Source organism: Aquarana catesbeiana, linkage group LG06, assembly GCF_042186555.1.
Source record: "Aquarana catesbeiana isolate 2022-GZ linkage group LG06, ASM4218655v1, whole genome shotgun sequence".
NCBI lineage: Eukaryota > Metazoa > Chordata > Amphibia > Anura > Ranidae > Aquarana > Aquarana catesbeiana.
The window spans coordinates 306952843-307097021 of NC_133329.1; the positions used below are offsets into that span (position 1 = coordinate 306952843).

At 42.8% G+C, this 144179-nt stretch overlaps 1 protein-coding gene across 6 annotated transcripts; it reads left to right on the top strand.

Moving 5' to 3' along the window:
• The first annotated feature begins 9850 nt into the window (after positions 1–9850).
• On the top strand, positions 9851–90658 carry FN1 (fibronectin 1). Of its 6 annotated transcripts, none has more exons than XM_073633584.1 (46): positions 9851–10188; positions 27269–27397; positions 28127–28264; positions 29246–29377; positions 30315–30452; positions 32788–32934; positions 33582–33758; positions 33847–34026; positions 34241–34417; positions 34801–34953; positions 37022–37150; positions 40536–40676; positions 41772–41893; positions 47377–47551; positions 49844–50020; positions 50234–50362; positions 50514–50603; positions 50913–51107; positions 53651–53923; positions 54824–55090; positions 56572–56666; positions 58082–58250; positions 59153–59239; positions 61000–61191; positions 62958–63230; positions 64649–64831; positions 66181–66270; positions 66915–67184; positions 70403–70519; positions 70620–70784; positions 70893–71048; positions 72761–72874; positions 74429–74698; positions 75597–75784; positions 76505–76592; positions 77080–77256; positions 77365–77454; positions 77563–77742; positions 78118–78207; positions 80882–81351; positions 83322–83460; positions 84623–84790; positions 85345–85470; positions 85590–85696; positions 87330–87431; positions 89879–90658. In XM_073633584.1, exons 1-46 carry the CDS (start codon positions 10047–10049, stop codon positions 89957–89959), a joined length of 7398 nt encoding a protein of 2465 aa, XP_073489685.1. In that variant the 5' UTR covers positions 9851–10046; the 3' UTR covers positions 89960–90658. The 6 variants fall into 6 exon arrangements, with proteins under 6 accessions (XP_073489685.1, XP_073489686.1, XP_073489687.1 ...); XM_073633585.1 differs by having other exon boundaries at positions 9852–10188; positions 81017–81351; XM_073633586.1 differs by having other exon boundaries at positions 9852–10188; positions 81146–81351.
• The last annotated feature ends 53521 nt before the right edge of the window (positions 90659–144179 follow it).

A 144179-nucleotide genomic window follows, 5' to 3' on the forward strand; every position in this document is an offset into this window, starting at 1 on the left:
ACTACCCCACCACTTCATCTTTCATTTTTCATAAGTTATGAAAGAAGATTTTCAGGTTGTCATTTCATTGAGAATACATACATACATTCCAATCTGTTTAGAATAAAAGTCCTTATTTACAAGTTCATAAAAATACCACAATATACATACATACTGTGTATATATATATATATATATATATATATATATATATATATATATATATATACAATCAGGGCTTTTTTTCCACCACCTCTGGCTCAGACCCTTTGGTGCCTGCTCACCACAATCACTTGTAAACACAGAAGTCTGGTTTCTGTGTTTAAAAGTGACAGCTCTACACTCTGTGTGTAACCCCCATGAACTCTGAACTCTGTATGTAATGCAATCCTGATATTTAATGCCCCTTTAAGACCCTTCTACTGTTGCTGAAATATGACCACACCCACTATTTGATGTGATTTGGAGGGTGTGTGGGGGGGGAGGGGTTTTGGGGAGTCATAGTTGAGTTCCAGTACCTATTGTTTGAGAAAAAAAGCCCTGTACACAAAATATTATAGTACTGTACTATGCTAATAACCATATATAATTCCCACATAAATGCCTTTGCATAAAGCCAGTACTCTCTCCTGAGATGAGTGTTTTTTATCCCACATGGTTCCAGTTTGCAAGGTGGTTGTTATTACACATTTTATTAAATAATATTATTTTTATATTACATATTACTTACAATAATTCAGTCATATGATATGCAGATGTGGTATTACGGAAGCACAAGATCATTTCCCTGGGGACGGGGAGGCTATAGGGGATGCTAGCAGACTATACTCCTCTAGGCAGAGGATAGGATGAAAATCACGATTAGTGGACCCAAACAGTAATTCATGTTTTGTTTTCTGGACAGCTTGTTAGTATGCCCTCCTCTTGGGGCATTTCCTACTATACCCCTGTCTTGGAACTATCCGCTACTAATTATATATATATATATATATATATATATATATATATATATATATATGTATATATATGAATATAGACATTCCCTTATGGTCTGATTAAGCAGACTGAGTCCGTGAAACGTGTAATAACAGCCACTTTATAACTAGAACCTTGATACTCCTTGGGATAAAAACTACTTACCTCAGGAGAGAGTACTGGCAATATGGTATGTTGATAAAGGCATTTATGTGGGAATTATTTATGGTGAAATAATCATAGTACAGTGCCATTCATGAGCTATTTGTTATATGTACTTTATATTGTGGTGTATTTATAAACTTGTAAATAAAGACTGTATATAATTATGACACTCTGAAAATCCAATTTTGCTTTATTTTTGTAGGTTGTAGTAGGCATGTGGTGTCCAGTAGTATTCCATCCACTAGGGACTGACTCAATCTAGACTTTACTTTTGCTTTGTTATTTTTTGCTGTCTGTGTACTGCTGGGGAGAGGAAAGCCACCAGGATAAATGGCAGCATAAAAATATTAAGTTCTTCTTGCCTCCTTCACTTACCTAACCTCACCCACCCTCCCCCTCCACAGATGTATACTAACTAAGAGGAGGGGGGGGGTTGTATGGGAGGTGGTAGGTCCTTTTTCTTTTTCCCCCCTTAACATTTTTTGTGGGGGGAGGGATTGGGGTATGGGAAGAATAAATGAATTGATGTAACAAGGAATTTTATTATAGGAATGTGATATACAGTGTATACTTGTTAATATCCTTTGCATAATAAAAGAATATATAAAAACATTATTGATGTTTTCGATTGAAAGTGTATTCTGTGGCTACAGATTTCCCTTAAACATTTTTAAAAACAACATTAATATGTTAAAGCTCCTATGAAAATGTGGTTATTAGAATTACCTGCTATGGTCACTTTGGGTAACATCAGCATATAAAAAGACATTTTACTATCTGAGTAAAAAAAATATGATGCATTTATATGTCTAATATATGTTTTAATGTGATATTATAACACTTCCCTTGACCTCCTGAGGAATCAAAGATTGCAAAACCTAGTGAGGTTGTTCCCTCTTCCCCACTGCAATCTGTAGCACTGGATTCATAAGTTAGAATTTTAGTATACACATTGACATAGTACAACAGTGATACACACAGGGGGTCGCCATGCAGGGAAGGTTTTTGCTTTGTAACTTTGCAACTGACCTTTCTGCCTTGCAGTATTCCACTTTCTGAATCTTTACCTAGGTGAGGATCATGTAGGTCCAGCCACCCACTGCCTCCTGCAATGCAGGGGCGGATCCAGGGGGGGGGGGCAACAGGGCAATTGCCCCCCCCGAAATAATAGCACACTGACACTGAATGTTATTGTATATCCTGCTGCCGCTCCGCTGTGCCGGCCCGAGTCACTCTCTCTCATGTGCCGATCAGCAGCGGCGCCGAGAGAGAGACTCGCGTGTGGTACGGGCGGCGGCGGTCACTGACACTAAAGGAAGGAGGTGGGCGGAGCCTTTTCCCTGCACTCGTTGCTAGACGCCAGGCGGCCCTGGCGTTAGCAACGAGTGACGTCAGTCAGGTCAGCGTCAGTCACACTCTCAGCCGACCGGCCGGTGTGAGTGTGTGACTGTGTGACACACACAGCCTGGAGCAGCGCCTCCTATACATTACATACAGCAGAGGCCAGAGAGCAGACAGCAGTAACTCAGTGATTGTGACACTGTGACTGTGACACAGGCGGAGGAGCCCGAGGGACACGGCTGTATGTGTGTGTATCGTCCAGTCCGCGCTGTTCTGAGGTCTATATTAATGGGGGTTCTGCACTGAGGGGGGATTCTATATTAATGGGGGTTCTGCACTGAGGGGGATTCTATACCAATGGGGGGCTCTGCACTGAGGGGGGATTCTATACCAATGGGGGGCTCTGCACTGAGGGGGGATTCTATACTAATGGGGGGCTCTGCACTGAGGGGGGATTCTATACTAATGGGGGGCTCTGCACTGAGGGGGATTCTATACCAATGGGGGGCTCTGCACTGAGGGGGATGCTATATTAATGGGGGGCTCTGCACTGAGGGGGATTCTATACTAATGGGGCTCTGCACTGAGGGGGATTCTATATTAATGGGGGGCTCTGCACTGAGGGGGATTCTATACTAATGGGGGCTCTGCACTGAGGGGGGATTCTATACTAATGGTGGGCTCTGCACTGAGGGGGGATTCTATATTAATGGGGGTTCTGCACTGAGGGGGGTTCTATACTAATGGGGATTACAACATCTCTCTGCTGCCTGTCTCTGGGACACAAGAGACCACCTTAGCAGGTGGCAAGTGACAATCTTCATCTGGTGACAGGCGACGTGGCAAGAGACAATCCGCAACATGTGGCAGGCGACGTGGCAAGTGACAATCTGCATCTAGTGACAAGTAACGTGGCAAGTGACACACTCGGGGCTCCCACTGATTCTGCATTATGGTGAGTTAAACTATTTAATTTTTTATAACAATGTAATAATAGTAATAATGCGCTTCAATCATCCTGACACCATAACAACCATGGTGCCGTGATGATTCAATCGCCAACACCAGCCATTTCCCCAATAGATGTACCCCCAAAAAATATATTTTCTGGCAGTGCCCCTCCCGAGACTAGACTCTGGATCCGCCCCTGCTGCAATGTCTGCATGTCATCCCAAGGGGCAGTGTTTCAGTGTGAGATCTCGCACATGTGTAGACTGCTGCAGGTCTCTGCTGGTCTATGGCACCTGGCAGGCCCACAATATGTCTGTGCATGTTGCAAAATGGCTGCAGGGGAGCAGAGCAGTGAAGGAGAACTTTAGCTGCAATAAAGATGACACTGGACTCCATGGACTAGTAACTATGTTTGTTTGTTTTTTTATTTCACACGGGAACAATGTAGGAATTTGAAATGTCATTTTAGCTGGGTAGGGTCTTATTCCTCCATATGTTTTTAACATCTAATTTATAAATATATCACAAGATAGCTTTTATTAAAAGGAAGGGGTTGTGTGGGACTTTGTATGAAGCACGGCTAGGTAATAAGATAGCCAATCACATGATGGTAAATTCCAAAGAAATATACATTGAATAATGAAAAATAACATGATAGACAATAGTAACACCTTAACAGTTTATTAAACACGATTCACAGTAGTAATAGATACATTAATATACAATAAAACCTTGGTTTGAGAGTAACTTGGTTTAAGAGCGTTTTGCAAGACAAGCAAAATGTTTTAATAAATTTTGCTTTGATATACAAGCGATGTCTTGATATAAGAGTAGCGTCATGTCACAACTGGAGTATAAAAAAGAAGAGAGGAGCCTCTAAGTGTAGCAATATGGTTACATTTAATGAAGGTACAACATTTAGCAACTTATTGCTACACTTAGAGGTGCCTCTCTTCTCTTTTATACCCTGTAAAAAAAAATGCTTTGATATACAAGTGCTTTGGATTACAAGCATGTTTCTGGAACGAATTATGCTCGCAAACCAAGGTTTTACTGTATAGTAATAAAAAGTTCCAATTCATAATAAAGATAATGATGTTAATAGTGATAATAATTGATGATAAAATTAATGTTATTACATCTCATAATCACATGATTGCGATGATGTAGCATAAGGCTGGGGCTCTACGCGTTTCGTGGAAATGTCCACTCATCAGGAGCACATTGGAAAACATTGTATAAAACTAGATTTTTATATATATATATATATATATATATATATATATATATATATATATATATAAAGCTGCAAATAAGCAGATAAGTGGACAACAATCTAAAGGGGCATATAATGGTGTCAAAAAGCCAGGTGGAAAGTACACGTGATTAATACTACAACCCACATACCCAACCTAGATGGAGTGTGGACATGGGGAGATAGATGAACCCGGTAAATAAGCCAAAACCAAAGAAGGGGTCTCAAGGTGAGAAAAGTGTGTGTGCAGTCTTTATAGCCACAGGCAGCCATAGTGTGCTAATGTCACGCTGCGTAATCAAGGAAGAGGCAGCATCAATGCCTGGACACCTAGTGTCACTCGGCAACTGGCACTCAAGACCTCCCCTCGTGATAATCGCTGATAGAAAGCAACGCGTCGGCATGAGGCGTGACATGATGCCACACATATGGCACGTGGGGCGTGGTGTCGTTGTGCGTCGGGCGCCCACCCACCCTCCGCAACGATGGGAGAGAGGAGGAGGAAGGAGCCCCGGCGCACATCACAGCTCCCGGAAATGCAGGAACCAAGGCGCTGCCAAACAAAACACATCAATAAATGAATAATTAAAGTAACATCCAGAGTGTCAACCATGAGTCATACTGCCATGTATGTAGACGAAAAGTAAATAGAATCCATATGCTACCTTAGCTGATGTGCTTCCATCCTTGAATCATTGCGAAAAGAGATAGCTTTTAATAGACTCGTTGTGGTTAAAGAGGAAATGTCACCTCACCCAGCCAAAAATTGCATTCTAAATACTTAAAGAGTGTCCCTTTATGAAAAAAAAAAAATACATACTTACTAGTCCCTGGAGTCCAGCCTTGTCTTCTAAATGGGTGAAGTTCTCCTGTTCCTGTTTGCTTCTGCGCCTCCATCTTGAAGCAGATCCCACATTATGCTCAGATACACCTCTAGTCACTGTCAGGTCCCAAAGATCTTGGGTGGTCTTTTCATGCGCAAGGGATCTCGCACTTGCACAGACATGACCTGTAGCATCCAGTACATGCCCATGTGCAAGATCTTGCAAATTGCTTCCTAGGATGTGCAACGTAGACATTACAGGGGGCAACGGGGTGGCCAGAAACATCATCCTTGCCTAGGAGAATATTCGGAAGTGGACCTATAAAAAAAAAAAAAAAAATTAATCTATTTACTGTTTAAACCACTTGAGGCCCGAAAGGTTTTACCCCCTTCATAACCAGGCCATTTTTTTCTCTTTAGCATTGCTTTACTTCAACTGGTAAGTACGCAGTCATGCAACACTGTACCCAAACAAAATGTTTTATTTTTTTTTGCACACAAAAAGAGCTTTCTTTTAGTAGTATTTGATCACCACTGTTTTATTTTTTGTGATAAATATATCAAAAGTTTTGTAAAAAAAACAAGATTTTTTTACTTTCTGCTATAAAACATATGCAATAAAAACTTTTAAAAAAATCTAATTTCTTCATAAATATTGGCCAAATCGTATTTTGCTACATATCTTTGATAAAAAAAAAATCCCAATAAGTGTATATTGATTGGTTTGCATGAAAGTTATAGCATCTACAAACTATAGGATATATATTGGATTTTTTTTTTTCTTTACCAATGGCGTAGATCAGCAGAGTGGGACGGTGATATTGTGGTGGACACACTAATGCTCCGTACACACGGTCGGACTTTGTTCGGACATTCCGACAACAAAATACTAGGATTTTTTCAGACGGATGTTGGCTCAAACTTGTCTTGCATACACACGGTCACACAAAGTTGTCGGAAAATCCGATCGTTCTGAACGCGGTGACGTAAAACACGTATGTCGGGACTCTAAACGGGGCAGTGGCCAATAGCTTTCATCTCTTTATTTATTCTGAGCATGCGTGGCACTTTGTGCGTCGGATTTGTGTACACACGATCGGAATTTCCAACAACGGATTTTGTTGTTGGAAAATTTTATATCCTGCTCTCAAACTTTGTGTGTCGGAAAATCCGATGGAAAATGTGTGATGGAGCCTACACACGGTCGGAATTTCCGACAACAAGGTCCTATCACACATTTTCCATTGGAAAATCTGATCATGTGTACGGGGCATAAAACGAACTGATGCTGAGGTGTACTGACTAACTGTCACTGACATCACCAGTGCCTCTAAAACAGTGATCAGTGATAATACTATACACTGTCACTGTACTAAAGACACTGGCTGGGAAGGGGTTAACATCTAGGATGATTAAGGAGTTAAATGTGTGCCTAACAATGTACAGTGTCCTGTGTTGATTGGACACAGCCGATCAGCAGGTCCAGGCCATGAATCAGTAAATACTTTCGTTAACCACTTCAGCCCCGGAAGGATTTACCCCCTTTATTTTTTGTGATACGGCACTGCGTCGCTTTAACTGACAATTGCACGGTCGTGCGACCTTGTACCCAAACAAAATTGATGTCCTTTTTTTCCCATAAATAGAGCTTTCTTTTGGTGGTATTTGATCACCTCTGCGGATTTTATTTTTTTGCACTATAAACAAAGAATAAGAGCGATAATTTTGAAAAAAAAAGCAATTTTTTAAACTTTTTGCTATAATAAATATCCCCCCAAAAATAAAATAAATTATTTCTTCCTCAGTTTAGGCCAATATGTATTCTTCTACATATTTTTGGTAAAAAAAAATTTAAAAACGCAATAAGCGTATATTGATTTGTTTGCGCAAAAGTTATAGCTTCTACAAAATAGGGGCTAGATTTATGGCGTTTTTATTCATTTTTTTTTTTTTTTAGTATTGGCGGCGATCTGCGATTTTTATTGTGACTGCGACATTGTGGCGGACACATTGGACACTTTTGACAATATTTTGGGACCAGTGACATTTATACAGTGATCAGTGCTATAAAAATGCACTCATTCCTGTGTAAATTACACTAGCAGGGAAGGGGTTAAACACCAGAGGGCAATCAAGGGGTTATCTGTGTTCCCTCAGCATGTTCTAACTGTAGGGGATGGGCTCACTAAAACATGACAGAGATCACTGCTCCTGATGACAGGGAGCAGTAGATCCCTGTCATGTTGCTAGGCTGAACAGAGAAATGCCTTGTTTACATAGGCATCTCCCCGTTCTGCCTCTCTGTGTCACGATCGTGGGCCACCGGCAGACACCGAGTCCGTGGGACCCGCGGGCACGCTCATGCGGCGTGAGTGCGCCCACTAGCACGTGATTTAAAGGGGACGTACAGGTTCACCCATTTGCGCAGCCGTGCCATTGTGCCAATGTATATCGTCGTCCGCCGGACGGCAATCGGTTAAAGTGTTACTAAACCTACAACAGTAAAATCAGTCTGTGTATGCAGTAAAGCGTGCTTGTTATACTCACTGTGGAACGTAAGGGGTTAATCCTCTGTATTGTGTAAAGAGGCTGTTTGATCATGTCTTCTCTGATTCACCCCTTATTCCACAGTCCCCAATCCATCTGCTGATAGAACAGAGTGTTTGGGGGCAGTCTGCACATGCTCAGTTTGGTGAGTAATGCTGGAGAGGTTTTTTATGCACAGGACCAATTAGTACTGTCCAGATAGAGAGTAAGTGGTCCTGCAGACTCATAGGACAGTCAGAGGAGAATGAAAACTCCTCCTACAAGCTTTAACCAGACACTGATAGAAGTCACAAGACTGTTCAAACTGTTGATGAGAAAAAGTATATAGCCGTTTATATTTACTAAAACTATTGCATTTCCATGTTCTGTGGGAGACCAGATATAGTGAATGCAGGGCCCTGGGTTTAGTAACACTTTAAACAGGCCTTTTTTCTTTCCAATAACCACATCTGGCATACTTGTATACCTATGTCCTCAGAGTCAGATTTTTGCATTTCTTATTTCGGATCTGAACACAGTGCAGGTTTACACACCTGTGTCAATGTCTCCATTGAAAACAATGGAGCTGCGTTCTGATCCATAAGTTAAAAAGACTTGTAATTCCAATATTTATGGCCATGTGAATGACTGCTGATCACAGATTGAGGTAAAGAGCCAATCAGCAGCTCTTTACCACGTGATCAGCTGTGTCCAATCACAGCTGATCCTGGTGGTAAATGGATGCTGGTTATCGGCACTCCTTTCCTTATGCTGACAGCATGAGGATCGGAGAAGAGAGCCTGGCTTCAATAAAAGGGACATGAACACTGATAATCAGGGCAGTGATTCCCAACCTCAGTCCTCAAGTACCCCCAAAGGGCCATGTTTTGGGAACTTCCCTTAGATAAAATAGCTCTTATCAATACCATGTCATTGATATTGATTATAAACAGCTGTGCAAACCTGAAAACATGGCCCATTGGGGGTACTTGAGGGTTGAGGTTGAGAACCACTGAATCAGGGCACTGATAATCAGTGCAGTCCCACCAGAACTGCCAATCTTTGCCCACCAGTGCTGTCAATTAGTGCCCATTAGTGCCTCCTCATCAGTGCCTGTCAGTGAAAGAGAAAAATGACCTGTTTGCAAAAAAATTTGAACAAACTGTGGAAAAGTTTATTTTTTTTTCGTTTTGTTTTTTAATTCTCGGTCTTTTTTCGTTTATTTAGCAAAAAATAAAAAACCCCAGCAGTGATTAAATACCACTAAAAGAAAGCTCTATTTGTGTGAAAAAATTTTATAAAAATGTTGTTTGCGTTGCATGACCGCGCAATTGTCATTCAAACTGCAACAGAGCTTAAAGCTGGAAATTGGCCTGGGCAGGAAGGGGGTAAAAGTGCCCGAAAAAAAAAAGGAGGAAAAGCTAGAAGAATTTGTTATGTCTACACATGTAAGGTAATATTCATGCAGAAATCTACATATTGCTATTTAAAAGAGAACTATTTTTTCTCTGTTAAGTGTTTCAGAAAGACATAAATATTAAACCCAATTTCCTTTTTAATGTGAACACTCCATATGCTGGGAAACCTTGAGCTTGGCTTGGGGAACCTGAGGATGGCTTGCTGCATCTCCAGGCTCTGTCCTCCCCACAGGGACACTTCACAGACCCCCTGCTATCCTCTTCCCACACACTGAGCTCCATGCACCTCCCACCTCTTTTATAGACAAGGGGGGGAATCCTGCCCTCCGTGACGTCATGTCCAGAGAGCAGCCAATGGTAGAGTCGGACGAGTAGTGAGTGAGTGAGCCCCGGCCGGTGTACGGAGTGGATGTATATATATAGTGCTCGCCCGGACTCCGCTCTCTATCCACAGTACGGCACGGAGCCGCTTTATTCTCTAGCCCTTTCTCTGCTTTGCTCCGCTATCTGTGACTGTCGGTGCCGCTCCCCGGGAGATGTGCCAGTGATCGGCGGACATTCAGCTCTGCACGCTTTTCTATATTAGGCAATTGTCCCCCTCCGATCCGAAAAGATGCCCCGGGGGCCCCTGACCGGGCTGCTCCTGACCCTGTGTGTGAGCGCCGCCGTGCAAGCCGCCCCATCTGAGAGGACCAAGAGCCGCAGACAGGCGCAGCATGCCGTGCAACCGGTGATGGCCGGAGACACTTCTCAGAGTAAGGACATTGTACTGGGGGGCTATGGAGGGGGGAAGGTCATCTCTATAGGTGAGAGTAAAGATAATCTCTATAGGTGAGGGGAGAGTAAAGGTCATCTCTATAGGTAAGGGGAGAGATCATCTATAGGTGAGAGTAAAGATAATCTCTATAGGTGAGGGGAGAGTAAAGGTCATCTCTATAGGTGAGGGGAGAGTAAAGGTCATCTCTATAGGTGAGGGGAGAGTCTACTAAAGGATGGTCCTCCACTGTACCCAAGGAGCTGCAGGTTATCCCATCCTGGAATATATCCCCTCCCCCCCTTACATTCCAGGACTGGGGCTACTATAGTTCTATATGGGCTCCCTGTATCTGGGGGGGGGGGGGGCAATGACTTTGGGTACAGCTATTGTGTTTGGAGGTAAAGGAAAGGCAGGCTGTTGCCCGTGGCAACTAACTTCCCATTTCTTCAGCCCAGCCTTTCTCAATGATGTTCCTCTGAGGGGCATCCAGTGGGGTTTTTTTTCTCAGGGGTGTCCTGGGGGGGATTTGGGGTTGCTTGAGCAATTAGCAACTTCTACCTCTCAGACGAGTAACCACTGACGCCAGTGATCCCTTTTATCAGTCTGTAATGGTGGCCATACACCTAAACAATGGGATTGAACAATTCATCACAGAATTGGACTATGTGATAAAATCTATGATTTACTGAAAAGATCCATACTGTGTGATCGGTTTTAAGCGAAACTGGTTGATTTTAATAGAAATGCTTCATCATTTTGGGTGGAAAATCTGATTGAAGGAAAGTAGATCGATATGATCTTTTCGACCTTATTTTCTCTCCCTGACCATAATGCAATTCACAGCGTGGGGCTCATTTGTATCGGGAACGTGTTATGGGAACCTCACTTTCCGTGGATGTTTCTCAGCTTCGTTTTTCTCAAGTCACTGGGTGTGTTATCTGCTGTAGGTGTCAGTATAATAATGACACCCCAAATAGATTTAAAAGGCAGTGTGTCTGCCTGCACTGGATTGCTTGGTACCGCAGTGCAGTTTTGCAAAGTAGTGCATGCACTAGGTCTGGCGCGATCCAATTCAATTTCGGCTAAAAATCACAGCACACTTTAGTCACATAGGAATCGCACAGGGATGTGCTACACACTCAGGTGTGGACTGGCCCTATGATGATCTATAAACTTGTTCCATGGTTTGCCACTATAATAGCCACAAGTGTAAGGAATGTTCTTTCCACTGACCATCACACCGATGTCCTGTGAGCTGTAGATATACTCCATTATTAGCAGGGGTTTCCTGAGCCTGGAAAGTTAGTTCAAGGGTTCCTATATCTTAAGGTGTAGAAAGGCTGCATTAACCTGTAAGTAGGTACAGAAACTTCGGAGTTGATTTATGTGGGGTATGAAAGTGATGAAGATGTAGCGGGTAACCAGAAATCTTTTATTCCAAGCCTATAGACACCATTAATAAAGCTCTATGGATCCTTGTTAAAATATTTTCAGCTGACTTGCATTTAATTTTAAAAGTTGGTCATGAGAAGCTGCATTTTTTTTTTTTTTTTTTAAGGAAAAGAAAATGGGGGTGTTGCTATGGACCATTTGGCTTTCTTGTTTTCATAAACCTTATTCTGGTGTCAGTTTGTAATCTATGCTTTCACCTTGCCCTGGATCACATCTGAGCCATTTGAAGCACTTTTCTAGAAGTGTTTCAATGCTTGTGATGAGGATTCCCATTGTATCCTACAGTGACTGAGCGATGTGTGTCTTGAAGCTCATCACTTGAAAAAGCATGTAAGCTTCTTTGGGGTAAAGTGGCACGTTCTTGGTTCCAACAGACTTCAGTGGGAGCTCTTGGAAATTCACAAAACAAAAGATCCTCAAGCCTGAGAATGCATGAAAAACGCCCAAAAACCTCAAGTGTGACCTTACCATAGGGACTGAATAGGACATTGCCTGTCTTGCTCTTAGTCATGTTCTTCCTCCAGCCCTTTGTGAACCTGGCTAGATGTACTGCATTTTTTTTTTCTCATCTTGTAGGTTCAAACAATAGCTTCTGGGAAGTCACACCTTATGCCCCTTTCCAAGGACCCTTTCTGACAGCTTACCAATTCTGATAAACCTGTGTGTTGAATCTGTTACATTATATTGTGTTTTTGTGTTTTTTGTTTATAAAGACTTTCATTTTTAAGTGACTGGCTACATTCCCTTGTTAATTCTTCCAAATACTAGTATCCGTTTACAACTCTGAATCAGAAAAGTGTAAAGTCAAAGTACTGTATGTCACAGCCTTTCTCAACTTTTTTTTTTTTTTTTTTTTTTACCACAGAAGAACCCCTAATTGTTAGGTCTCTGGGACCTTTTACTAAACTCAATTCATGGTGGTCAATGGGGGGGGTGGGGGGAAAGAATGTCCCTTACATTGGTGTTCAGTAGAAATGATGCCCTACTTACAGATGGCTAAAAAAAAAAAATTGGTGGCATTCTGCCGGCTTTGCAAAGTGCCATGGACCCTAGAAATATGCAGGCACCAGAAGACCAAGATCAGCCACACATCAAGGAACCCTCATGGTTCCATGGAACCTTGGTTAAGATTGGCTGGTATATCTTGAGCCATTCTGTTTATCTGTGATACAGAATGTAATTGTCTTCTCCATACCCATCTAAAAGTGAATGTTCCATCCTTCTCAATTATGTGAGATGACATTACCTTATTTATTTTTTTTCCTTCGGATGTGTTTGGCAGTGCTGCAAGGAAATGTATTACTTGTCCTGAATTCCAGCACTGTAAAGATATAAAGGATTTTAATGAAGTAACGAGTCTGATTTCTGGCGACTAGTCTGCTTCCTTCTTTTACTCTCCAGAAATGAAACAAAGACTCAGTTTGGTCCGTCATTTGTATCTCCTTCATTCCCAGTTTTGTATCTCATGTTTTCCATAGCTGTCTCTTGGCCTAATGACCCCTCACCCCGGAAAAGTTTTCTTATAAGGGACTTGCTTTTAGGCGATTTACTGCTATGATTCCATTTGCACACCCATCTCTGAGGAGGTTAGCTCCAGATGTGTGCTACACCCAGATTAGTATGAAATGACCTTGTCTGGAAATTTTTTTATGATCTACAGTAGTGTAATAAAGGAATTTTATAAAACTCTTCACGCGCTTTAACATTTTAAACGGGTTTGAGGAAAATGTATATATTTTTAAAAAAGGTCTGACTATAACAACCAGGCAAGTTGTAGCTTTCATTTTCTACCCTTTACTGGGACAACTAGTCTTAAAGTGATAGTAAAGCCCAGCTCTGACTTATCTTAAAAATGTGACACCCCCCGTTCTTACCTGTGCTGTATATAAAGTGTACTTGCCTCTTTAATGCAGTCATGTGATTCAGCAGCTCTGGCTAGGGAGCGCTTGACAACTGCTGTGGATTCTGGGAGCCCTGACATCACCCATCGTCTCCCATGGCCCAACCATTGTTGGCACTTCCTCTACCCTGCAGCAGCTGCTCACTGACACTGGGAAGCCGGAGCTGCTGGATCATGTAACTGTGTTTAGTTGTGTGGGGGGGGGGGTTTCTCTTTTTTTCAGGGCGTGGGGAGGGGATGTTTTTAAGAATAGCTAGGATTAGGCTTATCTTCCACTTTAGGAAGACGCCCAGGGAGGATGTGCATTAACTCCATGTATAGAGCATGGTAAAGCATACAATCACATACAGTTCTGATGGCCTTGTGGTTGGCATTTTGCTCTTTAGATTTCTCATTCTATCCTACAATCGATTGGTGCATCTAGCACCCCATACTTTTCTGAAAGGGGCCCATAGCCTGGGGCTGCACCACTTATAAGGTTGGCTTATTGATAGCTTGTGGTGGAGGATGACATCCAAGCCACATAAATGATTTGAGTAAAGCTGTCCATTTACTGTGTAAATCTTGGCCAGTTCCTAATAAGCAGATGGCCATGTTGATTCCACCTGACCTCCTTCACTTGTAAAATTGAAGAAGCAAAGTGGAAAATTGTTGGTTGACCAGCACTTGTATCCAGTCAACTGCAGGTACTGGTCAAGTTTTCCGACAGCTGGCACTGCCTGTCAGTGAGAGATTTCATCCATCTGCACTATTTAGGTGGATGATGGAATCAGTTAGAACAGAAATATCTTTGGGTGTATGGCCAGCTTAGGAATGGTAATTGATCAGGTGTAATAGCTGTGTGCTGATTTCTGATTGGCTGTGACTCATGGAAAACCCATGTTCCAAAATCTTATCTTCAATTTCGCTAGTGAATTGCTTAAACTTAAAAGTCCACCACTAGCCAAAACTCTTTCAAAATGTTTTAGCCAGTGCTACAGCCTGGGTCAATTTTTTATTTGATTTCCTTCACCACCTGCTCGGATGATATAGGGTCAAAGGGCAGGGGATGCTGGAAACATCTTGCCAATGGAGATGCAGTCACAAAACAAGTTTGAAGAATGTGGAAAGATTAGAAGCCCTGCCAGGCTTTTATTGTGATCTTTGTATTCCAGTGACCACCCCCCCCAATTATTTTCATCTATCAAGTGGTGCCACCTGGAGGCATAGATATCCCCAGTGGGGTCACTGTAGTGCAAATCTGTCTGGTGCTGTTCCTTAACTGTTCAAAACTTATAAGTAATGTTATCTGGAGCTCAACTTTAAACCTTAACTCCAGGCAAACCTCAAAATCCAAAGATGGAATACAGATGAGAGCTATACTACCTGCGAAGGGATTTTTTTTTTTTTCTGTCCATCCAGTCCTGAAATCTATGGTGTCTCCTGCAGGAGTACAAGTAACTTCCCATCTGCTGCTGGAACTAAATAAAACTTTGGCCTGAATGCCTTTCTGCCCTTCAGGAGAAGCTTTGTATTTTTATCATTTTTAATACAAGGCTTCCTGTGATTGGCTTAGCTGGAAATCATGATATTATCTACCCATCTCTCCTCCACCTTGGCCAATTGGAGGAAGCCTTGTAATCATTTTAATACAAGGACGACTTGATTTAGTAGTAGCCAATACTGCTGAATCGCACAGTGCCGCATACTGTATGATGCTACAGTGGCCAAATCACTTAGTATTTGAAATAGTTAATTTGGGCTAGCTTGGAGCTTGAGCGCTCCAAATTTAAAATGATGGGGAAACCTGGAATTCAGCTTTAACTTTTGTCATTAAAGTGAAACCTTGTATTGAGAGTAACTTTATCAAGATAAAATATATATATATATATATATATATATATATATATATATATATATATATATATATATATATATATATATATATATATATATATATATATATATATATATATATATATATATATATATATATATATATATTATCAACAAGTAGCGTCAAGGCACAACTGAGTATAAAAGGAGAGGAGCCTCTAAGTGTAGCAATATGGTTACATTTAACGAAGGTGCAACTCACATGTTTGATTAAAGAGGCACATCTAAGTATGCATAGACCATCCTCCTCGCCGCCATCGACGTCATCCTTTCTGCACTTCAAGCCTCGCTTTCAGATCGCTCTTCTACAGGGTAGTCTTCCCGGTCACGATTGGAGACTGACAGCAGTGAGAGCCAGCTGTGTGGAGGATGGTCTATGTGGACAGCTTTACCCCGGATGCCTGCATACTTAGATGTGCCTGTTTTAATCATCAACCATGTGAGTTGCTAAATGTTGGACCTTCATTAAATATAACCATATTGCAACACTTTGAGGCGCCTCTCTTCTCTTTTATACTCTGTAGCTTCTGCTGGATTTTGTTTCCAATCCCCTTGTGGAGGTGGCCATTTGTGGATGGACATTTTATGGTTGCACAACCTATCGCATTCCTATAAACCTCTCCCTTTTTTTTTATTTATTTATTTATTTTTTTTATGGACTATAAATTGTTGTGGAACGAATCCTCTGAGTTTCTTATGGGGAAATTCTCTTTTGATATGAGTGCTTTTTGTTACTTTGTATTACAAGCATGTTTCCGGAATGAATTATGCTCAGGAACCAAGGTTTTACTGTATATTTTAAGTTGAGGTTCGTTATGTTTTGGGGGAGTGGTCATATTTTGCATGCTGTTCATTTCCCCTTGTTTATCATTTTATCTTTTATGGAGTTTTTGTTCTACCATAAAAGAACATGACTTGTTATAAATAAAGTCAGCTAATAATGAATGACTTTATCAGTCCAGCGCAGAATAATTTCTGTATCCCATGTGGTTTTTGAGTCATAAGTCACCAATGGGCGGTTCTGGCAGTCATTTCATATCCAAGCTGTTTGATCTGTAGCCATGCTAAATGCCTACATAGATTGTATACTGTAGAATATCTAATGGTATGCCAAAAATATAAATTACAGGGTTTGTTATGCTTCCTCTTGTAAAACCAGCAGTCTAGAGGAATGTTTATCCCTGAAGGAAATTTGGTTACCAGAGGGAAAGGAGGAAAAGAAGGCTGTAAGCTACCAAAATCCTAGAAAACCATTACTTGCTTTATTGATGGGTGTAGAGAACAATGAGCGTGAGGCTGCCAGCCATGCTAAACATGAGACGCTTTGTCTTCCGTCCTGTCATTTTCTGTGTTTAGCCTGTGGCTATCTAAAGTGTAATAGTTATAGCACCTTTTGGCAGTTTACACACCAGGCTTAAATGTAATTACAAGGCAAGTGTGAATTTAGGGAAAAGACTTTGTTGTTTACCCAGCCCTTTCTAAGATCCTTCCTAATTTTCTTGGGCTAATGAACACCTAGACACCTAAAACTCCTTTCTATTGATAAAATAAAGATTTTATGATACTTAATTGTTTAAGGTGTGGGTTGTGTGGTGGGTTTTTTTTTTTTTTTTTATTTTTTTTTTTTTTTGTAAACCCCAGAAATGATCTGTATTGCATACTTTCATTGGGCCAATATAATTATGTGCATCTCTGCCCTGATGCATTACGGGAGAAGCGGAAAAGCACTCTAGTAAGTGCTGCAATCTTCCAGTTCCTGCTGGAGTTCTTCTCGAGTGGCTTCTTCTCTAAACACAAAGGGGTCGTTCACTTGGCACTGATGGCATTTATGGAATGCCATGTAGTGTTTTCTTCATAGGGGGGGGGGGGAAAGGCATTCTCTGAAGCAATTTATTTTCCCCAGTTGTCTTCCAGGACAGCCCTTGAGAGATGGAGTCCTTCCCATCGACCCAGGAAACACATTTCCAAAACCGTTCAAAAGGCGGTCCCTGGTCAGTCATTTGTGTTTCCTCCGTCGGAGGAACATGTTGCCAGGAACCAGAGAAGGACTCTATCTCTCAGGGGCTGCCTGAGGGGAGCGGAGCCGCACAGGGGGACCGGGTCCTATCCAGTGGCTCCAATCTAGTCCTACCTTTTTTAAATGGGGCTCGGGTACCGTCCAGCTGACTAGGAGCCGACCCGTTACCCCCCTCCTTCCAGTGCTGAGGTGTGCCAGGGACAGGTCGGCGCAGGTTCCCCCCCAGGAGCAGTGCAGATGGATTCTCCCATCACAGCTCCTTGCTATACACAGCGGTGGGGGTCGGAGACGGCGAGCGTCATTTCCGGCGGAACCGCGTCATCCTGTGTGCCGAGACTTCCGGTTCCGGGTCTCTACAGGCACAAGGAGGAGGGGAAGGCCCACGCTGAGGCCTGCAAGTTCCGACCAGCGTCCAGCTATACCGGACTAGCGGCGGGACCCGGAGCGTGAGGGGGACCATGGAGGCTACTTCCCAGGACACTCCGGTGGAGGCAGGCACCAGCCAAACCCAGGTAGGCTGCTGGGCAAGCCCTTACTGTGGTTTTTTTTTTTTTTTTTTTTTTTTTTTCTGGGGTTTTTGTTGTAAGGCTGGGATTTGTAGTACCCCATAGTGGTGGTTACCTCAGTCCCGGGTGGATGCAGTGGTGGTTGCAGCACAGGTGTTTTGAGAGTTAAAAGGTTTCCTGATGCTAAAAAAGTCTATTTATTTTAGGGGAAGGAAGCTCCAAGGGAAGACAAGTCAGGCCGCAAAAAATGCCCTAACTGTGGAAATAAGTTGTCCTCAGGCTCTAACAAAGCCTTATGCAAGCAATGTATTGCAGGCTTACTTAAAACAGAGGCAGACTCTCCTTTGGCAAAATTCCTTGGCTCCTTTAAAGATGAGATGGCATCAACCTTTAAATCTCTCCGAGTTAATCGCAGATGTAGGCACGTCTGCTTCCACCAGTAAAGCAGCTGCGATTCCCTCCTCACCATGCCTTACAACACCCAGCTCTGGGGAGCCCTGTACAATCAGGGAGCATAGCCCCGTGTTAGTTAGCCCTGAATCCTCTGACGCAGATTCAGATGAGGATCAGGCTGTAGCTAACAAAGTCGCAAAATACAAGTTGTCTCTGGAGGATGTAGACGAGCTGTTGAGCGCCATTTATGATACGCTGGAGCCCAGAGGCGGTCTAGAATAAAAATCCTAAACTAGACGCCCCTCTGTCCAAAGTCTCAAAGCAGTCTGACCTTGCTTTTGAGGATATGGGTCATTTAAAGGACCCCATGGACAGGAAAACAGACATAGTCTTAAAGAGGGCCTGGGATGCTTCTATGGCAGGTTTAAAACCAGCTCTGGCCACTTCTTGTGTAGCCAGGAACCTAGAGTTCTGGTTAGCCCAACTAGAAGAGCATCTAAAGGCAGGCACGCCTAGGGGGGAGATCTTAAAAACCTTCCCTATGCTTTTTAAGGCGACAAGTTTCATCTGACGCCTCCACTGATGCCATTAAATTTACGGCTAAAACAGCAGCGCTTTCGGTCGCAGCTAGGAGATCAGTCTGGATGAAAACTTGGGGGGGAGACACGGCTTCTAAAACACGTTTGTGCAGTGTCCCCTTTACAGGAGACTTAGTCTTCGGGCCTGAACTAGATACCGCCTTAGAAAAAACGGCGGATAAAAAGAAAACCTTTCCCATTAAAAAGAAAAATTTTCAAAGAATTTTTTCGTCCCTCAAAGGAACCCTCTAAGTCAGAGAAGGAGTTCAAGCCCAAAAAGCATTGGACAGGACAAAAAGGGAAAGGAAAAGGGGGCATACTTTTTAACCGCCCCAATTCAAACCCCAGTGACATCAGGGTCCCGGTGGGAGGAAGATTAATGAACTTTCTCCCACAGTGGGAAAAGACAACCTCAAACGAGTTTGTCTTGAACATTATAAAAAGAGGGTATGCGCTGGAGTTTCACAGCGACCCACCCTCAAAGTTTCTTGTGACAAAGCTTCCAAGACACTCAGAAAAGGCCAAGGCCTTGCCTCTGTTAATAGGGGAAATGGTGGACCAAGAGGTATTGACACCAGTCCCTATTCAGGAACAGGGGGACTGTTTTTACTCGCACATTTTTGTGGTAAAAAAAACCGTCCGGGAGATTCAGACTAATCATGAACCTTTGACCTCTGAACTGCTCCATCCGATACAAAAAATTCCGGATGGAGTCTATCTACTCAATAAGGAATCTACTCCAAAAAGAGGTGTTCATGGCTACCCTGGATTTAAGGGACGCCTATCTGCATATCCCAATAAGGAAGGAATGCCAGAAATTTCTTCGGATGGCGATTCAGATGGACACCAAGGTTTATCATTTCCAGTGCAGAGCACTCCCTTTCGGACTGTCGTCCTCCCCGAGAATCTTTACCAAGGTTCTCGGGGAGGCATTAGTTCCGTTAAGACTACAGTCAGTCACGATTATTCCATATCTAGACGACTTACTCCTCACAGCCCATTCGGAGAAACAACTTCATCGGGACCTAGAGTTGACACAGCTCAACCTGAGGAGGTTGGGGTGGATAGTCAGTCTGGAAAAGTCCAAGACTACCCCAACACAGGAAATTTTGTATTTGGGGTACAAGATCCTGTCAGTAGAGCAGAGGATAGTCCTGCCAGAGGAGAAGATATTGAATTTACGCCACAGAATGTCCTTTCTTCAAAGCAGCGCCAGGGTTACAGTGAGGGAGGTGATGTCGGTCTTAGGACTGATGACAGCAGCCATTCCAGCTGTACAATGGGCCAGGTTCCACCAAAGAGACCTTCAGAGTTTTCGGTTGGAACAATTAAAAGACAGGGATCTGGAAGAAGAAGTTTCAATCCCCACCAGAGTAAAACGCTCCCTCTGGTGGTGGAAAGACTCAGAGAATTTGAACAAAGGGGTTCTCTGGATCTCTCCCATCACGTCCATACTAACTACGGATGCGAGCAGCTGGGGGTGGGGAGCCCACCTCAACTCAGATTGGGCACAAGGCAGGTGGACGGCAGAGGAGAAGCTCCTCTCGTCCAATTGGAAAGAGCTAACAGCGGTCCTCAGGGCTCTGTTATTCTTTCGGAATGCAATACAAGGTCATCATCTACAGGTCCGTTCAGACAATATGACGGCTGTAGCGTATATAAACAAGCAAGGGGGCACCAGAAGTCGTCGACTAATGCTGGTGGCCAATCGCATGTTTCTATGGGCAGAATCCAATCTGACTTCCATCTCTGCAGTTCACCTGAAAGGGGAGCTCAACAACACGGCAGATTTCTTGAGTCGACAACAAGTGTCGAATCAAGAATGGTCTCTACACCCAGAGGTGTTCAAATATATAGCAGCTTACTGGGGAAAACCAGTAGTGGACCTGTTTGCAAGCAAGGAGAATGCAAAAGTTCCAAATTTTTGCTCGCTACACCCAGGAGATCAGCCCTGGGCAGTAGACGCCTTACAGACCCCATGGAGCTTCAGTTTAGCGTATGCGTTTCCTCCGCTTCACCTCATCCCAAGAGTTTTAGCGAAGTTTCTAGTAGAGGAAACGTGTCTAATCTTAGTGGCACCGTTTTGGCCCAAGAGACCATGGTTCACAACGTTGCTACAGTTGACAGACCAACCTCCTCTGAGGCTTCCCTACAGACCAGACCTTCTGTCGCAGGGACCTCTCTCTCATCCACAAGTATCCATGCTGAACCTCTCAGCATGGTTACTGAGGAGGAAATTTTGAGGAGCAAGGGCCTGTCTGACAGAGTGATTCAGACCCTGCTACAAAGTAGAAAACCTGTCACTCAGGCCATTTACAGGAAGGTCTGGAGAAAATTTAACAGCTGGTTGAACAGCCGAGGGGAGGTAAATACGGATACAGCAAATATCCTGCAGTTTCTCCAGGAGGGGATAGACAAAGGGCTAACTCCTAGTACTATTAAGGTCCAGATAGCGGCCTTAAGTGTCTATCTCAGAGGCCTCTCTAAGACTGGTCACTTTCAAGACAGTACTACTTGTGGCAATCGCTTCAGCACGCAGAGTTAGTGAGATCCAAGCTCTCCCTGTCAGAGCCATTCCTCCAAATTCTGGAAGACAGAGTCATCCTAAAGACAGACCCTGGGTTCTTACCAAAGGTGGCATCTAATTTCCATAGGTCACAAGATATTGTCCTCCCTTCTTTCTGTCAAAAGGCTTCAAACGAGAAAGAAAGGCGTTTTCATTTATTAGATGTGAGGAGGTGTATCCTAGAATATCTTAGGGTAACCAATCCATTTAGAATCTCAGATTCACTTTTTGTTCTTTTTTCCGGACAGCGTAAGGGGCAAAAAGCTTCTAAAGTCACCATAGCTAGGTGGATTAGGCTAGCTATAGCAGAGGGCTATAAGACAGTAAACAAAGATCCTCCTGGGGGTATTAAAGCCCACTCTACAAGGGCATTATCAGCATCCTGGGCAGAAAGAGCTGGTGCCACCCCGGAGCAAATATGTAAAGCAGCCACGTGGTCAAGCTTTTCCACCTTTACAAGGCATTATCGACTGGACTTAATGTCCAGTCAGGATCAGGCTTTTGGGAGAAAAGTTCTCCAAGCCGTGGTCCCCCCCCCCCCCCCCCCCCCCTAATCTGGTGAGTACCTCTCAAGAGCTGTCCTGGAAGACAACTGGGGAAAACTGGAGTTAGACTTACCGGTAACTCCTTTTCCAGTGGTCTTCCAGGAAAGCACGATCCCACCCTTTTTTGATTATGTGAATGTACTAACATTATTACCTGTTATGGTTATGTTTTTTGCAGTTCCATCCTTCGGTTCTTGGTGAATGACTGACCAGGGACCTGAGGGACCGCCTTTTGAACTGTTTTGGCAATGTGTTTCCTGGGTCGATGGGAGGGACTCCATCTCTCAAGGGCTGTCCTGGAAGACCACTGGAAAAGGAGTTACCGGTAAGTCTAACTCCAGTTTTTTTTCCACTAATTTTGGAGTAGCAGACAGATTATGATTTCCAACTTCTCTGCTCCACCTGTTGAGCTTATTAGGAAGTATTGCAAGCTAGCAGGCAATTAACTTTCTAAAAGGGAGGTCAGCAATTGCAGCCTGCATAATTTTTCTCTAACCCTGCTTGAGTAAATTTAGTTGGCTTCCATGGCCAGGAAGGTCCAATTTCTTTTGTTTGCCGGTGACTGAAGACTTGCTTTACATGAGCACAAACATTTAAGTTGGTCAAAAGCAAGTTTGCATGTTTTTGTATAAAGGTCATTTGGCAACTTGGCAATTAATGTCTATAGGTGGCTTTAACCTTCGGAGTTTGGAAACAGATTGCTTTTAGAAGTGAATGTAACTTTTACTATACAAATACCCCTAAAATTTGTAGCACAGTCCTAATTACTGAAAAATATATTGCCTAAAATAAAGAGGGAACTACCTAGCGATAATACCCAAGAGTAGAACTTTGCATAAAATAAAAGTTGCATAAATATATTTAAGCTTATGTGGACTCGGCCATGACTGAATTTTTATTAACATTGTGGATTCTGGGATGTTTGGAACGTGGCTTATCAGTACAGCAATCTTTACTGATATTTTCTTGCAGATTGTACTCTGCAATGGTTTTAATGCATGTGAGGGCAGTGTTGTGGTCTGTCATCAGATAATTTAGGTCCACATATCAGCTGTACATAATTCCTCTACATAATTGCTGATACAAACGTTAAACTGTCCACAGAAATTGGATAAGTGTTGCTTGATGGCAACCATTTGTCTCTTTTGTGATGCAAGTAGCCTGTGGGAGACTGGTGGAGATGGCTGTGCTTCCCCAAAAAAAATAAATAAATAAATAAATAAAATCTGTAATCCTCCTCTTGCCAACTCCTTTCTCTACCATAGGCATGTACCTGGACACTTGGGCATTTGTTTATGCCTGCAACTAGACCAAAAAGCCTCTACTTAAGGCTAGATTCTGTTTGCATATGCAGCTATCATCTGAGGTCTACGACCAGCTTTTTTGTTTTATATAGTCCATCTGTTTTCAATTGTTTTTGCATGTTTATAAAGTCTTTTTTACCTTTTTTGTTTTATGAATATTTATATTCGGCAAGAACATAATACTCATTTATAGTAAAAAGAGGGCCTGGCTTCTACTGGTTTAAAGGCCAGTAGAGGTAATTTACAAATCATGGCTGCAATACTTGTGCAGTAAAATTATGTTCATTTGCTTATATGGCCCATTAATATCAGTCCAGAGGTTCCGTATATCTTTAGAATAATCCCATGTACTATGGAAACTTCAGCTCTGACCCTGACTCTCCAACCGTTTTTAGCTTTGACAATTTGAGTGACTGCAGGCATTTGTTCTAACTGGCTTACTGGGAAATCCCATACAATACACTTTTAAAAAAACCTTTGTAATGTGGAAAACATCCAGAAGCTAGAGCCACGATTGTTCTAATATTTGGTATATGCTATAATTTAAAATTTACTAGGCTATGATATCACTATGTTCTGATAAAACCAACGTTTAATTCACGAGAATGATTTGTGGCAACTTAAGCTACTTGACCATACGGAGTCATTGCTGTTACAACTAGTGAGAGACTTAGACTGGTAATAGAATGCAGATGTTTTATCCTGAGCTAAAGTAAGCCCTTCCAGAATGAAATGCATGCATTTTAAGAGATTCATACTAGCACAGTTGACATGGTAAGAAATCATTTATTGTGGGGCCTAAGGACTAGGGTCAAGTTGTTTGAACACTGTATTTGGGTATTCAGAAACTGGGTTTCTGAATTCTTTTGATGTTTGACCACTAATTTTAAATTTTTTTTTTTTTTTTTTTTTTTTTTTTTTTTTTTAAATTTTATATCCCATATACAGTGCTAGATTTAGACCTTGGAGGGCCCAGGCACTTTAAGTTTTTGGGGGCCTCTTGATACAAACTAAATTGTATAACCATTTAAAAAAAGTGAACCTAAATTAATGAGAAAATTATATTGGGGACAGTTCACACAAGATGCAGTTCCGTGCACTCCTTGGGGGGGGGGGGGGAGTAGCTTCCAAAGAAGACACTTGTCTGTGTGTTTTTTTTTTTTTTTTTTTTTTTTTCTCTCCTCCCCCCCCCTTGGCTGTTAGAATGCACATTACACTTGGAACTGGCAAGTCCTACATCCGTTATGCATCACACTACAATACTTGCAAAATGTATTTTATTCTAGCACTTGGCCTCTGCAAAGTCTTTAACTACTCAAACTATCATCTTGAGGACACTGCTCTTGACAGCCAGTAGGCACTGAGCACTTAGGCCAGGTTCACATATATGTGAACTGAATACGGTTTTAAGTGCGGAGTCCCTCAAGGATCACCCCTGTCGCCCGTGCTCTTTAACCTCTATCTCCGCCCACTCCTCAAAATCATCAGCAACCAGGACCTACTTTATCACTCCTACGCAGATGACATCCAACTCTACCTACGCATCACCAAGAAAAGACCAATACCGGGCACTGGAAAACTGTGTCTCATTGATCGACGATTGGATGATGGAGAGCTCTTAAACTCAACGGATCCAAAACTGAACTCCTCTTCCTCCACGCAAACTGAAACAAAAACCCTGGCACAATGTCCACACCACTCACCATCCTCTGACAACCCAGCACTAAAGCCAAAAGCCTCGGAGTCATCTTTGACTCAAACATGACGATGGATGCACAAATGGGATCAGTAGTCAGCAGATCCCACTACCTTCTTCGCGTATTGTGTAGATTCATTCCCCTTCATCCTGGAAGGAGATGCAGCAGTAGTTGGAACAATCATCAATTCCTGACTCGACTACGCAAATTCCCTCTACCTAGGACTTCCAAAATACCAAATTTCACGTCTACAAATTGTACAGAACACATTCAGCCAGACTGATAACTGGAAAAAACCCTGGGAATCAATCACCCCTGTCCCTGAGGACCCTCCATTAGCTAGCCGTGAAGGACCAAGTTACATTTAAGACCCTCTGCCTCGCTCACAAATGTACACAAGGAAAAGCCCCGCAATATCTCTGCCACAAAATAAAGCACTACACTCCAGGTTGCCCTCTCCGGTCAACTAACCAGAAACTCCTCCACATCCCCAAGACCCATTATAAATTAAAAGGCGAACGAAGGTTTGCAGACCAAGGACCACGGCTATGGAACGCTCCCACCCACGGACATCCACTTGGAAGAAAATCATCTGGCCTTCAGGAAGAGGCTCAAGACCCATCTCTTCTGAAGACCCAGACGGACACTGGCAGCAAAAACGCGCTGAGGCGATGTAGTTCGCATATGTAGCACTATACAAGTTATTCATTCAAGTGCTCAATGGAGCCAGTTCACACATGTCCGGCCACGGTGCAATTTCCAAAAGGGTCCTGTGTATTTTTGTGTCTGGTTCAGGCAAAAATTGCACCTGAACCAGTGAACAGAAATGTACTGGACCCCAGGCTACAAACCGCACATTTATGAACCTGGCCTTAGTCTTTTTTTATGGGTCATTTTGGTTCTCAATTCATTATCAGTGCCATTCGCTGTACAACCTTTCAGCCCAACAACTAGTTACCATCATGCTTAAATATATTCTAAAGCCTGGTACACTCTATCAGTTTTATTTTCATTCAACCCAGCGGGATGATGTCAGTACAGTGATATCCCCTGCTGAACTATTGTGTGACCCCCCCCCCCCCCCCCCCCTCAACAAACCAGTTGGTTCTCTTAGCCATTGAGTGCTGATTGGATGTAAATCGGCAGGTCTTTTTTCAGTTCTGCTCAATGAACACGCTACTGAAGCCTTGAGGGGAAAATAAGGTGTGTGTGTGTGTCTTTTGTTTTTTTTTAAATCTGAGGCCCCCTCTGGCAAGGGGGGGGGGGGGGGGGGGGGCTGAGGCAATTGCCACTTTTGCCCCTTTATAAATCTGGCACTGTCCATATAGCTGTGTAACTAGCAATAATCTGTATTACCCATAGCTGTCAACAGGGTTTTGGTGTTTGTGGTAAAGATGAATCTTGGGTAATGTGGTTTACTGCACACTGATCTTTTCTTAACAAGCCCTGTTCAGGCATCTTATGATAAATTCTGTAAAGTGAAGCAATCCATAAGTCCACAATCATGTTTCATTGTTTTTACTGACCTAAACTGATGGTGTTATGGCTTTTTATATGCCAATAGTTTGAGCAGCATGTTACGATTATAAAGGGAGACCGCATGATTATAACAGAGTTCAATATACAAGAAAAGAGCGCCCTAATGATGAAGCTTACAATCCTAGGATTGGAATTGGGTTGCTATTATTCTTGCAACTTGCTAGCTGTTATAGGGAGTCTGTGTACAGGGAATTATGATGGCTTCCATTGCTGACACTCCAGCTTTAACTCATTGAACCAAAAAAAGTATGCAGATCAAGAGCTCTAGCATATGTTTCCTTACTGTATGCTCGTTCAGTAGTTTAAAAATCTCTAAACCAGAAGGTAGAGGCAAGGGGATAACCCGAGGTTGGCAGTGACTGCTCCCATATAGTTCTAAATCTACATTTGCAGAGAGATGGTATGTGAGCCCATATACAATGTTATTCTGCTATAACTAACATAGCCTTTTAAACTGGTGTATACCCATTCTGGAAACCTATCTTTATATTTTTTCTGACTTTGTCCATATCAGGTTCAGTACTACTTTGAATTGGCCTGAATAAGTATAAATGGTCACCCTGAAGAGGCGTGTATGACCTAACCAGTGTGAGCTCCAGCCATTGGCAGTCCTAAACGTATGCAGTGTTTTGGCTTGCTTTAAAGAGATGCTAGAATAAATATTTTGCAGATATTAAAGTAACTAAATACCAATTGATCTCAACAGGAGGCTGCTTTGACAATGGAAAAAGCTATAATATTGGGCAGCAATGGGAAAGGATTTATTTGGGCAATACACTGGTCTGTACCTGCTATGGCGGAATCCGAGGCTTCAACTGTGAAAGTAAACCAGAGGGTGGGTATGCATGTAGTACTTTCATATTAAAATAAAGGATAATGCCTTCTGTAAAAGGACGTTTATTCTACTGTCAACATGAATAGGCTTTGAAAATATGCTGATGAAATTTCTTATGTCTTCTAAAAGCATATTCAGTTTTCATGCTGTCTACCATTTGAATTCTACCCAAAAGCTAGAAATTTGGGGTACCGCTATTAGTTTTGGGTCTGAGAATAAAAGCCTGTAGGCACCAGATCTTAAATGTTTTCAATGAATGCATGTTGGCATCTGCCTGTTCTTTGTAAAGCCTGGTCTGTTATATCATCCCTAAAATGGTATCTCCAGAAGACACAAACTTTTTAAATATTACGAGGCATTAAAAACCAAAAACCTGAGAGTGCTTTCCAAAATTGTGCTCGTTGATTCACTTCTAGAGTACTAAAAAGTAGAAAATGGTTTCTACACCCTAGCTGTGTGCTCTCATGATTCAATGTTTTCTAATAAGTGGTAAAATTGTGAGATTGCCAGGCTGTGCTCTTCAAGTGTATATACTGTCCACTTATAATTTCATCCAGAAATGCACTAGCCCAAGGACAGTCTGGGACATACCACTCCATTTCTTTAGAATTGACCCATCCTTTAGGAAGCACTGGCATGAAAAAAATACGAACTGCTCTTTATACTTTTACTGCCTGCATAGTGAAATGTTCATCCAATAAACTATATCCTTTTTAAACCCTTGAACAGCTGAAGAAACATGTTTTGACAAGTACACAGGCACCACATACCGAGTTGGGGAAACTTACGAGCGACCTAAAGATAACATGATCTGGGACTGTACCTGCATTGGAGCTGGAAGAGGACGCATCAGCTGCACCATTGCAAGTAATGGCTTATGAAGCTGATATTGAGTCTTTTGTTTTCCATAAGTGTGTGTGTGTGTGTGTGTGTGTGTGTGTGTGTGTATATGTATGTATGTATGTATGTGTGTGTGTGTGTGTATATAGATATAGATATAGATATAGATATAGATATAGATATATATAGATATATATATATCTATATCTATATATATATATATCTCAGAAAAAACAGATGTTGCCTTCTAGGATAGGAGTAAAGTCATGGTTTTTAACCACTTGAGTATCAGGCTTTTTCTGCACTTTTTGTTTACATGTACAATAGTGTGTGTATTGGGGGGGGTTGTTTGGTGGTTTGGTTTGTTTGTTTTTTTTGTTTCAAGGAATGTAACAGGAAACAAACACACTATTGTTACATGTGCTGAAAGCTTGTGACAGGTCCTCTTTATGAAGGGAGCCCAAATCTCTCCTCTGCACTTAAAAGCATTTACACCACCAATATCACTGTTTTTGAATACTTTCGATTCTATAAAAAAAAGGGGCACCGTTGACATCCAGGTAAACCAGAAGTGTCATTTGCTCCCAGTTACTATAGCGGCGAGCTGATCAAAACTGATGCTTGCTGGTCGCTCGGGTCCCCCAGTGGGATGGGAGAGCCTGAGCCAACTGAAGAGGGGGGCGGGGCACGTCCCCTTCTGCTGCTTGTAATGGCTATCGAGCGACTAGTTAGCCACTTCAATTGCTTTTACAAGAAAGCTGACAATAACACTAAGGGGGTGATGCTTGCAGGCATCATCCCAGTACAGCCACTTAAAGACCGGTGACATATCAGGTATGTTACTGGTCGTCAATTAAATCGTGGGGGAGGGGTTTGGCCAAGGTAACTTACTATGTATTGTACCAAGTCTGGAATGCCATGATCTTCGGATTATTTTTATCATTTGAAATTCAGCCTTGATTTGAATTTATTTGTGTGGGGTGTTTATTTTTTTTTTCTCCACTGCAGATCGCTGCCATGAGGGTGGACAATCTTATAAGATTGGAGACACTTGGCGTAGGCCTCATGAAACTGGTGGTTATATGTTGGAGTGTGTATGCCTTGGTAACAGCAAAGGAGAATGGACCTGCAAGCCTGTAGGTAAGTTTGTCAAAAATAAAGGTTGTATACTTTAACCATCATTATCTAATTTGCATCCTGTTTTTGCAGAGTAAGTTAACCAGCCTTATTCATTTAAAGTGGAACTTTAGTCAGAAAATTAAGTCGTGCTTGATCACTTCAGGCTGGCCCCTTTTTATAGGTATAGCTATGTAGAACATTAAAAATGTGCCTATATTGTTTAAAATCCAGTAATGCACTCTCGCATTGCTCTGCGCTTAGTTGCTTTTAAGGCACTGTGCTGAATTTGCCGATGGGCCGACAGCCTAAAGATTTACTGCTGTTCATGGTCTCTTTACTTCAGCAAAATGGCAGCCTGTGGCAAGAAGCAGGAGCAATGCTGGAGCAATTTACAGAACACTAACTTTGGTAGCAGTTATTTTTGTGGAATATGTTCCCTGCTAAAGAAAATTTTATTTTTATTAGGTTGTTATGGGTAAAGTTCCACTTTAACTACATGCCGCCTGTGCTATAGCCGTAAGACGGTTACAGCACGGGCCTTAATTGCTGGGAGGGCGTCCTTGGACATCCTCCCGAGCAAGCGATGTCTGTGCATCCCTGCTGGTCATGTGCGGCGTACTCTGTGATCACTGAGTCTGGGACTCGGCTGATCAGAGTAAGGGGTCGATCCCGGCCCCTTACCACATGATCAGCTGTCAGCTAATGATCACATGATGAAAACAGGAGCTTAGTAATTTTTTTCCAAAATTTTAATTTATTTAGTTAAAAAAAAAAAAAAAAAATTCATTATGGGTACACTGTAGCATGACCACACAATCGTCATTCAAAGAGACAGTGCTGAAAATGGGCCTCGGCAGGACTGATCTCAGTTTGGACTATTTTTGTATTTATAAGTATACAGTGTGTACTTCTGGGTTTCTAGAGATATAATATTATGAACGTTATCCCTTTCTCATAGCGGAAAGATGTTATGATAACACAGCTGGCACATCCTATGTGGTTGGACAAACCTGGGAAAAACCTTACCAGGGATGGATGATGGTGGATTGTACATGTCTGGGAGAAGGCAGTGGACGTATCACATGTTCATCTAGAAGTAAGTAATACCTTTTAACAGTACATTTAAAGTGGGGTTCCACCCAAAAAAACAAAAATACCTCAAATTCTAAAAAACCAAAAAATGTTGGGGTTTTTTTTTTCACTTACCTCTAAATGCCTGTTGCTAGGTGGTCCCTCGTAGTCTGCCTCTTCCTTTGCCTGGGCTGGTGACATCACTTCCCCCTCGGCACAGGAAGGGCTCTCCTCCCTCCCTCCTGTCAATCATCTGGGACCCATTACAGGTCCCAGGTGATTGAGTGGCCAATCACGGCGCACCGCTCGTGCATGCGCAGTGGATGCCAGGCTGTGAAGCCACAGCCTGGCGCCCACAATTGAAATGCCGACGAGCGGAGGGGGGGGACGAGCGGGGCTTCGATCCCCCGCACCGCTGGACCCAGGGACAGGTAAATGTCCAATTAAAAGTCCGCAGCTGCAGTATTTGTAGCTGCTGACTTTTTTTAATTTTTTTTTTTTTTTTACGGCCCCCCTGGCTTTTCTATATTAACCAGTTTGAGAGGTACCCTAATTGCAGCTAATACTGCTGAACAACAGTCTGCATTTGTTTCAATAGGGTGTGTTTTTTTTTTTTTTTTTTTTTTTTTTTTTTTTCCCCTCTCAACAGTAACATTAACTTGCAAATTAGTCTTATTTCCAATTCTGTAGAGATTTTGGATCTGGCAAAATTACAGTACTTTAATGAAGAAAAAATTGTGATCAAAAACTTCATTTTATGTGGGAAAAATTAACTCCATAACTGCAATATTTTTGTAATGTTGTTGCTGTAAATTTAAGCTCATTTGAATTATGAGCCAAAAGAACAAATGCTCATTTGAATTCTTATGCTTGCCCAGACATGGGGCTACTAAAATCGGAAAAATGAATGAATCTAAAACCTCTGTGGCATTAAGCGTAAAATGTCATTTTATGCATTGAAGGTGAATGGGGAGATACATAGAGGTGTGTTTTTTTTTTTTTTTTTTTTTTTTTTTTTCCCCCAGAAGACCACCCTCTTAAAGTGGTTGTGAAGGCTAAAGGTGTGTGTGTGTGTGTGTGTGTGTGGTTTTTTTGTTTTTTTTTGTTTTTAACCTTAATGCAGAGGCTGCTTTAAGGTAAAGATTTTATGTGCAGCGCATCGTACAGCCAAGCAGTTACACACCTAATGGGAACCATCAATGTACTACCACAGCGCTAAACATCGTTGTGGTAGTTAATTGAGAACTACAAGCTGATGGCCGCAAAGGCTTCTGGACCTTGTAGTTTTCCATTTACAGGAAGCTATGAATTTGGCAGCTGCCCTGGTGGACGGAGCAAGATCCCTAACCCCCACCTGACTGGTCACAATGAGGAGCCTGCGGGGGTGCAGGACCTGGTGGATATGTTACACCCTGTATATGGATGTAACATGTTACAAAAGGTAAACTTATCCTTCAAGGAGTAATTGTAAATGAGTCTCCTACCTCAGGATTTCCCATAACCTGAGGGACACAAGCAAGCTAGCTGCTTAGAATTGGATTAACAGGTAATTCATGGACACTTGGATATAACTCCTTTTTAAAAATCTTATTGTAGTCTTTGCATTGCTGAACCATTACATGGATTCCTGAACATGTTTGTAAGGGAACATGACTGCATATGTTCTCTACTGTAATGCGGTGAAATCACGTTCTATCTATGAGGAGTCTTCTACCATTTACACTGCAGATTGTTTCGTTTGAATGAAAATGACCTTCTAATATAGTACAGTCACATAGGTTTCTGTCTGCTACTGTAAGTATGGTCATTGGGGAACTGTCTTCCTTATTACTAGTTTTTTTTAAAGTATTTTCCAGAGTAGTAGATGAAAGAAAAACATCTTGGCTGTTTTACAAATATTTGACTGTCTTTTTTAGTATTTACAGCATGCCCACTAAGGATTACTGTTGTACATGACAGTTTTATTGAAATTTTATCTGCATTACCTAATTCTAAACCGAATCAGTAAATCTCCCCCAATAGGTCTTTACTAAACCGGTGCAGCTCTGCATAGACTCAAATCGGCTTCCAGGTTTTGTGTGTGGCGGTTTGTTTTTTTTTGTTTTTTTTTTTTTTTTTTTTTGTTTTTTTATAACCAGCTCCCAGTTTTGGTAAATCTCCCCTATTGCCTATTGTATGCGGCTGTAGTAAGGGTCAGAAAAGATTTCAAGAGCTGCCTGGTCTCTAATACTGTTCTTGGGACCACAAGTTTAAATTTTACGTCTGAATGTGTTAAAGGCTTTTGGCAAGAGAACCTTTTAGGGATATATAAATATTTTAGTATAAAAAAATTATTTTTTTTTTTCAATCTTAAATTACAGACCGCTGTAATGACCAGGACACGAGGACCTCCTACCGGATTGGAGATACCTGGAGCAAGACTGATGCCAGGGGTAACTTGCTGCAGTGTATCTGCACAGGCAATGGACGTGGCGAATGGAAGTGTGAGAGGCATTCTTCTGGTACCGGTGAGTTCTGGCAGGTTTGGTCTGCTGCTTCGTGTGTGTGTGTGTGTGTGTGTGTGTGTGTGTGTGTGGGGTTACCCATTATAATTTCCAGACTAGATCTGGTATTGCAACACAAACATTCTTATAGATTATTAATGTTTAGATGCACAGGCAATTGTACGTTCTAAAGTAAAACCAGCCAGTAGTTCTGTATGTTTAACTGGTTACAGCTAAACCTGTTTGTCTATGTACGAAATTGCATAAATACAGCTATTTCTAATCCAAACAATTACCTGTTTGGGTTAAATGGTAACATCTTCCATGCAGCAAATGTCATGTGTGGTATTTTCCAGTCCCACCCACAACTTTCCTCAATTTAGATGGTCATGTCAATAGGTTCTTATCTAAGTGCCCCTTATCCTTCCAGATAGGCCCACACTCCTTGGGCACCCCTAGGCTTCTTGGCTAGCTCCCTCTACTGGTTGCTAGCTGGCAATTCCTACAGTCAATGACTAACTTTTGCAAAAGAGGGACAATTGTGGAATTCCTGCCTGTTGCAATTCTGGATGCTCTTAGCAGGTTTCAAACTAATTTTACTTAATGCTTAGTGTTTCTTTGAGTATTGCCTCAATTTGTGTTTTTTGTTTTTTCTCCTTTTCTTATTGTAGGAGTTGGTGTTGGATCCGGTGCACAAATCAATATCTACCCAGCTGTACGAGATATTGAGCACTGTGTTGCTGACAGTGGAGTCCTCTATTCTGTGGGCATGAAATGGATCAAAACTCAGGGAAGTCAGCAGATGCTCTGCACCTGTCTGGGCAATGGTGTCAGCTGTGAAGAAAGTGGTAAGTCCAGTTGCTTTGTTTGCTAAGAATATTTATTCAAATTTTACTTTGCACTGTATAGACAATGGCTTTCATATTATTCAAACAGTTGCCGTTGGGACTTATGGAGGCAATTCAAATAGTGACCCATGTGTCTTCCCTTTCATCCACGATGGCAAAACCTACTACTACTGCACAACAGAAGGTCGCCAAGATGGAGAGCTCTGGTGCTCAACCACCTCCAACTATGATGAGGATAAGAAGTATTCTTTCTGTACCGAGCAGCGTGGTAAGATTCTGTGGCAACTACTTAGAAGTACTAGAGACTTAATTCCAAGTATTTCCAATATAATCGTTTATTAGCCTTATTTGGTACACAATGTCAATGTACAAATTATAAAGATGGAATGAGAATTACATGGAGAGCAATTTTGAAAGAATTTTAGATTACTATTTTTTTTTTTTTTTTTTTTTTTTTTCTTTTCCTTTTTGTCTATTTTAAGCAATGGTTCAAACACGCGGTGGTAATTCCAATGGAGCTCTCTGCCACTTCCCATTCTTGTACAACAATCGTAACTACACAGACTGCACATCAGAGGGCCGCCGTGACAATATGAAGTGGTGCAGCACTACCTTAAACTATGATGTGGACCAGAAATTTGGCTTCTGCCCCATGGCAGGTGGGAATACTTTCAAAACTGAAAATAAAAATGCAGTAGAGCTGAATATAGCCTGTTATTGGTAGTCAGTGTTTATTGCTATGTGTATCTGGATATCTTCTGTGTTGTTGTGTTTTTGTTTTTTTTTGTTTTTTTTTCCATTTAGTCATTAGTTCTCCCCTCTATTAGCTGTTGCACAGATCTAGAGACACATTTTGAAATCTGATTTATGTGGACAACTAAAGAATGTATTTGGTACTATATTTCCTTTCCTGTTTTTTAGAAGAGGATTAAGGAATATCAAACGCTGAAGAGAATCATGTGGGAATATCCTAGGAGCACACTTCCCCCTGCATCAGTTTAGTTAATGGGTTTTTTTTTTTTTCTTTTTCTTTTAATTCTAGCTCATGAAGAAATTTGCACAACCAATGATGGTGTTATGTATCGTATTGGTGATCAGTGGGACAAAATGCATGATCAAGGTCACATGATGAGGTGTACTTGCGTTGGCAATGGCCGTGGTGAATGGACCTGTATTGCCTATTCACAGCTCAAAGGTAAATCTAATTCGTACAAAGTGAGGATCTGAATTTGAGATGGAGTTTATCTTCGTGTTGGGACTATGGGGGGGGGGAATAAAAGGCGGTAATAAGTTACTTGTACCATCTAATTTTGCACTGTACATCCTTTGTGTGGCGGTCTTGAACAAAAGATGTTCAAAGTCTAAGGAAGCTGCCATCTTTGCATCTGTTTGGTCGGCAGTTACCATGGAACTGCACATGTGATCAGTGGAAGCAGTGGTCTCCCTGCAGTGGATGAGGCTCGAATTTTGTGTTGCAATCAGGAAAGCTCATGCTCCTTGGTATTTGGAGAGCACTAGCTCTGATGCAGGGGGCAAGTTGGACATCTGTTGAGTGACCACTGCTTTGACAGGGAGCAAGGATCCTTCTGTAGCACGTGTGCAGGGACCAAGCTTAACTTTTTTGTTATATATTTTTGCTTTGATGCACTTGCAATGCATTTAGACTATTTCATATAAAAGTTCAGTTGGGTGTGGGTTGGTTGGTTTTTTTTTTTTTTTTTTTTCCCCAAACTGAAAATAAGTTTGTGGATTGGCCTAGGCCAGGTAAGCAAAAGGAGCAGTGCAGAAAAAGCTGACCAGGAGTTCTTTTCACACTGTGGGGTCCCACACCCAAGTGTTACTAAAAGCTCCCCTAGGGCGACCACTCCCAGGTGGCACAGACTGCGGATCAGCTGCCTTCCCAGCCCATGGCCAGACAAGGTAGACCGCTCAAACCGAGAGGTAATGGACCCTTCCAGCTTTTTCCGGGAGAACTTTCTCCCATCCCCCAATTGCGTTCAGGCACTCAAGTTTCAGTTCCTGACGATGCTAACCTTCCAGGTCCACCTCACTCCAGCAGATTTGCATAGCCACCAACCCCAGTCGGGTCAGGATACGTAGCACAGCACCTCCAGTGGATCACTGATGAGAACAGATACTACTGCATTTCTGACAAGATTAATGGATGTTTTCTGTAATTGCTGAAAATTACATTGGTTTTCATTTTTAGGTCAATGTATCCCCCTTTATATATAAGCCCTGGTAACATGCAGTCTATTGTTCTTGAGGTTTAACTATTGTTTCAAACCATTGGATCAGCATGACGGCCAAGTGGCAAATATTTTCAGAAAGATGGCAAAAAAAATGCCAGCCCACCCATTTCTCTCTGCAAAGATTTTCCTTCCGGTGCTCCATACAAAAGGCGGTTATCCACTCTATCCAAGAGTCATTTCTTTTATCCTACCCATTTAGCATTCACTTAGAAATCAGATGAATGAATTGATATCCCTTGGTATGATGACTTCCTATATATACACACATCATTCTACACATGTTTACTGCCTGTGTATAATCTAACAGTTTTGTCTCAAACGCCAAGCTCTGTAATAGTCAAATACATGGATTACAAAAACGTAATTTTTACACTCCTGGTCGGGTTAAGGTGTTCAGTCAGCAGACAGATTTGATGTTTCCACATTTCAGTCAATAGGAATGTGTTTTGTTTTTGTTTTTTCTACACTTTGACGCTAAGGTTGTGGGAATGGGTGGAGAATCTTCATATCTTTCCAAATATAACAAACTGCATTTAGATTGGCATCTTGTTCTCCCTTATGTGTAGCCACATTGAAAGATGTCATTCTGCATCTGCCAACTTGTGCATTTTGTAAATGGTGCTGTGAAGGGCTAGGTTCTCCAGCATCAAATAACTCGGATGTTTGGCAGGAACATTTTCGATTTTGTCTTGATAGCATTTTGTATAAACACCTCCATGCTGCACATTTTCATGTTGAGAAATACAAAACTATGGGGGTTGGCATGCACCTCTGTATACAGATATACTTAACCGCCTAAATCTGGTGAAAAGCCATTTCGAATGACCTCTTTATTTGCCACAACATCTTTGCATAAGGTACAGAAATTCAGAATGCTGCTCCCTCCCCCCCCCCCCTATAAAATCCTATGTGCCAAGCAGAAATCTTAAAGGATGTGTTCTATAAAACTGTGAATTGCTTTTCTTAAACTTGTAAATTCTAATGTTTTTCATATGTTCACTTCTGGAACAGATCAGTGCATCGTGGACGGTGTTACCTATGATATAAATCAATCTTTCAACAAATATCATGAGGAGGGGCACTTAATGAACTGTACCTGCTTTGGTCAAGGACGTGGTAGATGGAAGTGCGATGCTGTGGGTAAGTAAGTCATGACCAGTTTATGGGCATTGTGGAGCCAGGTATAGAAATTGGGCAGCTTAAAGTTTCACAGCAGTGTCTCTGCTTAATTTTATTATTTTTTTTTTTTTTTTGTTTTTGAAGTGCAGTAGTATAATATACTAAAAGCATTAAGTCGCAGACAGCCAGCAAAGTGTGTGTGTGTGTGTGTGTGTGTGTGTGTGTGTGTGTTTTGTTTTTTTTGTTTTTTTTTTTTTGTTCCCCCCCCCCCCCATTTAGTTGCATTAAAGTGACTATAAAGTCTGTTTTAAAAAAAAAAAAGTACTTTCCTCTGTGCAGTGGATTTGCACAGGGCAGCACAGATCCTCTCGGGTCCCTCTTCGCTGCTCCTGGGCCCCCCACTTTCCGTTTAGTGGCCCCCACAGCAAGCGGCTTGCTATGGGGCACCCGAGCAGAGCTGCAGCTCCATGTATTCATTCAGACACTGCTGCGGTTCGGCCCCGTCCCCTCTCTTGATTGGCTCCCGCTGCTGTTAGCCAATGACACCACTGCTGTCTCAGCCAATCAGGAGTCAGAGTCCCAGACGACCAAGGGACTCTAACATCACTGGATAGAGGGGGCTCAGGTAAGTATTAAGGGGGAGGGGGTCTTCGTCTTCGTCTGTTTTCAATGTTGATGAGTTCTATAGTACAGATGCAAAGACTGCCATGAAAACTTAAGCAGCAAATATCTTTATCTCTGCAATATGTGGGCCATGTAATGCCAAACTTTCCAAGTCAACTGGTTTTTGACATGCCCCTTTTCCCATTAATCCAGTATTTCACCTTGATCCCTACACTCATTCTTGTGAGGTTGAAGAGTTCGTAACTTTGACTTTTTTGTGAGAGGAAAAAAAAAGTCTAACTGGAAAACAAATTTGGCTTTGTTTGAAGAAATTGAACTACAAAAGTTCCAGTTGTTAGGAATCCATAGTGGCAACATTGGGCATTTACCCTTTCCCCTACACTGAAGGGGTTTACACTTTTTTCTGTTTTTGAAAGTGAGAAAAATATTAGGCTTTTTTTGAGGTCCACATGTTTCCTCCTCTATCGGATTATGAGGATTGGTAAAGTGAAACCCATGTAGATCTGTCAATTAACATGCATTTCCTGTTATGCCAGTTTATAAGTTTCTTGGTGTTTTTTTCTGTTCATTGACCCTTTTATTGGGTATCATTTATGCTCTTCAATGGTAGCAGACAGTCTGGAAAATAATAATTTAGGTGATGCAGTCCTGTACTGGCGGGGGTGGGTAAGGTCAAAGCCTAGGACAACCTCTAATCTGTTTATTCAATCAATGGTTGATAAACTCTGAATTTCCATCTGTTTTCCTTGGCTAGCATTCAATAGGCTGACTTATCTCAGGGCACAGTACAAAAAGACAACTGAAGCTGTGTACATATGAAGGTGGCTGTTTCTAGCTAAACAATGAACATTTTTAGTTGACTGGAAAAGTATCCCCATTTGGTCCTCTTCTGTTTTTAGGTTCCATGTACACTGGGCTTAAAAAAAAAAAAAAAAAAAAAAAAAATCTGTTCTCTTGGCCACTAATGCTCATACAGAGCATTTTTTTTTTTTTGTACAAAGTCTAGACGAGTTTAGAAGAGTTTTATGCTTTCTTCCATGTAAGCTCCAATCAGAAATGTGAACCAGAAGTACTTTTTCCTGCCTCGCAACGTTCAGCTCAAAATATGCCTGTAATTGTCCTAATGGGCATGGACACATTGAATAACATTGAGCTGCTTCTACAGGCAGAACACAACTCCTGTAGAAGCAATGTTTAAGCTAGTGTGCATGGAGCCTCAGAGAAATGTGTAATATACTAATTGAGCCACAAGAACTCTGGAGACATGGCGGCAGGGCCAGGACAAGGTCATCTAGAGCCCAGGACGAACGTGCCAAACTGTGTCCCGCCCCCCCCCCCCCCAAAAAAAAAAATTGCATGCTTACCCCTTCAGGATAAATTTCCCCTCCAAGTACAAATCCCTCGCCAGCACAAATCTTTGCCTCCCACAAAAGAAATCACCCCTCCTTGTACAAATACCCTACCCTTAAGATTTCCCCTCCTAGTACACATCTTCTGTCCCCCAATTTCCCCCTCCCAGCACAAATTACACATAAATTCCAACACCCCCCCCCCCCGCTTTACATGATACCGCAGTGCCCAAGGCAGCTGCCCATCCCTTGTCCTTGGCCGTATAGCTTCTCTAGTAGCATAGCACAATATTGCTAAAACCAGACTGATTGCACTGTGCCTCAGCCTTTTATCTTTGCCTTTCTCCCACAAATCCATTGGGCTCTAAACTTTTTCACTACAAAGGCTAAATCCTGCTGCTTATGTTTTACAGTAAAATCTGTCAGGGATTTTTAAAATCCATCAGCTTGTTTAAGTTCCTATAACTTTTTTTACAGGCTTGTTTAACACAGAAGCTTTTTAACATAGGTACAACTTCTTCAGATCTAAAGCGCTCATTAGCAAATGTGTATGTATGTGGTCACTTCACTCCATTGTACTGTCAGAATGTTTTGTTTTTTATTTTGAAATCCATTGTTGGACATTAGTGAAGAATTAGGTGCGTTCCTATTCTGGGCAATGTAACAGGGTGGGTAGGACAGACCATCCCAGGGCAGGTTTATGTAAATGTACCAGAAGTGTAATACAATGACTGCTCCTGAGGACACAATTCTACACCATACACATTTCTGTACACCTTGTAGCAATTAAAAAGCTTGTGTCCTCTGTTTTCAGTTGCATTGGGCACATTGCCACAGTTTTAAGTGTGAGGTGGAATCTGAAATCCTAGAGGGAACAGACTCCAGGGTGCAAAAACCATTTCACCAATTATGCCACACTCTGCAGCAGTTTTAAGTTTGCAGCAAGTCAACCATCTTTAGCCTCTCAATGCAATTGTTTTCATCAGCCTTTCTTAATCGGGGTTCAGTGGAACCTTAGGTTTCCTCCCAAGGTTGCTACTGCTTCCTTATTCCTTTCTTAAACAGTTTGTTTTACCATTTTAGTGGTACCTGCATAGCTCTGGCCAACACCACTTGGTAGAGCCGAAACCCTAGCACCAATTGACACTTTTGCCATCTGTAAGGGTGGCATTCTTCTCAATAGCCACCAATTTTAGGCGCATTCTTCACACAGACCTCAATGAATTGGATTTAGCAGGGATTTTCTAAAGACATTAAAATGTATTTTGGTGGTTAATCTGTAGGCAAGAGGTTGCGAGAGGCTGGCTTACATGCACACCAGTCTTGCCTGTATATTGTTTACGGGTGTGCTTGCCTGCCTGTTAATTTTTATTCTATGTATAACAGATCTTTTCTTTATTGGATATATTAAATCCCATCTAAATGCATTTCAGATCAGTGCCAGGAAACTGAATCCCGAAAATACTACCAGATTGGTGACTCCTGGGAGAAAGTTGCAAATGGTGTCAGTTACCAGTGTTACTGCTATGGAAAGGGAATTGGTGAATGGCATTGCCAACCTCTTTCCTACCCAGGTAAAATATTTGTTTTCTGGGGAATTCTGTTTTGTGCTAATTTTCTGACGCGGGTATAGTAAAAAATGTTTATCCTTTAAGCTTCATGAACTAAAACCGATTGATGATGGACTTAAAAAAAAAAAAAAAAAAAAATGTAAAAAAATAAATAGACCCTGGAATGAGGGATGAAGGTCAGGCCATTGTCCTTCTCTGCAATACTTCAATCACCAAAGCTTCCAGGAACCAGCAACAACCTTTTTTAGATGTCCACATGTCAACTGTGCTACAATTAGTTAACTATTAATTTTGTTCTTTCAACACCGCAGTAATGCTGGTCTGGAAAAAAACAGCCTTCACCTATTTGACACTCATTTCACATTTTAAAAAAAAAGTGGATTTTGTTGAATCTAGAGTTGTGAAATCTGCTTCCATTTGTGAAGGGACACCTACCCCCTTCCTGTGTGTATGACCTTATATATTTTTTTTTTTAATTATTCTAATGCTTTGTAAACATTTTTTGCTAATTGCCCTTCAATAATTTCAGTTAGCACCACCGTTAAACCATTTACTGGCCACATTTTGTGGTCTGTTATCAGTTCTGATGCAATAAGTCAACCAATAATGCATTCTTTTAATAGGGTAATGCTAGCTACAAGCAAAAAATCAAATGTTAATATATAGACAGTCTAGCCCCCAATGAAACTGGAGACTAGAAGTTTTAAAGATTTTAGCCTTGTTATAAATATTGTGGTGCGCTTAACATTTTTCAGTAGTATATTTTGCAACAGGAGACCATTTCCCCCCCAAGCCCTCTCAATGGAGGTCGCACCTGCGCCCCATCTTTGTACAGAACACCTCCCTGACACCCAGCACAGATCTCGGTAAAGACCCACTTGCCCATCCAGCACTGACACCCTAAGTACAGACCTCTCCATCTCCTAAAATCACATGGGAGGAGGGGGGTGTTTGGGGTATCCCTAATATGTTGAGGGGGAATGTTCCTAAATGAAATGGTACTAAAATGATCTTTAAGTAGTCTGCTATACAGCAAGCCCTGACTTCTCTTAAATGTTGTATGTGTTCTCTCCATATAAAATTTTATATCTGTGATAGCTGGAACTGGACCTGTCCAAGTAATAATCACTGAAAGTGCCAACCATCCCAACTCGCACCCCATTCAATGGACTGCTCCTCAGCAGACACACATCAAGCAATATATCCTGCGCTGGAAACCTGTAAGTAAACTTTTGCTACTTTAATGATGTTATGTTGGCTGTCTGTTGTGACTCCTTTAGAGTAAGATGCCTTGCCTTTCTCCTGTCTGCCTATATAAATGGGTTACTTTTAGTACCGCTATTTGCCTGAAATGTACTTGGCCACAGGCAGACGTGTGCATTTACTTTGGTCCTGCCTTGTGATCTCTGCTTATTGATTTCAGCTGGAACTTGGTGGAACTCGGTTCCACCACCTGATTCAGGCCCTCTGCTCCCCACTATCACTTGTAAACACAGAAGTCTGGCTTCTGTGTTTACAAGTGACAGCTTGGCTCCCACAGATCTGAGCTTCTGGGCAGCTCCCACAGAGTGCAGGATGGGGACAAGGGAGATGCAGGTGCTGTGCAGTACAGATTCTGACAGCCCCACTGGATGAACTTCCTGCAAGTGAGAGACAGACCCATCTACAGTGCGGGGAGGGACCAGGAAGGGGGGGGGGGGTTGCATGCAGAGGTCACAGCTGAAGAGGGATGAGATGTGGAAGGATGTACGCTGCACTCTGTGCGTAGCGCACCCCTGAGCTCTGCGCTATGTACGTTATACACTTCCACTATTGGGGAAATTTGACCACACTCACTATTTGTGTTTTGGGGGGTCGTGGTTGAGTTCCAGCACCTATTTTCTGAGTGGGGGGGGAGAGAGCCCTGGTTTCAAGTGGTTCATATGATCTCTACGCTGCAAATCCCTTTTAAGTGTGCACTCCTGAGATTTATGTATTTTGTTTGTTCAATGAAGAGCTGTGGCTGCATTATACCAGAATTGTCTTTTTAAAGTGATTGCAAAGTCTCAAGGTTTTCACCTTAATAATCTCAGCCATTGTCTCCTGTCTGTGTCAATGGACACAGCAGTGGGACTCTGGAGCAAGCAGAGGTGCACCCAAGCAGCTTTCCCTGGGGGGCACTTGATGAAGAGCAGAAGTCAGAAGCGCTGGCGGGGGGGGGGGGCGCAGAAAAGGAGGATTTTCCTTTTAAGAGGGGGGGGGGGGGAAAACCTTTACAACCCCTTTAAGGAAAAACCTTATTTTATATACTGCAACATTATCTCATTCAAGGGTGGGTTGGGTCCCGTACCCCCCCCCCCCCTCAGTTTACGATCTTGGCAAGGTCAAAAAAAGTAAAAGTGGTTTGTAATGTTTGGCAAACAGAGAAATGTAGTTAATTGAAAGATTGATGAAATTCTTGGAAACCATCTTTGGTATCTTCAAGTACTGAGATCTGTTTGAATATCCCTGCCTGGAGAGTTTGATAATGACGGATATTGGCTGTAACTTTTTTGCTTTGTTAGAAAATCCCAAGTGCTGTGGGAAAACAGACCACCCATCCTTATTCTGCAAGGGTGTGTTTTTTTTTTTTTTTTTTTTTTTTTTTTTTTTTTTTTTTGTATGAAGCGTGGTTCTGAGATAGCATCAGGCTCCTAGTTCTAGCTCTTTGCCTCCCTGCTGCAATATTTTAGTATTTGACTGTTTGGCACTTTAATAGAACAGCAGGTGTTTGGCTGCACACGGGGACTGGATGGCTGCAGAATATCCTGTCTTTGTTCATAGAATATATTCTGATGTTTTCGTACAACATTTTCTCAAATTTTTTTTTTTTTTTTTTTGTGACAAGAGGGTGCTTTCCAGCATATGGACAGCCAACTGAACCATTTTAAATTGAGAATTGAAATGTTTGGGTTGCACAGTCTTAACCTCTGTCAGCTGCTGTTCGGTGTGTGTGTGTGTGTGTGTGTGTGTGTGTGTGTGTATATATGTATACATGCATGCATACATACATACATACATACATACATACACATAATTAATTTTTTTTTTTTTTTTTTTTTTTTTTAGCAATATCAGCCATCCATGTCTCCAATTTGCTGAGAAATCACTTTGAAAAAAAAACGCACTTCTCCTAGCGTTTCTGATTGTGGCTATCTTCAGTAAAGGCAGATGATTCCTGTAGCATTTGCCATTAGCTCAGACATGCAGGCAGGAGGGTGCGCTTAGTGGAGAACCCCTGCACCCTTCCTAAAGACTCCTGGGATGTATGACATTGTTTGCCTAGGCCTGGAAACCAGGAAGCAACTACACTAATGTAAAGTTCAAAAAAAAGTACAGGCATACCCAACTTTTTTACACAATGGGACCGGAGCATGTATGTAAAGCAAAAATCTACTTTAAAGTGAAGCAAATTTTTCTTTTTTTTTCTTTTCTTTTCTTGCAGTGTCACTGACCGCTGCAGCTTCTGGCTATGAAAACATGGCTGTGAGATCTCCTCCTCCTTCCGGCTAGCAGGTCTCTTTCCCTTGTGTTCAGTGGAAAGGGAAGGGGCCTCTGACCCACACAGTTAACTGGCATCAGTGTACAAACAAATTGTCTACTTGTACATTGAAGAGAAGCTGGTTAGCTGTCCGGGTCGGATGACTTGCCCCTTTCCACTGAACACAGGGGAAAGAGACCTGCTAGCCAGGAGATCTCGCGGCCATGTTCATGGCCAGAAGCTCCGGTGGTCGGCCGGTCATGGGTTACCTAATGAATACCGGGAGATTCTGCGGGCAACACAGACATTTTTTTCACCCCCCCCCCCCGCTATGTCGTGCTTACAAACATGCCCTGCCCCTAATTATATTAGAACTCCGCCTACAGACAAAGCGTCCCTATACATTTTTTGACAATGTTGGCAACTATGTCAGTGATGGAAATGGACTGTCAGTTGATGATCTGGGATCAAACTGACTGTCAATGATCTGCGTACTGATGAACTTTGAGAAAAGTGTCTATGCAGGTTTGAAGTGTAGCCCTTTTTTTTCCCCTGTAGAGTTCTTTGTAACAGCTATAAGCCCCTGAAATGTTATCATTGACTTTGGAACTTCTTTCAAAATCCCTATCATCATGCTTTTCAAAGAGCCATGGGGCTATCAAGTTGAAAGAAAGCTTCAAAGTTTTTTTGTAGTGGCGCTTTCGGGCTGTTCAATGATCTCAACCCCATCCTGCACATCTTCTCTCAAAGTTCTAGAAGAGCTTCTTTGCTGAGGGGCTCAGTGTGGAACACAAGCAGTTCAGCAATATCTTCTGGCTCCACTTCCAGCTCTAACTGCCTTGCCATCTGTACAATATTTTCAGTAACAGTAGCTACATGATCTTCAAAGCCTTTGGAATCATGAATGACCTGTGGAGATAGATAGATTTATATATATATATTAGAATTTTATTTTTTAAGGCCTTTTTCATTGGGGTTTCCTTTGTCATTCCAAGCATCTTACAGTTTTAATGCAATCCAAGATGTCGTAGCTTTTTCAGAATTTGGATAGGACTTCTTTACCTGCTCCTTCTTCTGTCTATTGCTGCAATACACTTAATGAATGTTCTTTAGTAGTTTAACTTGAAGGCTGCTATGGCACATTGATGCATTGGCTGTAGTAGTGAGGTGGTATTTGGTGGTAGGAATTGCACTCAAATGTTAGGGTTCAGCTCCTCTAGCATTTGAGGGTGTCCAGGGGCATTATCGACCAAGCGGCAAAATATGGAAAGGGATATTGTTGTCCTTGCAATAGGCTTTCACCTCTAGAACAAAGCAGGTTTCAAATCAATCTTCAAAAAGGGCTGCAGTTACCAATCCTTTTTGTTGGCTCTCCAATGCACTGGAAGTCTAGTTTTAACATAGTTCTTCAAAGCTCTTAGATTTTGCCATATGTAAATTGGCAAAGGCTTTAGCTTTAAGGTACCAGAAGCATTGCCACCTAAAAGGGGTTATTCTAGCTTCAGCTGGCTTGTAGCCTGGCACTTATTTATTTCTTTTATTTATTTTTTTAATCTTGTGATGAAGGGTCTTGCAGGCATCTTCTTCCAGAATAGCCCAGTCTCATCCACATTAAAAATCTGATAAATGGAGTAGCCTCCATCTTAAAGCATTTTGGCAAGATCACTTGGATAGCTTTCTGCAGCCTTAGTATCTGCAGCAGCTGCCCTTGAGTTACACCATCATACAATTGAATAATTTTAGCCTTCATATCCAAGGTAATCTACGCCATTTTTTTAATGTACAGTCCATGATGGGTACCTGTAACAATCAAAAGAACAAATGCTGTACTGTAGAAGTTCTTAAAATGTACTGTAACTGTGTATATTGGAGGGTCAGAGGCTGTAGTGGGGGGGGGGGGGTGAAGTTTACTATACAGTACAGTAACTCACTTGTGTTTAACAGACTGCAAGGCTGGGCTGGCTGGCTTGCTGGCAACTCTGGGCTGGGAGAAACTTTTGCCTCTTCAATGGTGACAGCTGTTGTCCGTACTTGCGAGGCACTTTGTCTGCGAGTGTACGTAAAGTGGGGATATGCCTGTATACCATATTTACATAAACGTAGAAGGTAATATAAACCATAGTGATCAATACAGGTGGTTTGAAGGTTAAAAAAAACACCCAAATATGTTCTTTAAAGCAGTTTTACAGCCTTATTTTAATGAAACAAACACATTTTTATACTCGCCTGCTCTGTGTAAATAGTATTGCAAAGAGCAACCCGAACCTCTCCTGTGTCTGCCCCCATAGCAAATGCTTGCAATGGGGGCAGACATGCAGACTCCAGCCTGAGCTGGACTGTGTCAATTGAAACACACAGCACTGCTTGGCCCTGCCCCCTGCTCTTGTCTCACAGGGTTTGACTGACAGCAGCAGGAGCCAATGGCTCCCGCTGGTCTCAGCCAAGCTTGTGAGGAGAGAAGACCAGCAAACAGGCACAGCGCTGGATCAATACAGGACTCCAGTAAGTATTTTGGAAGGTGGGGAGGGAGAGGGCACAGCAAGTGGCAAAACTTGTATTTCTTTTTTTAACCTTAATGCAGGAATGCATTAGGGTAAAAAATTATTCACCTTTTTGGAACCACTTTAACCTCAGGGTTAGACACTCATTATTTATCTTTTTTGCCATAAATCTAGAAATCGATTTGTAGACCATGATCAACATGCACACAGATAAATATGGAAAGCTAAAAGGACGCTTCCTAACATGTGTTCGTAGTTCATGTAAATGCTCGGATTGTTGATACATTCCACATAGGATTCAGTAGAGCTGAAAATTGTTAGGTCTTATCTTTGGGATGAGTAGGGCACATTAGGGGTGCAATGGGCATAATGAGACTCCATTATAGTGGGACCTACAATAATTGAAATAGCATGTCTGTCTGAAACTAAAACACTTCCAGCCATTTTAGCTTTCAATATGGGTATAATGTGATTTTGGGGTTACCACACCCACACTGCACAACTGACAAACAAAACATCTGCTTGCCATGCTTGCTCCAGTGCATCCAAAATGCCAGTTTGTGTGTGTTTGTTTTTCCTGCAACATTCTTGACGCAGGGTCAGTCCTTTTTGATGCTTGTATGTCTTTTTGCTGTCATTTTACAAAAGTTATTACAGATTTACATATGTTTTGTAGTCTTAACTTTTTTTTTTTTCTCTCTAGAAAAACAAGCAAGTTGTTTGGAAACAAGCCACCATTCCAGGACATCTGAATTCCTATACAATTTCTGGTCTGAAGCCTGGAGTAGTGTATGAGGGACAGCTTGTAAGTGTCCTACATCTTGGACAGAAGGAAGTCACCCGATTTGATTTCACAACCACCTCCACCACCCTAGGAAGTAAGTGCTTTCATCGAGTGGGCTGCATGAAGTAAAATTAACAGATTCTTTCAGCCACACAAACTGGGCGCCCCCCCTGCTAGTACATTATATTCTGACAGTGGGACTTGGTGCTATCAAAGAACACAGATCAGTGGCTGCAGCCGCTGATTTGACAGGTTTTCCAAATTGTGCATTGGATAGCCGTGTGTGTGTGTGTGTGTGTGTGTGTGTGTGTGTGTTTGTGGTGTGTGTGTTGTTTTTTTTTTTTTTTTTTTTTTTTCTCTTGGAATCCAGCTTTTTAAGTACACCTTTTCAGAATGTAAAGTGGCAACATAAATAGTTAATCATCATTTATATAGCGCTGACGAACCTCAGTCCTTGCCCTCAAGGAGCTTGCAATATAAGGTCCCCAAATCACTTTCATACATGCACATACTAGGGCCAAATTAGACAGCCAATAACCCTACTTCATGATTTTAGGAGGAAACCAGAGTCTCCTGAGGAAACCCGCACAGGCAGAACATGCAAACTCCAGACAGGTAGTGCTGTTTGGAATTCGAACAGACAACCCTGGTGATGCCTGGTGGAAGTGCTAACCATTAACCCACTGTGCTGCCCATTAACCCATTCTCCCCAGGTAACCAGAAACACAGTCCTTCTGAATTTTTTTTTTTTTTTTTTTTCCTTCTGAAAGCATTCTTTTCCTTGCTCCTGAATTAATTTAATGTCCTCGCAAACGTAAACTTGATGTTGAGGTGCATGAGGAGTCTCCTTTGCAGTGAACATCCTCATCTCCCTGCACCCGCTGTCACAATTTTGAAAAGATTTCTGTGAATGAATAGACTAAAAGTAACTGACAACCTTGTATTTTTCAATGAGCTATAAGGGCGCTGGTGATCATCTGCATAGTTGATCTTCCAGGACTGCAATAACTGCCTGCCCATATTGGAGGCACGAGCAGACTGCTACACTGACAGTCTGAAGGAGCCTGGCATTGCACCCATGATTTGCTGATGTGCAAGATGAACTTTTTCTTTTTACGCAGTCTAATAGACTTGCACTGAGAGTAGTGCTATAAAGATTGTACTTATTATTCTTCTAAGTGAGCATAGCAGGTCAATATGACTGACCCCATACTGGTATTTTTGACTGGATATGTGGGTTGAGCAGAACTTTATTTTTTATTTAGAACGTGAGATTAGGTCACCAGGGGACAAAACCGTTCCATTTGCATGGCTAGCATAAGAAAGACCTGCCTGCAGTGTGTAAATTGCAATGGACATAAACCGAAAAGCAGCCACGTGATAATTTTAAACGTGATTCCAGCTAGAAAAATGTTGCAAATAACCAGAAATATTGCAAATAGGTAATTGAGAAATTATTTTAGCTAAAAAAAGGGTGCTCGTTTGGTTGCAGAGAGCTACGGGGAAGGGTCAAGTGATTTATAGCTATAGCTTTTCTTCATAGAATTTTGGTTCACTAATCTGTTCAGTTCATTGCTTTTGTAGATAAAAGGCTAATCCAGCATTACAGAACAAAGAAATCTCTCCACTGTTATCAGTGATGGGAAAGTAGTTGTGATTCTGTAGCAGAAATATTTGCATGATCTGTCTTGCCATCCAATAGATAATTTTTTTTTTTTTTTTTTTTTTTTTGTCCTCCTGTCTACATTTTACAAGCTGGCTAAAAAAGTGAAGTTTTATTTATTTTGACATTTACAAGTTCAAAGGAAACTTTAATGGTTTTTGTCGATTTTGGTCAAAGGATTTAACCTAGCCATTTGCCTTCCCCAAAGATATAGGGAAGGTCTGTTATGGACACTTTCTTCAATATGTCCCCCCCCCCCTCCATGCATTCCTTGCATTAAGATAAATGTCCCAGTGGTTGTATTGCCCCCTTACCCTGCTTATACTTACCTAAATCCTAGCTCGATCCAACGCTGTGCCCATCTGCAGTGGCTTTCTCCTCCCTCTCTGCTCACAGCAGCGGGAGCCATTGGCTCCTGCAGCTGTCAAATACTGCAAGGCGAGTGCGGACAGCGAAGCTATGCTGCGCTGCACATATGGATGCACTCAGCCAAGCTCAGGAGTGAACTAGATGTGCCACTATAGAAATCCTATGGCACATGGAGAACAAGAGGAACCAGAAGTGCTAGCAGGGGTGCTCAGGTTTTGGGCTGCTCTGTGCAATACCATTGCACGGAGCAGGTAAGATATAACATGTTTGTTTTTTAGGGGGGGGAAATATAGCCTTTCCAACCACTTTAAATCTTCTTTCTTTTTTTTTTTTTTTTTTTTTTCCCCCATACAGGTCAGTCTCAGTCCGGAGACACCATGCCTCTTCCACCTCTGGTGGCCACTTCAGAGTCTGTAACCGAGATTACCTCAAGCAGTTTTGTGGTGTCTTGGGTCTCTGCATCTGACACAGTCTCTGGATTCCGTGTGGAATATGAGCTCAGCGAGGAGGGAGAAGAAAAGCGCTACTTGGGTAAGTGTCAACAAGGTCTTGGATATTCAGTTGTAAAATAAGGTGCATCTGTGCACTACTATGTCTATCTACTTTTTAATTAAGCTTGAGTTTGTATGCCTTTACAGATTAACTGTATAATGTCCAAATTGCTTCACTGACAATATACTTTTTTTTGTGGACTACTTTTGAGATGTTTGTTTTTATGATAAATTAGTTTTTTTCTTATTTTAGACCTCCCCAACACTGCTACTTCTGTCAGTATCCCAGACCTGCTGCCAGGACGTAAATACATTGTCAATGTGTTTGAGATCAGTGAGGAGGGGGAAAGAAGCTTAATCTTGTCCACTTCTCAGACAACTGGTGAGTATAGTCATTCTTTATTTTGCGTAATATTAATCTGCAAATGGGTAGTTCATTTATGGACAGTTGGTGCATAATAAACTAATTTGTAGTTGTGAATTGATAGTGTTCAGTAGATATCTAAATTTTTAATTTTTTTTTTTTTTTTCAGCACCCGACAGCCCTCCCGAATACAATATTGAACACGTTGATGATACATCTATTATGGTCAGCTGGACCAAACCTCAAGCTCCCATTACTGGTAAAAGCTTCCATATGTATGTTGTCTCCCCAGAATAGGCTGTTGTCTCATCTCTTCACTCTATCACAGGGACACAAGGTTAAACCTACATGGTTTTTACAATCAGCTTTCATTTTATTTGGTAGCTGGATCACACATGCAAAGTCTACCACCATCTAGGGTCTTTAGCTACCTTTTTAACCATCCTCCGGCATTGCAAATAATTTCTCTGATGGAGACAGCAGTGAATGGCTGCTGTATGACTAGGTTGACATTTTGTTAAAGCTGCTGGTCTCAGAATGTAACTGATATTTTTCTGTTTTATCACAGGCTACAGAATTGTCTATACTCCAACTGTGGAAGGAGCCAGCACAGAACTTATCCTCCCAGACACTGCTACTTCAGTAACCCTCACTGACCTTTACCCAGGTGTTGAATACAATATAACAATCTATGCAGTGGAGGACAGTCAGGAGAGTAATCCAATTGTCATCCAGAAGGAAACCACAGGAACACCACAACGAGGTAGAGCAGTCACAAATTTCTTTAGTATTTAAAGTTTACACAGGCATGTGTAAAAAGAACAAAAGATTCCCCAGTACCCTTAGCTTGCATTTAAAAAAAAAAAATAGGTTTCAGTTGCACATATGTGCTAACATGTGCAAGTTACAATGTCTCACCAAGGCTCCCCTGTAAAGAGCAGTCCTAACTCATAGGCTTGGTTTACACTAGCATGACTTTGGAGCGTCTTTACACTCTGACACTCAAGTTGCGTCAAAGTTGCTGCGACTCCAAGTTAAAGCATATAGAAGTGAATTAAGAGCAGGTATTCCTGGAGGGAGACAGCTCTCCTCACTAAAGGTGTAGGGACCATGCAAGCACAATGGCAGCTGAATGCATCTGTGTCCCCATGCCACATCTAGCAAGCAATCTCTAGAGAATGGCAACCATCCCAATTTAGTTGCACACATTTGCAAATCTATGTGGAAGCCACACTGCCTCGCTGAGGCTGCTCTGTAATGTGCAGTCCTAGATCTTTAAGCATCTCCAAGTTGGAGCATATAGCAGTGGATGAATTTTTAAATCTGTATTAAGCCCAAAAGCAAACCTTTATTATATTTTTCAGCTTGCCAATTCTTAGATGTGATGGCTGCATTTGCTTAAGATAAACTATCTTGTATTTTTATCTGGTGATCCAGATGGTCTGTTTTTAAAGATGAGCTCTCCAGCAGAATGTATCAGTGATAGGGATGGGACAAATTTATCAATGACTGCTTACAATGAGCATTTTTTTTATGTAAAAGAATATCTCAAAAGAGGGGGAAAAACTGTTTGCTGTAAGTGTTTAGCTGGAGTTTGGCTTCAATTGGCTAGTGTTTTTAAATCTGCTAGTGCAACTAACACAACCCCCTCTCCAAGGTGGAAAGTGATGCTATCCAAAAGTGCCCCTTGTGCTCATTCATCTAGAGTGGGGGCACTCCTAATACAGGGGGTGTGTTACTGGACAAATCACCAGGTGAAAATACAAACCTAAAAAAAAACAAATGCAGCCACCGCATTAAATGATTTGGTGAGCTACTATATACTGGTATTACATTTTTGGGTTTACTGCTGCTTTAACCCCTTGGTGCCGGCTGCCGCTGGCCCTTTAAGGGGTTTGCTATGTCAGGAGGCGGAACTTATGGCCACGTGACCGCCGTGACTGACTGTCATGGCGGTCGCATGATCGGAAAAGTCATGATCGTAAACTGCAATCGGGAACTTTCCGCGAGTTGACGGTCACTGTGTCGGGAGCACAAAAGGCACGTGCTCTCAGCACTGTCGGTGCTTTGTGCGCAAATATGCAGCCGTTTAGTGCCAAGGCCTGGACGCCAAGAGGTCACATATTTGCGTGCACTCAGCACAAAAAGGTTAAGGGTCTGATGTGCCTGGAGGAAACTTTCCTCAGTGAAAAGAGAAGTAAATAGAAGTTTCACTGGTGTTTTTTCTTCTGTGCTGGCATGCTTATCTTGGCACTCTATATTTTTAATATGTCTGAATTGATGGATGAGAATATAGAATTTTTAAACCACTTGAACATGCTCTGTGATTAAAGGCCAGCAATTAATTGTAGACAAAGTCCAATACCTCACTACATTTTGGTTGCTTCCCTTCATGGTTTTTTTTTTTTTTTTTTTTTGTAGTGGCTGCAAATAATCAAAGCCTTTGCACTTTAATGTATGCACGGTTATGTGGTGAAAGGAAAAATTCTGGTACTCTGTATATTCATTGATTGTGAGATGGAAAGAGATTGGAGTGCATATCTTGGCTCAATGTCTGTCTGTAATTGCTACTGGTGTAAAGTTCTCTTGTAGCGGACTACAGGAAAGTTCCTGTAGTCCGCTACAAGAGAACTTTACTCATAAGTCATATGACTTGAGTAAAGACAGACCAACATTATTATTATTATTATTATTATTATTATTATTATTATTAGAAAAGCTCGGTGGATGTTTGCTTATTAAAATATAAGATTGTGGGGTGTTTTTTTTTGTTTGTTTTGTTTGTTTTTTTTTTTATGCTCGCATGATGGCTGACTGTATACTATGTAGTTTCCCTACATGGTAATATACTAAGCCCCCTTCACACCGGTGCATCTTTGATATCGCACTACTTCAGCCGCACATTAGTGTGATTTGTCCTGCCGATTTCATTGCGGCTTGCAATTACAGAAGTCTGTGCAAGCGGCAAAAATAGTACAGGAACATGAGTTGTGGCAATTTGAATGATTCCTTTGCTGGAAATGGGGTGCGACATTTGTAGCAAGGCTAAGGGATGGCCCTGGTTTCATTACCATAAAGCTCCATTCACAAAGCTAAAATGCTAGGGAGAGGACCCATATTTAAAAAAAAAAAAAAAAAAAAAAAAAAAAAAAAAGAAAATTATTTTCAGTTTAAGACTATTTACTGTTTTGTGTCTATGTTAAGACTTGTGGGTGTGGGTTTTTTTTTTTTTTTTTTACATCTTTGCCTGCAACTTCTACAGATTGCCGGCAGTATAACACTGAAAATAATGTTTGTTTTGTACAGTGACTGTCCCATCACCTACTGATCTGCAACTGCTTGATGCAACTGACATGAAGATAACTATTTCATGGAGCGCTCCAGCAAGTGACGTGTCTGGCTACCGTGTTGTCGTGACACCAGTTAGACCGTCCGGTCGTGATACTCAAAACCTGCCAGTGAGCCGAAGTACCTTTGCAGAGGTTGTTAACTTGCGCCCTGGTACCACCTACAGATTTGAAGTTTATGCAGTCAGCCGCGGACAAGAGAGCCAGCCTCTTGTAGGAGATTTCTCAACCAGTAAGTTCACATCTCTATAGCTGCTTCTGCTTAAAGAAGTGACTTGGGTAAACCAGTGATGGAAAAAATGTTAAGCTCACAGTCCATTTTACTGTATATTCATAAGGCATTTCCAGTGCCTAAATGCACTCTTAAGCAACACTCAGTTTGGAACAGGCTGCATTAGAAAACGCAATTTAGGCCTAACATTTACCTAAATCTTTTTAGCATGGCTGTCTTAGACTTTTTTTATTTCTTTTATATTTATATATATATATATATATATATATATATATATATATATATATATATATATATATATATATATATATATATATATATATATATATATATATATATATATATATATATATATATATATATATATATATAAATTTTTTTTTTTTTTTTTTTTTTTTTATTTTCTTTGGTTTTGTAGTTCTACCTCCCATAGGACAAATTGTAACGGTCATAGATTGCGTGTTGGAGTTTACTAGGTAGCATTTTTGATGGGGGTGGGAATAAGTAATTCTCTGTGCTGTGGAAAATTTTGCATCTACAGTACTTGTAGTAAATACTGGTGAATCCTACTTCAATTTAATATTTTCAAACTATGGACTGACTTTAGTGACTACACCAAATATAATGATCTATATTGGCTCTTCTGTCCAATTTGAATTTTAACTTCAAGATCCAGCTGTAGTTTTTTCCCAGGTTGGCTTTTAATCATGTTGGGGGATGGTGGGAACAAGCCGTTTCTTATTCAAGATACTTTAACTTATGGCCAGCCAGTCTTGAATGCACATTCTGTAAAAGTAAAGGAGTTTCTCTGTGTACTTGGTGTGTTTTACAATTAAACATTGCTTTTAGTCCTTGCTATATTTTCTAGAGAATGAATAACCTCTCTTCTCTTCTATGTAGAGTTAGACTCTCCAACTGATTTGAAGTTTGAAGACTTGACTGAATCTTCAGTTCTTATTGTATGGACCCCTTCACGAGCCAAGATTGACCGATATGTTCTTTCACTGAGTCAAACCCGTGGTGGACAGCCTAACCAGTTGGATATACCCTCTACTACATCAAGCTATAAACTGAAGAGTCTGCAGCCTGGAAAAGAGTATACAGTTTCTCTGGTTGCACTGAAAGGAAATCAGCAGAGTCAGCCCTCTACAGGAATCTTCTCAACATGTAAGTTGCTTATTTCTGCTATCATTCTGGAGTACTTGCTGTATTACTACCTCACTCCATCACTTTCTCCTTTTGCCGATTAAATTTGGATGACGTCTGTTTTCATTTCTTACATGCTCCCATCCACAATTTTAAAAAATTTAGTATTTAACATCTTAAATACTAATAACCCCAGCCTCCAGGATTTGTCTCTGTGATATGATCTCTATCAGTTGTAAACTAGATTTGAATGCTGTCCTAATGCAGGGTAAAAGCTTAGAAACAGTGGAGAAACTCAATCTGGCCATACACTATTTTCAAATGATAGAGGTGTGTGTACACACATATACATTTTTTGGAAAATACGCATATTTGTGTGTAGATGTCTGTACACTGCAATAAAGTTCCAGGAAAATGTGCATAGATTTTTACCCTCTAAGCATCCACATAACACTTCATAAAATAAGCTTGAATGTTAGGATCAAACAGATTCTTGCTGTGTATGCATTAATCAGATAAGCCTTTCTGGGCAGCCACAAAACCTCTTCTGTGCCCAGGCTATAAATTGGTTACAGACTTCTCCCACTCCACTGCTATTTTAGTGTATTGTCAATGAACTGGTTAAACCATCCAGTATTCTAGGAATGTCTCACTGTCCAGCTAGTATTCTTCTAATGTCCTTTAACTAGATATATACCTCACGCTATTCATTTTCAGTTTTTAATTGGTAGTTTGAAGAACACTCGAGTGGTGTTTATATATACCCTGAAAACTTCAAATGGCAAAGTGGGTTGTAGGTTTGCAGGGTTTGTTGGACATGTAAACTGTAGCGGAATATTTTGTGATCTTGGCGATGGAGGCCTGACCACTTCAAGCAGTCTGCAGGATGTAGGTTTAGGCAAATGTTGTCTTGTTGAACTAACCTCATGGGAAAAGTTCTGAGAACAGACTAGTAAACAGTCCCCAGACATCACTTTGGTAAACACAGTGGTGTGTTTCACACTGCATCTATAGAGACAAATGTTTACTATATCCTGGATTATTGATTAAGACTTGAGCATACGGTTATGGGGATCTTGTACTGTCTCTTCTGTGTTTTTTTTTTTTTTTTTTTTTTTTTTTTTTTTTTTTTTTTTTTTTTTGTGTGTGTGTATACACTTCTTCTTTTTTTTTTTTTTTTTTCTCCCCATTCTTGAAATTTCTGTGGGTCTACTGTAAAAATGTTTTTTTTTTTTTTTTTTTTTCAAAGGATTGCATTTACCATTCCCCAGTGGAAAATTAATAATTCAGTTTTTTAGATATGGAACAAAAGCTAATTTGATATATTCAAGCTAGTCTAAAATGCCTTCTTCAAAGCCTAGTCCTCATCAGTGGCTTTTAAAGTAGTTTTCTTAGCTACCCTTTCTACTGCTAAGAAGCAAATGCAATTTATTGTATTGTCCATTAATTATAGTGCACTCTCCTGTTTTTAGTCTTGCCTTGTAATTTTATTTATTTTTCAGTGGAGCCAGTTGGATCTATTCCTCCATATAACACAGAAGTTACCGAGACCACCATAATTATTACATGGACTCCTGTGCCAAGAATTGGATTCAAGGTACAAACTGTACCACCTTGCTTATAGAAATCCTGTTGTGAAAGATACAAGGGCAGACATTGCTGTGTCCCTGGCTTTAATAACGCCTGGAACAGATATTTAGCTAGGCAAGTCGGAACTCCTGACCTGTGGCATGTTGGTGGCAGTATATTTAAGTTATTGAATCACATGGCAGCCATTCAATCAGCTTTTCATGAGATGTCAGCAGTGGAAGTCTTTGTCTTTACTTGACTTTTAAGATTAACTTTCCAGCTAACTGTTCCTGTCTGTAGTGGCTCACTGGTATTTTCAGCGTCTCAACTGTGTGGGTATTGCAGTCACTTTATTTTTACAGCCTTAGGAAGGCTGCATTAGGCATACAAAGTTGGTTCCAGTGCTGGCCAGGATGACCAGAAGCTCTGAGCAATAAGTCTACGCTACTAAGACATTTAAACAAATTCCCTTTATTGCACAGCCTGCAAATGGGGATCTTTTGGTTAGCAAAAAATCTTAAGCCTAGGTCTGAAATCGACCCATCTATCTTAAATATGTCAAAGTGGGTACACAAACTTCAGAACAACATACTCGGGTGCTAGGAAATTTTGACTTTTAACTGTAGTCAGATGAGAGAACTTCAAACAAGAGCTCTGGCAAGGCAGCGCCCACACAGCAAGGCTTCCCTCAATGGGCACACAACAGTATCTCAAACCATAGAAATACAGAAAGGAGCACTATAGAAGTCCAAGATAATTTTAAATGTTAAAAAGGTCATATAAAAACTACCAACATGTTTCAGGGGCAAAACTCCCCCTTCACCTGGGTTTAACACAGGTTAAAACTTAAATGGATTTCAGAGATTCCTATTAGAATTAGTATTGAACTCTCAACACTGCTTCTCAGCAATTGCCGTCAAGTTGTTGCTCTGGAGAATTCAATACTAGTTCTAATATAGGTTTGTGAAGTCTGTGGGGGTTATTTACTAAAACTGAAGCACAGAGAATCTGGTGCAGCTCAGCAGAGAAACAATCGGCCTCTAGGGTTGTGTGTTTTTTTTTTTTTTTTTTTTTTTTTTTTTTTTGTTTTTTTTTTATATGGTCTGGCACTACTTTCTGCATTTCTACAGCGGATACGGAGTCGGTCAATAGCAACCATTGCAATCCCAAATAATTCAGTACTGGGTTTGTGTTCTCTTCATATGCGCACAGCTTTTCTAGGTTTAGATTGAATACAGGAAGCATTCAGTAAAATGACATGGGTGGGATGTTAAATACTTTTTAATGATACTATTCATCTGTTTGCAACATGCTTTCTGGTCCAGGAGGATGGTGAGTAGTGTATATACTGCCTTTTTTACTATAAGTGTTTGGTGCTAATGGCTTTTGTTTACAGGCACATAATATAATATGCTTCCTTTTTTGTCTTGTTAAATAAATCAGTTGGATGTACGTCCTAGCCAAGGTGGTGAAGCACCCAGAGAAGTTATCTCTGAGTCTGGAAGTATTGTGATCTCCGGCCTTACACCAGGTGTTGAGTATACCTACAGTATCTCTGTTCTCAAGGATGGTGAAGAGAGCGAGTCCCCCATCACAAAGACAGTTGTGACTCGTAAGCATAAATCCAAATTTATTAACCCCCCCCCACCCGGTTCAAAGTTTCCTATAGCTTTGTAATGGGGTTAACGTTTATGTACCCACTGGCATCTGGTCAATTTCATAGGAACAACTGTACAGGGTGATGCATGTCAGATATGCTCTTTTATTAAAGAACTGGTAAACTCCAACCACTAAAATAACACATAAGCATGTTATTATATCTTTTAAAGGAATTTTCAATAGTTTTCAATCTGCATGTTTAAAACAATACTGTGTAGTTCAGCTGTGAAAAGAGTGGTTTACTGATGTCACGATCAGGAAATTGGGCTAAGAAGAAATGTTTGGGGATGCGAACAGGAAGGTGGGCTGGAGGTCAACAGCACTGAGATACAGAAAATGCCATGTGAAAAAAATCTATAGCTATTGATGCATATTTAAGTGTGTGTGTGTTTTTGTTTGTTTTTGTAGCCCATTAATCTAATTTAGGGTTTACATATACTTTGCACAATTATAGCAGCAGGAACTGCCATGAGCCATGTAGTACCAGTGTAACGCTCCTACTACCCATTATGCTAAAAGTATGACACAGGCACCTACTGGTCCTAAAAAATTTTTTTTTTTTTTTTTTTTTTTTTTTCTTTATGATCCTAAATGAACTTTTTTGGCAGGTGTAGTGAAACGGCAGACCTTTGCTGAGCTGTGGAGTCTGACCCAGACTCTCCCAGAGGTATTGTTAGGTTTCTGTTTAGTCTACAGATCTCTAACATGCTGTTTTTACAGTTTCTTTTCTGCCTGGGTTTTATTTTTAGGTCCTGGGGTTTTTTTTTTTTTTTTGTGGGGGTTTTTATATATTTTCATTAGCGTTTATAACCTTGTCATCGTCTAACAGTGAATGCTTTTTAATTATCTTGACAGCAATTTCACCGCCAACCAACCTTCGCTTCCTGTCAAGTCCAGATTCTGTCACGCTGACCATCTACTGGGATAGGAGTACCTCTCCAGGTAAGGAGTTTCGTTTTGTATAAGGAGTTACTTTATTTAAAATGGGTGACACATTCTGATTGCGATCACTCCTTAATTTTGAAGTTAAGCAGAGTTCCACCCAAAAATGGAACTTCAGCTTTAAGGGAAGGTGACCCCCCCTGACATGCCACTTTTGGCATGTCATTTTTTTTGGGGGGGGGGGGGGCTGCGGAAACCCTTGAGGGTTCCAGCTCCCACTTCCACCTCTCGGCAATCATCTGGGACACGTCACAGGTCCCAGATTGCCAGCCAGTTGCAGCGCAGCTTGTGCATGCCCAGCTGTGAAGCAGCCGGGCACCCACAGTGTCAATGCCGGCACCGCAGAGGAGGGGGAGATGAGCGGGGCTTTGTTCACCTGCATCACTGGACCCTGGGACAGGTAAGTGTCCGCTTTATTAAGTCAGCAGCTGCAGTATTTGAGATATATATATATATATATATATATATATATATATATATATAATTTTTTTTTTTTTTTTTTAAGCGGAACTCCGCTTTAGCAGTAATTTGTAGCTCAACGAAAATAACTAAATCCAGTCTATAATACTGTACAACAGCATACAAAAACCCACAAGGAAAAAGAAGGGGGAATTGGGACTATGTAATACCCAGGGGATAATGGCCGTAAATAGAAATTTAGATAAAAGTAACATGGTTTTTATGCAGGTCAATGTTTAAAAAGCCTCCTAAACAGGCAAACAAGTTTCAGAAAAGGAAAAAGTCACGCAGTGATGCCAGAATTGTCAAAATGCTAGACCGTATCAAGATTGATGTCCAATGGAAGCAGACGCAGCGTCTTCAGGGGGGTAAACGTCCGCTTTAAAAGGATCTCTGTAAAAAATGCACACATAAGAACATCCAAAATTCATCAACTAAAAATTATAGTTAATGCAAGCCACAGTAATATTACACACTCCTAAGGAGGCTGAGATGACAAGTATGTATATACTGTGTGTCTCTGGTTCAAAGCGGTGCCCTAAAGTATTCCAAGGATCCCAGGGGCAGGCACAAGGGGAAAAGGCAGCAAGAAAAACATGAACTCCACAGAATCAAAATAAAGTATGCAAAAATAAAGAAATATTACGGAGACAAAAGACCAGGGAACATGCAGGCTACAGAAGCCAGGGAGTGCTGGGGAATGTACAGTAAGGGCCGGTTCACACTGCTGCGATGCGGGAACCCTGTGAATCCACTGCAGGTTCCCGCATCGCAAGTTTTTGCAGTGCGGTGCGAATCGCATTCGGTCTCCCCACACAGCAGTGTGAACCGGCCCTAAGGGAGGGAATATAATGGTACCTTCCAAGTGGTAAGGTGACTCCTAGCCGGTATCTCGTTTGCAAATTTTGGTATCACTGTGTGACTACAGTTCCTGTATTGTATTCCTTTTCTGAAACGTGTTTGCATTTTTAGAGGCAAATATGTTTGTTTTTATTGGTCATAATATAGGCAGAACAATAAAGGGGGTACCTACCCAGTAATTACACAAAGCATATTGGAAACATTGGATACATTGTTCTTACAACCACCAGAGTATTGAGGTGGGGTAACTGTTGTATGTATAAAATCACACAATAAGGACTTGCGTGTGTGTGTGTGTGTGTGTGTGTGTGTGTGTATCTATATCTATCTCTTTGTGTATCTATCGTGTGTTGTTTGTTTTTTTTTTTTTTTTTTTTTTTTTTTTTTTTTTCATAAAGTGGCCTATTTCTAACCAATTTTACTTGTGGTTTGCTCTGCAGGATTAACTGGGTACAGGATAACCTCCTCTCCCACAGAAAGGCAGTTTGGTTATCCAACCGAAGAAGATATTGATGCAAGCCAGTCCTCTTTTACTTTTGACAACCTTAGCCCTGGTGTGGAATATAATATCAGTGTTTATGCAGTTAAAGGAGAAGAGGATAGTGTCCCCCTCTCCAAAATAATCACTCCAGGTAAGGACCGACTATACTGTCTATATTTTACTTCCCTAGGAAACAACCCTGGTGTTGATGGAACTATTACTGCAGCTTTTTAACAAGACTTTCTGGTTGTGATAATCTGTTACCATGACCCTTATCTACATATTTATTTCTGCTTCCATTGCTTTTGGCTCATTGCCTTGCTTCAATATTCTGACCTCCATGTAGCTCAATATATTGACTTAAAGAGCACACAATTATGGAATATTTGAGTTATCATAATTTTTCATTGATCTCTTGGCTAGTAAAGCAGCAGTGGTTTTAAGACCCCATTCACACTTGCTAATAGGGCTGTTGGTGATTACATGCAGGGGTTATCAGTATTTAGCTGTGTGCAGCAGCTCTATTGAAAGTAAGGGGAGGCTGATGGCTCCCACAGCTAATTAAGCTGTTGCATGCAATTGTTGAAGCAATTGCCTACGAATTATCAGCTCTGGATGCCGACTGTATGCGACCAGGGTCAATCACTGACTGCTAATCACTCCATGAGCTTACATGCAAGTGGGAACTGTGAAAAACCGCAACAGACCTGGCCATAATACATGTGATATTTACAAGTCGTGTGACGGATTAAAGCACCGCATATGCCAGTCAGATGTGTCGTATTAAATTTCCAGAATGCCCACAACAATTTGAAGATCATAGTTTTGTTTTCCATTGGAAAAGAATGATCATTTAACAAATCATGCACACATGAATTTGTACAGGTTAGGATCGACAGCAGCACTAAACATTTGCTTTGGGGATGGGTAGATTTTGTTTACCAGGTCTGCCTATTGTTGGCCTAACTCCACTCAGAACAATATCATTATGTAGAGAATAAGGTCCTACTGTAATATGTCTCAAATATGTTAGACCTTGTGTGTTCATAACTTTGCATTCCCACGGTCTCTGGCAAATATCTTATTGCAACAGTAAAACTATAAAGTGCACTAATAATGCTTGATGTAATGCTTGCGTTCAAATGAAAATGTGCCAATGTGTGTCTAGAGACCTCCTTCCTCCTCCTCCCCCTCCCAAAATGAGTACACTTTGGATGTGTTATGGCAACAGCTATTTCACCTTTATATTTTTGTTCATAAAATGGTGAAAAAGGACAGCAATCCTAAAACCATATTCTTATCGTTGGTCCAGGTCAGCTTGGTGTTATCTCATGGCACTTAAAGTGCATTCCAACAGCAACACAATAAAAACCCAAAATGTTACTGGTTTATAACATTTCAGCTGACAAACCTATCACTAGATTAAAAACAAAGAACACTTAAGTATTAGCATGGTATACTTTCTGGGATTTGTTTGTGCTAATATCAATTTTTTTTTTTTTTTTTTTTTGACACATTTGACAGATCAGGGCAGTGTGTGTAGATTTGGGACAGGCACACTTTAAAAACCATATGTCTGTAATGCCAGTTTGAGTCTTTTGTGTATTAAACTCAGAGCTGAAACTGCTATACACTAACCTCTTAAAGTTTTTAAAGCATTTTTGCACATGTATTTTACACGTGCAATCTGATCTGTCTAAAGTACTACCTGCACAAGCTTTGCAAAATTTTAATGCAGTAAAGCATCAATTCCACACTTTTATTCAATAAATCAGACACACTTTGAGTATAAGTTGCTTTTTCTAATTTTTGTTTTGCTTTAATAATTACGTGTAATTATGCAATTCTTGATTGACATGCTTTGCTTCCTCCCCCTGCCTCCATTCCCTCTGCTTCTTTCCTGCGTCACCCTGCCAGAGATACCCCAGCTCACTGACCTAAAGTTTGTCGATGTAACCGATACAAGTATTGACCTGAGATGGACACCCCTTAACTCCTCCACCATTATCGGCTACCGAATCACAGTGGTTGCCGGAGGAGAGTCTGTCCCTGTCTACGAGGAGTTTGTGCACCCTTCACAGGGGTATTACAAGGTCTCAGGATTGGAGCCCGGCATTGATTATGAGATCAGCGTGATAACACTCATTAACGGTGGAGAGAGCGCCCCGACCACAATCATACAGCAAACGGGTGATTGTACAATCCTAGCCACTTTGCAGAGGAGGGTTCCGTTGTATGGGTCACCTGCATAATGAAGGATTATGTTGGCCTCGGTAATATCTTTGATGGAGTAGTCTTAAAATTTGACAATCTCTATATTATAGCAAGCAATTAAATGGGTATGAGTGGCTCTATTGCTGCTTTGTTAGAGCTGGTAACTTGAAATAATCAATTCATTATAGAATTGCTCTTTAAATGAGCCCTATATGACCCTTCCTCCTTTTAGATGGAAAGGGGTGTGATCTGTATCGCAGGTCCAGAAATGAATAAAGGCCTTTGTGAAAACAAAAACAGGTGCAATTTTGAGCAGTGGTGTTGCACAGAATTCATGTACTTCAAAGGTGCTGACCTGCATAAACCTATTTTGCCTGTAGAATGTGCTGCCAAAGCAAAAATTCAGCAAGCAAAACCTGGCCTCCTTTCGGAGTGTCAAATACTTTTTTTTTTTTTTTTTTTCTCCTTTTTAACCAGAAGCAGATCTAGCAAAAGTTTACTATTTACATGTGGGTGACTCGCATACAACAGTGTCTTCCTTCTGCACTGCATGTAACTGTTTAAATTATGGTGTCGCTGCATGCTTGTTGACTGCCCTTTTCAAAAAGCATTTTAAATGAGTTTTTCATTTTAAGCTCTAATATTGAAAAGTGCATCCTTTTTTTTTTTTTTTTTTTTTTTTTTTTTTCTTTTTTTTTTTTTTTTTTTTTTAAAACCTTTATTTAGAATTTCATATGTTTGGACAGTTTATGCAAAACCATGTAGTACTGTATTGTTAGATTACATCTACTTAAAATTTACTGTAATATTTTTTTATGCTAAAGTGAGATGCTTGATGCAGGTCTAGCAACACTGTCAACATTTTTAAAACAAAGGCAACTGCTGTAAAGTCAAGATACAGTGGGGTGGGGGGGCTGTAAAATAAAAAATATATATATATATATTATATTATATTATATTGAATCAATGTGCAAATTACAGTAACCTATGCCAGCTTGGATTGATTTTTTGCTGTAATCCTGCTTGGGCCATTTTATCTTCACTTCTGAGGTGGCACCAGTCGCACACAGAATGGGATCTGAGGGGAAATTTTCCAGATGGAGACCTGTAGAGCATTAAAAACGTAACTGACATACCAAGCTTTCCTCACTCTTATGAAAAACTTTAAAAAAAAAAAAAAAAAAAAGTTGGCTTTTGAGTGCCTCTTAATCTAATCTAGCACCATAAATGCCAACATAAATTACATTTTTGTAAATACTCTAGAAAGTCAGGGATATAGCTTAGAATTTTTTGTTTTTAATGTAGTGTTTTGCATGTTCTGTGCATGAATAATTTGTTTGAAATGTGCATACTTCATGTAATAACTTTATTATTTTTTTGGACTTATGTTTTAGCTGTTCCACCCCCAACAAACTTGCGCTTCACCAATACTGGTCCTGACACAATGCGTGTCACTTGGTCTTCCCCAACTTCCATTGAGCTGTCCAACTTCCTTGTACGCTATTTCCCTGTCAAGAGACCTGAGGATGTTACTGAATTATCCATCTCTCGAAATGACAACATGGTTGTGCTAACAAGTAAGATTCCAACTGTAAATAAATTAAAATTGCAGTGTTAACGGCATTTGGTGGGTGTGAAACTCGCCTGGTGTACTTTCCCACCAAAGTGATCTTGAGCACACTTTTCTCTTTTTTTTTTTTTTTTTATGTATGTATATATAAAAAAAATTATACCAAAGAATGTAAACTAGGCAGTGCTCATTCAAGTACGATACAATATAGACGGATTTTAGTCAATTACAGCGGCTCAAATGATTGACTAGACCTTGAACACTTAACATTGAGGCCTCCTTTTTAAGATTTCACCCCCCCCCCCTCCCCTTTTTTGATATAGAACAAAAAGTTGCTAAGATGGCATTTGAATGTGAGCGTGCTTAAAGCGGGGTTCCACCCAAATTTTGAACAATATCTGTATGTATTCTCTTCCTTGCCTAGATGCTGACATGCCGTTTAAAAAAATTTAAATCGCCGTAATTACCTTTTTATTTTTCTATTCTTCTTTGCACTTCCTGGTTCTCCTCCCGTGGGAGTAGGCGTGTTTCTAGCCTCTTCCAGACTCCTGGGAGCTAGTCTCAGGCTTCCCAGGATGCCACTGAGCATGTGCGGGAACGAGCGGTGAATGCTGGGAGCACAGCATTCACCACATCCAGGAAATAAATGCTTGTGGGCTTCAAATGCCCACAATGAAGATGGAAACCGCCTGCAGTGAATAATATAAGTTATTCTTTCCGACCAAATCTGACACAGGCGGACATATTACACACAATATGTGAGTATGTAATGCTGAGAAGAAAAGTTTGTGAATGAACTCAAAAAAAAAAAAAAAAACGATAGATAGGTGGACCCCCGCTTTAAGTAGTGTGTGTGTGTGTGTGTGTGTGTGTGTGTGTGGTTTTTTTTTTTGTTTGTTTGTTTAGAGAAAATAGCTGACATATGGGCAGAACAGTCTTAAGCTTTAAGCTGGTAAGCCAAGAGATGGCTTTTTATGGTTCTGGGATTCCGATGCTTCAGTTTGTCAAAGACAAATGGTTAATGTCAGTAAAGTGAGCATCGTATTTATCCAGATAACTGGGAGAAGGAAGTTTCTCCAGCTTGTATCAATGAAATCCAGGTCTTCACAATACGTAGCTGCCATCCTGGTTTTTGTACTGCTCCATTTTGAAATTATTCTAGCACCTAATATAGCATTTCAAGATAATACCAGATTTTTTTTTTTTTTTTTTTTTTGTGTGGCTAAAGTTTCTAATACTTGGGTAAGCCTGCTTTTGTATTTGGGATCGCCTTTCAGCTTGCTCAGGATAGCACATAAGTGTTTTTATTGGGTATAAAATTGTGGATAATATATTGAATATTTATTTATTTTGTAGATCTTCTTCCATATACTGAATATCAAGTCAATGTTCATTCAGTTTATGAAGAAAGGGAAAGTACTGAACTTAATGGAGTACATAGAACAAGTGAGTATTTGTTATGCTTTAGTTGACATGACTCGTGTACTAAACACATTTTTGATATTATATATTCAATCACACGTGTCACATCTTCAAGAGTAAAGCTTGAAGTGAATTTTCCTATTGAAATGATTGTTTGTGTGGTGTGGGTTTTTTTTTTTTTTTTTTATGTGCTTTTGGTTGTGTGGAACTTAAATACCATATAAGTGTGTATCTGCCCCATACATTTTTTTTTTTTTTTTTTTTTTTTTTTTTTTGTAAACTGCTGTCTTTTAAACTTGCTCTAAGATCTCTGCTCGGCTAGTGAGTGCCAAGCCAGCAGGTTCATTCTGAGGCATTTTGTAGTAGAAAAAACAGATGTTGTCTCATTGCTGCATGTTTTATTCCCGCAAGCTGTGGATTCCTGCATTTTAACCAGCAGACGTAAGATAAAAAGCTCAGTTTACACAAAGACTTTATATACTAAGTAAATTCCTGCATATTATGTAACAGTCATAATACAAAAAAATGCCTGTGCATGGGTCATGGTCTGAATTTTCTTGTGACATAAATCACTTGTATACACCTTTTTCGGATATAGATTGTGGATGGTAATGGGGTGTAATTATTTATTTTTTTCTAATGATTTTCCTTTATTTTCTTTACCACAGACCTTGATTCACCAACTGGTATTGACTTTTCTGAAATCACCACAAACTCCTTTATTGTACACTGGAATGCCCCCCGTGCTACTATTACTGGGTATAAAGTTCGATACCAGCTGGAAAGTGGTAGTATGCGTCCCAAAGAAGAGAGAATTCCTCCATCAAGAAACTCCATCACTCTTACCAACCTTATCCCAAGCTCTGAGTATGTTGTCAGTATTATTGCTGTCAACGGTGTCCAGGAAAGCTTGCCACTTGTAGGCCAACAAGCTACAGGTATGTAGAGTGCCTGAAAACACTGTTCTCCAGGCTTTGTTAAATGGTATATATTTTTTTTTCATTTCTGTACTTAGCAGACGGTTAGCGCTTAATCTCTAAATTTTTGCCTTTTAAAGTGGTTGTAAACCTGAGACTTGAAATATGAAAAAAGCATATACCTCTATAGTGTGTACTTCTCTCATTTAAAAGCACTGTCATTTCTGTCTGCTGCCTTGTTCCTCTTCTGTCAGCATGAATTACTTCTGACACCAAGAGAAAAAAATGGTGATGGGGAGGGACCTTCAGACAACCTCTGCTCCTGTATGAAGGGGAGTTTTTTTCCTGAACTCCTTAGACAAGCTTATAAATTTAGCACTTTTGGAAGTAGAGAAGTCTTCAGATAGACGGGCACAACTTATGTTAGAGGATTTGTTTAATCTGTGTATTACCTGGGGATAGTGTCTCCACTGGGTCTATATAAGGATTTACAACCACTTTAATCAGCATCTCCTCCCTATCCCACAACTAACCTCCTGCCTTAATTTTCACTAATATATACTTTAAGCAAACAAAGTGCAGCGCTAAATATTTCAATGTATATAAACAAAATGCAATACTGTGCAAACACAAAGATTTGCATACTCGGCACGGATTCTCTTATGTGGCTCTTTCTATAGACTTTAGTTTAATTACTTTTTGTTTAACATGATTGATTCATGCACTTTGTTTGCACAGTATTGCACTTTGTTTATAAGCATCTAAATCAGGGATCTCCAAACTACGGCCCTACAGCTGTTGCAGAATTCCACTTCCCATGAGGCATTGTAAAATTTTGGCATTCAGACATGACTAGGCATGATGGGAATTGTAGTTCCTAAACAAATGGAGGGCCAAGTTTTGGAGACCCCTGATCTAAATATTTATTTAGCACTGTACTTCAGTTATTGTTTGCCTAGTATCTGGGTTAGTGTGCAGCTGCTTGCTTTAAACTCCAAGCGCAGATATACTTTCCCTTTTTTACTAATCTATACTTAGCAGCAGCCAAAGTGTACCATGCTGAGCACCTAATCCCTAAGTTGGCAACGCCAAATCCTTACTGGTGGCAAAACATTGAGTTGGCTTCAGAGGTGCAGTCCATCTTTTAAAAATTTACATTTTGAAAAGATGTAAGTATCTGGCTTAATTTCTCTCTCAGCTAAACAGGCTGCGTCTTTGTCCTGCTCTGCCCACCTGCTGTAGCCCCTAGGAAGTAGTGGTGTTCATTTATTCTAAAAAAACAAAAAACAGAAGAATTGGGCACCAAAATGTACTTTAGGAGAAGTGAGATAGCAGTTGTAAAACTGCTGGATGAATAAACCAAACCACCTTCCTTCCAAGACAGAAATGCATGTGTAGCGCTCACCCCCAAAGAAGCCAGTGAATTTTTTCACGTCCCTTCTGCCCTGCAACCTGTAATGAGCTGCCCGAACCTGCTTCTGGGAACACCAACACACCTTTAAATGGACTTTATTTAAATGCAATGATCTAAAAGGATTTTTTATTTTCTAGATCTTAGTTTCCTATATCACAGCAATACAGGTACCTTGTTCAACAACACAGTTCCTTCCCCACGCTTACCTTGGAAGCAACTGTTGCAAACACCTGCTCCAGGAGTGCGTGATAGTGGTACTGGCTCATAATGCAAAAAAAAAAAACCCACAATCCCAAGGCAATACAAATGACTTTTGCAATAGCATGTCAGCCTACCTACTGCATAGATGCCCTACAACTGGCACGTGGGACAGTGTAGAGTCTACCACAGTGGTAGTGCCAGGGAGGTGCTTGGGTGTGCTCTTTTAACCCTCAAATTGTCAACGCATCCCCATCAGCAGCTGCCCTGGGGTCAGGGAGGGATATATCTATCTATATCTATCTCTCAGTATTTGGGCATATTTGTGGGTACAAGAACTGCATCATATGTACAGTGTGTATATAGCAAGAAGGCTCAGACTCTTTGACATATTCCTCTTAAGCCACTCCCATGTCTGAGTATGATCTCTACAAGCCCACCTCCTAGCCATGGCATGTTAAGTGCTTTTTCTAGGTGTACCACTGGGTGCCCTAGGTCTTTGACTATGGTGCATGGGTGTTGCTAGGATTGTGAGTCTGACACTACACTCTGGTTTATATTAATATATTATATTCAAGTATGTATTTGTAAATAAAAGATTTTTGAAAAAAAAGATTGTCACTGTTAAACTTTTTCCAAGCTAATAAGCAATGGCGAGTGAAGTTGGGGACTTATCTGTGGTCTGCAGAGTAGTCCAGCTGCTTCTGACATCTAAAGTGCCAATAGGCTGCTGGGGCCCAGGACTGTTCACCATGACAGCAGATGCTTGTGACATGAAGTGGGAAATGGTCTATAAGAGCATGTGATGTCGGCATGGGACCAAGTCCTTGACTGTATAGCCTGTGTACTTTCTAGTCTGAGTATTTAGATGGGATTTCTGACCTTTTTTCTGCCGACATCGATTTACTTTACCTAAACTACCCCTTTGACATCAGTGATTGATACCATTGGCTTGAGGATATTGCTTTCCCTGACACCTTGCTGGGAGTTGTCATTACCGCACTTTATTCACAGCTTTGTCTGGGCTACAGGTAGCAAAGTTCTCTTGCAGCTTCCTTCCTACAGTACAGACAGTCTTTCAGACCCAGAGCCCTACATGCAGGCTTTCAGGTGCACAGCAGTCGTTACTTATTCCTGAGCTCACTAGCACAAACACAGCCCAGGCAACAGTTCAGTCCAGCAGCAGCACATCCTCCACGCTTTGCTTTCCCAGGAAAACTCCCACCAGGGTCTGTGTAGCGGCAATCTGAGTCCTGTACACTGACTCTCCTGGGTCCCAGTGCTCTTTCCGTACCCCACATAGACCCCTGTCCTTCTCCTATCTGTGGGTGGGGATGCACGCAGCAAATCCAGATCCTCCTGACTGGTTGCTAGGGACAGGTCCTACCCCTTGCCTTTACTGAGAGTCAATTGGTGCTCAGTCCTGTCTCTTTGCAGCTACCAATCAAGCAGGGGAAAGAAATCTGCAGCATTTATTCTGTCAGCATTGCTGGGCTAGATTAAAGAGCCCAAGCAGGCGCTTCGTATGATTTAGGTCAACATACCCTTGCAGGTTTTTTTTTTTTTTTTTTTTTTTTTTCCCCCCCAATTTATTTTTATTTCACTCATTGCTTTTTGTCCATTGTAGTGTCTGATGTACCAACTGATCTAGAAGCAAAGTCTACTTCTCCCAATACAATTACAGTTACTTGGGATGCACCTGCAGTCAATGTACGATACTATAGAATTACTTCATCGGAGACTGGTATGTTTTTAATAAATATTTGAAATGAAGTATAATTTTATGGTTCCCATTTTAATTGAGTTCAAAATAAGAATTTTCTGATTTCATTTTATCCACACAGGAGGTGAAGGCCCGGTTCAGGAAATCTCAGTGCCTGGAACTTCCAACACTGCAACAATCAGAGACCTAAAACCAGGCATAAGTTACACTATTACTGTGTATGCTGTCACTGGCCGAGGGGACAGTCCTGCCACAAGCAAGCCAATCACCATTGTTCATTCAACAGGTATACCAAATGGACTTCATTCTGTCTTTTATAAAGACGGAACAGATTGAAATCTCGTAATACTTTGTAGTCATAAGCGGTATTCTAAATATGTGTTATTTCTTTCAGGTGTTGAGCAACCAACAGAGATGCAAGTGACGGATGTCCAAGACCAAAGCATCCATGTTAGATGGACACCATCTACTGGCCCAGTTACTGGTTATAGGGTTACAAGTGTACCTAAAGGTGGTCATGGAGAGACCATTACCCAAGTTTTACCATCCGGTAACTACATATTTTTTTGTTGTAGGCTGTACAAGGAATACACAAAACCTGATGCACCAGATCCTCCAGAATTTGATCTTAGACCTTTTTACAGTTATAACTGTAAACCTATTGCTAAAATTTTACAACACCTCCCTTTTTGATATGCTGGTGGTCCAATCAGTTTACATTTTTATTTAATAGTTTGTGTGTTTTTTTTTTTTTTCTTTCTGCTGAGCCTTTTAGAAAATTCTACCTACATAAGTCTGTCTTGCTGTTTAAAAACATATATACTGTTCAGTCCCCCAGTTCTTGTACCCTGCCTGACCTGATTTAACCTCTTTCAGACTGGTTCACGCTTGTTCTGGGAGGAAGTACCATTCTCCCGAAAAAATGCGGTCCTGTGATCCTACTGCAATTGGACACAGATTACAGGCAAATTCTACAGAGCCAATGAGAGTGGTTCTGTACTATGTGATCACTTTGACCAATCTGCTTTATAGAATGTAAACACAGGCTACAGTTAGCAGCTGTCTAACTTACTGGCCTGTGATCAGGAAGCACTGTTTGTTCTCACATGGATCAGTGTGTGAGAGAAAAGAGCGCCTCCTGACCAGCAGCCAGAACCAGTTCAATCCAATACGGTGCCAACAATATATGAAAACTCACCCTTTACTGTTATTCACCCTCTCCTGTATATGTCAGCCTCATCCTGTCTCTGACTGACATGTATATTAACCCCTCCTCTACCATATCCTAAGCTCCGTGTTCTTACCCCCTCAATACTGGCCTGTTTGGTTTTGGTTTAGTTTTTGTTTGACACTTTATTAGGAAATTAGCAAAACAATCAAGGGGTGACCAAAAGAGGTAATTTCATGGGTTTTTGAAATGTCCTATAAAGTGCTTTTTTTTTTTTTGTTTGTTTTTTTTTGTGTTGTTGTTTTTTTTTTTCCTCAGAATTTGGTCTTTTCTAATTCTATAGTAAAAAATAAAAACACTGGTAGTTGACCATTTCCTGTCCAGGACAATTTTTAAACCTTTTGCACACATGTTAAAATCCTTTTTCTAGCAAAAAAAAAAAATACTAAAAAAAAACATATATATTTTCTGAAACATTGTTTTGAAAGCTGAGGCCCTGAAGCAAAAAATGGTGGTTGCAATTTATGCCACACAATATTTGTGCAGCTGTTTATCAATTACACATTTTGAAGAACAAAATACACAAATTTTGGTGCACACAAACACAATAGAATATCAATTTTATATTTTTTTTTGTAAAAAATGTTGCATAAAGTGAATAGATTCTAAACATGTCAAGACTCAAATTGTGCATACTCGAACTTTATCTGGCTGAAAAATGATATATAAATTTTGGTTTCAGTGTTGTGACTAATTGTCAAAGTATCAGCGCAAAAACCTGAAATAGCCTGGTACTGAAGGGGTAAAACAATGGTGCTGAGGTGGCTAATGCATTCACATGCCTGACAAATGCAAAGTGTCATCTAGGAAGGATGTTCTTAATAAAAATACTTGACTTGCAAGCAAGAGTAAGGCTAACTGTTTGTCTGTGGAAGCGGTACCTTTTTTTTTTTAGAAATGACCTTTTTTGGAAAACAAGATTTGAAAGTTTCATATCTTGTTGCCATATAATTATATTTCCAAAGGGAATTGTGCCTTTTTCACATTTTTGGTAACATATATTTTTTTTTTTTTTTTTTTTTTTTTCTTCACAGATCAAACTGAAATGACGATTGTGGGGCTTCAACCAACTGTTGAGTATGTGGTGAGCGTGTATGCCCTGGGTGTTGGCGGAGAGAGTGAGCCCCTAGTTGAAACCGCTGTCACAAGTACGTTTTACTTGTTGGGATTTGTCAGTTTTATCCCATTTTATTTTTCTGCAAGGGTGACATTGCTTGAATAGCTCTTGAGAGTTGTTGCATTTGTGATCAGGGATGTGGAGGTTCGGTAGACCAGCATCCTGACTTTTTGTCCTCCAAAGAACAAAATTGTTTCAGACAATTTCTAAATCTTTTGGGTGTTTTTGGGAAGGGGGATGTGCAAACTCTTGCAGGCATGAAGAGGCACCCTCTGTGATGAATGTCCAGTGATCTCATGGGCTAAACTTCTTAAAACATGGTGCTCAAATGTATCCTAACTGGTATTCGAAACTAATGGTGCATGTATTCTAGCTCTCCTAAAATTATGTAGTGTGAAGTTACTGTATTCTGCATATCCTATTCAGTATACCTAAATATGCATTGTTGGTGCCTTTAGTGGAGAAAAATCTACTGCATTTTAGAAACTAAGTGCTAGTGTGCTTGTGAACATGGCAGTTAACTGCATTTAGTATTACTGCAGCATCAAAATGACTCCTGCATATTATGCTTTTGCATCGGGTGTTAAGGTTGTAGAGCTGAAACGGATCAATAATTTTGTGCACAATTTAGCATATCTTTTGTTGACCTATAACTTTTAAGGTTTGTGGTTCATCAATGGGTGGCATATACAAACATGCTAAGTCTTCCTGAGAGCTTGCACAAATATTTTTCCAATATTTCTTATCTAATCTTTAGGATATTAGGCACATTTTTTACATTGCATTGATTCACACCTGATTTGAATCTCAGAGCTGTGTGCTCCTAAAAATGTAGAAATTTTGCCTGTTAATTTCTTAATGATATCTTTTTCAGATATAAAGAAATTGCCATTAATTTAGCATGGTGTTGAACAGTTATCTGGGTTAAGGTGGCTACGTATTGTATTTGCTGAAATGGTCAGTCCACGCAAAACTATAATCTTCCATTCTTATTATAGTATAGTATTGGCTTAAATGGCCTGTTGGCCTTTTTTAGATATCCGGACACTGGATCCCACCACCTCTGCTGTACTCTCCTGCTGCAGCTAAAGCCCCATACACACTATTAGATTTTCTACAGATTTTTGTCTTCAGATTTACCAAAACCATGTAAAGCAAGGTCCTGCCTGATTGCATACAAACTGAAACTCTTAAGGTTTGACCTCATATATTATGGTTTTGGTAAAGCTGAAGACCTAATTCTGCAGAAAATCTAATAGTGTATATGGCATCTAAGACAACCTAATGGGAGGTGGGATCTAGAGCTGAACACACCAAACCACAGATTGGGCTGCTTGGAGTCTGAGAAGTTTAAAAAGAAATTGGGTGATTCAGCTGACAGCATCTACACAAAAAAAAAAAAATGTTTTGCATGGACAGACTTTCAAATGCTGCTTTTTTATATCTAACAAGCTGTAACACATGATATATAACTTTCTATAACTGCTGGGAGAGTAGAAATACTCCGGCAGCTTTTTCTTTCCTGTTGCTGCTTCTGCTGCTTGTCTTTGCTTTTAATTGCTTTCATGATTAATTTGCCTGACAGACATTGATCAACCCAAAGGACTGGCATTTCCAGAAGTGAATGTTGATTCAATTAGACTATCCTGGGAAATCCCAGAAGGGCGGGTTACTGGTTACCGAGTGACCTACTCAAGCCCTGAGGATGGAGTCAGAGAGTTGTTTCCAGCTCCAGAAGGAGATGACGATGCTGCTGAATTGCACGGTCTCAGGCCGGGCACAGAGTACACTGTAAGCATCGTGGCATTGCACGATGACCTGGAAAGCAAGCCCGTGATTGGAATCCAGCGTACAGGTATCTGGAGCATTTGACGCGTTCTGTGTGTCTAATCTTTTTGTTGCCCTGCAGATGCCATCCACCAGCAAATTGTAGTCACTTAATTCCAATGATTGTAACTTTTGCCTCGTGTGGTCTTTCACCTTTCTGTTCCTCCTTTAGTTGTTCACTTGCCATATATCCTGATACATTATAAAGGACCATAAAAGTTACATTAATAGCTGTTAGTGCCTACTACAATGCATGTACTATACATCTACCTTCAAGCTGCAATGGCTGGCAAAAGGGCTTGCCAAACTGACAATTTTTTAGTAATACTGTATATCGCTGGGCAAGAAGTCAACAGCCACTTTCCAGCATTAAAATCTTGTTGCACAGTACTGCTGTTCAGTTTAGATGCAAGAAATGTTTAACTGCATTAAACAAACTATTTCAAAATGTTATCAGGTTTATAGAATGGATGTAACATGTGAGCCTTTAAAATGCCTAACTAAATGCCAGCCAGTGGAAATATTTGACTGGGAGTACCGACATTACTGGCTTATTCAACAAGGTAGAGTGTTAACATTTTCTACTGGAATTCATCTTGACCATTCGGACTATGAATTCCTGCACATTACAAATCATTCTTAAATAAGTGTCCTGTACAAGACTATGTACCCGATATGTGGAATAATACCGAAGAGGTCACATTGCCCTTGGTACTTGAAGTGCCCTTACTAGTCAAGAGATTTCATATTTGTATGAAACCAGCCTCTGACATTGCACTGTATGCTCTTAGTGATAAAATGAATGTGTGTTTGTGTATAATTTATATTATAAAATATATATAGATTATATATTTTAGCATATCCTGTTTTGTGAAACTTTTTTTTTTTTTTTTTAATTATATTTAACACTCCCTATCATTTTGCAGCCATTCCTGCCCCAACAAATCTTCAGTTCTCCCAAGTGACTCCAACAGGCCTTACTCTTAGCTGGCATGCACCTAATGTCCAGCTCACTGGGTACCGGGTACGTGTGAATCCCAAAGAGAAAACTGGACCAATGAAGGAGTTTACCACGGCACCTGGTACAACTGCCACTACTATTACAGGTCTGATGGTGAGTGATGGCTGGATATTTTCTACTTAAAACACTTGAAATTATGTGCTGACTATGGCAAAGTTGATTATGGATTTGCTCTTTAACATTGAAGACCTTTTACTATTCATATAATTTTAATCATAATGGAATATAAAGCTAATGGCAATGACTGCCACACCATCAAGATCAACTTTATGGCTAGGTTTCTGATAGGTGGTCAGCGAACTTGGATCTGTGCACTAGGATGGGAGTGTGAGTCTGCAATTACTGTAATGAGTACATGTAATTGGGCTGTTAACGTGAAAATGGTTTTCACTAAGTTGTTTAGACCGAAACATGTCAACTCCTAGCTGGTAATCCTGATTATATAACACGGTTATTCAAATAATATTTCTTATGTGTTTTTTTTTAAATTCTTTATACTGTTCTGCAACAAAATTGCACTTTAAGCCAGCTAATGTCTCCTGAAGCCCTAATGCTCAGAAAAATTCATTGAAAATGAGCATTTATATACCTTTTCTGCATTGGGACATTTTGAAGGTTTAGCAGTGGCTTGCAGTAGTCAACGGATAATCTTTTTGGGGGGAAAAAAAAATAAATGTTACCTGGGATTTTTTTAAACCTATTTTTCACCATGTTCAGTAAAGATTAGTCTGGTTAAGTATAACTGATCATTTGTAAAGCAACTTTATTGGTGCACCTAAAGTGAGACTACTAAAACATTGATGTCTTGATCAGGTTGCCACCAAGTATGAAGTTAGTGTATATGCTGTTAAGGATGGCCTGATGAGTCCCCCACTGCAAGGCATCATCTCTACACTGGAGAGTAAGTAAAGTAACCAAAGACAAAACATATTTTAAGTGCTTAGTAAAGGAAGGAAAAAAGAGGAACCATCAAATATTTATATCCATTTGTTATGATATTAGGCGTGTAATTACGGGGAACCACCTTGGGCTCATTATGCGTGCAAATGTTTAACACATTGTTACATGGCAATTCATTTTGAATCGCAGTAATGGGTAAAGCACGTGCAGAGCGCTATAACACATGTTAAACAAGGTACATGCTCGATACGCAAGGTGCACTGCCAGTTTGAACTTAGAGTGCCCTAACATACAGTAATGCATTGCGTTAACACAATGCATAGTCTGAATGGGCCATTTCACGCTTCACTTTTTTTTTGCCTAGATTGGACAAGGATAGTGTTTGGTGTAATTTAATTTTGGTGTGCATCTGCTGGGTGTTGGTAGAAGTAGGACATTTTTCTGCTCTTGGTTAGCAGTAAGCCTAAAAAAATCCTATACTTTCCTAGATGTTAGTCCCCCTCGCCGTCCACGTGTCACAGATGTTACAGAAACAACAATAACCATTACCTGGCGCACAAAGACAGAAACCATTACTGGCTTCTTGATTGAGGCTCTTCCTGTTGGTGGCCAGACTCCCATTCAGAGAGTAATCAAACCAGATGTGAGAACCTTCACCATCACAGGTAAGATTCATTTTTTTTACGACATTTTCTAGAGGCCTTCTAAGTGACCACATTAATTGTGGTGTCTGTTACCTTGGTGTCTCGTTAACATTAATGCTCCTATTATAGGTCTTCAGCCTGGAACAGACTACAAGATCTCTCTGTACACTTTAAATGACAATGCCCGCAGCTCCCCTGTCACACTGGATGTGTCCACAGGTAAAATAACCTGAATGGATTGTATTCCCTGGTTGCATTGTTTCCTTCTGTTTTGTAACCTGTTTAGAATGAAGTACTGGGTATTATAGTGTTGCTTTTATTTTCTAGCTGTTGACAGCCCATCCAACTTGCGATTCCTGTCCAGCACACCCAACTCCCTGCTCTTCTCCTGGCAGCCTCCTCGCTCTCGTATCACAGGGTACATCATTAAGTATGAACGAGTAGGAGGAGTACCTAAGGAACATCTGCCCCGCCTTCCTGCAGGGACCACTGAGGCCACTATAACCAGTGAGTGTCCTAACTGATCAATGTTCAGTACATGTAACATTCTGTGATCTTCATAAAGGGTGTTCAAGATGCTATTTAGAAATCGCCTGTCTCATGGTAGTTTAACAAATTTGAGAATCTCGTACATGTTGGTAAGGTGGCATCTGTGATACAGTACTTACACACTTGCAAACCATTTACTCCCAATGTGGAAGAGGTCTTTTCCTTCATTTTCACCAAAAATTAGCAATGATACTGAAAAGATGCACAGCCAAGATCTTGCTGGATCAGGGACATATAGGACTTGGAGGGGGCAGTGGGCTCCAAAAGTGCAGTTACGTAAATTTATACAACAACGTAATGTAACAATGAGTTGTATTTTTTCCTCCTTTTCAGACCTAGAGCCTGGTGTAGAATACATTATTCATGTAATTGCTGTGAGAAATAACCAGAAGAGTGAGGCTTTGATTGGTCGCAAGAAGACAGGTATGAACAGCACTCTATAAAGTTAGACTGTAATCTGAACAACGCTTTCCTTTTATATAGATATGTAAATGATGCAGGGATGTGTCAAAAGCAGGTTGTGTTAGCACTGTGGCAGTTTTATTTACTGCATTGTTTCCATGCATCCAATTTACTGGCTAGCATCCTTTTGCAAAAGTAATTTTGCATTTCATTGTCTGTCTGCAATGCTGCAGTTGCTTTCTTTTACCCTATAGCATGTAGTGATTTAATTTCCTGTACTGAACATCTTTTGGATACAGACACTAAAGTGCCTGGCTTATAAAAACTGGATTGGGACTAATTGGGCAGATTTTAAAAATCCAAGCACATACTTTTCTTCATAATTAAAAAAAAAAAAACAAAACAGATGGTGTTCAGTCATTTTTTAATTCTGGTTAATTCAATTTAAAAGGAAAATTATTCTGAGGTGTTTGCTTCAATGTGCGAGACCTACAGTAAAAATGTTAGTACACATATCAAGATGGCCTCAGGAATGCAAAAGTTGTTATTACTAGAATCTTTTGAGACAATTTCCTTTGCATGTGTGGAACTTTTAAAGCTGAATTGAACCCAAAACAAAAATGTAATCTTGCAGTTTACCACTATTACCAGTCCTTGGATATGGTGGCTGCAATAGTTCACCTGGTGATCCAGCCAGTAACACTTCCTGTCATAGGGTGTGTGCATTCTGGATGAAGAGTAAAGCAGACCCCTTTGGACAGATTAGCGTTGAGTTGTCTGGGGAGACAGTACTTTTAGACTAGCTCATTTTAGATGGACTTTGATTATGAAGCGTAAGCTGGAGTTCAGCTTCAATCTGTTAAACTGTTACAGCAAACTTTTTTTTTTTTTTTTTTTTTAAAACCTAAACCAACTTTAGTGTCTCTGCTCTGGCATATGCCCCCCTTCGGTGTGTTCCACTGAGGGTATAGGTCAGGCTAGAAGACCATGTAGTCCACAGAACAAATAGAGAAGAAACTCAGCCACCGCACACCATACAAGCCCAGCGCACACCCAAGTGGTTACCTGGGGTTAGGTACAGGTGTCTGAGCCTGGGCGCAGTTGGATACTTTGTACAGGCTGAGCGGCCGCCACTACTTGCATATACCTGCCTTTCTAGCCACAAGAATATGATGAATTTTGCCACTGGAATCCAGTGGAGGAGGCCCTAAAGTGAATTGAAAAATAGACTTTTTGGGTAGATCACTATGTGAAAATAGAAAAGTCTAAAAGAAAAATAATGCAGCCCACCATATCTGTAAACTTCAATCTAACAAATGTTTTTAGGTTTAATACAATTTTAAATGTGTTTCAAAGGGGGGGGGGGGGGGGGGGGGGTGGAGTTTTGCAATATTAAATGTCCTTCACAGTGAAGCAAACTACATTTCTAACCATGACCATTGCAATCATTTGAATGAAACGAATATGTTAAAACAATTTAGACTTAAAGCATTTATGCATTTTAAAAGGTCTTAACAGTGGGTACAATAATACATATCTATTTCTGTATAGCTTTTATTTAGTGGTGCCTTTTCCCATTTGAACAGATAAGCTAAATATCTGTTTGGGTCAAAAAAGTACATTCTCCACCACTTTTTAGCTTTGGGTGAACAGAATATCAGCAGTTTTACTTTCCTGTGGAGTCCTTCCCATATCACTACTTACTGCTAATGTTACAAACATAGAAATTGCCCCAACCCATAACTGGCCTTAACAACAAGAAGCACATGGAAGGGCAACGCATGCAAAACAAAAATTCCCAGCTTGACTGCAACAAATCAAATTGTCCTGTCTAACAGTTCACGTTTAAAAACAGGGATTTAATTTGCACACGTGTGCAAATGCATAAGCTGCAAAGGCCATGACAAGGCACACCAGTATTATCTGCAGATCTAACTCTACATTTTGAGAGACTCCATAGTAGAATCACATTATATATAGTAATGTTTTTAACATTAACTGTTAGGACAATTCAGTTTGTTTCAGGCTGGTTGGTAAGTTGAGCTGGGAATTTTTCTTTTTCTTCACGTCTGTTACCTGAGCTTGCCAGTCATGACTTGGCCAAACAGCACCCTCCAATGCCCTGACAGATACCGCAGTGACAAATGAAAATTTATATAGAAATGTAATGAAAGCTGGGTTGTTGGAACTGTACTGATCAAATGCATTGCCCCCCTGATCACCCAAAACTAAATTGCCCTTAAAGGGTCAGCCCAAAAATGCTCCATATCATGGGGCTTGTGACCACCAAAGTCTGTGCAGAAGCAGGAACTGATGGGGAGATATGGCCTTGGGAGTCCCCAAGAAATTTTAATAGACCTAAAACTTTTTGGTGTATGACACCTTAACGATGTGCACTTTAAATTTAACCCTATGTCTTACACCTTTTTATGGCCACATGTAAAATTGCATTCCTATTTTGTTGCCCAATCGCCTAAAGCCCAAACTGCAGCCAAAACTTTTTTTATACATTGTGAAATGGGCTACAGTGTCTTCTCCTTTGCATGTGGCCTTAAATTGCTAGATTTTAAAAAGTACCTACTGTTGTCTGTGTACCATGATCACAAACCATGCTCTGGTGCCAAGGACCATTTTGCTTCTGCTTGCTTTTAACTAATGCTTTGCTTTTATTGCTCCTAATACTTTCTTTGGTCAGATGAGGTTCCCCAACTGGTAACATTCCCTCACCCCATCCCTGGCCCTGAAATCCTTGACGTCCCTTCGGATGTAGAGAAAACGCCTTTCATCACTGAGACAACATTTGACAATGGTAATGGTATCAAACTTCCAGGCTCCGTCGGACAACCTAGCACTGGCCATGAAGGACAATTTGTTGAAGAATACTTTAGAAGCCCCGTTTTGCCCACCACCGCTCTACCTGTGAGACCTGGGCAATTCACCCCTGGTCATGTTGTTACAGTGGATGCACGCCTTCGTGAGCCCACCTACCGTGAGCCCAAAGGAGATGTTGACGGGCCTTATCCACATGGCTTTGGGCCACAAATCAATGAAACTGGCATACAGGAAGTGGCGTCTCAAACTACCATTTCATGGAGACCCCTTTTGGAGACCACTGAATACATCATCTCATGCCATCCTGTGGGTCATGAGGAAGCCCCTCTTGAGGTAGGTTAACAATCCTTATTCCATGTAACTGGCTTGATTAGCTAGGGAACAATTTGTCAGTGGTGCTTTTTCTCTATAATTATGGCTGTGTTTTGCATATAAATTCTACATGATAACGCTAAGTGCCACTTTTGCATAGGGTGACTTTTCCTGCAGTACAGCAAGATTCCATACCCAACCCACCCATTGGTCTTTCTTGTATATCTGACATGACGCACACACCCCCATGCAATATTCACATCTAGTTATCCACACCAGCAGTGATGACCCTTCCTGTATCTTGTACTAAAAGTGAACACTGGAGGGTTCTGGCAACCACTCGGCTTTACACCCCCCTTCTGTCTACTCTTCACCTTGGTGCTCACTCTCCCTACTGGCTCTGATTTGAAGTGAACTCCCTTGCTTCCTGTCAGCTGTACTAGAAGCTCCCTATTCAATGTTGCACTTGGCTCATACCCCACCTATCTATACTTCTCTTTTAGCATTGTCTACTTAACCCCCCCCCACCAGTCTTTGAGTTTCCAAAGGCATACAGATTCTAGAGTGATTGCAAACCCAGAAAATGAATGGCTGTGGCACACACCGGGCTTACAGGTGGTCTAATAGGCTTCTTCTAGTTTTTCTATAACGTGTAATTGTCTCCATAGCGTTAACAAAGTTTCATAAAACCATGTAACCTCTCCTCCTGCACTTTCCATTTCTTTTCCCCAAGGTCGTACAGACACTGTCTGTACACTGTGTACATTATCATAGCCTTCCCCCAAAACGTCTCCCAAACATTTTTAATTTTTTTTTTTCTCATACTTTCCACACTCCTCTCCCACCCATATTGCCTGCCATCATACCTTCTGCACACTAAGATACAAACAATGTTAAAGTAGTATTATCCACAACGTTGCCAATTTTTGTAACAGGCACAGTTTTGCTAGTCAATCATAGTATGCAAAGTAATAGGTAATGATCATTCTGAACCCTGCTGGTTCATAAAACTACTTCTTATTGTGGAGTGACATTGGTCAGAGCTCCCCTTGACCTTTTCACATTTGCCGTAACTTTTTAGTACTTTTGATGTAAAGCACTATTTATACAGAACTAAAACACTTGTAAAGTAGGCAAGGCTGCTGTCTTCATCTAAAAGCAGTCACTTTTTAAAGACTCCTAAAAAAAAAAAAAAAAGTTAGTGGATGTAAACCCAATGTCATCCTTTCTAAACTACTGCCATGGGGGTTATCTATAAGGATATACATGCCTCCTGCATGTATCTTTACCTGTCAAATGTCTCCCCTCTGTCTGTTATGAGACCCGAAAAACTGCAGATTCTGTGGGTGGGTCTGATGTCTGGAGCTCAGTGGGTGGAGTCGTGGGAGCAAGACTACGCATGCTCAAACGAAAGAATACACACAACTATTCAACACATTTCATCACTTCTGACGTTGTATTCTGTCGTACGAAAATTCTTGTATTGTTAGTAACCTCTTCACTTTTGACATGAGACTAGCATGCCACAAAAATCGGACATTCTATCCTCCGAAAATCTAAGTGTGTGTACGAGGCTTAAGTTGATACGGTTCCCTTTTTAACTTCCCCTCTCCAGTCATCAGACTGAGGAAAACCTTCATGAGAAAAACATGGAATCTGCCAATGTCTCCCTGTGAAATTGTTGCCTATTTGATAGTTTGCCATTTGTGCTTTTTGAGCCACTGATTCAGAACAAGTATAAAGATAAAAAAATTCAGACTTTGCAAACCTTTATTGAAATCCTATTTTGGGCTCATGACTCTGAAGTATTGATACCAGCATTTTCAGGGGGACAAATGATATATCATTTATTTTATTTTTTATGGTGTTTTTCATTTTATCATGTGGTTGGCAATATAATTTCACACTATAAATATATTTTCTGATAATTTTCTGTTTTCAATATGCGTTCAAGAATATAATTTTATTGTTACATAATTTTTGTTTGACAGTTCAGGGTCCCTGGCACCTCAACTAGTGCTACTCTTAATGGCCTCACCCGTGGAGCCACATATAATATCATTGTGGAGGCCCTGAAAGGTGTTAATAGACACAAGATTCTGGAGGAGCTGGTGACAGTTAGCAATGCTGGTAAGAGAATAATCTGTTTCAAAGTGAGCAAAAAGATGTGTTTGGTTTTTTTTTTTTTTTTTTTGGTTTTGCAGAATTACGGGTACTTCCTACTGTAGTCTCTAACAGACTTAACCACTTGCTGAGCAGTCACGTATCTGGTACATCACCGGTCTTCAAGTAGTTGTACCAGGATGATGCCTGCAGCTGCAGACATCACCCCAGTACTAGTTTTTTTTTTTTTTTTTTATATCCCAAAAAATAGCGTTTGAAAAATCGCAGTGCAAATACTGTGTGACCGATAAGAAAAAAAAAAAAATTGAAAACCCACCAGTTCTCTAGGGCCTCTGCTTTAAAATGTTTGGGGGGTTCATTTTCTAGCAAAAAACTGATTGTTACATGTGAACAAATGGTGCCAGAAAAAGCCTGGTTAATATAAACCGCTTGGGAAGGTGGGGGAAGTAACTTTGTGAATTGAATGTTTTGGTTTTTGCATTTCATCTGATTTTACTGTACTCTACTTTCTGAGGTGTCGGATTAGTGGCTTCCTATATGGTATTTAGTATCTTGTTTTAAGAGCTGTTTTTATATTCCAGCTATGTTGTAATTTTACTTTTGACATAGTGGTGCCATTTACAGGATGCCTGTGGGATGCAGCTTCTGGCCAGTGCCTGGGTAAGATCGACGATCTCCCCCTGTCACAGAGCTGGATTTGAATTGCCTGGGCTGCAGTAACCATGTCCCACCTCCTGTGATCACGTCACACTGATTCAATGTCCCGGCATTGGAACAGTGTGCCGTCTATCACAGGAGGCAGGACATTGTTACTGCAGCCCAGGCAATTCAAATCCAGCTCCGTGACACAGAGGGAGATCGCCGCTCTGATCCGGGCACTGGTGAGAGGCGGCAATTTGGCTCCCTGACCTTAAGCTGCCAGGATGACACCCCACAATGGACGGCACTCGGAGGCGTGGCCACCGCTACTGCATGCTCAATTATCGGCACTTTTTTGGCACCATGCTGACAACACAATTTTCGCCCAAAGAAAATTTCAGTGCATCCCTACTTTTATAGCATTCCAGGGGCAGTTTAGTACAACTGCCTAATTATAGGTACATTACAAAACTAATATCTACATGGTGATGTAGAATTTTGTCCTAATAGCTGAAATCTCTTTTGATAGTTGTTCCTGATGGAGGTCTACCATCAGTAGAGGACACCTGTTATGACACTTTCTCTGGAGCACATTACACAGTTGGACAGGAGTGGGAGCGCATTTCAGAATCTGGATTTAAACTTTGGTGCAAATGTTTAGGATATGGTAGTGGGCACTTCCGATGTGACTCATCAAGTAAGTACGAACTATCCTTGTTGGTATCTAACGCTAAACTGATTAAGTAATAGAAAATTATGTAGGTATTCAATCACTTCTGTACAATGGACATTTCAATTATTGGGCTCCAAACTTTCTAAACAAAGGGCCAGTTTACCTTGCTTCAGACTTTAGGGGGCCAGACTGTGGCCAGTGAGTATAAAATACCCTGGCATAAGTGTGATTAAACAATGTCCCATCTTTGGTAATAGGGGAAATATTTGCGCCCCATCGGTGTCAGTGGGTGGAATAGTATCTCGCTGTTGGTATCAGTGCAGAAATGATTGCCCTATTGATGGTGCCTGATATCGGTGGGAGGAATGGTGCCCCAAGGGACAGATAGGGATATGCAAAGGGGCAGCTTTGAGACCACTGATCTAAAGTATGCTGCAGTTAAACCTATACAATTGCCTTTAAAATCTATTGCTTTACATTCACAACTTTTAAAGCCAATGATGAAAAACTTAAAAATAAACCATGTCAGTCTAGTTAGTACAATTTTGTGGTGTGATCTAATTTATTGATTCTTGCAGAATGGTGCCATGACAATGGAGTTAACCATAGAATTGGTGAGAAGTGGGATCGTCGGGGAGAGAATGGGCAGATGCTAAGCTGCACTTGTCTTGGAAATGGAAAGGGAGAGTTCAAGTGTGAACCACGTAAGTAAAGTGCAGCTTCTAGGTCTGTTGTGCAAATCTACAATTAGGAAAAGTAGACTCTGCCTTTTGTTAGGTATATTCTATTCAGTGTGTGTGTGTATATGTATATTCTTTTCCAGATGAGGCTACATGCTATGATGAAGGCAAACTCTACAATGTTGGGGAGCAATGGCAGAAAGAGTACCTGGGAGCCATCTGTTCATGCAAATGCTATGGAGGACAGCAGGTGAGCTAGCAAAGCACACACGCAGGCCATGTGTAGAAGTTGGCAGGCAAAACCGTCCATACAGAGTAGGCTTGTTAGACCCTTAATGGGAGTTTGTAAAATCTAATCGTAAAATAATCTCTTAAATATAATTTCTTTCACTTTTTAAAGTCTGCAAAATACACACTTACACAGTTTCTGAGGGCATTTTTGAAATTGAAAGAAACATGTTCTACTTGCCTGCTCCTGTGGAATGGTATTGCACAGAGCGGTCTCCTACCTTCTCTTGCTGCTCCAGGTGAGATGAGGAAGCCTGATGACACTAGTGGGTGCCCGTCTCGGCTCACCTCTGCAATCAATGTATGAAAAGAATAGGCTGCACACCACGATTGTGATCCAAAATCCTTTAATGGGACATCCCAGAGTGACACCACAAGACCGGAGTGCCCAGTAGACGCGTTTCACACAATTATAAGTGCTTAATCATTACCTGATTAAGCACTTATAATTGTGTGAAACGTGTCTACTGGGCACTCCGGTCTTGTGGTGTCACTCTGGGATGTCCCATTAAAGGATTTTGGCTCACAATTGTGGTGTGCAGCCTATTCTTTTCATACCATGTTTTAAAATACAAACGAGTGTGTCAATGTTTTCAAATAGTGTCTCAAAACTATTAATTTTTGTACAAATGGAAGTAGTGGAAAATGATGCATATCATTTTTTTTTTTCCTACTGATCAGTAGTTCTTCTTGAGGCTGTGCATCTCCATTTTAAAGAAGTGTGGCCAAAGCTTTTTTGGCCCTATTTCTCCTATGGATCAAAGGAATGCAGTTCTGCACTATTGTGACCACGTCCCTCAGCTGGCCCAGGATCGATCCCAGCTTTAGACTCGGTTCACACAGGGACGACTTGTCAGGCGACCTAGTCGCCTCCTGTTCTGTACAATGGAACCGTTCTAATCGGAGCGACGCAAGTCGCTCCGACTTAGAAAAAGGTTCCTGTACAACTTTGGGGGCGACTTGCATAGACTTCTATACAGAAGTCGTTTTGCAAGTCGCCGCGGAAGTCGTTTGCAGGTCGCCTCGCTGAGGCGACCTGCAAGTCGTGCCGCCCGTGTGTGAACCGGGTCTTACAGTTGTGATCCACCCAGTATTCCAGGGAGCACTGGAAAGGCAGAGAGCCAGTGACAGTCACTGCTCTCCACTCAGAGCGGAGGGGAGAACTGGGCATTCACCAGTGTTTGATTGCTCAGTCCTCAGCATAGAGCTGGAAGGAGACAGATGCAGCATTGGATCAATGTTGCATCAGCCTAGGAGAGTGTGGTGTTTGGGTTTTTTCTTTGGGGGGGTGAACCCCACACTACTTCCTTTTTTTTTTTTTTTTTTTTTTTTTTTTTTTTTTTTTTTTTTTTTTAGCAATTTGAAAAAGGTATTGATAATGCTAGAACTGCTGTGGGTTGACATTGGCTCCCCAAGGGGAGCATAGCTGCATGTACATGAAAGGCGTATTTTGAGACTCTGCAGAATTGTAGACCCGTGTTATCCATTTCATTGTAGTCTTCACATCATTGAGCATTCACCAGTGTCAATGTTGTATGACCAAAAATCCAGTTATGAACATTTTTGCCAGATGTTAAGCCTCTTTGTTTTGACAGGGTTGGCGCTGTGATAACTGCCGAAGGCCGGGATCTGCTGTTACTCCAGATGCCACCGGACACACAGTCTCCCAGTTCACACAGCAATATCACACAAACTATGTAAGTGTTCTAGACTTCTGTCACGTTGCCATTGCTGTACTAGATGCTGGGTGAATGATGTGAGACTAAAACAGGATATTTTTTCTTCGCTTGTCTCTAGGATCAGTCTGATAAAGGGCAAAGTTGATATTGGGAAGAGGGTATAGTAATGCAAGGAAGTCAGTTGCAAAAACTCCAGTGTAGTCAGAAATGGGGAGAACCTAAAACGTATTGTCTGTTTGGACCCTCTGTGTTGCTAAGGACAGCAGCCAATAGGCAGGACAAATCCTAGAGTGGTAGGAGTCCTCAGGCAAATGGTCAGAGCAAATGACAGACACTGACATAGTCAGTAAATTGATGGCCAGGTGAGGAGCTCACAGCTTCCAGGCAAGTAAATGAAGCAATGGTGTACAAAAGCAGAGGTAACAGGGCAATGAAGATGAGCACCATATATGCTGAACATTCTCAGTGACCCTGAACTTTTGTAATTTTTTTTTTTTTTTACATGTAAAGATTCCACAGATACTAGTTATTGATTGATGTGTATTGCACAGGGATTGTTGATATTTCCCCCCTTTATCACAGGTACTTGTATAGCCATCAATTTTTAAGCCTGGTTCACACCTATGCACTTTTTAGTGCTTTTTCAGTTTTGCAGAAACACACTACAGTCCATTTAACATGGTTTCCTATGGGTCAAGTTCACATCTGTGCATTTTATTGACAGGGCCTGGGACTTTTTTTCTGGTTTTTGGTTCCATAGACTTCAATGGATCAAATACATGTATCGCAAAATGCACCTGGAATATGCAAACTGCAAAGGCGTGAACCGGGCCTTATGCAGTGTTTCACTATATCTATCTCTATCTAATATATCTATATATCTTTCTCCTTTTTTTTTTTTTTTTCCTCAAACAATAGGTGCTGGAGCTCAACCACGACCCCCCCCCCCCCCCCCCCAAAACCCCTCCACCCACATACACCCTCCAAATCACATAAAATAGTGGGTGTGGTCAGTCAAATTTCACAAACAGTAGGAGGGTCTTAAAGGGGCATTAAATACCAGGATTGCAATACAGAGTGCAGAGCTGTCACTTGTAAACACAGACTTCTTTGTTTGCAAGTGATTGTGGTGAGCAGGCCCCCCTAAGGGTCTGAGCCAGAGGTGGTGGAACTGATTTCCACCAAGTTCCCCCTGGAAAAAAAGCTATAATGTATGTGTGTGGCTTTTTTTTTTTTTTCTCAGAAAATAGGTACTGGAACTCACCCTTCAGGGCAAATGCCCTGTCCCACACCCACAACCCCTCCCCCAGCCACGCCTTCCTTTTTTATAGGTGAAAATTACATGGTTGCCAAATAGTGGGCTCAAGGCTCAGAGCTAGGTATCGCAGAAGGCACAAGTTTCAGAAAAGTGAAACGCACAGAATACAGGACTCAGGAGTATGTATTGTGCAGTTGAGGAGTGCATATCATACAGGGTGCAGCAAAGTTCCCTTGTTCTCTCCAAGCAAAAATCCCCCACCCCTCAAAGTAACCATCAATTATCTCCTCTGCACACCTTTGCTTTCCTCTGCGCCCCATCCCCAGCTCAACTCTGCACCCAACATGAACAGCTCACCTACACACCTCTCCATCCACAACCCACCTCTTCTGCCCCCCATCCACAGTTCAACTCTGCACTTTTTTCACGATTCACCTTAGCACAACCATCCACAACTCACCGTTGTACCCCATTAACATCTCACCTCTGCACCCCTCCATTCAGATTACACCCTCAGCACCCCCATCTACAGCTTATCCTCGCAGCTTTCATCTCTGCACAATCCGCACACCCCCTTTCCCTGCTATCACTCCTCCACAAATCCCTTTCCCAGCTCTCCCTTTTACACAAATACTGCCCCCCCACAAAGCTCTCACTTTTTCAGATTCCCCCTCCCCCCAGCTCTCACCTTTTCAAAAAAGTGTGTGTGTATGTGTGTATATATATGTGTGTATATATCTATATATCTATATATCTATCTATCTCATTTTATGTGTGGTTTTTAGAATTGATTTCTGTGGATTTCCTCTGGGTACTCAATTTTCCTCCCACACTACAAAGACACACTGGTATGTTGGCTCCTGTGTATGTAGTCTTTACACTCCTTGAGGGCAAGGACTAAATTTTATATATAAATTTAGTCCCTCCCCTCAAGGAGTGTAAAGTCTAAGGTCCCCACCTTACATTCATACATACACAGGAGCCAATTAACATACCAGCGTGTCTTTGTAGTGTGAGAGGAAACCCACATAATTTAAATTCGAAACTAGATTGAAAAAAGTTTGCTTGTGGACCTTAACTAGAGGGGCATGATAAATAAGACTCATATAATTTCAGTCTACCTTCTTTATATAAGCCTATACAGATGTCATTGTTCAAAATAGGCTGTGAAATGTTGTTTATCTTCTGTTTTTTTTTCCTTTTGCAGAATGTGAAATGTCCCGTTGAGTGCTACCTTCCTTTGGGCCTTCAAGCAGATTCACATCATACTGAACAGACCAAGAACTAATTAATTTTGTCAAGGGAGCAGAGCATGTGAAGTTAACTTAAATTAAAGTGGGAGGAGGGTGGAGGCCCCCTCTGACTGGCAGATAACTGATAAAGCTTCAAAATTCACCTGAAGTACTTCATGCCATTCAGTATTCAATGATTGTAATTTTTTTTTTTTGCTTTAAGTGATCTGGGAAACAAAAGGGAAGATTTTTTATTTTGTTTTTATCTGGCAAATTGCAGCCTTTTAAGAGTAAAGTTGTTGGGAAAATGTTCCTGAATGTGCCTTTGGAACTCTGCAGTTTATCTCCACACTGGTTAATGAACTGTGGAGGGCTTTGGCAGCACTGGGGTAAAGATAGAGGCCAAATGCCAAAGGGACCAATTGCGCTATATTATTACCAATGCAGCACTGAATTTGCTGCTTCTGGCACAAGTGTCTTTACCATATGCACAATTTTAATTCTTTTTTTTTTTTTTCCGCACAATCCTTACTAATACCTGACCTTCCTTCAGTGTTATTTATCAATGTCTGCTGCATCTTCAGAAGATTCCTTCTACTTTTAACATGGAAAAGTAAATTCTGAAATCTAGCAAGTGATGGTTGTTGAATCTGATGTAATTATGGTTGATTTTATTTTTTTTTATACTGTATGTGCCAAAGCTTTAACTACTGTGGAAAGATAACTCCTTTTAATAAAAAGATCTTAAAAATCTGTGCAAGAACTTTTTATTTTTTTATTTTTAAACTGTGTACACTGAATGTGATTCAAAACCTTTTTAGTAAAAAACCCTCCTTGGTGCACACAAATCCCAACAAAAATTAAACCTTATCTTGTCTATTACCTAATATTTCGCTAAAAAGTTGTGGTCACATCTATTCAAACCACTTTTAGATAACACAGGGTCAGTCTGGATATTGGGGGGCATCGTGAACCACATGATTTTCTTTCTTCTGCTCAAACACGCACTACTGCGATTACTTGGGGGGGGGGGGGGGGGGATGGTAATTTTGTTCATATTATGCCCTGGTACTGTACTGACACCACAATAACACAAGTGGTGGCCACTAATGTGGATTTTGCATCTGATCTCCTCCAGGTGCTAGCCTGGCTCATTCCCGCAGCACTTGCATTTCCAGAGAAAGTACATACTGGTGCATACTGCACACTAAAGTGTATGTATTTGCACTTTTCTTTGGATAGAGTGGAAAGGAATTGAATTTCTATAAAGCTTTTATTGCAATCTGTGCTTCCCACTGAGAAGATTCTCACCTTGTCCTTGTGGAAAAACGGAGAATAAGGCCAAATCCAAAATGTTAGAGTTGTTGGCAGAACAAGAGGGTTAGGGTAAGTCTTTCAAGGGGGGCACCTTTTCCAGTGAAATAAAATCTAAACATGAAAGAAATGGCAAAAAATATTTGGACAGGTTTGTGTAACCTTTCCTGCTCTATGCATAACTGGAATAAAAACGACCGTATCCATACACACTGAGGATCTTGGTGTGTGGCTAACCATGTACATTTCATGTTTTTCATGTCCATTATGGGTTTTTGTCTTGATGGATCAGAAGTAAGTTTTCTCTTATGCTCATTGACTGACATAGCTCTTCTATTCTATTTAACAACTTTTTTTTTTTTTTTTTTTTTTTTTTTTTTTTTTTAGCGCCACCTACAGGGATAGGACACCAAGCAGAAAAGAACACCACACAATGCCATCACCTATGGGCAGCCCTAGCTGGTATAACATCCCCTCTCTGCTAGGCAAGTCAGTTATTTGTGCCTAGTGTAAAGAGTAGGTACTTGGTTCCCAGCTGGGACCTGTGGTTCCATAGTTTTTTTTTTTTTTTTTTTTTTTTTTTCCTAGAGGATTTCCTGTGGAGATCTTCAATCAACAGCCAGACTGGGTATCAGGCTTGATACTCTAGATCCAGTGGCACCCAAGTCTGACCAACTAGCGCATGCAGGACTTTAGCTATGCGCTGGGTCTGCTGTGAGGGCCCCATCCCGCCCAGGGCAGCCAGTGAGTTAAATGTCTTGCGGGGACATACATGACCCAGCACCTTCAGTCTGTGTCATTGTTACCCTGGCTGACAGCCCCCCCACTAGTGGAGAGGAGGTTCTTTCTCAGAAGCCTTACCCACACGCTATGCTGGATCATTAAATAGATGCCTCCCCACTTCCATCTGTGGTGTGGGGCACAGGTACTCCCTGGGGTGGTCAGTCCTGTGGGGCACAGGTGCTCCCCTTCCTCCCCCCCCCCCCCCCCCCCCCCTAGCCTCAAGTATTCCTTCCTTTTCTTCTGTGATAGAGGTTCCCTCCCACCACCTGCCTCCTCCAGTCTTTCTCCAGCTGCGGAGCGGCTTGGGCTTCCTGGGCAGGGGCATGCTCTGTAGGCAACCAGTAGTGTTTCCACCTTTTTTTCAAAGGTCAATTTTTTTTTGGGGGGGGGAGGGGGCTGTGGACTCAGGTGTAAAGGGTTTCTGCTCACCAAGCTTCCAGCATGCCCCCTTACATCAGAGTCCGCAGAGCGCCCCTTACATTGGAGTCCCTCTTACCTTGTTGTGCTCGCGGAGGGTGGGGGAGAAGTCAGACAGTGGATGGTAAGCTAGGGCATCGGCACCTTTCATCCAAGATGCATCTCCCGGCTGCTGGGCTTCACCTTTCCCACCCACACATCCCTTTTCTGAGGCACAGCACACCGGAGATTGGAGTGTGGGTGGGCAGAAACTGAGGGGTGGGAAGAGGAGGAGCAGCAGGCTGAGCCCTCTCTCTTTTTGTGTCATCTGAGAGGGGGGGGGGGGGACTGTGCTGGTTCTGGGTAGTGTAAGCCGAGTGTCAGTGACAAATTCAGACAACTGCAGCCAGACCTCCAGATGGTTGCCAACCTTGGTGATTAGGATGTGCCAAGACACACCAAGCCCGTTCCACACCTATGCACCTGGCAGTTGTGGTACCTGGTTACCCAGGGAGCCACCACAGTCCGGTCTGAATGTGTCCTGGGTTGTAAGAGGTCTGAAACACAAATGCTGGATTTAAACCCTGGACTGTATAGGTAAATCCTGGATTGGTGGCAACTCTAGGCCCCTGTGGGGGTCTGGTCCAGTATCTACCCCTTAATGGGAGGCTGTATTGAAGCTGCCATGTGGTTAGGGCAGGTGGTAGCCATGTTCCCAGAGCCACAGCAGCCATTTTTGGGTGGACCTTTACCAAAGACTTGCAGAGGATGCATAGCAGCCATCTTCTTGTAGCCAGGTGGTGGCGGTGGCCATTTTGCCAAGTGTCATCCTGAGTGCTGGGGGCAGTCCTGGGACATGGAGTGTGTGCTTCTCCATGAGGCTTATCTCACAGGTGGCATCTGTAGCGCTCCTATTGGCGGTCTGGTAGAAGTGTTGAATCCTATGGAGTCTCAAGAGCATGCTTCCCTTCCTGATCCCCATATGGAGGCAGCAGGTTTCTTGGGGCCCTCCATGCCCCTGAACGCATTGTCAGCGGTCCTGGAGTCATTTGTGTTTGGGCACTAGCCATTCAAGAAGCACCCCTCGTCAGGCATTTCTGAGACAGAATCCTGGTTCTGCTGCAGTTGCCACATATGAGAAAGAGCTAGTGGCCGCACTTATTACTTCTGTGCAAGCGATGCTTAAACTTAAGGACCCCATTGGCGTGGATGATAAGGTGGCTGTCCCCTTTGGTACACACAAATCGGCTAGTGAATTTTAAGGTCTTTCCTTACCCTACATTATTTCATAAGTTTTCTCTACAAGGATTGGGAACCATTTAAAGCAGCCCTGTATGGTTTTAAGCACTTTGCAATACTTTGCAATATGTTCCCCCTTTTGAGGAGGCCTTTCTGAGAATAGGGGACCTCTCCCCCTGTTGTGGTGCTTCCCATCTTCAGGTTGAACAAAGCAACCATGATACCAGTGGAGGGGTTTCCTTCCTTTTCAAAGCATCCTGCAGACCAGCAGAATCAGTTGCCTGCACTTTTTTTTTTTTTTTAATTTATATAATCTTTATTTCTTCATACTGTACAAAATACCATTACCATTTTAAAATACATATCAACCAGTATTAAAAAGAAAACAATTTTTTCCCTTAATTCCCCCCCCACCACAGTTGGTTTTCTACTTTATCCCTTCCACTCCCATTTTCACGTTTAGTTATTTGTTACACACTTGCTTATTAACGCGATTACTTTAATACCGTAGAGCCACCTCCTTCATCTCTTCCTTACACACCTTACATAGGATATCCCAGCTTCTCTAGCCAAGGCTTCCACATTTTTTTTCGAACTCTCTAATATTTCCTCTCCTTGCATATACTACTTTTTTTCTTCCACACCGTTTCAGTTACGGTTCTAACCCAATCTCCCTCCAAGGGGGGTTTCTCTGCCTGCCAGCTCTGCGCTATTAATTTTCTTGTTTGAAAGCCATCTCAACACTACTTTAGTTTTAACATTTACGCCGCCTATACCCTCCCCTAAACCTAAAATACATAGTTTCGGGTCCATTTTCAGTCCTATGTTGAAAGTCTTATTTATGGTGTCTAGTATCTCAGACCAATATCAGAATAATTTTGGGCATTTCCAGATCATGCGTATCAGGTCCCCAGTATCCTGGCATCCACTCTCCACCCAAACTCGAACAGTCTTTTAGGTGTATAATATGTCCTATGCAACAACATCAAATATGAGACCTTCTGCGTGGGTGAGACCGATACCAGGTGTCCTCTCTCCAAAATCTTTTCTCCCTAGTCGTCTTTCAGGACAGCCACCAGAGACCTTGGCTCCTCCCCTCTGTAGGAAACACCTGCACCAGCCTTCTTATAAATTTCCTCCTCCCCTGCTGGCTCCTCAATTATTTGTGTTTCCTCCAGAGGGGAGACACCAGTGGAACCAAGTCAGGAGGCTCAGGCAGATGTCCTAAAAGGGAGCAGAGGCTCCTTGGGCAGTCCAGGGGAAAAAAATAACCTGGAAGAGGATTTGTCACCCCCGCATCCCTGAGTGCAGACGGAGGTCGGGGGGGGGAGCTCCCTTTTCAGTACCGAGCGCAGTAGCAGGAGGTGCATGTCCAGCCGTCCCATACCCTCAAGCAGCGTGTAGCACTGGCAGTGTAATTCACACCGGGTATTGGGACCGCACGGCGTCAGTGGCGGGTGACGTCTTGTCCGGCGAAAGGGGCATGTACTTCTGGGTTCGCGGCTTACGGTTCAGGCCGCGAATCATGAAAAGGAGCCAGGCATGGACTGGAGAGGAGCTGTAGAGACAGCAAAGGCTCCGGTGGTGACACCATAATGTCGGATGCAGAAAGTAGAGACCAGACTGCCGCTCCAGCAGAGACCAGCTCCAGCCATGTTAAGGTAAGGGGGACCTAGGGTGGAACTTCCCTGGCCTGATCCCACCCCCACACCCAAGGAGTACATGAATAGAGGGGGGGTAAAGTTCCCTCGGGTGTCAGAGGGTGGTTCATGGGGCCCCTGGTAAGGTGAGCCCACATGAAAGCGCTGTGCACCTGCAGGAGAAGATTATGGTAGTGTTAATACTGTGGGGGTTTTCTTTTTATATCGTTTCAGAAAACAGACAAAAGGGTTTCAGATCCCACAGCTGCAGACTGCTCCTCCTTCAGTACAAATGACACTACCAAAAATACAGGCACTACCCTCCACTAGTGCAGGCCCTTCATCAGGCCCTAGGGAGGAGGCAGAAGAGGAGCCTGACAGCGCAGCGTCTGGCTCCCAAGAATCAGAGGGTGAAGCCCTGGAAGGGGATTCCAGAAAACCCTCCCGTTACAAACTCTCATTAGAAGAGGTCGACCATCTTCTAGGAGCCATTCATACCACATTAGGTAAACAAACTGAAAAGAAACCTTCATCCCTGCATGATCAAATGTATGAGGGTTTAGGAGAACAGGAAAAGAAGAATTTTCCTGTTCATGAAGTACTAATAGAGGCAATTAAGAAACCATGGCAGGAACCAGAAAGAAAGCCATTCTTTTCTAAAGCCTTAAAAAGACCGTTTCCATTATCAGATAAGTCATCAGTATGGAACAAAACCCCAAAGCTAGATGCGGCCTTCTCACAATTTTCGAGACATACGGATCTAGCTTTTGAGGATATGGGGGTCTTATCTGAAGCAATGGATAAAAGGATGGACTCCCTGTTAAGGAAGTCATGGGACTCCACAATGGGAAGCCTAAAGCCAGCCATGGCAGTCATGGTAGTGGCCAGAAATGTAGAGTTCTGGTTGAACCAGATTCAGGCACACATCGAGGAAGGAACTACAAAGGTGCAGATTTTATCCTCTTTTCCCACTCTTCTGCGAGGCATCGCGTATATCGCAGATGCATCAACAGAACTGGTACGCATAGCAGCCAGATCCTCGTCACTAACCAACTCTACATGAAGGGCCCTTTGGCTAAAAATATGGCAAGGTGATTGCGCATCTAAAGCCAAACTTTGCGGGATCCCTTTTACAGGGGACCTGCTGTTCGGGCCAGGGTGAGAGAAAGTGCTGGACCGTACAGCATCCATTTCCCCATCCCTAAGGAGCCTACACTGGCTAACCGTAAAGAATCGGATCACATTCAAGACCCTCTGCCTCACCCACAAATGCATACAAGGAAACGCTCCGCTATATCTCCGAGAGAAAATAAAACACTACACACCTAATCGCAGTCTTCAACCAGCTAACCAAAACCTCCTCATCGTTCCCAAATACCGTTACAAAGCAAAGGGAGAACGAAGATTCGCAGTCCAAGGACCTCGGCTATGGAACGCTCTTCCGACCTACATCCGCATGGAAGAAAACCATCAGGCCTTCAGGAAAAAACTAAAGACCCTCCTTTTCTAAGAAGCTGACAACAGAGAACGCATCTAGCGCCTTGAGGCGATTCAGTTTGCATTTGCAGCGCTTTACAAATCATTCATTCATTCACAGCGGACAAAAAGAAGGCGTTCCCGCTGAAACGCAAAGCAACTTGGAGTCAGCCACACCAGGAATAAAAGGAAGCAGAGGGGGGGACACAAAATCCCGTTTATCAGCACCCAAGGCAGAAAACCAAAAAAGACCTTGGGTCTAGAGAGGGAAGGGCAAGGGAGGAGCGATTTTTTTTTTTATCCTCCCGAACAAACAAGAAATAAACAATGACAAAGTAGTCCCAGTGGGAGGAAGACTGGGGGCCTTCCTCTCGCAATAGGAAATTATATCCTCCAGTCAGTTTATTTTGAGAACAATAAGAGAGGGGTATTATCTAGAGTTCTCAAGATCACCCCCAAGCAGATTTTACACCACCAAGCTTCCAAAGAACAGGAAAAAAAGCCAGAGGGTTAATGAGTTCCATAAAGGATCTCAGGAAACAAGGTGTAATCATCAAGGTACCAAAGGAAGAAAGAGGGCAGGGCTTCTACTCCCACATATTCAGAGTACGAAAACCCTTGGGAAAGGTCAGACCAATTCTCAACCTCAAGCCCTTAAATCTATCCATAACTTACAAGAGATTCAGAATGGATTCCATATACTCAGTGAAGGCTCTGTTACCACCAAGCTGTTATATGGTCTCCCTGGACTTAAAAGATCAGTACCTACACATACCCATACACCAAAGTTGTCAGAAGTTTCTAAGATTAGTGATAGAAACAGGAAAAGAAACCTTACACCTTCAATTCTGAGCTCTACCCTTCGGCCCTTTCTTCCTCACCAAGAATTTTTACAAAAATTCTGGCAGAAGCTCTGGCACCATTACGACTAAAAGGCATATCCATCATTGCCTATTTAGACGACCTTCTCCTTTTTGCAGACTCCCCCGGGAGATTGCTAGGAAACCTAAAATACACATGGACTTTCTTGGAAAGTCTAGGTTGGTTGATAAGTGTAGAGAAATCCAATCTACAACCCACTCAACAAATAAAGTATTTGGGGTATATAATAGATTCAGTGCAACAAAGGATATTCCTACCCAAGGAGAAGATAGAAAAAATTCAAAGAGAAATAAAAAGAATACAGACCAATCTACCATGTTCAATAAGAAAAATCATGTCAACGTTGGGGTTGCTAACATTGGCAATTCCAGCGGTACAATGGGCAAGCCTACATTTTCGGTCATTACAGATGTTCCTATTAAGGATATGGGCTCACAAGCAGGAATCACTGGATACACAGGTGTTAATACCAGCAGGGGTAAAAAAGACCCTATATGGTGGTGGAGAGGAGCAGAAAAATATAAACAAAGGAAGGCTATGGATCCTACCTATTTCCCAAACTCTAACCACAGACGCAAGTGGCGTAGGGTGGGGAGCACATTTAGACTCCCAAATCACACAAGGGACTTGGGGAAAGCAGGAGAGGACAAGGTCGTCCAATTGGAAAGAGTTGAAGGCAGTATGGTTTGCGCTTCAATCCTTCCAGAGAGGGTTGGAAGGACATGTACAGATCAGGTCTGACAACTCACCGGTAATCACCTACATAAACAGACAAGGGGGAACCAAAAGCGGAGCCCTGTGGTCTTTAGCGAAGGAAATCTTGAACTGGGGAGAGGAAAACATACTCTCTTTATCAGCAGTCCACTTAAAAGGGGATTTAAACAAAGTGGCAGATTTCCTCAGCAGGAAGAGAGTGAGAGAAGGCGATTGGGTGCTAAAACAAGAGGTATTCGAGCAGATTATAAAAAAATGGGGAACACCTCAGGTGGACTTATTTGCTTCAAGAGAAAGCAGAAAAGTTCAAGCATTCTTTTCCCTGAGAAGAGAAGATGGAGCACTCGGGGTAGATGCATTAGCACAAAATTGGACGTTCAAAAAATGTTATGCCTTTCCACCCCCCCCACCCCCGGTACTATTAACAGCGGTGATAAGAAAATTGCGTACAGAGAGCACATCTCTGATTCTCATAGCACCTCACTGGCTCAGGAGACCGTGGTTCTCTATGCTCAAAGAACTCGCCATAGAGCCCCCCTGGTTGTTACCAGTCCAGTGTACTGTCCCCAGGTGGAAAGGTGGAATTTAGCCGCCTGGTATCTGAGCAGGTGCTAAAAGCAAAAGGGTTCTCAAGCCGTTTAATAGAGACACTGCTGAAAAGCAGGAAGGTTGAGACACGTAATATCTACCAAAGAGCATGGAAATGTTTTAGCAGATGGTGCACAGAAAACAACTTCAAAGCTCAGTGGCAATCTTAGAGTTTCTACAGAGTGGTGTAGATAAAGGCCTAAGTCTCAGTACACTAAAGAGTCAGGTGTCAGCACTGTCAGTTTACCAGGAAAGAAGCTTAGCATCAGATCCATGGATAATCACACTCTTTAGATCCGTGAGCAGGCAGAGGCCGATACAGAGTTCAGCCTTTCCAAAATGGGACCTGTCATTAGTGCTGGAAACTATGACAGCAGAACCCTTTGAGCCCTTAAAAGATTGCAGCCTGAAGATGCTGACACTAAAAGCAATCTTTTTGGTAGCAATCACTACAGCCAAAAGGGTCTGCGAGATAGAAGCCCTATCGATTAGACCCCCCTTTTGTCAGATTTTCCCGAATCGCATAGTCTTTAAAATGGATCCGGGATTTCTGCCTAAAGTGGCCTCGAAATTCCACAGAGGCCAAGACATAGTGTTACCCTCATTTTGTTCAAATCCTTCGAAAGAACAAGAAATAAAATTTCATAATTTAGACGTCAGGAGATGCGTCTTACATTATTTAGAGATAACAAAAACACTTAGAAAGACGGATTCTTTATTTATTTTAATTTCTGGAGCTAGGCAAGGGCATAAGGCTTCAAGAAGCACTATAGCCAGATGGCTAAGAGATGCCATTGAACCGGTGTACAAACTAGGAGGCATGCAGATCCCAGAGGGAATCAGGGCACACTCCACAAGGTCAATGGCAGCGTCACAGGCAGAGAGAGCTGGAGCAACGCCGGAACAGATTTGTAAAGTGGCAACCTGGTCCAGCTTTGCCACTTTTGTAAGACATTATAGAGTGGACCTGTGGTCAGCCAAAGATCAGACCTTTGGATGCAAAGTCCTAGAAGCTGTGGTCCCGCCCTAGGGGTAAGTGCTCAGTTATCCTCTCAGGTGGCTGTCCTGAAAGACGATTAGGGGAAAAACGAAGTTACTTACTGGTAACGGTCTTTCCCAGAGTCTTTCCGGACAGCCGGGTACCCACCCAAATGTATATTAAGGCATAAATATTTCCTTACAGGATATGTGATATAGTTGACTATGTGTATCATATGTTCTTGTGTCTCCCCAGCGGACTGGAGGTGCTCTTCAAAGAACTGAGGAGCCAGCAGGGGAGGAGGAAATTTATAAGAAGGCTGGCGCAGGTGTTTCCTACAGAGGGGAGGAGCCAAGGTCTCTCAGATGGCTGTCCTGAAAGACTCCGGGAAAGAACGTTACCAGTAAGTAACTTCGTTTTTTCCACTGTTCATCTGATACTGTACCCAGATCCTCCTCCCATTTACTCCTACTCCTAAGCCTTTCTGGGCCCTCAATACTACCTCCGCATATATATAGGTAAATTTCAGCTATAAATCCTCCAGACCCATCTAATCTACCTATTTTTTGGTATATAGGAGAATTACTCCAAGTCGGTCCTTGCTTCTCAAACTGTGTGTTTAGGGCATGTCTTATTTGTAAATATTTATAAAATGAATGATTCGGGATGTCATATTCCTCCCTTAATGAGGTGAATGTTTTTAAAGTACTCCCTTCATAGAGTTGTGCCAATCTATCTATTCCCTTTATTTCCCATTCCTTTATTTTCCCTATCGATTCCAGCTCTCGCAAGTTCTTTTTATTCCAAAGAGGGGTACACTTTGTCAAACCTCCCAATCCCTTCAATGCCTTTACAGTTTTCCAAACTCTTAATGTTAATTTTACCGTGGGGGTTCTATCAGTGAAAGAATTTGCCTCTAGTACCTCCATTATTGTCTTATGTGGTGCCCGTTCAATCATTAATCCCCTATTAATACCGCCTTCAAAGTCAATATCCAATCCTAAATGCTGCAATTGGGCTGCTAAAAAATCGCTCCTTGGATGTGGAACCGCAAGCCCCCCCTCCCTTGTTGATAACTGTAGGGTTTGTAAACTTATCCTGGGCTGACCACCTTTCCATATAAGATCTCTAAACATTGTATCGATTTTTTTAAACCATTTCCTATGTATCCATATTGGAGAATTATGCAACAAATACAGTAACTGTGGCATCCACGGCATTTTAATCAAATTGCATCTTCCAGCAATTGATAATGGAAGACGCCTCCATATTTCAATTTTACTTTTAAATTTAGTTAATAGGGGAACTATGTTGTTATTTATATATTTATTTGGATCTTTTGTTATGTATACGCCTAAATATTTCGTTATCTCTACTATTTCCATTATCTCTACTATTTCCATTTGGATGTTCTCTAGTGGAATTTGCTTCCTAATGGGATCTACTGGTAAAAGTACTGATTTCTCCCAATTTATAGTCAGACCAGAGAGTCTTCCAAATTCTGAAAAGATATTTATTACCTGTCTAAGGGATTGCTCCGTATCTCCCAGGAATATGAGGACATCTCCCGCATATAATGCAATCCTCTCCTCTCCAGACCTCCTCCGGGATCCTTCCATATTTCTATTTTGCCTTACTGCAATGGCCAATGGCTCCATTGCCAGTGCAAAAAGCAGGGGTGACAGAGGACACCCCTGCCTTGTGCCTCTTTCTAGTTGAAACCCATCAGAATAATCATTGTTAACTCTAACTTTTGCACTGGGATCATTATACAATATTTTAACCCAGCTAATAAATGAGGGACCAAAACCAAATTCTCTCAAGACCCGCCAGATATACTCACATTCCAGGCTATCAAAAGCTTTAACCACGTCTAACAACATAACAGCCCTTGAGCCCATATTCTCTGTTGGTGTCTGCAGATTCAAAAAACTCTCCTAATATTCATGCTGGTTGATCTACTGGGGATGAATCCTGTTTGGTCTGGATGAACCAGTCTGGAAATAGTTTTATTTAGTCTGGCCGCCAAAATCTTCGCCAAGATTTTAGCGTCTGAGCAAAGCAAGGAAATGGGTCTATAGGACTTTGTTTCCAGTGGATCTTTCCCCTCTTTGTGCAAGACTATTATCGTGCACTATAATTAATATTACCAGGTCGGTGTTGCCTGCGTTGGCCGCAACCCTGGTGTTTCACTTGCTAAATGGGCCAAGTTTCTGCAACAAGGGCTGAATTTAGGTTCGTTTTATGCGTAACTGGCAGACTGAAATACATATGTGATGCTTCCTTATGTGGCCCTGCTACTTTCAAAGCTTTCCGTCTGATGCACTTGTGGCACTGTGGGATCAGTATCAACTCATTTACGCTTCTTCCCCTATCAAGCTGTTCCCTCACCTGCTGGGCAGGTTAGAGGCTGGAGGGATTCCAGGTACACTGACATGGTGAGTCTGGTTGCTATCTCTCCCCGGTGGGTTGCCTCTTCAAGTGGACCTCCTGTCCTAGGCTCCAGTTTACCACCCTGCTTTTAACACCTAAATCAGTTTCCCAGCGTACAGTGGGAAAAATAATAATTTGATCCCCTGCAGATTTTTTAAGTTTGCCCACTTAAAAAAAATATATATAAACCCTTCATTTTTTTATCATAGGTGTATTTTATATGGAGACAGAATATCAACCAAATCCAGAAAAAAAAACACACAAATAAAAATGCTAGAAGTTAAGTTGCAGTTCAGTGAGTAAAAAAGGTATTTGATACCCAGCAAAACATGACTTGGTGGATAAACCCTTGTTGGCAAGAACAGAGGTAAGTCATTTCTTGTAGTTGGTTACCAGGTTTGCATACATCACAGAAGATCTGTAAAAAAAAAAGTGGACCAAATTCCCTCCTAAATCCTTAAGGTCTCTAGGCAACTCGAAGTTTCAGCTACCTCTATACATTTTCCATAGGGTTAAGGTCTGGAGACTGACTAGGCCACTCCATGACCTTAATGTGCTGCTTCTTGAGCCACTCCTTTTTTGCCTTGGCGGTATGTTTTGGATAATTTAGTGTTCTGGCTGAGGAAAGCAGGTTCTCATCCAAGATTTTACAAAACAGTACATGGGCCCCGTCCTTTGGCCCCTCAATGCGGCAAATGGCCCCTCAATGTGGCAAAGTCTGCCAGTACCTTTAGCGGAGAGAGCCCCAAAGAATCATGTTTCCACCTCTGTGCTTGACTGTAGGGATGGTGTTCTTGGGGTTATAGTGAGCATTTTTCTTCCTCCAAACATGGCAAGTCAAGTTAATACCAAAGAGCTCAATTTTGGTCTCGCCTTCTCTGAATCATTTAGATGTTCACTGACATGACTGTACATGTGTTTTCTTGAGGGGGACTCAAAATTCTGACTATGACCCTAAGAACACTATCCCTACAGTCAAGCACGAAGGTGGAAACATTATGCTTTGGAGCTGTTTCTCTGCTAAAGCTACAGACCAGACCGACTGCCGTATTGCAGGACCAATAGATGGGGCCATGTATTGTAAAATCGTGGATGAGAACCTTCTTCCCTCAGCCAGAACACTAAAGATGGGACTTTCAGCACGACAATGACCCAAAACATTCTGCCAAGGCAACAAAGAAGTGGCTCAAGAATAAGCACATTAAGGTCATGTAGTGGCTTAGCCAGACTCCAGACCCTAATCCTATAGAAAATGTATAGTCGGAGCTGAAACTTCGAGTTGCCAAGAAACCTTAAGGATTTAGAGAAGCTCTGTAAAGAGTGGACCAAAATCCCTCCTGAGATGTGTGCAAACCTGGTCACTAACTACAAGAAACGTCTTGCCTCTATGCTTGCTTACAAGGGTTTCTCCACCAAGTACTAAGTCATGATTTGCTTCTGAATCAGATACTTATTTTACTCATTGAACAGCAACTCCATTTATAACATTTGCATCATGTGTTGTTTTTTTTTTTCTGGATTTTTGGTTGATATTCTGTCTCTATCATTTAACCACTTGCCGACTGCCCACCGTCTGACGGCAGCAGAATGGCACTGCTGCACAAATCGCCGTAGCTGTACAGCGAGTGTTTTAATGAGTATAGAGGGGGCGCGCAGCGTCCCTAAGGAACCGACCACAATGCATTGTGGCGCTGAACAGTGCATTGCAAGCCCTGATTGGCTGAAGCAGTAAAAGCTTCAGCCAATCAGGGCACAGAGCACTGTCAGTCATGATTGACTCATTCCCGCCCCACAGTATAAAAGTATTCTTTCAATGGCAGCCATATTCAGTGTGGGGAGAGTTGGAACAGGGCTCTGTTCAGTACTAATAATTAGTGTGCTATTTTGCTTCAATTGTCAGTGTAGAATATTAGTTTGGTGTCAGTCTAGGGATAGTGTGAGTGTAGTGAGGAGGACCATCCTTTAGCATTGCATAGTGTGCAGCTAGAGTAGGGACAGCATAGACAGTTTCACTGTAGTGTAGTGAGACCGTGTCATTCATACACCCATACATTAGTGTAGAGTAGGGACAGCTCAGATAGATGTAATGTAGTGAGATCGTGTCAGTAATCTTGACATTACTGTATAGCGAGTAGGGACAGTTCAGATAGCGTCAGTGTAGTGATGGTTGAACACTCTATTTGATTGCGTTACTGCCAGTTTAATGCCATATAGTTCTGTGTGCATTACTGCCAGTTTAACGCCATATAGTTCTGTGCGTCACTGTACGTTTAGCGCATTATATTGCAGTATATTATAGCGTATCCGTGGAGTGTGTCTGTATAGTGTGAGTAATCAAATTAAAGTGCACCAAGCACCACTTTACATTGATTAAAGTGCATCAATGTACAGATTTCCAGTTCTTCTATACATTTGCTTGTAAGCACCGCCCCCTCACTATAATGTTTGGGAGGACAACAAGGAGAGCAGACGTTCTCTTGGCACTGTAAGGGGGCCAGCAACAAATGTGTCCACAGGCAAAGGTGGACGTGGTGGTCAGTCCTCAGGCAGAGCATTATTTCCTCTGTTTAGTGAGTTTGCCCCTGTGCTATCCAACCACAGCATGCAAAGGAGGTGGTGGACTGGCTTACTTAAACCTTCCTCATCCTGTCACGTAAGTAGAGACAAGTGTGCAGTTGCCAGAGTGGATAAACCTGCCTCCTTGTCCACATCTGTTCCTGTCACTGCCCCACAATCAGCCATGAAGGAGTCAGCTGAGTTATTTGACCACAGCGTCAGCCACTTGCTCCTTGATGCTGCCCAGCCATTACTGGATTCAGATGTTGGTTCGGAGGTTGAAGATGACAGGAACAGCCTAGAGAGAGGGAAGAACACTGGTAGACAAATTTGCATGCCTGTTCCCCCAGCCGCAGCATATTGTCAAGTTGTCTCCAGTGGTAATGATGATGATGAGGTCACTGATGTGACTTGGGTGCCAGATAGAGCAGAGGAGGAAACTGAAGGTGAGGGGTCACAACCCCAAGGAGGCCAACATCAAGAGAGTAGAGAGCAGCCACCCTATTCCATCACATTCTGTAGCTGTTATCTCCCAGCTCACTCCCCAAAGCTCAGCTGTCTGGGCCTTTTTTCAAGTCATCTTACAGAACGGCTTACAGAGAGATAGGCTCCTCACATCTAGCACAGGAAACCCATGATCCATATCATAAAAGCAGCACACCTGTATTAGCCCCTCAGTATTTGTTTCCTCCGGCCAGTCAGGAACTCCAAACAGATGTTTGTTATTTTTCCGGCCTTCATTGCTAGGTGGCAGGGGCCTCCCGACGTCCATACCCAGGGCAAACAGAGGTAGTACTCCTGGGGTATGAGTCAGTTTGGGCCACGCAGAGACCTGATAGAGCGGTCTGGGGTGAAAGTAAGGGACCCCCTCTCCCGATTGAGTTGTAGCCTCAGTGAGGTATCTGTGAGGAGTGGAGGAGGTGATCCAGTGAGTCCATCTGAAATGGCACAGCAGGGTGTTGTTCTAGTGTAGGCGCAGGCTGCCGCATGGTCCGGGTACCTTTTTTTTCCTGCTGTTTACAGAAATCTCCATGTGCAGGGATTCTCTATCCCCAGCATGTGGATCATGCTGGTGGCGCAGAGTGATGAGGTAACTTCCAGCGCTGGTGACAGGAAGTGACATGGCAGGAAGTCCAGCAGCGGCCATCTTGGTACACCCAGACACCGGGAAGTGAAGCCCTAGCTGGGGAGGATGACAGGGCTGTGCCGGAGGGCAGCGTCGTATCCACAGCGCCGCCCCGGATTCTCCACACCTCCTTATATAGGGGCCTGAATAGCAAGATGACGCCGAAGGCTTCCAGGAGCAGGGAGATACCAGGATCCATGGAAGCAGGTCTGGAGGCACCATCCATTGGTTCAGGCCCTAAGGTAAGAAAATAGGGGGCAGACTACTCCTTCCCTTTTCTTATCCTCCTGTGGGGGGGCACAGGGGGCATTGTGTTTTCCTCCAGAGCCTGTTTATTGATATGCTTAGTGTGGACAGGTGTCACACATACTAGCATAGGCTCCGGTGGTGGGTACTTTTAAAAAGGTTCTTAGATTAGAATTTCTGTTAATCACAGGGTGTTTTTGTAGCGGGTATTGTCTTCAGTGGAAGTAATGTGCTGGCGTTTGTCATTTGATTAATTTCAGGACAAAGCCCACGAGCCCAGAGATAGCAAAACAGAGACACCCAGAAACAGGTGCCCGATGTGCACCAAGGAAATGCCTTATGGGTGGAAGAAAAGTGCATGTCAGGACTATATAGACAAGCTCATCAAAGGAGAATCGGGCCCTATGCTCAAAAGTTTTATGGACTCAATGAAGAAAGGGATGAAACAGACATTACAGTCCTTTAAACCCAGAGAGCAGGGTCTTGCTGAACCTATCCCCTGTACTTCCGGCAACAGTACTAGTGTTAGGCCAATGGTCCTGACCCAGGCAGGGGCAGCCCACCAGCAAGGAGTATTGGAGGACAGCTCAGAGTCAGCCTCAGAGCCTGAGGAGGGGGACTGTAATGAGGAAAGACCCAGCAAGGTTCAAAGATCCCTTTTTCCTGCAGAGGAAACAGAGGAAGTATTAAAGTCTATATACGACACCCTGGAGCTGGAGGAGCCAGAGGACCAGGAGTTGTCTGTACATGACCTTTTACATGCAAGCCTTCAGCCTAAGCAAAGCAGAACCTTTCCGGTACATACGTCCCTAAAAGAGACAGTACTTCAGGAATGGAAGAAACCGGAAAAGGGAGTCTTCTTCCCTAAAAATTTGGAAAGAAGGTTTCCCTTCAAATAGGAAGATACAATGTTGTGGGAAAAGTGCCCCAGACTGGACGCTTCCCTATCTAGGGTTTCAAAGGGTTTACAGCTTTCCTTTGAGGACTCAGGCACCCTAAAAGCCAATGGACAGAAAGGTGGAAGGATATTTAAAGAAGGCTTGTACGCTTGATTTACGGCCTTAACAGCTCCGCACCCTTCTGGAGTCAGATACTCCCAGGGAAGAAATTTTGGATGCTCTACCAATGCTAAATAAGGCAGTAGCCTATATAGCAGATGCATCCACGGAGTCTGTAATATTCTCGGCCAAATCTACAGCATTAATTAATGAAGCCAGGAGGGCTATCTGGCTGAAGTCCTGGGGAGGAGACACGGGGGGTCATTTACTATAGCGCCAGGAAGTACTGGACACTATTGCAAATAATAGCGCCCATTTTAGCAAAATAACATTTTAACCACTTGACGACCGCCTCACGCCGATTTACGTTGGCAAGGTGGCACGGACAGGCAAAATCACGTACATATACGTGATTTGCCTTCCGCGGGTGGGAGGTCCGATCGGACCCCCCCCCCGGTGCCCGAGGCGGTCGTCTTGTGTCCCACGGCGATCGGAGGTGAGGGGGAGGCCATCCGTTCGTGGCCCCCCCTCGCGATCGCCGCCGGCCAATCACATCATTCCTTTGCTGCTGTATGCTAAACAGCAGCAAAGGAAATGATGTCATCTCTCCTCGGCTCGGTAATTTCCGTTCCGGCCCGAGGAGAGAAGACAGGTATGTGAGTGCACAACACTACACACACACAGTAGAACATGCCAGGCACACAAAACACCCCGATCCCCCCCCCAATCACCCCCCCCCCGTCACAAACTGACACCAGCAGTTTTTTTGTTTTTTTTTTTCTGATTACTGCATTGGTGTCAGTTTGTGACAGTTACAGTGTTGGGACAGTTAGTATTACCCCCCTGTAGGTCTAGGATACCCCCCTAACCCCCCCTAATAAAGTTTTAACCCCTTGATCACCCCCTGTCACCAGTGTCGCTAAGCGATCATTTTTCTGATCGCTGTATTAGTGTCGCTGGTGACGCTAGTTAGGGACGTAAATATTTAGGTTCGCCGTCAGCGTTTTATAGCGACAGGGACCCCCATATACTACCGAATAAATGTTTTAACCCCTTGATGGCCCCCTAGTTAACCCTTTCACCACTGATCACCGTATAATTGTTACGGGTGACGCTGGTTAGTTTGTTTATTTTTTATAGTGTCAGGGCACCCGCCGTTTATTACCGAATAAAGGTTTAGCCCCCTGATCGCCCGGCGGTGATATGCGTCGCCCTAGGCAGCGTCAGATTAGCACCAGTACCGCTAACACCCACGCACGCAGCATACGCCTCCCTTAGTGGTATAGTATGTGATCGGATCAATATCTGATCCAATCAGATCTATACTAGCGTCCCCAGCAGTTTAGGGTTCCCAAAAACACAGTGTTAGCGGGATCAGCCCAGATACCTGCTAGCACCTGCGTTTTGCCCCTCCGCCCGGCCCAGCCCAGCCCACCCAAGTGCAGTATCGATCGATCACTGACACTTACAAAACACTAAATGCATAACTGCAGCGTTCGCAGAGTCAGGCCTGATCTCTGCGATCGCTAACAGTTTTTTTGGTAGTATTTTGGTGAACTGGCAAGCACCAGCCCCAAGCAGCGTCAGATTAGTGCCAGTACCGCTAACACCCACGCACGCACCGTACACCTCCCTTAGTGGTATAGTATCTGAACAGATCAATATCTGATCCGATCAGATCTATACTAGCGTCCCCAGCAGTTTAGGGTTCCCAAAAACGCAGTGTTAGCAGGATCAGCCCAGATACCTGCTAGCACCTGCATTTTGCCCCTCCGCCCGGCCCAGCCCACCCAAGTGCAGTATCGATCGATCACTGTCACTTACAAAACACTTAACGCATAACTGCAGCATTCGCAGAGTCAGGCCTGATCCCTGCGATCGCTAACAGTTTTTTTGGTAGCTTTTTATTGAACTGGCAAGCGCCAGCGGCCTAGTACACCCCGGTCGTAGTCAAACCAGCACTGCAGTAACACTTGGTGACGTGGCGAGTCCCATAAGTGCAGTTCAAGCTGGTGAGGTGGCAAGCACAAGTAGTGTCCCGCTGCCACCAAGAAGACAAACACAGGCCCGTCGTGCCCATAGTGTCCTTCCTGCTGCATTCGCCAATCCTAATTGGGAACCCACCGCTTCTGCAGCGCCCGTACTTCCCCCATTCACATCCCCAACCAAATGCAGTCGGCTGCATGAGAGGCATTTTCTTTATGTCCTCCCAAGTACCCCTACCCAACGAACCCCCAAAAAAGATGTCGTGTCTGCAGCAAGCACGAATATAGGCGTGACACCCTCTATTATTGTCCCTCCTGTCCTGACAATCCTGGTCTTTGCATTGGTGAATGTTTTGAACGCTACCATTCATTAGTTGAATATTAGCGTAGGGTACAGCATTGCACAGACTAGGCACACTTTCACAGGGTCTCCCAAGATGCCATCGCATTTTGAGAGACCCGAACCTGGAACCGGTTACCGTTATAAAAGTTAGTTACAAAAAAAGTGTAAAAAAAAAAAAAAATATATATAAAATAAAAAAAAATAGTTGTCGTTTTATTGTTCTCTCTCTCTCTCTTGTTCTGCTCTTTTTTACTGTATTCTATTCTGCAATGTTTTATTGTTATTATGTTTTATCATGTTTGCTTTTCAGGTATGCAATTTTTTATACTTTACCGTTTACTGTGCTTTATTGTTAACCATTTTTTTGTCTTCAGGTACGCCATTCACGACTTTGAATGGTTATACCAGAATGATGCCTGCAGGTTTAGGTATCATTTTGGTATCATTCTTTTCAGCCAGCGGTCGGCTTTCATGTAAAAGCAATCCTAGTGGCTAATTAGCCTCTAGACTGCTTTTAAAAGCCGTGGGAGGGAATGCCCCCCCCCCCCACCGTCTTCCGTGTTTTTCTCTGGCTCTCCTGTCTCAACAGGGAACCTGAGAATGCAGCCGGTGATTCAGCCAGCTGACCATAGAGCTGATCAGAGACCAGAGTGGCTCCAAACATCTCTATGGCCTAAGAAACCGGAAGCTACGAGCATTTTATGACTTAGATTTCGCCGGATGTAAATAGCGCCATTGGGAAATTGAGGAAGCATTTTATCACACCGATCTTGGTGTCATCAGATGCTTTGAGGGCAGAGAAGAGATCTAGGGTCTAATAGACCCCAATTTTTTCAAAAAAGAGTACCTGTCACTACCTATTGCTATCATAGGGGATATTTACATTCCCCGAGATAACAATAAAAATGATTAAAAAAAAAAAAAAAAATGAAAGGAACAGTTTAAAAATAAGATAAAAAAGCAAAAAAATAATAAAGAAAAAAAAAAAAAAAAGCACCCCTGTTGCCCCCTGCTCTCGCGCTAAGGCGAACGCAAGCGGCGGTCTGTCGTCAAACGTAAACAGCAATTGCACCATGCATGTGAGGTATCGCCGCGAAGGTCAGATCGAGGGCAGTAATTTTTGCAGTAGACCTCCTCTGTAAATCTAAAGTGGTAACCTGTAAAGGCTTTTAAAGGCTTTTAAAAATGTATTTATTTTGTTGCCACTGCACGTTTGTGTGCAATTTTAAAGCATGTCATGTTTGGTATCCATGTACTCGGCCTAAGATCATCTTTTTTATTTCATCAAACATTTGGGCAATATAGTGTGTTTTAGTGCATTAAAATTTAAAAAAGTGTGTTTTTTCCCCAAAAAATGCGTTTGAAAAATCGTTGCGCAAATACTGTGTGAAAAAAAAAAATGAAACACCCACCATTTTAATCTGTAGGGCATTTGCTTTAAAAAAATATATAATGTTTGGGGGTTCAAAGTAATTTTTTTGCAAAAAAAAAATAACTTTTTCATGTAAACAATGAGTGTCAGAAAGGGCTTTGTCTTCAAGTGGTTAGAAGAGTTGGTGATGTGTGACATAAGCTTCTAAATGTTGTGCATAAAATGCCAGGACAGTTCAAAACCCCCCCCAAATGACCCCATTTTGGAAAGTAGACACCCCAAGCTATTTGCTGAGAGGCATGTCGAGTCCATGGAATATTTTATATTGCGACACAAGTTGCGGGAAAGAGACAAATTTTTTTTTTTTTTTTTGCACAAAATTGTCACTAAATGATATATTGCTCAAACATGCCATGGGAATATGTGAAATTACACCCCAAAATACATTCTGCTGCTTCTCCTGAGTACGGGGATACCACATGTGTGAGACTTTTTGGGAGCCTAGCCGCGTACGGGACCCCGAAAACCAAGCACCGCCTTCAGGCTTTCTAAGGGCGTGAATTTTTGATTTCACTCTTCACTGCCTATCACAGTTTCGGAGGCCATGGAAAGCCCAGGTGGCACAAAACCCCCCCAAATGACCCCATTTTGGAAAGTAGACACCCAAAGCTATTTGCTGAGAGGTATAGTGAGTATTTTGCAGACCTCACTTTTTGTCACAAAGTTTTGAAAATTGAAAAAAGAAAAAAAAATGTTTTTTCTTGTCTTTCTTCATTTTCAAAAACAAATGAGAGCTGCAAAATACTCACCATGCCTCTCAGCAAATAGCTTGGGGTGTCTACTTTCCAAAATGAGGTCATTTGGGGGGGTTTTGTGCCACCTGGGCATTCCATGGCCTCCGAAACTGTGATAGGCAGTGAAGAGTGAAATCAAAAATTTTCACCCTTAGAAATCCTGAAGGCGGTGCTTGGATTTCGGGGCCCCGTACGCGGCTAGGCTCCCAAAAAGTCCCACACATGTGGTATCCCCATACTCAGGAGAAGCAGCTAAATGTATTTTGGGGTGCAATTCCTCATATGTCCATGGCCTGTGTGAGCAATATATCATTTAGTGACAACTTTGTGCAAAAAAAAAAAAAAAAAAAAAAGTGTCACTTTCCCGCAACTTGTGTCAAAATATAAAATATTCCATGGACTCATTATGCCTCTCAGCAAATAGCTTGGGGTGTCTACTTTCCAAAATGGGGTCATTTGGGGGGGTTTTGTGCCACCTGGGCATTCCATGGCCTCCGAAACTGTGATAGGCAGTGAAGAGTGAAATCAAAAATTTACACCCTTAGAAATCCTGAAGGTGGTGCTTGGTTTTCGGGGCCCCGTACGCGGCTAAGCTCCCAAAAAGTCCCACACATGTGGTATCCCCATACTCAGGAGAAGCAGCTGAATGTATTTTGGGGTGCAATTCCACATAGGCCCATGGCCTGTGTGAGCAATATATCATTTAGTGACAACTTTTTGTAAATATTTTTTTTTTTTTTTGTCATTATTCAATCACTTGGGACAAAAAAAATAAATATTCAATGGGTTCAACATGCCTCTCAGCAATTTCCTTGGGGTGTCTACTTTCCAAAATGGGGTCATTTGGGGGGGTTTTGTACTGCCCTGCCATTTTAGCACCTCAAGAAATGACATAGGCAGTCATAAACTAAAAGCTGTGTAAATTACAGAAAATGTACCCTAGTTTGTAGATGCTATAACTTTTGCACAAACCAATAAATATATGCTTATTGACATTTTTTTTACCAAAGACATGTGGCCGAATACATTTTGGCCTAAATGTATGACTAAAATTTAGTTTATTGGATTTTTTTTATAACAAAAAGTAGAAAATATCATTTTTTTTCAAAATTTTCGGTTTTTTTCCGTTTATAGCGCAAAAAATAAAAACTGCAGAGGTGATCAAATACCATCAAAAGAAAGCTCTATTTGTGGGAAGAAAAGGACGCAAATTTCGTTTGGGTACAGCATTGCATGACCGCGCAATTAGCAGTTAAAGCGACGCAGTGCCAAATTGGAAAAAGACCTCTGGTCCTTAGGCAGCATAATGGTCCGGGGCTCAAGTGGTTAACAGGCGAATGTGCGAATGAAAAAGCACTATTAGCGGCACACAAACGTTAGTAAATTCGAAATCAGCGCGAATATATGCAAATTTCTACTGGGTTGTTATATAGCTCTGCACTGTAACCATAATCCATGTATGTGAAAGAAACATTTTTATGTGAGATGTGCTCTACCTCGTGTGCATCTATTTATGTATATTGCAATTAGTATTCCTAGTTTTTTTCCTTCTTTCTTTTTTTAACGAATGCAGTTATTAATGATTATTACATAGTAATGTCTGCTATTCTGTAAAGTTACATGTATTAAAGATTTAGGTTACCTATTTGTTGTATGTTGTATTTATTTTTTATTTTTTAATTTAGGTGACTATAAAGAGGTAATTATTTATGTTCATTTTTTAATCATACTACACTATTATACAGGTCTTGTACTTAGCACAATGGCTTTGTGGTCTGCTCAGATGTCTCCACAGCACTCATGGTACAAGTTCAAATACCAGCCAACCTACCATCACCAGCTGTGTTTATTTTTTCAGTGCACAAGCAAATTAAAATAAACAAACAAAGAAATGTAAACTGCCGTTAGCTAGTGGGTGGTATTTGGAATTTCACACAATAATATTATTGAATACTTACATACCATTGCATGCATTTAAAGAGTTAATATAATAGAATCAGCCACATTAAAGTGCATTGGCTAATTGGCACCATATGCTGCTTTGGCTAATAGTCATTTGCCTTTTTTTCACCAATTCAATTTTTTAGTATTTCTCTGTAGGATTTAAACCCATGAGTCCTTCAAAGCCTGAGTTTTTCAAGTTAGAAGTGCTGACCACTAGCCTATTGGGCGTAGCACAATCATACATAGAAAATACATTTACTAGTGTTTGATGTTTCTTCTCCCTGAGCTGTCTCTCCTGCTGCTGCCGTCTTCTCCCGCTGATGTGTTCTTCCGCGCAGCCGGTTACCCGCTAATAAAAAAAAAGCCGCTCTTCCTCTGTGGCAGTCTTCTGTGGCCATCCAATAATGTCACCCGGAGAGTCCACTCCATGGCTATGTAAGAGATGCCACACAGCGGCTGACAACACAGCGGAGGAAGACCGCCACAAAAGAAGAGCGGCTTTTTTTTATTAGCGAGTAACCAACGATGCGGAAGAACACAGCAGATGGAGAAGACGGCAGCGGCAGGAGAAACGGCTCTGGGAGAATACAGCTCGGGGAGAAGATGGAGGAGGGAGAGACAGCATCTGGAGAAGACGGCTCAGGGAAGAAGACAGCTCGGAGCTATTTTACAATAATGGACTTGTCGAAAGCCGGCTATTGATTTTTTTACATTTCACTGCTTTTTTTGGTGAACAGGTAGGGGTACAATCTACCCCATACCTATTCGCATAGGGGGGCAGGATCTGGGAGCCCGTTTGTTCAATTCTGATAAACCCCCTGCCCGCAGACCAACAACCACCGACCAGGGTTGTTGGGAAGAGGCCCTTGTTTGGGGCATGTGGCCTGGTATGGTTCAGAAGGGGGGGTGCTCGCTTGTCTCCCCCCCATCCTGACCTCCAGGCTGCATGCTCGGATAAGAGTATGGTATGGATTTTAGGGGGACCCCATGTCAATTTTATTTTATATTTTGGTGTGGGGTTCCCATTAAAGTCCATACCAGACCCAAAGGGCCTGGTTGTGTACTGGGGGGACCCTACAATGTTTTTTTTTCCTTGATTTTTGGAATTCCACAACATAATATTATTGAATAAGTCATACCATTGCATGCATTTGAAGAGTTAAAATATGGAATAAACCAAACTGATGTGCATTGGCTAATTATGCTGCTGAGTACAATGCATGCTTTCAGGAGATGATGCTGTCAGTGGGATTTGAGGGCAGCAAGGCATACTGCTATGCTACAGAGCTGAGCACATACCTACAGAGAAAAAACATTTACTAATGTTTGATTCTATACAATAATGTTTTGCATTGCAGGCATTGATATTACAGTAACAACCATGCTGATGTTGCATTGGCTTATAGGGGTTCGCCTCTTTTTAGCATATGCTGCTGAGTCTAATGCAAGCTTTCAGTAGGTGATACCATCTGTGTGATTTTCAGCCATTTAGCCATTTGAGCACAATTGTATTGAGAACATACATTTACTTGTGTTTGATGGTGGGACTACTTTATATTCTAGGTATAATAATACTCAGCACAGTGACTTAGGCCCCTTTCACACTTGTGTGACCTGAAAGTTGCGCGATTTTGATGCGACTTTAAGCAATGCCTGTGTAATCTTGAGGTCTATGGATGCAGGAGTCGCAGGGAAAGGCGCGCAATTGTCCCACGATTTTGCATCAGCAATTTTGCCGCGATTCCAGGGAATGCCTGTGTAAACTTGAGGTCTATGGACCTCAACTCGCATCAAGGTCAGACCAAAGTAGTACAGGGACTACTTTGAAGTTGGTGTGACTTGAAGTTGCACAGATATGAATGGTACACATTGAAAATCATGGGGTATGACTTGTCATGTGACTTTGATGTCCAAAGTTGCACAAGTGTGAAAGGGGCCTCAGCCCGACTTTGTGAGAATTTTCAGAGACATCAGTGCACTTTCCTGCACAGATGTCTAGTGAAATCACATAGGTCCCAACTGTCCCTGATTTGGAACAAAGTCCCTCTGTCCCTCTTTCCTCCTCATTTGTCCCTCATTTTGCTCTGTACAGTACAGTACAACTGTACAGTTGTATATAAAATGCACTTTTTATCTTTCAAAAAGGGTTTCCCAGCGCTAACCCTTTCATCTAATGTCTAAATTGCTTTGTTTGAAAATTTCCAAACCCAATCTAAAGGAATATTATTGGTTAAAAAAAAAGGCACTTAGAGGTTTAATTAATTTTTTTTTTTTTTTGAATAATTCTCCTTTAAGAAGGTGTTTTAGGAGGTGTGTCCTATGCATACATACTTTTGCTAATAGGTGTCCCTTATACCCATCACAAAAAGTTGGGAGGTAAGAAATCGCCACTTAAAGTCACCCAAAGTAGTGCAGGAACTACTTTTGGGAATCGTGGCGTCGCACCAATTCGGACAGTTCCATTGCCATCAATAGGTGCCGATTTGGCCTGCAATTTGACATGTCAATTCAGAGCTATGTAAACATGGGTGAAGTTGCATAGATATGAATGGAAATCATGGGGGACAACTTGTCATGTGACTCTGAGGTCCAAAGCTGCATGAAAAATCAACTGAGATTAATTGATAACACCTTTGAATAAGGCCCCATTTGCACTTGTGCGACCTTAAAATTCCACAGCTTTGGCATGACTTGAAGCAATGTCTGTGTAATCTTGTGGTGTATGGACCTCAAATCGGATCAAAGTCAAACCAAGGTAGTGCAGGGACGAATTTGCCACACTTTCAAGATGCACAAGTGACAATAGGGCCAAATTCAAAGGTGTTATCCTTGAATCTCATTTACACTGCTGCGACCTGAAAGTCACACTATTTTGCTGCCACTTTGCCGCTGCAACTTGGCCCCAGCTTCTGGGAATGCCTGTGTAATATTGCGCCCAATGTACCTCAAGTCACATGAAAGTCACACCAAAGTAGTACAGGGACTACTTTGAAATTGGTGAGACTTAAAGTAGCACAGATTTGAATGTTATCTTTGAGAATCATGGGGTACAACTTGTCATGCAACGCAGAGATCCAAATTTGCTGGAAAATTCGCCCAACTGTGAAACAGGTCATATATTTTAATAGCCTGGACGTGATGTGCGTGTGACGTCCGCATGGGGGAGGAGCCTAGCGCCGGCTCCAGTGGAGGTGTAAAGACGGAGCGTCCAAGATGATGCCTCGCGGGGTGAGAGACCACGGGATGCCCGGACAAGAACGAGTGTACGGCCGCCCACTCGTCTAGCCTATCCCCCCTGCTGTAGCTGCGGAGGCGGCGTTGTGAGCTTCCCCAGGTGTTTTTTCTTGACTGGCAGGTGTCGAGGCCTTTAACGGAGTATCCCCCCCCCCCTGACAGTCAGGATTGGCGAGAGCAACGAGTCCCGGTTCGGGGGCCTGCGGGGTGGAGCAGCAGCCTACCCATTGAGGAGCCTCGTGGCTTGAGCCCAGCGACAGGGAGCAACCATAATAAAGCAAACACTTCTAAGTATCCGCTGTACTGTGACAGAAGAAGCAAGGTATGAGAAGATCTGCTGTTGTATCTGTAACCTGTTAACAATCCTTAGCATGAACTGTGGACATTAGACCTGGGTTGATTGTTGGGAGGCAGGAGAGCAGGAAGACACAAGCTCTCAGGTCTACTTTTGGATACTGATATATGCCATGCTTTGTAAAGGGTTGGCGGAAGACAGAGGTTACTCCTGTTCCTTCCCCCCATGTATTAGCTGTGAATGAGTATATACCGGTGTAACAGACAACTTGATACGGCCAAACAAATAGAGTCAGTAACATCAATGTATGGTCAGGGGCCGAATCTCTTCAACAAATGGGTGTGAGCAAAGACCAAAAAAATCTATAAAACCCCAAAAGTTTTGTGAGGCCGCGCACATGCCCCGCAGTGCCCTTTGGGATTATGTGAATTGCCTCTACTATATGCCTTACCCCTCCGATTTTCTATTGCTGGTAAGCAGGGTGTTTCCCTCCTCTAACCAGCGTCCAGTCCTATAACCAAAGACAGGGGTCAATAAGGGAAACTGGGGCAAGAGACATTCATCCATGTATAGTATACATAACTGATCGGGCAGGATAAGGAAGTTGGTTCGTTTTTGTACATAGCTTTTTTGTGAGCAGCCTGTCTCTCAGCTTCACGGTTTGGGGTGGGAAGGGGACAGTGAAAGAGAGAAGCACCTAGAGGCATTGACCTCGATATCTCCTTATCCACCCAACTATTACAAGGGGTAAATTGTCGACAGGAAGGGGAAGCATGAGAGGTCGGGGGTAGGGTGGAGTGTGGGGGGGATGTCTCCCTTTCTTCCTTTTTTTTTTTCCTCTTTCCCTCTCCCCACCCCTCCTCCCCCCCCTCAGAAGATACCTGCCTCGGGAGGCATAAGGCATAATGTGACTGGACTCAAGCTGTGTCAGGATAAGACGTGGGGATTAGGTGGGGACGGTCATTTGAGGACTCTCCCCAATTATATATTGTCTGTGCAGGGGAGGGGGGTGTGGCGGTGGGGGGGTGCCACCGGGATGGGGCGCTTTGAAATTTCACCTCCTGCGCCACTCTCTCCCTAGGTAGAGGTGGGCGCTGGACGTCGGCGCTGGAGCTACACCCCAGGGAGGAGCTCCATAGTTTGGAATGGGAGTATTTCCATACTTGCAGGTCCAGCCAAAGGGGGGGGTGCGGGGGAGGAGTATGGGGAAGGGGAGGGAGGGAGGGGTTGGCGAGGGTGGGGTGGGGGAGGGGGTCACTGCAGGACGTGCTCTGGAGGAGCATGGGGCAGGGTAGAACGGCTGGTTAATAGACATGCCAGAGCTTAGATTTATTTCTTACAATGTGAAAGGGTTAAATTCGCCCATGAAAAGACATAAAATATTAAGGGAACTGAGCCACCTTCGGGGGGATATAGTTTTTTTTACAGGAGACACATCTGACCCTTGATACTAGAATTAGGATATTTTCTCCTAAGATCCCTCAATGGCTTTATGGGGACTCCCCTGATAGAGGGTCGAACGGAGTCGCCATAGGGTTGTCAAAGGCTTTCGAATTTTTCACTACGGGATAGATTGATAGATCCTGAGGGTCGTTATATCTTTCTAAAAGGCAATATTGGATCGAGGTTGATTACACTAGCGAACATTTACTGCCCTAACAAAAATCCCATGGTTTTCCTGGGACAAGTATTGAAGATGCTGTCAGAATTTGGGGAGGGGGAGGTAGTTTTGGGAGGGGACCTAAATTTTTGCCTTGACCCTGATCTGGATGGTACGTCCCGTGCCCAGGGGATAGGGAAGGTGTCATTAGGGGCAATTAGGCGGAAGCTGCATCGTTGCCAGTTAATGGATGTGTGGAGACTGCAACATCTCAAAGAGAGAGATTTCACCTTCTTCTCCCCTGTGCACGGGACTTACTCCAGATTAGATTATTTCTTTGTGGACCATAGTTTACTGGAGTGGGTTGAGGAAACTAGAATAGAAATAATGTCCCTCTCTGATCACTCTCCGGTCACGATGAGGGTGAAGATCCCAGAAGTGCTGGAGCGGCCCTTCTCATGGAAGTTGAATGAGGATCTGTTGAGGGATCCTAAGGTGGTAGAGCGGCTCCAGGATGAGGCAGATTTTTTCTTTAAATCAAATGACACGGGTGATGTGTCACCGTCTATATTATGGGAAACACATAAAGCTTTCATCAGGGGGATCCTTATATCAATAGGAGCAGGTCTTTAAAAAAAGAGAAGAGAAGAAAGGAGAAAGTTGATAGAGGAAATTTTTTCTTTTGAGCAAGTACATAAAAAGGCAAAGGGGCAGGACCAGGATTGTTATCATCTATTGGTCGCTAAGAGGGAGGAGTTGAGGGACATGATGGAGCAGAAGGCTAAGAGAGCTACCAATGTAATAACCAGGAATAACTACTATTGGGCAAATAAGTCTAGTAAAAACCTGGCCAGACTAATAAGGAAAAAAAGAAGCAAGAACTTTATTGACAAAATACATAACAAAGGAGGGGAGGCAATAGTGACAAGCGTAGCTATAGCAGACGAGTTTAAAAAGTTCTATGGTGACCTTTATTCGTTAGGGCAACAGGGGGCGGAGGATAGCGCCCGGCTAGACAGGGGCAAGGAATTTTTAAAAGGAGCAGGATTAGTGGGGCTGCCTACTGAGGACAGCGACCTCTTGGATAAGCCCATCGAGGAAGAGGAAATACTAGCCGCCTTGAGGGACTCCCCGAAGGGAAAGAGCCCAGGTCCGGATGGTTTTACCTCCATTTACTTAGAGAAAATGAAACATATTTTGGTCCCTAGGTTGTGCCAGTACTGGAACGAACTTGGTTCCGGATGTGGAATGGTGGACGAGGCACTGACCGCCACGATTACCTTGATACTGAAAGAAGGGAAAGATGCTAGGTTGTGTTCAAGCTACAGACCAATTTCACTGCTGAATGCAGACGTCAAGTTATATGCAAAAGTGTTGGCCAATAGACTGAAAGGGAAAATGACAACATTGGTGCATCCGGACCAGGCGGGTTTCGTTCCCGGTAGACAGTGTAGGGACAACGGGGTGCGGGCGGTGCTGCTGTCGGAATTCTGTAAACACGGTGGGCCCCCAGCTCTATTCCTGTCAGTTGACGCTGCGGTGTGGGGGTTAGGTGGGTGTGGGGGATAATTATTTTTTATATCAATGTGGAGTTGTATTATGAAATATTCCCAGTGGGAAATGTATTGTTACGAAAAAGATAAATAAAGAATTAAAAAAAAAAAAATATATATATATATATATATATTTTTTTTTTTTTTAATAAAAGGAGCTCTCATTTATACTTGCATAGTCCTTACTGATTTACATCAGCAGAACAAATGCAGCAAGTGATGTGTGCACATGGGCCAGAAGTAGAGCTGCGCAATTAATCATCAAGAAACGTTATCGTGATTTTTTTCACGTTGCAATCTTAACAAAGGGTTTCCCGATCTTCCTGATCTTTGATATGCAGAGAATTTCCTCTCTGCTCTCTGCCCTCAAAAGTCAAAGTCTGGGCAGTCTGCCAAGTTTCAAAACATTCTATGAGTGGAATGTTCAGTCTAAACATTGTATCAATTTGTCTTTTACATCAAAGGAATAGACTTCTGTATGTAAATTAGGAATGTTTAACCACTTAAACACTAAACCTTTTTCTGACAGTTGTTTTCAAGTTAAAATCTTTTTTTTTTGCTAGAAATTGCTACACATTACTTAAAAACCCCAAACTTTATATATATATTTTTTTTAGTAGAGACCCTAGAGAATAAAATGGTGGTTGTTGCAATATTTTATGTCACACTGTATTTGCGCAGCGGTCTTTCAAATGCAATTTTTTGGGAAAAAATTACTTTAATGACTTAAAAAAAAAAGTAACCAGTAAAGTTAGCCCAAATTTTTTTGTATAATGTGAAAGATTTTACGCCGCGAGAATCCTGATCTTTATTCTAAGCAAAAAAATTGTGATTCTCATTTTGGCCAGAATCGTGCAGCTCTAGCCAGAAGCAAATGTGTGGTATGTGATGCTACCACATCCACCCCCACATTGAGTAAGTACATATCCTACACTTACCCGGCAAATGAGCAGCACCTCCTCTTTGCTAAAGGGAGACCTCGCCATGTCCACCTAAATGGAGATCCTGACCAGCACAGGAAGTTCAGGGTGATTACAATGACTCATTTCCAGGTCAGAAGGTGAAACCACGCTCTTTTGATCCCAGCTGCTAATATTTGATTGCAACCATGATTAGTATTTTTGCAAATCTGTATTTTTACATATATTTGAAGGTAAACTTAAGTGAGTTTGATAAGAAATGGTGTCCCAGCAGGAGGTGAATTACAAAGACAAAAGGCCCAGTTTGAGTCCTGGTTCACACTGACAGCAGGAGGAAATCGTTCAGCTGAACTCACACAATTTCATGTCCGTCCCGACTGTGGGGGCAATATCAGAGATATCTGTGCAGGTTTCTACACTGATATCAATACAAATTGCACCCCAAAGTCGCACCAATTAGAACTGTGCAATTGCCACCGATTTGACATGTTCACACCAATGTGAACCAGAGCTGACACATACAACACTGCCTATCCACCAGCTGAATTCCTTACCTGCAATTCTCCACAGCTGTTATATGTATAAAGATTACACCTTTATCACTTACTTGCAGGTGCGCTGAAGACTAGGTTTACATTGGAGCGATTTGTCATGCGATTTGAGAGATCAAATCGCATGACAAGTCACAGCCTATTGGCGGCAATGGCACTGTTCCACCGATTTTGGAATGCTGCATCGATTTGCAAAAGTAGTTCCTGCACTACTTTTGCTGATTTCAGGTGTGACTTCAGTAGAAATCTATATGAAGCCACACAGATGTCTATCAAGTAGCACCTGAAATTGCGCTGACCTTGCTACTTTGAAATCGGGCCATTTCTAGTGAAGTGGCCTGATTTCAAAGTAGCATCAATGTGAACCAGGGCAAAGAGACTAGTTTTTTTGGTGCACAAATACATATAGAAATTATAAGATATAAAAAGTTATTGCACTTCCCCAAAACCACCACCCCCAAAACTAAAAAGGGTAAAAAAAAAAAAAAACACCACCACAAGCTCAATAATGTACTTTTATTTTGTACAAAATTATGTACATTCATTTACTAGCTTCAAAAAAAAAAAATTCTACAGGATATATGGTGCTACATTTAGCAAACAGCAATTGGATTTTAAGGGCCTTGCTCATAGGAGCTTACAATCTAAAATTTGTCTAAACCTTACAGTGGACACATCTTTACTATCAGTGTATAATAAGGATGAGCTTCGTGCTCGAGTCAAACCCATGTTCGACCGTTTGTCAAATTGCGCCAAATTCGAGTGGCGCGTCATGGCCCATATTTCACTGCGGCATGGCAATGCATTGCTGGCTAATGATTGGCCAAGCATGCACTATGACCCGCATGCTTGGCCAATCACAGCGCTGGCTGTACTGAGAGTCGTAATTGACAATTATGGCTCAGGGGGTTTAGTACATGCCCCACACTATATAAGGCCGCCTGCATGTCGGCCCTGTGTAGTGTGTTTCGGCGTTGAGAGAGACAGTGTCATTTGATTTAAGTTAGATAGAGTAGGCAGGCGAGTCAGTTAGCTGCACTTACAGTGTATATATATATATATGCATCCTAGGTGTTGTGTGTGTGTATATATATATATATATATATATATATATATATATACACACATACACACACATACATACAGGCCCGTACTGGCCATAGGGCAGACCGGGCGTTTGCCCGATGGGCCGGGGGCTGCATGTCTGGGACATGCAGAGTCGGCTGCGAGTTCTGACATGCAGGACCGGTGTTCTAACACCGGCTGCTGATGTTCCGCCAGTAGCGTACTAAGTGGGGGGCGGAGTTGCACTTTGCAGTGGGGAGTGGGTGCGTGCGAGCCTCGGAGCCGCACTCGAGTGACACCCGCACATCAGGGGGCCGGGACCCGCAACGATCCCCTTCTCTCTGGCACGGTGGCTGCGGCTCTGATCAGTCTCGGCTCGGCTGTCTTACACAGCCGAGCAAAGTGAAGCTGCCTCCTCCTCCTGATTTATGTCTACACAGGGGGAGGGGACCCGACATGCAGTCCCGCGCTGATCTGAGGTACATTATGGGTCTGTGGGGGGGTCTGTAATGTAGGGGGTCTGTATTGTAGGGGGGTTCTGTAATGTAGGTTGTAGGGAGGGGTTTGCACTGTAGGGAGAGGGTCTGTATTGTAGGGAGGGGGTCTGCACTGTAGGGAGGGGGTCTGCACTGTAGGGAGTGGGTCTGCACTGTAGGTCTGCACTGTAGGGAGGGGGTCTGGACTGTAGGAAGGGGGTCTGCACTGTAGGGAGGGGGTCTGCACTGTAGGGAGGGGGTCTGCACTGTAGGGGGGTCTGTGTAACAAGCAGGGGGTCCAGAACTGTTAGGAGGGTGTCTGTGTAACAAACAGGGGTCCAGAGCTGTGGGGGACTGTGTAATGTAAAGGTGTCCAGAGGTACAAGGTGCTGTGTAATGTAAAGGGGTCCAGAGGTGCAAGGTGCTGTGTAATGTAAAGGGGTCCAGAGGTGCAGGGTGCTGTGTAATCTAAAGGGGTCCAGAGGTGCCGGGTGCTGTGTAATCTAAAGGGGTCCAGAGGTGCAGGGTAAAGAGTAATGTAAAGGGGTCCAGAGGTGCAGGGTGCTGTGTAATGTAAAGGGGTCCAAAGGTGCAGGGTGCTGTGTAATGTAAAGGGGTCCAGAGGTACAAGGTGCTGTGTAATGTAAAGGGGTCCAGCGGTACAAGGTGCAGGGTGCTGTGTAATGTAAAGGGGTCCAGAGGTGCAGGGTGTTGTGTAATGTAAAGGGGTCCAGAGGTGCAGGGTGCTGGAACCCCACATCCCATCATCAACCGCCGTCGCGGCTCCCCCCCCCCCGGGCTTTTCAGTCTAAAATGCCCGGGCCTATTTTTTGTCCCAGTCCGGGCCTGTATATATATATACACATACATACATATATACACACACACACACACACACACACACTGTATTCCGTTTAGCTAGATCTGTACCTGTTACTCTCTTCCTACTGACAGACAAACAGGTGTTTTTACAGTATTTACAGCTACCTGAAGAAAATTGCTGGTGTTCTTCTGATCCTATTAGTCCTATTAGCTACAGTATTTACAGTTAGTGTAGTGCGTCCTCTGCACAGTGTGCACCTAAAGCTACCTGAAGAAAATTGGTGGTGTTCTTCTGATCCTATTAGTACCGCAGGCAGCTGCAGTATTTACAAGTTAGTGTAGTGCGTCCTCTGCACAGTGTGCTCCTAAAGCTACCTGAAGAAAATTGGTGGTGTTCTTCTGAACCTATTAGTACCTCAGGCAGCTGCAGTATTTACAGTTAGTGTAGTGCATCCTCTGCACAGTGTGCACCTAAAGCTACCTGAAGACAACTGCTGTTGTTCTGATCCTATTAATACCACAGGCAGGCAGCTACAGTATTTACAGTTAGTGTACTGTGTCCTCTGCACAGTGTGCACCTAAAGCTACCTGAAGACAATTGCTGTTGTTCTGATCCTATTAATACCACAGGCAGGCAGCTACAGTATTTCCAGTTAGTGTACTGTGTCCTCTGCACAGTGTGCAGCATACTGCCAGCTTTGCTCCAGTGATGAGGAGGGAGGGGATGATGAGGTCACTGACTCCACGTGGGTGCCTGATAGGAGAGAGGAGGAGGAGGAGGCACATCTCCAATGAGGCAGGATGCCCCCCAGGGGCCAGCTTAAGGGCAGCACACCGACTGCATCACACCGCAGAGCTCCACATGTGCAGGGAGCTGCTGTCTCTGCACGTTATTCCAAAAGTTCTTTGGTGTGTGTCTTTTTTGAGACGAGTGCATCAGATGCCACCGCTGCTATTTGCAACATATGTCTCAAGCGTATCTCGCGTGGCCAAAGCATCACCCGCTTGGGCACCACATGGCAAGCATACCTAAAAGACCACACCAAAGACCACACCAAAGAACAAAGCGGACCTCTCCTTGCTCCTCATCAGCTGGGATCTCCAACCCCACTATACCTTCAGTCCTCTCTGAAACCTGCACTGAGAGGAATGAAGGTGTAGAATTAGGTGTGCCGCAGCCAAGTACTTGCGGGCAATCTGCTATCGGTACACCGACATGAGATTGTACCAGGCAAATTTCCCTGCCCCAGCTGCTGCACCGCCGAAAGAAGTTCACTCACAGCCATCCACATGCCCAGTGGTTGAATGCTAGCTTGGCTAAATTGCTAGCACTTCAACTGCTGCCTTTTCAGTTGGTAGACTCTGCCCCCTTCCGTGAGTTTTTGGAATGTGCGGTTCCTCAGTGGTAGGTATCCAAATGCCACTTTTTCTCACGGAAGGCGATTCCGGCTCTCTACCGGCATGTGGAAGGTAATGTCTTGGCCTCGCTGGACAGGGCGGTCAGTGGTAAGGTGCATATTACCGCTGACTCATGGTCCAGCAGGCATGGACAGGGACATTACCTATCTTTCACCGTGCACTGGGTGACTCTTCTGGCAGCTGGGAAGGATGCAGGACAGGGTGCAGTAGTGTTGGAGGTTGTTCCGCACCACGCCTCCAAAATTCTACTAGTGGTGATTCTGCCACATCTCTCTCCTCCACCCCCTCCTCTTATTCATCCTCCATGGCCTCTCCCTGTGCTGATTTGTCCTCGGAACCAGCGGTGCTCCGTAGGCGTTTAAGGGGCTACGCAAGCACGCAGGCAAAAAGATGCCATGCGGTGCTTGAGCTGGTATGTTTGGGGGACAGGAGCCACACTAGGGCATGGACTTGTACTTGGCTGGGAGTAGGTGGCTGCGGATCATGTCGTCCTTAGTGACCCAGAGGACTCTGGACCGAATGCCTCAGCAAACCTACACTGCATGGCCTCCCTGATCCTGCAAAGCCTGCGGAAGGATCCTCGTATTTGTGGTATCAAGGGGAGGGATGATTACTGGCTAGCAACCCTCCTTGATCCACGTTACAAGGGTAAGGTTGCGGACCTTATCTTGCCGTCGCAGAGGGAGCAGGGGATGAAACATCTTCAGGAGGCCTTGCAGAAAGGTTTGTGCAACGCTTTTTCAGAGCCTGGGAGGTTACAATTTCCTGGTCCTCCTGGACAACATGTTGCTGAGGCTTCGGTCAGTCACAGAAGGAGCGGTGGAGAAAGTGACCGTCTGACCGATGCGTTCAGACAATTTTTTAGTCCGCAGCCCCAAGGTCTGATCGGTTCCAGCGACCATCGCCAGCGTCTGATTCACACGGTGCAGGATTACCTTGGGGCAAGATCAGTCTTGGACACCTTTCCCACTGAAAATCCTCTGGGTTACTGGGTCTTGAAGATGGATCACTGGCCAGAGCTTGCACTGTATGCAATTGAGCTACTGGCCTGTCCTGCAGCCAGTGTTCTTTCGGAACGCACATTCAGTGCTGCCGGAGGCTTTGTAACCGATCACAGGGTGCGCCTGTCCACCGAATCGGTCGATTGGCTGACCTTCATAAAAATGAATCAGTCTTGGATCACCAGCTACCAAGCACCTGATGCTGATGTAACCGATTGATTTTTTTTTTTAATGTGAGATCCCTTCAAGACTGCCTATGCTGCTGCTGAGTGACTATCCTGTTATCTTGAGTCACAATCCCTTTACTCCTCAATTTTCATGCTGATAGCTTGTAAGAACATTTTTGGTTCTGGGAACCGCCACCAGTGCCCAAGGCCCAATTTTTCAGCCCCTGTTTAACAGGGGCAAATAATTACAATTTTTGATGCAATACTTTGCAGCAGGGCTCATTCCTGCACTCCAACTAGAGTTTCTGTGAGGTGTTGCAGTGTTGTGGCACCAGCGCCCAAGGTCCAAATTTTTAGCCCCTGTTTAACAGGGGTGTATAATTACAATTTTTGATGCAATACTTTGCAGCAGGGCTCATTCCTGCGCTCCAACTATAGCATCTGTGAGGGGTTGCAGTGTTGTAGCACCAGTGCATAAGGCCCAATTTTTCTGCCCCTGTTCAACAGGGACATGTAATTACAATTCTTGATCTAATATTTCACAGCAGGGCCCATTCCTGCGCCCACCAAGAGTAACTGTGAGGGCTTACAGTGTTGTGGCAACACCACCACCACCACCGGCCCAATTTTTCTTCCCCTGTTCAACAGGTGCATGTAATTACAATTCTTGATAAAATATTTCACAGCAGGGCCCGTTTCAGCGCCCACCAAGAGTAACTGTGAGGACTTACAGTGTTGTGGCACCAGCACCACCACCACCAAAGGCCCAATTTTTCTACCACTGTTCAACAATGGCATGTAATTACAATTCTTAAACTAATATTTCACAGCACGGCCCGTTCCGGCGCCCACCAAGAGTAACTGTGAGGGCTTACAGTGTTGTGGCAACACCAACACCAATTTCTGCAGAGTATATAGGGCAGGCCCCTATTTTCAAACATCCAACTTACAAACGACTCCTACTTGCAAACGGAAGGAGACAACAGGAAGTGAGATGAAATCTACCCCTAGGAAGGGAAATTCTCTCCTGTAATGCCCCGTACACACGATCGGATTTTCTGATGGAAAATGTGTGATAGGACCTTGTTGTCGGAAATTCCGACCGTGTGTAGGCTCCATCACACATTTTCCATCGGATTTTCCGACACACAAAGTTTGAGAGCAGGCTATAAAATTTTCCGACAACAAAATCCGTTGTCGGAAATTCCGATCGTGTGTATACAAATCCGACGGACAAAGTGCCACGCATGCTCAGAATAAATAAAGAGATGAAAGCTATTGGCCACTGCCCCGTTTATAGTCCCGACATACGTGTTTTACGTCACCGCGTTTAGAACGATCGGATTTTCCGACAACTTTGTGTGGCCATGTGTATGCAAGACAAGTTTGAGCCAACATCCGTCGGAAAAAATCCTAGGATTTTGTTGTCGGAATGTCCGAACAAAGTCCGACCGTGTGTACGGGGCATTAGAGTTAATATGGGAAAAACGTGTCTCCTCTTTACTGATGCTTTATCACCAATCCTTGTTTCACTAAAAACCCCAAATTTTCAAAAAACATTTGTCATTGGGACAGAAAGTGAGGTAAAATCTTCTGAAGAGGTGCATAGACACCAAAACAAATGTTACAGGGGTGATAACCCTTCCCTATGTTTTCCAAAAAGCTTAAAAATAGATTTTTTTGACTGGAGCTACACTTTGTAATTTTGAACTGGTACATTTTTAAACAGATTCTACTTAACAACAAACCTACAGTCCCTGTCTTGTTTGCACTACCTGTATACTGCTGTTCAGAGTATATAGGGCCTGGGGGAGTATATAGGGCCTTTCCTTTTTTTTAATTTGGGTGCGGGGTTCCCCTTAATATCCATACAAGACCCAAAGGGCCTGGTAATGGACTGGGGGGGGTACCCATGCCGTTTGTCTCACTGATTTTCATCATATTGCCGGGACCCGACATTACATTAAAGCCGCAAGCAGTTATAAATTACTTTTATTCCTTTAAAAATGTCATTTTGTGCAGGGACTGTTCTAAGCACGGGAAACACGCGCCACTTTACAGGCATACTATAGACACCCCCCCCCCCAGGTACAATATTTAAAGGAATATTTCACTTTCTTTTTTTCACTTTAAGCATCATTAACCACTTCAATACTAGGCACTTAGACCCCTTCCCGCCCAGGCCAATTTTCAGCTTTCAGTGCTGTCGCAATTTGAATGACAATTGCGCGGTCATGCTACACTGTACTCAAACTATTTTTTATCATTTTGTTCCCACAAATAGAGCTTTCTTTTGGTGGTATTTGATCACCTCTGCGGTTTTTATTTTTTGTGCAACAAATAAAAAAAGACCGAAAATTTTGAAAAAAAGTTTTTCTTTGTTTCTGTTAAAAATGTTTGTAAATAAGTACGTTTTCTTCTTCAATGACGGGCACCGATATGGCTGCACTGATGGGCACTGATGGGCACCGATGAGGTGGCACTGATGAGGTGGCACTGAAGGGCACTGATGATGGGCACTGATAGGTGGCACTGATGTGCACTGATAGGTGGCACCGATGGGCACTCATAGGCGGCACCGATGGGCACTCATAGGTGGAATTGATGGGTACTTATGGGTGGCACTGATAGGTGGCACGGATGGGCACTGATAGGTGGGCACTAACAGGTGGCACCAATGGACACTGATGGGTGGCACCGATGACACTTATTGGTGGCACTGATGCCCCTAAGGGTGGCATTGCTGGGCATCACTGCAATATAGAGGTGCAAATCAGTGCCCATTTGTGGGAACTGATTGGCACAGATTGGGCACATTGGGCACATGTGGATGTGTGGCCATGGGGTACATACCTGGCCATCCACATGTTGCCCCCTTCCCTGGTGGTCCTAGTGGCGATCCCTGGTGGTCCAGTGTGGTCATCTGAGGGGGGGGCTGTGCTGATAAACAATCAGCGCAGACCCCCCCTGTCAGGAGAGCCACCGATCAACGGCTCTTCCTATTGACATCGTGATCAGCCGTGATTGGACATGGCTGATCACGTGGTAAAGAGCCTCCGCCGGAGGCTCTTTACCAAGATCAGTAGAGCAGCGTGTCAGACTGACACACCGCTCCACCGATTGCCACGATGTGCGCCCCCGCAGGTGAGCGGCGGTATGTTATCCTGCTGGACGTCATGTGATGCCCAGTCAGGATAACTGAACCACCGCCCGGCCGTCATCTGCTATGGGCCGGTCAGGAAATGGTTAAAATCACTGCTCCCGAAAAAACGGCCAATTTTAAAACTTTTTTTGCATTGATACATGTCCCCTGGGGCAGGATCCGGGTCCCCAAACCCTTTTTAGGACAATAACTTGCATATTAGCCTTTAAAATTAGCACTTTTGATTTTGAACGTGGAGTCCCATAGACTTTAATGCAGTTCTAAAGTTTGCGCAAACTTTCGCTCCGTTCGCAGGTTCTGGTGCGAACCGAACAGGGGGGTGTTCGGCTCATCCCTAGTGTATAACGGGAAACACATCATTTTTATCTGCAAGATTATAGAAACATACTTAACAGTCATTCTTACAAAGCATTCCAACATAATATTAAAAAAGACACTTATTTAAAACATAACACCCACCACCACCCCACAAGCCACACACATACATTGGTGAGCGTGTTCTGCTGGAAGCTACATTTCTGTGTACATGATTAACCTCCCTGGTGGTATGATTATTTCAGATTTTTGGTGCTGAAAGCGGTACCATTATTTTGCATGGAAATTTGGCGTTTTATATTGTAGGCCTGTAATTCTTAGGAATAACACACTTAAATCTGTCCAAACAAGAGTCTAGTAGACACCCCGGGTATGATAAAGTTTGAAACACTAAATCATAAATTATAATATAATAAATAACTATAAATAATTATAAGAAATAATAATATAATAAAATGACTCAATGATGTAATCAAATCAAAAACACTGAAATTTGCTCAGTTGCAGAATTGTCGCTGTCGTTACTTTCAGTGTTTGATGACGGTTTTCCCCACAAATCGATATCGCTCAATTCTGCAAGTGATTCAAATTTTTTATCGCTGTTTTCTAGCTGGTCTAAACCTGTGTCACGTACCTGGTATCAGAGCCCAACTGTAGAAGGAGACCTCTCTTACAGCCCTGGCTCAGGGACCACTGGGGATGCAACAGTGGTACAGGAGCGCAGTGAGGTAGGAGCGCCTGTATGATCCGTAGTAGCTGATGCAGATAGTAGAGGTGATCCACTGGATGGACTGGTTAGCAGAAGCAGTAGGAAGTGGTGGTATAGGTGCGGGTCAGCGACCCCTGGATCTAGGTGGAGCTGGATCAGGAACAGACTGAAGCAGAGTGAGACAAGCCAGGTCAGCACGGGCAACAGGTAGTACAATCAGCAGGCAGTTAGCAGGCAGGCAGAGGTTCAGCAACAGGAGATCAACAGGTTCAGAAGTAGCAAGGTCAAGGCAGGCCGGGTCAGGAAAGGAGAAGGCAGCAGTAGTCCACGAAGCAAGCTCAGTTAATACAGCAGGTTCAGGATCAGACTTAGGTAAAGCTGCAGATCAGACAGCACTGTACTAGAGCAGCTGCTGGCCTTTTAAAGGGAAACTGGCGCCAAGCCGAGTTAGCACGCGTGCCTGCTGCGTGCTCCCGCACACGCGCACCTGCCGCTTGGCTCTGCGCGCATTCGCACGCCGCTGCCTGATACAGCGCATTCTCATAGGGACATATGTGCGCACGCAGCACGCCTGGGTGTCTGTCCTGCCACAGGGTATACCTGACATTACCCCCCCAGGGGCAACCTCCGGGTGCCCAACAGGTTCTTCTTATCAGGGTGAGCAAGAAAAAAGGCAAAAACTAACTTTTTTGCATGGATATTGCATGCGGGCTCCCAGGAATTGTCCTCCAGGCCGTATCCCTTCCATTTAACCAGGAATTGTACCTGATTCCGCCTTCTCCTGCAATCCAAGATAGCCTCCACTTCATATTCCTCATTTCCATCAATCAAAACAGGTTCCGGTGGTTTAGGTCCTCTGTCAGGGAAAGGATCAAGTACTGCAGGTTTCAGTAGCGAAACATGAAATATAGGATGTATCTTAAATGAGTCAGGTAAAAACAGTTCATATGATACTTCATTCAACCTCCTCTTCACCGGGAAGGGACCAGTAAATTTGGGTGCCATCTTTTTCGATGGATATTTCAACTTAAGATTGGTTGTGGAAAGCCATACCTGATCACCCGCCTGTAGGTTCAGTTACATAGTAGGTGAGGTTGAAAAAAGACACACGTCCATCAAGTCCAACCTATGTGTGTGATTATGTGTCAGTATTACATTACATATCCCTGTATGTTGCGGTCATTCAGGTGATTATCTAATAGTTTCTTGAAGCTATCAATTCTCCCCGCTGAGACCACCGCCTGTGGAAGGGAATTCCACATCCTTGCCGCTCTTACAGTAAAGAACCCTCTACGTAGTTTAAGGTTAAACCTCTTTTCTTCTAATTGTAATGAGTGGCCACGAGTCTTATTAAACTCTCTTCTGCGAAAAAGTTTTATCCCTATTGTGGGGTCACCAGTACAGTATTTGTAAATTGAAATCATATCCCCTCTCAAGTGTCTCTTCTCCAGAGAGAATAAGTTCAGCGCTCGCAACCTTTCCTCATAACTAAGATCCTCCAGACCCTTTATTAGCTTTGTTGCCCTTCTTTGTACTCGCTCCATTTCCAGTACATCCTACCTGAGGACTGGTGCCCAGAACTGGACAGCATACTCCAGGTGCGGCCGGACCAGAGTCTTGTAGAGCGGGAGAATTATCCTTTTATCTCTGGAGTTGATCCCCCTTTTAATGCATGCCAATATTCTGTTTGCTTTATTAGCAGCAGCTTGGCATTGCACGCCATTGCTGAGCCTATCATCTACTAGGACCCCCAGGTCCTTTTCCATCCTAGATTCCCCCAGAGGTTCTCCACCCAGTGTATAGATTGCATTCATATTTTTGCCACCCAAATGCATTATTTTACATTTTTCTACATTGAAGCTCATTTGCCATATAGTCGCCCACCCCATTAATTTGTTCAGGTATTTTTGCAAGGTTTCCACATCCTGTGGAGAAATTATTGCCCTGCTTAGCTTAGTATCGTCTGCAAATACAGAGATTGAACTGTTTATCCCATCCTCCAGGTCGTTTATAAACAAATTAAATAGGATTGGTCCCAGCACAGAACCCTGGGGAACCCCACTACCCACCCCTGACCATTCTGAGTACTCCCCATTTATCACCACCCTCTGAACACGCCCTTGTAGCCAGTTTTCAATCCATGTACTCACCCTATGGTCCATGCCAACTGACCTTATTTTGTACAGTAAACGTTTATGGGGAACTGTGTCAAATGCTTTTGCAAAATCCAGATACACCACGTCTACAGGCCTTCCTTTATCTAGATGGCAACTCACCTCCTCATAGAAGGTTAATAGATTGGTTTGGCAAGAACGATTCTTCATGAATCCATGCTGATTACTGCTAATGATATCGTTCTTATTACTAAAATCTTGTATATAGTCCCTTATCATCCCCTCCAAGAGTTTACATACTATTGATGTTAGGCTAACTGGTCTGTAATTCCCAGGGATGTTTTTTGGGCCCTTTTTAAATATTGGTGCTACATTGGCTTTTCTTCAATCAGCTGGTACCATTCCAGTCAATAGACTGTCTGTAAAAATTAGGAACGGTCTGGCAATCACCTGACTGAGTTCCCTAAGTACCCTCGGATGCAAGCCATCTGGTCCCGGTGATTTATTAATGATAAGTTTCTCAAGTCTAATTTTAATTCCGTCCTCTGTTAACCATGGAGGTGCTTCCTGTGTTGTGTCATGAGGATAAACACTGCAGTTTTGGTTACTGAAGCCCCCCGATTCACTCGTGAAGACTGAGGAGAAGAATAAATTCAATACCTTTGCCATCTCCCCATCCTTTGTAGATTCAGATGTCCTTCCTCATTCTTTATGGGGCCAATATGGTCTGTCCTCCCTTTTTTACTGTTTACATACTTAAAGAATTTCTTGGGATTTTTTTTGCTCTCCTCCGCTATGTGTCTTTCGTGTTCTATCTTAGCCGTCCTAATTGCACCCTTACATTTCTTATTGCATTCTTTATAAAGTCTGAATGCTGAGGATGATCCATCAACCTTGTATTTTTTGAAGGCCTTCTCTTTTGCTTTTATATGCATTTTTACATTGGAGTTAAGCCATCCAGGATTTTTGTTCGCTCTTTTAAATTTATTACCCAATGAGATACATTGGCTAATGCCCTTATTTAATATCCTCTTAAAGCAAATCCATCTCTTCTCCGTATTCTTTGTTCCTAATATTTTATCCCAATTTATGCCTTTTAGCAAGGTTTGTAGTTTAGGGAAGTTGGCTCTTTTGAAATTCAGTGTCTTTGTGTTCCCTTCATGTTTCCTATTTGTGTGATTTATACTGAAACTAATTGACCTGTGATCGCTGTTACCTAAATTGCCCCGTATTTCCACATCTGTGATCAGGTCTGTATTGTTGGTAATCAGTAGATCCAGTAATGTTTTATTTCTAGTTGGTGCATCTACCATCTGACCCATAAAATTGTCCTGCAAGACATTAAGGAACTGGCGAGCCTTAAATGAATGCGCGGTTCCCTCCGCCCAGTCTATGTCTGGATAATTAAAATCCCCCATTATGATAACACTTCCCATCCTTGCTGCTAATCCAATTTGTGATAGGAGATCCGTCTCCACTTCCTCCCTCAGGTTAGGGGGCCTATAGCATACTCCCAGTATTATTTTCCCCTTAGCTTCATCCCTTTGGAGCTCTACCCATAAGGATTCCACCTCCTCTCTAGCTCCCTCAGTGATGTCATCTCTCACATTCGCTTGTACATTATTCTTGATATATAGGCATACCCCTCCCCCTTTTTTACCCTCTCTATCCTTGTGGTATAGGGTATACCCTTGAATGTTTGCCAGCCAATCATGAGAGCTGTTGAACCAGGTCTCTGAAATTCCCACAAAATCCAAATCCTCCTTGTACAACAGTATCTCTAGTTCACCCATCTTGTCCGCCATGCTCCTGGCATTGGTGAACATGCCACATAGTTTAGACCGGTCGCATATTGTCCTCGTATTGGGTGTTTCAAGATTGCAACTAGGACTTGCTACTATACTCACCTTGTGTTTTTGTGCTTTGGTTAACCTACCACTAATGCCCCCAATACTACCCTCTGGAATATCTTCCGCGCTGGCTATCACTGTCTCTGGACCCTCCCCCCCATCGCCCAGTTTAAAAACCCCTCTAACTTTTTGGCCATCTTCATTCCCAGCAGATCTGCACCCTCCTCATTTAGGTGCAGTCGTCCCTTCTATAGTACCGGTTACCGACTGAGAAGTCGGCCCAGTCCTCCAGGAACCCAAACCCCTCCTTACTGCACCAGCTCTTCAGCCACTTGTTTACTTCCCTAATCTCCCTCTGCCTTTCTGGTGTGGCTCAATGTACCGGTAGTATTCCTGAGAATACTACCTTGGAGGTCCTTTTCCTCAATTTAGCACCTAAGTCCCTAAAATCGTTCTTTAGGACACTCCATCTGCCTCTGACTTTGTCATTGGTGCCAACGTGCACCATGACAGCCGGGTCTTCCCCAGCCCCTTCCAGTAATCTGTCCACAAGATCCGTGATGTGCCGAACCCGAGCGCCCGGTAGACAACATACTGTTCGGCGCTTCAGGTCTTGGTTACAGATTGCCCTCTCTGTCCTTCTAAGAATTGAGTCCCCTACCACCAGAATCTGTCTTTCCTTTCCCTTTGCTGCCCCCCCACTCTCACTGGAGGAGTTCTTCCCCTGGCAGCTAGGAGAGTCCCTCATCTCCAGCAGTGCTGGTCCCTGACTGGTTTCATCAATGTCACTCAATGGAGCGTACTTATTGGGATGCTCCAGTCCTGGATCGGCCTCTCTGGCACTTCCCCCTCTACCCCTCCTGACTGTCACCCATCTACTCTTTGCTAGTGACTGCACCTCTTTGTCTCCACCTGCCTCTGTGCTGGCCCCTGCCGGCACCTGCCGTGTACGTTCCTGGCTCACCTTTAGTATGGAGGGACTTCTCAGTGTTGACAGTTGCTTCCCCAGATTCAGAACCTGGGCTTCCAGGGAAACAATGTTCTTACATTTTGCACAGCAGTATTCGCCCTCGATCGGATGATCAAGGAACGCATACATGCGGCAAGATGTACAAAGAGTCGCCTCTCCACACCCGCCGGGCATCGTACCTATTAAATTTAGTGAGGATTTGGGGATTTTACCCAGTCCAAATTACCTAACAGCTAGCTTCCTGGCACTAATACTCAAGACAATACACAGGTACAGTTCTCCTATCCTTTTCTTAACAAAAGCCTTCTTGTTGTCAGCTTGCGTTTTGGCTATTGCTTCCTGCAAGATATTATTATTGTGGTTGAGGAAATCCATGGTATTCTGCACTGCTAAAACTGTAGACTCTGAAATGAAATCAGGCAAAAATGATAAATGGAAACCATAATTAGAAAAAAAAAGAGGATTGACCTGTAGCTGAGTGATTGGCATTGTTGTAGGCAAATTCTGCTAGTGGCAGTAAGCATACCCAATCATCCTGAGCAAAGGATGTGAAATACCGGATGTACTGTTCGAGCACTTGTTTAGTCCTCTCAGTTTGCCCATTAGTTTGGGGATGGTATGCTGAGGACAATGCCAACTCAATTTTCAACACTTTGCATAAGGCCCTCCAGAAGCGTGAGGTAAATTGTACACCACGATCAGACGTGATGTTTGCAGGGACCCCATGCAATCTAACAATCTCCTTAATGAACACTTGGGCTGTTTCCATAGCAGATGGGGTACTCTTTAAGGGCAAAAAATGGGCCATCTTGGTTAATCGGTCCACTACAACAAAGATTGCCGTGCATTCCTCGGCATGGTTTATCAGGAATGGGTAGAGGTTTCAGCAGGCCCCAGGACTTACTTCTCGTCTTGTTCTGAATACAAACTGAGTATGAATTCACATATTTCTTACAGAATCCTTCTAGGTCAGGCCACCAAAAAGTACACTGTATGAGTTGGTATGAGATGGTATCTGGAGTTCACAAGTCCTTGGGGTCATCATACATACGAGATGCATCCGGTTTTGTATTTTTTGATCCAGGTTGGTAGGTTATGTGAAAGGAAAAATGAGTAAAAAACGGGGCCCATCGAGCTTGTCGTGGCTTCAGTCTTTTGGCAAATCTTAAATACTCTACATTTTTGTGGTCAGTATATATCAGTATGGGATGGTTAGCTCACTCCAAGAGTGCTGCTTTGATGGCTAATAGCTCACGATCTCCTACGTCATAATTTCTTTCTGCTGGAGAAAGTTTCCATGAGAAGAAGGCTACAGGATGCATCAAGGCTTTAACCCATTGACGTTGGGAAACAACTACCCCCACTGCTGTTTCAGAAGCATCCACTTCGAGGATGTAGGGTAAGGACGGGTCAGGGTGGCTGAGGAAGTGAAGAGCTTCTTTAGCGTTTCGAAAGCGCTCTGTGCCTCGGAGTTCCAGCAGAATCATAGGTTTTGTTTGGTTAGTTGTGTTATTGGGGTGATGATGGCAGAGAACCCTTTAATGAACTTCCTATAAAAGTTCGCAAAACCTACGAAGCATTGTACCCCCTTCTTGTCTGTGGGTACAGGCCATTCCAGTATGGCAGACACTTTCTGGGGATCCATTTCAACTCCTGCTGTAGAAATTACTAGTCCCAAAAGCTGAATGCTCTGCCGCTCAAATTCACACTTCTCCGGTTTTGCATACAGCTTGTGTTGACGGAGTCGGCCTAACACAATACTGACATGCTCTTGGTGTTGATCAAGGGAACCAGAGAAGATTAAGATATCTTCCACGTAGACAATTACGAAGATATCCAATAGGTCTCGGTACGCGTCATTAATAAAGTGTTGGAAGGTGGCAGGGGCGTTGCAGAGCCCAAAGGGCATGACCAGATACTCAAAGTGCCCGAATCTGGTGTGAAAAGCCATCTTCCACTCATCCCCTTTTCGAATACGTATCAGGTTATAGGCACCTCTTAAGTCCAGTTTAGTAAAAATGATTGCAGATCTCAGTTTCTGGAATAACTCAGTCATTAGGGGGAGGAGATAGTGGTTCTTAACCATAACTTTATTTAGCTCCCGATAATCCACACAAGGGCAGAGAGAGTGGTCTTTTTTGTTTACGAAGAATATCCCTGCTCCTGCCGGGGAGGTGGATGGGCGGATAAACCCCTTCTTGAGGTTCTCATCAACATACTCTTTCAATGCCTCTTGTTCCAGCTCTGACAATGGAAACACACGTCCAAATGGAATCGCAGCTCCGGGAAAGAGATCAATAGGACAGTCATATGGGCGGTGACACGGCAAGGTATCAGGTCCTTGTTTGCTGAAGACGTCAAGGTACTGGTAGGGTTTGGGTACAGATTGAAGAACATCTTGGTCAAAGTCAATACAGAATAGGTTTGCCGATGTACTCATAGGTTCTGGTAGACAATGCTTCAGACAATACGGTGATGAAAACTTGATCTCCCTGGACAACCAGTTAATCTGAAGGTTATGGGCCTGGAGCCAAGGTAAACCCAGGATGACAGGAAACAAGGGGGAAGTGATAGCATCAAGGCTCAAAAGTTCCTTATGTTGATGGGAGGAAGTAACGGGTAAAGGAGGTGTCTCCTGAGCTACTGGTCCAGAACTGATACGTGAGCCGTCAGCTAAAAAGACAGACAGTCCATGTGTCCTTGGCCGCAAGGGAATATGTTGCTGGCCGGCAAAGTTTAAGTCAATAAAGCAACTGCATGCTCCAGAGTCCACAATAGCATTAACGGGAATTGTCTTTTCTGGAAGCTGGCCTAACAGAGGAAGAGAAAGGTGGGCTGACTGGGCAGGTAGCATTGTGAGGTTAGTAGGAGAAAGCTTCCTCATTTTTGCAGGACATTAACATAATGGCTGGCCTCTCCACAATACAGGCAAAGATTCTCCTGCCGGCGGCGTGATCGCTCCTCCGGAGATAACGCGTGACGCATCACTCCGAGTTGCATCGGCCTTGGAGTGGCAGATGCAGGGTTGATAGAACTTGAGCCGGCAAGGGGCTGGGTCTGCTGGGTACATCTCTCTGACTGGCGCTCACGGAGCCGCCGGTCAATCTGAATTACCAGACTGATAAGTCCTTCCAAGGTATCAGGTATTTCCACTCGGGCAAGTTCATCTTTCAAATCCTCAGATAAACCCATGCGGAACTGGTGCCGCAGGGCTGCGTTATTCCACTGGGTGTCTGCGCTCCAGCATCTGAAGCCCGAAATATAGTCCTCAGCCATTCTGCGGCCTTGCTGGAGCGCATGGAGAGCAGCTTCTGCCATGGTAGAACGTAATGGATCGTCAAATAGTTGTGACATAGCATCGAGAAAAGACGACATGGCATGCGTCTGTAAGTCGTCTCCTTCCAGCAACTGGTGAGCCCAGGCTTGAGGATCCCCTTGTAGTAGTGAAATTATAAACCCCACTTTGGTGGATTCCAGCATGAAAGTCCGGGGTTGCAAAGCAAAATACAGCTGACATGCACTGCGGAAAGCCTGAAACTTGATGCGCTCCCCAGAGAATTTCTCAGGAACAGGAACTCTGGGCTCAGGTGGAGGTGCAGTGAAGGATACTGGAACTTTGCTGACAGGGAGTGTCTTAATTTGTCCTTCCAACTTAAGATACCCTTCATGTAGGGACTGTACAGCTTGCGTGAGGGCTGCGAGGTGGCGGCCCACCTCCTCCATCTGTGAGACTCCTTCTGTAGGCTCAGTCATGGCTGTTGATACTGTCACGTATCTGGTATCAGAGCCCAACTGTACAAGGAGACCTCTCTTACAGCCCTGGCTCGGGGACCACCGGGGTTGCAACAGTGGTACAGGAGCGCAGTGAGGTAGGTGCGCCTGTATGATTCATAGTAGCTGATGCAGATAGTAGAGGTGATCCACCGGACGGACTAGTTAGCAGAAACAGTAGGAAGTAGTGGTGCGGGTCAGCGACCCATGGATCTAGGCAGAGCTGGATCAGGAACGGACTGAAGCAGAGTGAGACAAGCCGGGTCAGCACGGGCAACAGGTAGTACAATCAGCAGGCAAAGAGTAGTCAGCAGGCAGGCAGAGGTTCGGCAACAGGGGATCAACAGGTTCAGAAGTAGCAAGGTCAAGGCAGGCCGGGTCAGGAGAGAAGGCAGCAGTAGTCAACGAAGCAAGGTCAGGTAATAAACCAAGTTCAGGATCAGACTCAGGTAAAGCTGCAGATCAGACAGCACTGTACCAGAGCAGCTGCTGGCCTTTTAAAGGGAAACTGTCGCCAAGCCGAGTTAGCACGCGCGCTTGCCGTGTGGCTCTGAGCACGTTCACGCGCCACTGCCTGATACAGCGCGTTCTCATAAGGACATATGTGCACACGCCTCAGTGTCTGTCCTGCCACAGGGTATCCCTGACAACCTGCTTTTGATGTAAAGGGACGGTTTTGGTTGCTATGGACAATCTCCAGTTTCCAGGCAAAAAGAACAGTTTTTATAATATAAAACTGCATGCAGGGCACTGGACAAACCACTAGGGACAAAAGGGAGTTGAAATAAATTGATACAGTACAGTGTGTCTCCATGCTCACACTGCGGGGAGACATCGCAGGATCCTGGGGACAAGGTAAGTAAGCTCTTCCTGGATCCTGTGATGCGATCTGGCTCGGGGTTACCTCTTCTGGTACTGAAAATCCACCCCGAGCCAGACTCAGGAATACCGCCAGGGAGGTTAAGCAATGAGATCAAAGAGTAGAAGGTCAGCATATGCTCCCAAACCATGTTTGCATGGTCAGACAGGAACAATACGCACACAACATTGACAGCATGGCCACAAAAACCAAACTTTTGATGGAAAAATGCACAAGAATTTCAGCAAACAACCCTAGTTGGGCATTTGCCAATATGCACAATATCACTCCTTCTCCCCAACAGATCACAGCAAAAAACCTGGCCTTCTCAGGCCAAATAAACCCCCCCCAACTGCAGCCCTTTATATAAGAGAGGTTGTATTGTTAGCACACTGACACATGCCCAATAGAAGTACATGCCCACCAGTATCTTTAAATCTGTCTCTTTGTGTATGTCTAAAGTGATTGCACCTGATGAGCAGGAACAGATAATACTATTTGCAACTGTGTTAGCCCTTGGCTATGTGCATCTAATCTCCAACTACAGGCCAAAGATCGAAGTTTATTTGCATCCACATAAGCAAAGCAACAGTTTTCTAAGCATATGTACGTGTGCAGTGTAAACCCTACAATTTTAAATATCCAAGTCCCTAGGCATGATTAGTGCTAACAAACATTGGGGGTTATTTACGAAAGGCAAATCCACTTTGCACTACAAGTGCAAAGTGCACTTGAAAATGCGCTGAAAGTCCACTTGGAAGTGCAGTCGCTGTAGATCCGAGGGTGACATGCAAGGAAAATGAAAAACAGCATTTTAGCTTGCACATGATTGGATGATAAAATCAGCAGAGCTTCCCCTCATTTCAGATCTTCCCCTCACATCTACAGTGACTGCACTTCCAAGTGCAGTTTGCACTTGTAGTTTGTACTTGTAGTGCAAAGTGGATTTGCTTTTTGTAAATAACCCCCATTAACATCAGTCCCTGGCTGCAATGAGCTTCCAATCTAAAGTCCAAAATTAACTTTCTTACATTAGAGACTATTTCGACAGGAGACAACAAAATTACCAGCATGTCTTTGGATTGTAGTGAGAAACCCACACAGGGAGAACATATAAACTTCAACACAAGCATTAGCATGTTGGGTAATTGAACCAGCAACCCCAGTGCTGTTAGACAGAATGTCTACCCACTTAGCCAGCAGGCAGCCTCACACATGGTGTCTGCATCTCTGTGGTGTGAACCATCTCTAAGTCCATAGCCATGCTCAGTGTCACAAGCAATATACAATATATTGACCTAAGTATTGGGATGCCTGCCTTTAAACGCACATGAACTGTAATGGCATCCCAGTCTTAGTCCGTAGGGTTCAATCTTGAGTTGGCCCACCCTTTGCAGCTACAACAGCTTCAAATCTTCTGGGAAGGCTGTCCACAAGGTTTAGAAGTGTGTCTATGGGAATGTTTGACCATTCTTCCAAGTGTATTTGTGAGGTCAGGCACTGATGTTGGACGAGAAGGCCTGGCTTACATTCTCCACTCTAATTCATCCCCAAGGTGTTCTGTTGTGTTGAGGTCAGGACTCTGTCCAGGGGAGTCAAGTTCCTCCACCAAAAACTCGCTCATCCTACTTCCATAGGTCGAAAAAGGACAAGGAGGCAGGATTTAATAAGATAGATGTTAGGAGATGCTTGATCGCTTACATAGAGTGCACCAAGGAATGGCGACGTTCCACCAGCCTGTTTGTGCTGTTTGCACGTTCAAACAGGGGTAAAAGGGCATCTAAAAATACCATTGCAAGGTAGATGAAGTCGGCCATCGCGGAGGCATACAAAGCAGCATCCCGGACACCTTCGTTTGGAATAAATGCTCATTCTACAAGAGCGGTTTCTACTTCTTGGGCTGAAAGGGCAGGAGCGTCTCTCATCCAGATTTGCAAGGCCGCAACCTGGTCCAGGTTGCATACGTTCGTAAAACATTACAGACTGGATCTGCTTGCCAGCCAAGACCAGTCTTTCAGCAGGAAAGTGCTGCAGGCTGTGGTCCTGCCCTCATCAGGTAGTCCTATTTTGTAGGGATGCACCGAATGGGTTTTTTGGTGACGAAAACGATACCGAAAATGAAAAATACACTAGGCCGAAAACCGCAACTGATACCAAAACAGCACTGATACCGAAAGTGACTGTTTTTAAAAATATTTTTATACAGGAGATGGTCAGAGACTGGGGACATGGTACAGGAGATGGTCAGAGACTGGGGACATGGTACAGGAGATGGTCAGAGACTGGGGACATGGTACAGGAGATGGTCAGAGACTGGGGACATGGTACAGGAGATGGTCAGAGACTGGGGACATGGTACAGGAGATGGTCAGAGACTGGGGACATGGTACAGGAGATGGTCAGAGACTGGGGACATGGTACAGGAGATGGTCAGAGACTGGGGACATGGTACAGGAGATGGTCAGAGACTGGGGACATGGTACAGGAGATGGTCAGAGACTGGGGACATGGTACAGGAGATGGTCAGAGACTGGGGACATGGTACAGGAGATGATCAGAGACTGGGGACATTGTACAGGAGATGGTCAGAGACTGGGGACATGGTACAGGAGATGGTCAGAGACTGGGGACATGGTACAGGAGATGGTCAGAGACTGGGGACATGGTACAGGAGATGGTCAGAGACTGGGGACATGGTACAGGAGATGGTCAGAGACTGGGGACATGATACAAGAGATGCAGCTTCACCAGTGCCCGACAGGTGCAGCCAGCCTATGTCCCCAGTGCAGCCAGTCAGTGTCCCCATTGCAGCCAGCCAGTGTCTCCATTGCAGCCAGCCAGTGTCCCCATTGCAGCCAGCCAGTGTCCCCATTGCAGCCAGCCAGTGTCCCCATTGCAGCCAGCCAGGGTTCCCCATTGTCAGAGACTGGGGACATGGTACAGGAGATGGTCAGAGACTGGGGACATGATACAAGAGATCAATGCAGCCTCACCAGTGCCCATCAGGTGCAGCCAGCCTGTGCCCCCAGTGCAGCCAGCCAGTGTCCCCATTGCAGACAGCCAGTGTCCCCCATTGCAGACAGCCAGTGTCCCCCATTGCAGACAGCCAGTGTCCCCCATTGCAGACAGCCAGTGTCCCCCATTGCAGACAGCCAGTGTCCCCCATTGCAGCCAGCCAGGGTTCCCCATTGCAGCCAGCCAGGGTTCCCCATTGCAGTCAGTGTCCCCCATTGCAGTCAGTGTCCCCCCATTGCAGCCAGTGTCCCCATTACAGCCAGCCTGTGCAGGTGAAGAGAGAGGAGAGCCACCGCCACCTGGTTGATTAGAGCGCCGAGAACATCACAGCTTTCATTTCAATAGCTGTCTGTACCCTGCCGCGCGCCGTCACATACAGCCCCTCCTCTTTATCCGGGCACTTTGATAGACAGATCACCCGCCCAATCCTGGGACGGGTGATCTGGCTATCAAAGTTCCCCGGACAAGGAGGAGGGGCTGTATGTGACGGCGTGCGGTGGGGAACACACAGCTATTGAAATTAAAGCTGTGATGTTCCCGGCGCTCTAATCAGCCAGGTGACGGCGGCTCTCCTCTCTTCTATGCTATAGGAAGCCCCA

Bases quoted from the DNA above. Each gene is read 5' to 3' on its own strand.
- FN1 (XM_073633584.1), top strand. From the start codon at position 10,047: ATGCCCCGGGGGCCCCTGACCGGGCTGCTCCTGACCCTGTGTGTGAGC. The intron at 10,189-27,268 runs GTAAGGACATTG...TGATCTCAACAG, and splicing joins GGCCGGAGACACTTCTCAGA to GAGGCTGCTTTGACAATGGA. The intron at 85,471-85,589 runs GTAAGTAAAGTG...ATTCTTTTCCAG, and splicing joins AGAGTTCAAGTGTGAACCAC to ATGAGGCTACATGCTATGAT.